The sequence below is a fragment of the Tetrao urogallus genome (genome assembly GCF_951394365.1).
Source record: "Tetrao urogallus genome assembly, chromosome: 1".
Taxonomy (NCBI): domain Eukaryota; kingdom Metazoa; phylum Chordata; class Aves; order Galliformes; family Phasianidae; genus Tetrao; species Tetrao urogallus.
The window spans coordinates 127,882,321-128,026,499 of record NC_136813.1 but is presented as its reverse complement, the minus strand read 5'-3'; the positions used below and the strand labels follow the sequence as shown (position 1 = coordinate 128,026,499).

The following is a 144,179-nucleotide window of genomic DNA, read 5'->3' as shown; positions in this document are numbered from 1 at the left end:
TAAATCGTTCGTGCTTCTTAGCCCCAGAGTGTACTGACTTGAATTCAATAACTTGAATACTTGCAGCTTGGTCTGGAAGAGCCCCAGCACATGGCGCTATAACTAGACAAACCAGCAGGTATTGTGCTTGTCATGTATCACAGCAAGCTTTTCCTCCTGCCTGGTGGAAGCTTGTCTCCATCCATCAACAAGAGAAACCAGCTCATCCTATCAGGAGGATAGGTGCCAGAGGTGCCAGAGCTGAGTGTACTCAGGTGGACTGAAAGAATACCCATTCTCCTTCCATGCGGGTTTTCTTTCCCCCCTCTAGTAGATTTCCCACTGTGTTCCACACTTTATCAGGTTTTTGAAAAGCACAAGCTGGATCTCCTCAAAAGTCTTCATGTTCTTTTCAGAGCCCTTCACCCATTGTGCTGCTACAGCTGTGGGTGAGAGAGCGTGGGCGCACCACCAGCCTTGTCTGATGCGTATTTCCTTTGGTTAGGCTTTTTCGGGTTGTTGGGGTTTTTTTGTTTTTTTGTTTTGTCTTTTTTAACAAATCTAATTCAAGTTATGGAATTCTTGATGTAGGTTTTTATTCTTGAAAGAATGAAATAGGAAAGTCGCTGATGATTTGTTCTTTCACTATATTTTAGTGCCAGTACATCATTTAACTCCGCAGCAGCCATCAATACCCACTCAGCCACTATCGTGCGGCTTTTCCCTGTCATTCACTATGTCATTTAGAAAATGATAAAAAATCCCAGCTTAGAGCAGTGTATTCTCTTTTGTGGTCCCCTACTCCCAGCAACCTTTCAAAGCACTGAACAAAATTAGCAACAAATTACTTTTTGCATACCGAGCCCTTTTGTTACAGTATTCTGAGAGTTTGCAATACTGTCAGATTTCAATTAAATTTAAGAAAAATTAAGCTGCTCTGTGTGGCTGCTTGCTTAGACAGTGAGGTAATTATATATAGTAAGGAGATCTGTTTAACAATTGCTTCTAGTCATGGCAACGTCGCACCATTATTGTGCTTAATGTGAAGAAAGACTGCTATATTGTTTTTAGAATGTGGGAAACGAGCAACAGCTGAGGCACATCATGAGCTTAACACACAGAGCAGGATTTTTAGCATTACTGGCTGCAGTACATTAATTGTCACGACTTTCACATTCTTTCAGAGAGCCTGGTTTTGCACACAGGTTAAAATAGACTGTGTGAAGTCCATGGTAACTTGTACATTGCACCTGCAATGGTAGGCACACGGTAGAAGTACTGCTTAGTCCAAGTTTCTGTGGATCAAAGCCACACCAATTCTACTGGTACTGCTTTTTCTCTTTTAAAAATAACCATTGTCCTTTCTGTATGCCTGAGTGGGATGTGATGGCCGGTGGTAAGAGCAAGCATCCTGGGGGAGTCTCATCCATCACTGGATCCCAGTACAACAGTCAAGCAATCATGTCACAGGGCAAGGCAAATACCCGTCGTGGTGATTTCACAGTATAAGCGATCCTGTGCATTTGGGAAGACAGACAGACACAGAGAGGTCAGATATGCTCTTCCACATGTGGGCATGATGACTTCCATTGCCCTGCCCCAGCAGCTGTAGGGTGTGTGTGCCGCTCGCCTGGAAGCACGGCCCCATGCCAAGAGAGGCGTCTGCAGGGCGGTTTACCCAGGAGGGTGAAGAGCAGCTTAATCTACAGTGAATTTTTTCCTGTCTTGATATAGTCTCTCGTTGAGGGTTAGAGGAAAACATCTCCGTTCTGGAATTCTGCTCCCCAGTAGTGTGGCATTTTGAACTCATAAAGTTGGAAGAGAAAATGTCAAAGTTCGATTCTGTACAAGACTGAGTTCTGAATCATGGGGAACTAGGAGATCAAGGAGTGTAAGTAAGTTTCTGGTTTGTGCCATGGAAAGAAAACCACTCAGGCCTAAGAAAATACAATACAGAAACAGCCCTCCATTTTCAAAGTGAACAATCTGAAAGCCAGTGAAAGCCTTCTTCCTGAGCAAGAGTGCCAGAAGAGATGGTGGGAAGCACATGCAGGATCCCACTTGGTACTAAAGGTTTTTAAGAAGGAATTGAGAATCAGTGCAGCTCATTTCAAAACTAAGATGAGAAGGAAAACAGAGTGGAAACTTTGCGTAGGGCAGCAGTAGCCAAGCTGAGCTCCCGGACATCTCCAGCACAGCTCCCACGCTGGGGCTGTGACATGAGCCAGCAGCAGAAGTATTTGGCACAGGCAGCACCTTGGAAATCCAAAGGTCCATCTGTGGGAGAAAGTTATTGGGTGAGGAGGTGATAAGGTAGCCAGGAAAAGCAAATAAACACCAAGAAAAGCAAAGGACTGCACTTGGGCATGAATTTGTTAATTATCATTCAGGAAGGAGCTTGGCGCCACTGTGGATAATGCCATGGAAACATCAAGTCCCCCTGTGCAGTGACTGAAGAGACAAATGGGACACCAAGAATAAGGAGGGAAGGAACGGCCAGCAGAAAGCAGAACTGCACCATGTGACTGTGTCTGCTTCATGTTCCTGTCATAAATCTCCAAAATGTTACGAGGACATAGAAGTGATAAGGCAACAGCCATGGGGAGAGTCAAGGAGCAGTGTTTGTATGGGATACAAGGTGCCTCAGGGCTCTCCACCTGCAGAAGAGAGAATGTGGTCCTCAAAATGCTGGTGGCTGTGGATAAGGGCAGCAGGGGAAGATGCAGGGCTGCTTCTCAGTCTAAGGCCTCAGGACATGAAATGAAGTAATCTTGCAACAGGACTGGTATGAGCGGAGGAAGCACTTTTCCACATGGCATGTAATTAAGCTTGAGTAAAGATAACTCTGGACACCAAAGGTATAAATTGCTTTAAAACAGAATTTGTCAAACTTGGGGAGGAAAGATCTACCAATCTGTCATTAAAAGCAAAGGCTTTCATGAGAAAGGTTGCTAACACAGTTGCAGGAAATAACAAACAAGAAATTACTATGAGAAAAAGGGGTGCTCCACAATCAGAACAAATTTAAAACCCTAATTAAAAACTCCAATTCCAAGTCTGAAGTAGCACATGGCAAAAATCATGTCTATTAAGCCCATGAAAGCAGCTAGATTTCAATTTCAAGAAGAAAGGTTACTAGGGACATGTCTGTCTGAGCAAAGGAATTTGGGAGATCCATCAAACAGTTCTGAGAGAGCTGGCTGCTTAGGCCTTGAGTCCAAAAGCATCAGAACAGTGCTGATGGTCATGTTGAAAGAATACCCAAGAAAATTCCAGTATTTTTATGTCTTCAAAAATAAATCATAGTTGTTCTGATATTCTCCAAATCAATTGTTCCATGTGAAGCTGGCTTGCAGTGTTTCATTCTGACATAGATTAAGAGTATTCAGTGCTTGCCTTCTTTGGCACTGTGGCTTTATGAGAATCAATCAGGAGACCAATGTCCCCACTCTCCCCATGGGATTTACCTTCCTGTAATGTACCAGCTGGCGTAGTCACAGGAAATTATTCATTATGTTGTGGGAGATGTGGTCCTCCAGGGAGCTTTGCTCATGGAATAGAAGAAAGACCAAATGTCTCAATGAAACAACTTGCTGGAAGAGAAACAGCACTCAGTGTTTTATTGCAGAATGAAAAATTAAATATTCTTTGTAAGTCTAGTAGAGTGTTATGCATGAATTATTTTCACTTGGATCAAATCAGCTAAAACCATATTTTATTTTTTTTTTGCAATCTGTTTTGCAATATTAATATTTTCCTAATTTTTTTTAGGTTACATTTCCCATCAGAATATAATTTTCCAGAAAAATAAATTTTAATAATCTGTCTTAGGCAGTCTATTTTTAATTAGACAATCTAAATAAATAGATATCGACATTCACAGAATCACAGAATCACAGAATGGCCCGAGTTGGAAGGGATCTCAAGGATCATGAATCTCCAACCCCCCTGCCACATGCAGGGCCACCAACTTCCCCATTTAATACTAGACCAGGCTGCCCAGGGCCCCATCCAACCTGGCCTTGAACACCTCCAGGGCCGGGGCATCCACAGCCTCTTTGGGCAGCCTGTTCCAGCACCTCACCACCCTCTTGGTAAAGAACTCCCTCCTGACATCCAACCTAAATCTTCCCTCCCTCAACTTTAAACCATTTCCCCTTCAGAAGGCTAAGGAAAAAAGAAATGGCCCCACTACCTAAACAATCTAACAACACGGATCTTGATAGTTCTGAGTTCTATTAAAAAGCTTTGTGAATGAAGAGGAGGGAGCACTTATTTTATGTCTCTCTCATGAAGGAAAAAAAAAAAAAACATTACTATTCTGACAGTGGACAAAAAGCCACTGAGATAGTGGCAGAAGAACTCACCGTGGAAACAGATCTATTTAAATTTAAAAATATATGAGATTAAAACAATTAGTGATTCCTTAGCACAGCCTATTCTAGAAGGTTCGTCATCAGACCTCTGTAACTTCCGGCTGTGTTTATACATAACTAACCACAACTGATAGGATTCAGAGAAATAACTGAGAAGAGACCTTGCTGTGAAACTTGCTACATGTTCATAAGCTCAGCTTGCCCTGGAGTCTTCCAGTTAAAAGAACTCTGGATGATAGGTAAGAAATGTGAATAAGCCACATGAGCAAATGAATACGGTGGTGTATTAGCCCAGCACAGTCCTCCTACATGCTGTTTGAGCCACGGCAGGGCACAAGCCATTATTAGATTATATATGGAGTAGAAGAAAGGATTAGTTTGAAAAGCACGTTCAGAGTCAAATCTTAAATTAGGAACAAAGAAAGATTCCTATCTAAATGTTGCAGAAGTTGGAGGGTGGCAGCCAGTCCTCCCCAGGTATTAGTCCTATTTTCTCATGGAGCACATTGAACTGATCATCTCATTGAACAAGATTTAGTTGTGAGCAGCTGTGAAAAGTGTAATCCCAGAAAATTCTGCCTGGAGAGGAGGAAAAAAGCAGTGCTCTCCTCCACTCTAAAAGTAAAAGTAATCTTGTCTTTCTGGAAAAAAAAAAAAAATCATCTAACGAATTAATAGAAACCTTCTTTACTCGAGTACAATAACCTTTAAAAATATATAATCACTTTTAGATGCAGAGCTGGCACAGAAGCTTTCCATGAAACTGGTGCAAGTTTGAGAATCACAGAATCATAAAGGTTGGAAAAGACTTCTGAGATTATCTAGCCCAACCATCAGCCCATCCCCAGCATGCCCACTAACCACATCCCTCAGTGCCACATCTTCTACATGTTTCTTACAACTCCAGGGACAGTGACTCCTACACCTCCCTGGGCATCCTGTTCCAAATGCAACAACTTAGTTTACAAGGTACTTTGATATCATGTTTTAACAGCCACCAATAGATTTAAATGTAACTTTTTTGCCGTTATTGCTTTTGTGATGAAGCATTTTGTTTGTAGAGGTGAGAGGACAGTGGAAAAGGTTAGAAACGTCTAAACAAGGGGGTTACAGATGAGAGTGGCTTGTAACCCTTCCTTCAGGCAGATACAGCAGTCCTCTCATTCAGTCAAGGATGTCAAACCTGTTTCCTCTGGTGGACCCCACACATATGATTCTATGATTCTGTATCTGGCCAAGTCAAATTCAGCAGAGGCTAACAAGAACAGCACATATACTGCACAGTAAATAAATACTTAATTTGTTCAGTCTGCTGCTCGCTGATACCTCTTATACATGGTCAGTATCTTTAGAATCACATGAGGTTGCCATGATATTAGCAACTCAGCACAAAATCCATAGTGCTTCTGCTGAAAATTCCAAGTTCTTGGGCACTGGTCTAGATATATCCAAGTGTGCTCTTTCTGAAAACAGATACTCCAGATGTATTGACACCTTGTAGAGTCACACAGTCTTGTATACAAGCATAGTCAACATCTCTATTTAATAAAATTGAAAAAGCCCTACACTTTCTAAGTCCTCTCTTCTGTGTCCACTTGCAAAGACCGGTTCTACTCTGGAAATGCACATAGGCCTTAGAAAGAATCTGGCAGAGTTTATGTTCAGAACTAATTTTGTATTGTGTTCCACTGTTTCCAAAAATACTGGCAGATATTGGTATCCCTATAGGTTGCCCGCTGGGCCTTCTCCAATGAAGCAATAAACTGTATGGTATTATGGCCACCTGTGAAGACTTCCCTGTAGAACAGCATTCTCCTTAGATGGTTCTCCTGAGTATAAGGATAAAATGTTACGTATGTGTAACATAAGGTTATGGTAAGGATAAAAAACAAACTTGGTAGTATATGTGCATTTCACACAAGTAATGCTTCCATTTGTTGACGTAATCTTGCTGTTTGCACTGCCTTTCTTAAATATGTCTTTGATATATGTCTTGTTTTGTTTACTTTTTCTAAAAATTCTCCTTTGTTCTTCCTTTTTACTTCTTCTTTAGAATCATAGAATCACAGAATCACAAGGTTGGAAAGGATCTACAAGATCATCTAGTCCAACCGTCCTCCCATTACCATTACTAACACAAGCCACTAAACAGTAGAGCTTGTAGCTCTATTTACATTAGCTACATTACACAGCTTTATTTACATTAGGTATTTCATTAGAGGATGCAAATTGAGCAGGAGTATTCTGAAGTATATTTTTACTTATTTTTGGAAAATATGGCTTGAAAAGCAAGATTTGGGCTGATCAGCTCTGATGAAATATATGTTAGCTATGAAAGACCAAGATTTTAAGCAGCAATCTCAACTCAACTGAAATCAGTATTTTTTATGGCCAAGGTGCTGTAAATAAAAGCAGCCTCCTTATGCATCACTGGAACTAAAGGTTCTTCAAACAAAATTAAGTTCTCTATTAGAAATGTCTTTTAATGACTTTGCATGGGAGAAATAGAATAAAGTTCAGTAAAAATTCTCTTGCTGATGCAAAAGAACATCTAGATCATTGCTACATTTTCTCTGCAGTGTTAGTGGGAGAAAATACACTAAATAAATAAATAAATAAATAACATTTTTGTCACTCAGAATATGAATCAGTAAGAGACAGAAGATTTACTGATTAGCAGAGAGCTTTTTTATTCATTTAGTTAAGTAGTTACTTAATGTACCACAGAATCCTGGGGTTTGGAAGGGACCTCTAGAGATCAGCAAACCAACCTTCCTGCTAAAGCAGCTTCTCTGCAACAGGTAGCACAGGAAAGCATTCCGACAAGTTTTCAGTGTCTCCAGAAGAGACTCCATCATCTCTTTGGGCAGCCTGTTCCAGTGCTTCATCACTCTGCAAGTGAAGTTCTTCCTCATGTTTGGATGGAGCTTCCTTGCTTTATTGCTTCTCACCCTCAAAAACTGTCCACCCCACTGAGTTGAAATTTACCCCCATCAACTCCAGTGGTATTTTAGATCTAAGAATCTAAGCCTGCAGGGAGTTTGGGATCACTGCAACTGCTTGTATTTCTGAAGTATCCTGGATCAAGATTGTTTTTCCTCAAGAAGTGATATTGGCTTTACAGGTGGAGATCAGTAATTGCCAGGAACATCCCCACTATACAGTAAGGGATGTATATTTCTGGGCATCATGGTTCTTCCTGCTTCACAGAGACATCTGTTGCATAGATTTGGCTATATATATATGTATATAAAATATTGACAGGGAAGGCTATTCTGTTTCAACATATTTTTTGTAGCTTTTGATTGTTGGTTGTTTTTTTTTTTCCAGCATCTGAAACTGTAAAGTGTTGGACATGGACAAACTGAAACATTGCAGATGAAAATAGCATTTGTAATTTTTAGCCAAATACTTCACATGCTTAGACTTCGAGGCTACTACGTAAAAGTGTAGCTGCAATTTGGAAATAAAAAGCTTTTTTTTTCTTTTTTTTTCTTTTTTTTTTTTTAAGAAAAAACAAAACAGTATCAGTCTCAGTCATTGTGCAGGATACAGAATTGAAAGCAGATATTTCCCATCGGAATGCCCATTTCATCCAATTTTCCATTTTGACCAAGTGGTTGTTTTTCTACACACAAGCAGAGGGAGAAAAGTCTTTATGACTGCTTTTTGTTTGTTTGTTTGTTTGTCAGTTCTGTTATCATTTTTTGCTCTTCACTTTGTGCCCACAGTGGGCTGCATGGCATCTCCTTGAGCCAGCAGTGTGCCCTTGTGGCCAAAAGAGGGCCAATGGCATCCTGGGGTGCATTAAAAAGAGCGTGGCCAGCAGGTCGAGGGAGGTGATCCTCCCCCTCTACTCTGCCCTGGTAAGGCCTCATCTGGAGTACTGCGTCCAGTTCTGGGCTCCCCAGTATAAAAAAGACAGGGACCTCTTGGAAAGAGTCCAGTGGAGGGCCGCAAAGATGGTGAGGGGCCTGGAGCATCTCTCCTATGAAGAAAGGCTGAGTGAACTGGGTCTGTTCAGCCTTGAGAAAAGAGACCTGATCCAGGTCTATAAATATCTAAGGTGCGGGGGCAGAATGGCGAGGCCGGACTGTTTTCAGTGGTGAGTGGAGACAGGACAAGGGGAAACAGCCAGAAACTGCAGCATAGGAAGTTCCACACAAATGTGCGAATGAACTTCTTTACAGTGAGGTGATGGAGCACTGGAACAGGCTGCCCAGGGAGGTTGCAGAGTCTCCTTCACTGGAGATGTTCAAGACCTGCCTGGACGCCTACCTGTGCGACCTGGTGTAGGGAACCTGCTTTGGCAGGGGGGTTGGACTCGATGATCTCTGGAGGTCCCTTCCAACCCCTACAATTCTGTGATTCTGTGATTCTGTGATTCTGTTTATATGCTCCCTTCAAGTACTGGAAGGCCGTGAGGGTGGTGGGACACTGGAAAAGGTTGCCCAGAGAGGCTGTTGGTGCCCCTTCTCTGGAGGCGTTCTAAGCCAGGCTGGACGGGGCTCTGAGCAACCTGGTCTAGAGGGAGGTGTCTCGGCCTATAGCAGGAGGGTTGGAACTAGGTGGTCGTGAAGGTCCCTTCCAACCCAAACCATCCTGTGATTCCGTGATCTACCTGTCCACTGGGGCTCAGGAGGCTGTGATCCAAAATGCTTAGTAAGGAGTATCTGTGCCAGCACAGGGATGTTACTGACCTATGCTTGCCCTCAGTGCTGTGTCCATGGGCAGTAGGGCTGGGTGGTATTACCAGCAGTCAGTGGCACTCTTCAGTGTTCAGGTTTCTTTGTGGTGAAAATATGCTTGATGCGTTCAGACCAGACAGTTTTGGAGTACTACTGAAAATGTCTTTCCTTTGGGCTACAGTTCACTATTTCAGGCACTACGGTGTTCAGAAAAGAACTGCTTACCAGAAAATGAGGTGGAAAGAAGTCATTACTTTAGAATCACCCTCTCTCATGCTGCAAGAGAATGAGAGAAAGCCAATGCACGCTTTTGTTCTAATAAAAGCAAACATATTCATTCTAGAAATAATATTGAGCAGTCATAATAATATTGTGTTGGGGGATATTGTTTAATGAGAACTGTTGGTGATAGTTGGATGGGGGAACTGAATGATCTTGTAGGTCTTTTCCAGCTTTCTGGATTCTGTTTCCTTCCGGCCTTGTCTTTTGTGGAGTTAGGGATGGCTTCCTGCTCATTTCCCGTGCTGTAGCCATGCCCTCCCTGTGCACAGCGATGGCACAGGTGTCTTGGTGTCTTGGCCGGATCCCCTTCAATTTACAGCTGCTCCGGAGCTACTTGGGATGTGCTGGTATGCAGAGAAAAGTCTCTGTTTTCTTCCCCATCTTCTCATGATTTTGCCATCTCTCAGCTCCTGGGAAGATCCTCCTGCAGGTAGCGGTGTTTGGTACGTTGCAGGAATATCTCCATCAAGGCAGGGTTTGCCTTCAGTTGGCAGAGCAGCTTGCAGCGTTTGCAGGAGCGGTTCTGGCAGTATGTCTCTGGGGCAGCTGAGAGTATCATCTCCTGGCTCTTCTCCTGGAAATGACAGAGCAGGGGGTGTGATGAAAAGGGCAGGGGCCTTGGGGGCCTGAGATCTCTGCATCTGGGCTGTGCCTCTTCCTGAGAAACTCAGGCACAGTCTGGCTTGCCTGACTTCCATGACTCACCTCTCTGCAGCCCCTCCTGATTGTTCTCCACAGGTAAATCACCATGAGGAATAGGCCCAGCTCTGTGCTCCTCTCGTAGAGCGCTTCCACGAATCCCAGTGGATCCAGGTGCTCAAACCAAGACCAAAGCTGGTTCAGGCGATAGTAGTAGGGTAGGTAGTAGTTCCAGCTTGCCTTGCCAATGCCTGGCTTCCCCATGTCCTGGGGATCCACATCCCACATGACCGTGGCCCAGGAAGGGTGTCCAGAATGGGCAAGGCTGCCGGAGAACAGGAAGGGCAAGCAGAAGACGAGGAGTATGGAAAACCTCGGGCTGAGCATTGCACCTTCCTTCAACTTGCACTCTGGCCGTCACTCTGACCTGAGCTCAATCAAGCCACCAGCAGCACCAGTGTCTGCACAGCAACTGAGTGGAGGCAGCAGCACCACTTGCTGGGTGACCTCAAAGGCTCTGTGACCTCACAGCAACTGGGAGGTTCTTAGCAGGGAAGCAGGGCGTGGCGAGCCAGATTTCATGGTTTGCTTCTCCCATGGCTGTAGCCCCACTGGGATGGAGTTACAGCATCACTGGATAAAGCAAGAGAATCACAGAATTGTAGAATCATAGAATGGCCCAGGTTGAAAAGGACCACAGCGATCATCTACTTTCAACCCCCCTGCTATACACAGAGTCACCAACCACCAGACCAGGCTACCCAGAGCCACATCCCTATCTTGAATGCCTCCAGGGATGGGGCACCCACAACCTCCTTGGGCAACCTGTTCCAGTGCTTCGCCACCCTCTGAGTGAAACACTTCCTCCTAATATCTAACCTACACCTCCCTGTCTCAGTTTAAAGCCATTTCCCCTTGCCCTGTCACTATCCACCCTTGGAAACAGCCATTACCCCTCCTGTTTACCCCTCCAATCCCTGGGAGGATTGGCTGACACGCCTGAAGGCCGTGCTGCCATTCAGCGAGACCTGGACAGGCTGGAGAGCTGGGCAAAAAAAAAAACGGATGAGGTTTAACAGAAGCAAGTGTAGAGTCTTGTATCTGGGGAGAAATAATTCCATGCAATGGTACAGGTTGGGGGATGACCTGCTGGAGGGGAGCTCTGCGGAGAGGGACCTGGGTGTCCTGATGGACGACAGGTTGGCCATGAGCCAGCAGTGTGCCCTTGTGGCCAAAAAGGCCAATGGCTTACTGGGGTGCATTAAAAAGAGCGTGGCCAGCAGGTCGAGGGAGGTGATCCTCCCCCTCTACTCTGCCCTGGTGAGGCCTCATCTGGAGTACTGCGTCCAGTTCTGGGCTCCCCAGTATAAAAAAGACAGGGATCTCTTGGAAAGAGTCCAGTGGAGGGCCACAAAGATGGTGAGGGGCCTGGAGCATCTCTCCTATGAAGAAAGGCTGAGTGAACTGGGTCTGTTCAGCCTTGAGAAAAGAGACCTGATCCAGGTCTATAAATATCTAAGGTGTGGGGGGCAGAATGGCGAGGCCGGACTGTTTTCAGTGGTGAGTGGAGACAGGACAAGGGAAAACAGCCAGAAACTGCAGCATAGGAAGTTCCACACAAATGTGCGAATGAACTTCTTTACAGTGAGGGTGACGGAGCACTGGAACAGGCTGCCCAGGGAGGTGGTGGAGTCTCCTTCTCTGGAGATGTTCAAGACCTGCCTGGACGCCTACCTGTGCGACCTGGTGTAGGGAACCTGCTTTGGCAGGGGGGTTGGACTCGATGATCTCTGGAGGTCCCTTCCAACCCCTACAATTCTGTGATTCTGTGATTCTGTGATCCTTGCCACCTCCTCCTCAGCAGCCATAGGCACTGCTGGCTTCACTGAGAGTTTATTATCAAGGTGCTGAATCAAGAATCCAATGTAGTGCATGTGTAAAGACACCACAGAACCTGTCATGGCTCTGGAAAAACAGCAAACTATCCTCTCATCCATGCCTCATAATACCTGGTTATGAGCCACAAGATGATAAATGTTTTCAGTGTCAGTATTGATTTTGAAGCCTTTCATTTGGCCCTGTGAGACTTTAGAGCACACATTTGGAGAGGTGACATAGGGGGAAATGACAATGACACACCAGTACTTTTGTACCCTCCCCTTCTGGATATCAGTCATGGACCACATCCAATGCTGGAGAGTAGCTGAGACAGTTTCCAAATCAGAGTAAAATGGGTTAAAAATTGCTTCCAAGCTGATTTAGAACTACCAACATGTTTCCAATACTTAATTTGGATAATGTTTATCCATCTCACTTGAGCTTTTCTTTTATGTCAAATATGAAGTGTTAGCTGGTATATTTAATATGAAGCATGTTAAAGATACTTTTATATAGAAAAAAAATGAAATGAAAACAGGATGAAGTCAAAACAGTTTTATCTTATATCAAAACAAAATGTTTCGATATTATTAAAATAAATCAAGAAAGTAAAAATGAAATGTTTTGACTTTTTCTTGTTAAAAATATTTGTCAGAATTGACACATACTTGCAAAACATTTGGATTTTGACAAACAGAATTCTTTTTACAGAAGAATTGTTTTAGCGAGCTCTAATTAAAAACTGGCTAAATCACAGATCTCAAAAAATAGTTGTCAGTGGTGAATTATTACTGTTTGTCAGATATCTGGTGAGAGGGAACAGTTCATGGCCCACTGCTATTTAGTATTGCCATCTGTGATCCTAACATGAATATAAAAGTGTTTTTGACCAATTTCTAGGCAACAAGCAGTTTGGCAGAGCAGTCAGGGCCATCATAGTGCAATCAGGATCACCTTGAGAACTCAGTGACTCGGGTACCATGGGTTTCAGTGCAAAGAAATCTAGATGTTGTCCTAACGCAGGGAGATGCTGCCTGATGGTAACTCTGCCTTGGTGGAACAGATCACTGATTATTAATCGAGAAATATCAACAAATAATTAAATGAATGCAGGGGAGAAGCAAGAAGGACACACAGAGAGGGTCAGTAGTGGAGTACACCTTACGGTTCTGAGAACAGCAATGTAAAATTTGAAGTACAGAAAAGCACAAGGAATTTAAAGCAAATGAATTCACACATATTCTGAACTTAAGAACACGGTATCTGCCCATGCAGAGAACTCTCTCCATTTCAGGTTCCCTTCAAGTCAAGACTGGCTGCTTGCACATGGCAGATAATCAAAGGATAGCCAGGAAATCGTTAGGGGATCCAAAATTACGCTGAATATCATTCATCTGTTAGTGTTGTCAGCAATTGTTGCAGGTGGATCTTTGGATTTACAGGTAAAATAGCATCCTGGAAATTATTTCACAAAAGCATTTTGAACTTTCAAAGTTTTTCTGTCGTCTCTTATAAGAGTGTCTCTTTTGCCTTGGTTTTAAGAGGGTGACAAAAAGAGCCTTTCTAGAAGAACCATCCCAGTGCTGAGGAGACACACACACATGCAGGAGAGATACGTGCTTGCCTTCCTAATTGAAAAGACAGCTTCATCAAGGCCTTATACATCACTACAGATCTCAGGAAACTTTCAGTAAATAGAACACAATCATAGGGACATTTGAGTCTCAGTGAGCACCATTTCTCCTCAGGAGAAAGAGGCATTTGAAAACCTTGATCCGTTTAATATCTGTGTTTGATTCTGGCTCATGTTACCAAAGCCACTGTGTAAAGCTGGGTTTGCAATTTATACTTCTGCTGTGTTCTTCTTTACCTGTAAAATGGGAACACGATCTTCTTTTACCTTTATTTCTGTTGCAAGGTCCTTGAGTGGAAGACTGTCTCTTTCTCTCTCTGTATATTTACACACAAAGTAAAAAGCTTTGCATGTCTAAGCTCATTTGTAGCACAGATAATGTTTGTTCTTTTACTGCTCTATTTTAAAAAATACAGTCAATAGTTAGATACTGCAACACAGAGACATTATCAGTCATCCGTGACCCGGATACTGTGTATTTAAATAAATATTGAATTATTTGAAGAAATGGAATTATTTTATGCCAAGTGGTTCTCGATAGAACAATACCACAGTAAGATAACATTTTACAACTTCAGATTATTTCCCTTGACAAGGAAAGTATATCTGCCAGCCAGCTGTTTTTTTGCTCTCTTTAGAGTACTCACAATAGATAGCAGTTAGGACTGATGGTTTTGGTAGAAGATTGTTCACAACCAGCTGTGAGTAACTGACAGAGTTATAGAACAGTGTCCTCTATCTGCTCACAGCATTTTCAGCTCTCAAAATCTCATCATGCTTTTCAGTTTCAGAAGACTTTGTTTTGGTTTTAGATCTTCATGAATTTATTTACATTATTTGCACTAATTGTATTGTATTTGTTATACAGACATAGATATACAGAAAGGGATTTGTTTAATTGTGCTAGTAGTAGGTGTTTGCATCTCTGACACATTTTTATCAGTATCCAGGATAAAACTAAGACCCAAGTGACCTATGTAAAATATGGTGGGAAAAAGGAAATTTAAAACACAGGTAGATGGCCCAGATTGGGCTAGTTAACAGGTTAATTGCAGAGCAAGGTACTAAACCAAACAGATACACAGTCATGCCGATGATTCCACCTGATGTGTGCATTTGTTCATAACCCAAAGGAGGATTTGAAACAGCAGCAATACCCTGTTTGGTCCAGCATTATGAAGTATGATATGACAAAATAATATTACTCAGTGACAAAACATAATAACCCTTGATTTTGGGACTCAGAGTAGTTCTCCACTTGCAGTACCCTAACACAAGCACATCGTTCTCCCATGAAGCAGCTATAAATCAGAACAATGAATGATGTAAAAAGCTTGGCACAGAAAAGAGATCTCAGTCGTTTCAGTCACAAATTCATTGATGCAATCCATATATTATTTATTGTACAGTGTATTTCCCAGCTCTGACTGTCATTCTTCTTGCAGCTCCCTTGTTGATGACCAGGTTACATGAAGTCAGGTGTGGCACTTACAGCATCCTCACTACACACACACACAGAAACATCAGAATATACAACAGCCAATGCTGTTACTAGCATCTCAGTCTTTCTAATTCACAGCACATTAAGTCACGTGTGGCAGGACTTGCTGATCTTAGCCACAGAAGATAGCAGTGCTACTCTGGGCCTGAAACTGAGACCAACTATACATTGAGATAAACATTTTTACCCCAAATATTCTTATTTTGTATCTGTTTTTCTTTGGTTGCTTGGTTGGGGTTTTTTCGGGGGGGAGGGTGTCCCTTACTATTTCCTCCACAAAATTTTGAATAGTAGTACAGGCTAGGAAAAGGTTGGGTACAAACCTCGATGTTCTTGTTACCACAACATAATTAGCAGCAATTAAGATTTGTTCAAAGAGCAGTTGCAGCATTAAATGTGTGACCACCCAGGAGAATATCTCATGCACACATTTGTATTTTTCCTCTCCATTTTTTCACCTAGAAAATCCTAAGTGGAAGTTAACCCTACATCTAATGAATAAATGCACTTCCAAAACATGAAGCTCAGATCTTGTAAGTGGAACTGGTTTGGGGATACCACCAAAAGCTACCCTGAACACTACTGGATCTCCAGCTGGGTATTCCTGAAACCAAAACTACAAAATCATGACCGGTTTTGATAATACATGCCAGAGAAACAATAAAATAAATTAACTATGACACTTTCATAAAGAGGTTTTTCTTTTTCCTCTGCTGCAAACTTATTATCCGCAACAAATCTTTAATTTCTCTTGTCACCACTTGTTCAGTGTCTTCTCTCTGTCATCTTGGATGTTCCCTCTATTTCATGCCCCCCTTTTTCCATGTCAGTATATCTTTTCATTAATCCCTCTCTTCGCTCTCTTTTGCCATCTATATTTCATTCTTCCCCCATTTTTCTTCTCCATGGTGCTTCTTTCCTCCTCATGAGCACATTTCCTTATGATCCCTTGGAAGTGAAGATCCCTTCTTTTACTCTTCCCTCTACACACCACTTACTCCTCCACCTGAGCCACAAATATTTGTATCCACATTGGTTAAGATTAATGTATTTCCTTGCTCAAAGGCACAAGATGCAGAGAAGACTTTTTCCCCATTGTGCAGTATTTAGATGCAGTTCGATCTCTTTTGCTTGTTTAATCTGCTTTTGAAATCTTGGTACTAACCAGCATCTATCTCTAGTGAGAGGCTGCACTATAGGGGCTGGAGATAAGAGTAATCATAATCCCTCTAGTATTCACAATGAGAAAAAGGTTTTGTTTCTCATAAACCTCTAATACACACAGTGACATCTGCTTGACAACTTAATTCACCCACCTCTGCAAGCAGTCAGCTCCAATCAGTTATAGAGGGAGTATGAATGAGCTATAAGGCAGCTCAGTGCAAATAAAGTATTGCAGTTGGTGTGGTTTAACTGTAGATTAAAGAGCCATTCACTTGCTCTCCCCCAGTGGCACGTGGGGGAGTGAATCAGGACAGGCACTGACTAGTCACCTGAATTGCTAAACCCAGACAAGTGCTTGAAGCAGTCAGGAAGCTGATGTTCCTTCTGTGGTTTTTAGGCACAACCTGAAGGAATAAATACTGGACAGTGGATCACTAGCTGTCATTTTTCCAAAGCTGAAAAGGTTTGCCTTAAAAAACTTATGGGAGTTTGTAACAAGAGCTAGAGGAAGCCCAGTGAATCCATCTTAAGAATCCATGGTAGGTGTATCTCTCAAGTTTGGTACATAAGATCCCTACCAGCTCTCACAGTATTATCAAAGCCTGTAGAGAAGAAAGCTGGGCATCAGCAGCTGCTCACAAGCAGAAATTGCGGACTAACTTTCAGAGAGCATCTCAAGTATTTAAAAGTTCAAATAAAGGAGGCGCTTTTTTGTCTCCCTAGCTCCAGTCTTTTCATGCTGTTATTTTACTGATAAAATCTGGGGAAAATATGCTGCTGTTTTTATAGTGCAAGACGATTGGCAAATCCCCACTTTAGAGAAGTATAGGTTGCAGCACGCATGACTAACGATTAATGATGCTCATTAAAAAATGAAGTTCTGATGAAATTCATTAATGCTTGGCTTGAGTCTTGCTAACAGTTATGCAACATTAAGAGCAAGGCAATTACAGATCTTGGCTGCAACTCATCGAGAGATAAAAGAACACCCTTTTCCCATTTAACTCAATGTATGGCATGCTATACTACAGAAATAAACTGTCTTGAAATGCTTCTTGAACAATGAGAGACACAGCCTGCAGCTTCATTGCCACCTGCGGGTAAGTGCTGGAGTCTGTCCTCCTGTTCTGTTCCACAGGACACAAAAAAAGGTGTCAACAGAAAATAACTGCAATGAAGAAAAAGCTGTGCATCTGACTTGCCCAGTTAGTCATGAAGTCACTTGAAGGAGACACCACCTTTGGCCTTTGAAGTAACTGCTCTATTCATACTCCTAAAACTTTGAAATACTGACAAGTAGCATTATTCTAAATAGCACTGCAAGAAATTAAGATAAGGATGAACTGCAGCCTAATTGCAGGGAACATGAACAGGGGATGGGAAGAAAACAAGTTATGGTTAGCAGCTTAAGCAAGACTTCCAGGAGTATACAAGCCAAAGGTCACACTTGCCATTTCAAAGCTAGTTCCCGATGAAAGAAATGTTTCAGTCCTTACTTCAGTCAGCAGTAAAAGCACATTGTGAAACTTAAAGAGAGAAAAGCTGTCAGTAGAAAGGGTGGGTTGTAAAATGAGGCTGTCGTTAGGACACACATGTTGACATGCATAGAGGATTCCAACACACTCCTGTGCAACTTGACTCTGCTGTGCTAATGGGAGTAAAGGCTTCTATTTAATAAATCTGATAGAAACTTAAAAATTAAAGCCAACCTTTGTTTTCCACAGGTGCACATTTTACACAGTTGACATTTCAATACATACTGTATTGAAGTTCAGTACATACACCACTGTTTTCCCTATCATGCGTTTGTAGTTTGTTACAAATCTTGAGGAAAATGCTCTACTCAAGATCTTGATTTCTAGACTGGCCTTCAAAAAACTCTGTATTACTCCCCAGTGACAACTTCTAGCTCAAGTATGAGCTTGCTCAGCATTTTCTGTAAAGCCAAGACAGAGACTCCAGAGAAACATCATCTCCTTGTTCCAAGCAGCAATTCTGCATGGATGAGTAACCCTAGATCTCTTGTCACTGAATGTTTTCCATTAAACTGAAAAACAACTTTGGTCTTACCCATCCTGTAACAGAAACAGTGCCTTGACAAAAAGCCTAGTGTTAGTAAGACACAGGTTTAGGTCAGTGACAGCAATGCTTCAAAGTTTTAGAGACTCAGGCCACAATTACTGTGCATACAGAACATTACTGTGTGACCACTGCACTAATGGAAAACAACCAGTAAGTTTCAAAGGCAGAGGTCTTCCAAATTAAGAAGGAATTATTACATTAAAAAAAAAAAAATCTACTTAAACCAAGATGCATGGATCTCAAGTATCCTACAAAGCAGGGTTAATGGTTTCTCTCAAGCCCAATGATACGTTTTCTTTTGCACTCAACAGGACTTGCTTGTTCTATCCATACCTTCCAACATACACAATGACTGGTAACTCTTTAATCAAGCCCGCTAGACCTAAGAAAACTAAAATTTTCTATTTAGTGTATGTAGGAAAGAAATTTTCAGTGAGAAGGAAGATCCATTACAGATACAAACTCTGATTCAATGTTTCCCTCAATAAATTCACAGTGGTCAATCGCTTAAGGTTGCTCACAAAATCACAGAATGGCCAGGGTTGGAAGGGACCTCAAGGATGATAAATCTCTAACCCCTCTGCCGCATGCAGGGCCACCAACCTCCTCATTTAACCCCCTGCTCCATCCAACCTGGCCTTGAACATCTCCAGGGACGGGGCATCCACAGCCTCTCTGGGCAGCCTGTTCCAGCACCTCACCACTCTCTCTGTAAAGAATTTCCCCCTGACATCCAACCTAAATCTTCCCTCCCTCAACTTCAAACCATTTCCCCTTGTCCTGCTGTTACCAACCCTTTCAAAGGATAGATTCCCCTCCTCTTTACAGGCTCCCTTTAGATACAGAAAGGCTGCAATTAGGTTACCCCGCAGCCTTCTTTTCTCCAAGCTGAACAAGCCCAGCTCCCTCAGCCTATCTTTGTACTCAAGCCCAAATAGTTTCTGCTTTGGTGAAATCACTGTCTTTACAGTTGCACAAATAAAACGAAGGCAGCAGAATTTTACTAATACTCATTATACATTCCCCAAGCAACTGCCTAACATTATGCCCCTAGCACTGGAGGCAGAGCCTGTAAAACAAAGTAGTTAGCACAGCCCTTACTGTGCACGAGTAGAACTTGACGGCAGGGTGGACTTCTTCCCCCAATTCTTCATTCTACTGACAGCCATGTTCAATAAAGTCCTGCCTCCCAGATGTGAAAATTTTAATAGCTAATGACCTAGGCTATTTAATATGCAAAAATTTTAAGAGTCAACATTGTGCAAGCAGAGCACTAGCTCAAAGCATTGCACTTTCAGACAGGTCATTAATCCCAGATCGAGGTATGCATTTTAACAGAAGTCAAAAGCCTACAACAACTCTTTAAGTATTCCACAGTTTTTTAAATCTGGGGAAAGTAAAGTCACCACAATACACGCTAATAGTGCAGTTAGAAACAAACTTTATTGTTGCAGTTTGAAATTATTTACACAATATAAATCTCTTTTGAAGGTACATTACTTCATTTAATCAGTGGTAGAAGGCCTTATAATAGAGCTTCAATAACATTTAGTTCAAAAGAAATACAGTTCACTCCAATGGATAAGTGATGCACCTAAACTCCACAACATACAAAAAGGGTCATGGGGACATTTGGGGGGATGACAGTGCCAGAAGATAAAGGTTGCTTCTTAAATTTAACTTATTCACAGCACATAAATGGACTCATGTTTAAAAGAACACTGGCAAATATTGTTGTTGTTTTTTTTTTTTTTTAAATAAAAAGAGACACAAAGAGGAATATATCCCTACTATGCTATGGCCCTGTTTCTGCAAGTAATTAAAGGGTTGTAGACAGCTGGATTAAGACGCTTGAGACAGAACTAAAGAATCTAAGTTATATTAAAGATTGGATACATTCTTGGTGCTGAGACTATTCAAAGCACTTGTGTACAAAGCAGCATTACTGACTACCACAGATTGTACTTGAGATACAAAATGTTAAGAATGTTTCTACCTATTAAAAAAAAAAAATTAAAAAAAAGTCTGTCACACACTTAAGACTCGACACCTACTCTTTTTTTTTTATTATTTTTTGTATAACAGTTGACAGTTACTACCACCAAAAGCTAGGAAACTTTTTTCCCCAATCTATTCTGCATTTTACGGGACCGCATGTAACAGTTTTCAATGCTTCTCTTCTGTGGTCTCCTTCATCTTGTATTTTGCATGAATCTCTACTATGTGGAAAAAAAAATACTACATCATGGAAAAAAATGCAGTTGCAACATCACAGAACATAAGGCTGGTGCAGTACCTGAAGTAATTTCACCATTTATTTTTAACGTTCGCTACATTTTCAAGTAATGTGCTTTCTAAATGTTCACACGACTTAACCGGCACCAGGATTTCCTAAGGTCCATAAGCATCACGTATTTTGGGGGGCTGTTAATTAAAATTCCACTCAACAGGAAATCCAAGACAAATGCTCAAAATTTTTCAGAAGGCTACAGAAGCAAACAGTGTAAAATTATGAATCAGGAGGGGGTTAATCTGGTAAAGCCTGGCCACTTGTTCTAAGGTCAGACTACATATACTCTGACTTCAGGCCCAGCCCACATTCAGTCAGTTTTCTGACATCTATCAAGGATAATAAAACCTTACTGAACCACCTGGTGCACAACATTATCTACATTGTTAAATAAATGAAAAGGCCCAACGTGCACCTGAAGGGTTGCAAATTAACTGCACCCAGATTTTAACATATAGGTACTTTTTTAGAATGTCTCCTCCCTCTCTGCCCCCCTAATTTGGCTGGTTTCTAGGTACAGCAACTTAAAACTGTACAGATAAATCACTTAGAAAAGTCACTTAAAAAAATCAGCCAGCATCTCACCACATCATTTAAGCACCTCCACACAACTGGCACATGCAAACAATTTGCACGTTTTCCTTTCCATTCCAGAGGTCTAAAGGCCACAAACGTTGCTTTCTTCTGACATACCCCACCTAAATTTGTGTGGCTTCTCACTGCCAAGAGTTCCCTTAAGTTATGTGGCTGGCTAACAGAAGATCTATACTGTGCAAGACCAAAGGTCGCAGCTTTTCATCTCTCTTAAATCTAATGAAAACATTCAGCATGAAGTCTACATGTTCACATGCATCTGTGAACACATTTAAAAATACAAAAAGAAAAAACAATATCTATGAAGAACAGATAGCTAACCCAAAACAAAATAAGATAGGATGAGGTCAACCTCTTCTACTAGCTACAGGGAAAACTACCCTGAGCAAGAAATTATATTACAGTGGGCTACAGAGCAAAGTTATAATTAGAAAAGCAGTTACCTTAAGATTCCTTTTGGCAGGAGTTAATAATTGTGTAAGCCTTTTCTAGCTAGCAAACAGTTTAAAATAAATTTTAACTTGGAAACAAGCTTTACCCATTTGCTCTTGTCCTTACACCATGCAATAGGTGTATTCAATAACTTGCTATGTTGAAAGTTGAAGTTCTCATTTCCATTTGGATTTCCTTTTACCTGTATCTATTGAGCCCAACCCATCTCTTGACAAACACTTCTATGACCAGCTCACTTCCCAGGATCATCAGTAACTTTACTGTCAATGCTGATAAGCATGTGTACTTTTCATCCAGTGCAGGCAGAGCTGACAACATGTGACAACTGTATCAAGATCAATTTGTCAGATGGACAAGAAGATTCACACACCCGTGTTTCCAGTAAAAACACACTACGGACAAGCTTGTAGGACATCATGCAGTTCAAGATTGGTATTGAAAGGCAACAGTAATGAAATACAGTTGGCCATTTGGGGACAACAACTGCCTATGGTTCACTTCCAAGGTCAAAGGCCTCTTTAGCAAGGGACTTCAAACAAAATAATTCTGATGAGGAGTCATATACTAATAAATCAGAACAGAATTTCAGTCAAAAAAATATGGATTAAGTATGGAAAGGAAGCTTTTATAATCATGTTTCCCCTAATGAATTAGGGTTTGGAGGTTGCAGAGGGAGAGCAGTGCACACAGGAAAAATACCTCCTCATCTAAGTCTCAGATAGTCTAAGCAAACTAATTCTAGTGCGAACGAAAGCGACTGGTAGAACCACTTGAGTGATCTGAGGTTGAGGGGTTATTATAAGCATTTACAAGTTAGCAACTAATCCTATTTTAAGTCTATATCCACTAAAAACATTTAAATTTGGAGACTTCTATCACAACTAACTCAACTGCTGTCACACGGGAGCGCACACTTAAGAGTACTTCAACATGCTTATGGTTTAGAAGTCACCAGCGTTCAAGAATGTATAGGAATTTTTTTTAATTTTAACAGCCTTCCCTATACCGCAGGTACTTACAGGTACCTCAGATATATCATTTGCCCTATCAGAACAGACTTTCTCTTCATCTTAGCATTGTATGAATTACTTTTTTTTCCCCAGAATCATTCCCAAGAGCAAGATGTTAAAAAAGGTAGCAGGGAAAAAAGACACAGGGTGTCCAAGGCTATAAATGGATACCTGAACGTAACTACTATGCTTTGTTACAGATAAATTTAACAAAAGAAGTCAGCACACAGAGTTAGATTTCTTCTTTACATCAAAATTTCTACAAAATAGGAGAGAATACAATGCAATACACAAGTCCATAAAAGCAAGGTACAGTACAATTCACACTAATTTACAAATGGTTATTTACACTGTTTTATATACATACACAGTCAGATCTGGTTAATACAAATTTGGTAATTCCAAAATGCAAATCAGGACGTATAAACGAATTTAAAATTAGAAATTTTAATTGTAAGAACAGATCAGTTACTCAGAAATCTGTAATGCTTAAACAACCTAAAAAAATTAAGCACTGATTAGCCAGATCTGACTGCAGAAATGAGAAGAAAAAAATTCACACTATTCTGCTTTACAAAAGCAACCAGGCCACTATGGTCTATTGACTTGATGCTATTTATGCAAGAATGCCATTATTAATAATCCTCTTTATATTTACATTACAGGTTTAACTACAGTAAGAATTATTAATTTTGGCATTTATGCCCTTAGCTTAACATAAAGGCAACAGAGTATCTTCTTGGCAAGTCACAGTCAAAACTACTACAGGATGCTTCTAGAGCTCAGTCTTTTTTGCCCTCCTTCAAATATCTTAACGTTGCTATTAAGAGACTGAGAGAAACTAATCAGAACAAGTACACATTCTCTAGTTTGGTGCTTTAGTACCTAACTTACATTCAGAATGTCCTGTATTCACAGTTTCGAGCTACCTCAATATTTGCAATGCTATTGAAAAAAGTACTGCTTCAAACTTAATACATCTGTAGATATTCTGTTGCAAATGAGAATATCTGAGTGCTACTGGCTAAATGTGATGTGGTACAAAAATCAAGGTAACTGGCATTTCATTTTGGAAAAGTTTACAGTATTTTCTCTGAACCTTGTATCAGGAATTGTTTTATTCTGTACTTGTCTTGAAAGAAAGCTGATGCAAAGCAGTATTAAAGTGTGTAAAATGAACTTCAACATGCAAAATGAAAGCCTCTATCAGTACTGCAAAGTTGACCACTATAACCTGTGATAATCCTTGTGCTTCTTCAAAATGGCTCAGAAAAAGCTTGCAGTATTTACTATCTGCTTGAAAGTGCTTTTATGGGAGATTCAGTGGAAATTAACTCCATAAGAATGAGATTGAGCTGCGTTCACAAAGAGCTTTGGTTCTGCAGAAGCGAGTTTCTAAGTTTCCACTTCTACAGTTATTGCTACTTGAACTATATAAACAAAACACTACTGAAAAAAAGTTACACTGATTTCAAACTTAAATAGAACTGATACTTGAAAAGGGAATGTGGGTTGCAAGCTGTTGGGAAAGTTAGACAGGATCTGTCAAGTGCTGGATTTCCCAAGACCAACTGAATTTCACAGCCTCTTACACATTTTTAAAAACAAAGCAACATTGTCAGAAACAAAGACACTATTTGAAGAAAATAAACAAAAAAATCAAGTTCTAAAATCTTTATCAACCTTACTTCCAAAGAGATCATGCCATACTTGAAGGGACTACAAAGACAGCAGGCTATTACTCAATATGTCAATCATGCCTACAGGGGGAAACTACAGAAAATGAGAATCTTCAGTGCTTTCATGAGCTCTAGCAACATCCTCTATATCCGCTACAAAAGAAAATATAAATGTCAATTTTAGCTATTCATTTCTATTTAACTACCAAGATAGTTTGTCCAGTATATTAGCCTCCAGCTAGCAAATGCTAACAAAAAGGGTTATCCAACTTCAAGTTACAGAAAAAAAATAAAGCCCAGTTTTACCATTGCATTACAGTTAAGGTTTTGACTAAATAATTAAAAAACAACAAAAAAGAAAAGTTTCAGAGATGAATATAAACAAGAGGGAAAAACCCAACCCTTGCTTTTATTAAAAAAAAAAAAAGAATGCCATTCAAAATAGTTGTTCAAGGTGAAAATTCTTCATTCACATCAACCTTCTTTGTCTTAAAAGAATCAAAAAAGCTTTAAAGCACACATGTATGTATATGTTATTTATATGTATATATACACACACACACACAACAGTATGTCACAAAGCAAGTCAGAATAAATATCTTTGCTGGAGCTTCTCCCCATAATATTTACTCTTCAGCTAAGTTTGTGACTGCATGTGTATATGCACACACAGACTTTGTACATGTGGGCACTTAAGTGACCAAAGTGCAAAGTTTTTCAGAATATACCCAAGAGCTGAGTATATGCCTGCCCAACTCCAAATTGCCTTGTTGGTTTTATTTTTGTTGTTTCTCCCCATCTCTTCTAAAAGAGTTTTAAAGCCTCTTTTCCACTTAAGCTTACATATGGTTTTCTTAAGTAAACATTTTCTTTTCAATTCACATTTTGCAATCCAGGCCATTCTTGGTATAATAGCTTTAAAAAGCTGTGTGTGACTATCAAAGTCCCATTGTTCAAGTCATACTTCTTCATGTTATCCTTCAAACTGGAGATTTTGAAACGTAATTTGCTGCCACAGAAGAAAAACAGACTCACAGAATTTGCAACAACAGGATCAAGCATTTAAGACTAGAATCCAAGGTTAGATGATGACAAAGCAGAAGGAAAGACAATATACAATATAACAAACTGTAAACCTAAGTGTCTTGCTCCCCAGTGCAACAGGATCTCTGCTCACTAATTTGCAGTTCAATAGTCCATTTCATCAGATACTGCTGAAGCATATCAGAGACCAGAATAGTGTTCAAATTTTGAATCAAGTTTCAAAAAATAATACAAATTTTGAACAGTGGTCTTTTGTTTAAGAAGTACGCTTAATAAGCAAGCAGCTTTCCCACAGAAGTTAGAGATGGTACACTTCCCATCTAACACTGTGATGGTACGGAGTCTAAAAGAATTTGATGGCCACAGAACATTCACGCTTCAACAGCTTAACACAAAGAAAGGAAAGTCAAAACATCATTTATCACTATAGCAAGAAGGCTGATTCTTATACAAAAGATAAGTACCATAAGATGGAAAGCTACCTTTTTCTTTATAAAATTAAAAAAAAAAACTTAAAAAGATCATCCTAACCTTTTCCCCTAGTTACTACATACCTGTGACCAGTATCTCATATTTTGACTGTACAGATCTAAAAGGTTGATATCCTCTGACTGTGTAGATCCTAATATAAGTTAATGCAGCTCAATAAAACAAGTTGTTAAACAAATCCTTTGGAAAAACTTCACCATCTGCACCCAACTTTTACAAAAACTGATGAAAGCAGCAATGGAATCATGTTAAACTTAAAATAAATATTTCACATACAACATGTTAAATTACAAAAAAGGATTAAATTGCCATTTCTACAAGTTTTTCAGATTTAGCAAATTTCTAATCCATTTTATATCAACAGCAGTACGTATGCTCTTCATATTAAATTTAACATTGAAGGACTGTTTAGAGGCATTATTTATAAAGCAAGAACCACCAAGTGAGCATTACAGAACTTCAACAAATGTTTAGCTTTTTTTCCAGTATCCGTTCAGAAAAGATTCAGGGATTCTCTATCCACTTGGTAAGTTTATTCCTCTTCTTTACTCTGGGAGAGTTAACATCATGACCTCCAGCTTCATTTTGAAATATTGGTTAAAACGAACAATTGCATACCTATTTAAAGGGAAAAAGATCTGAAGTTAAGAGCAGACAATGAGAAACAGACAGGCTAGGTCTACTCAGAAGTTCACCTACCCCACAGGCTTGTTTCAAATACTAACCCATAGCACCTACCAAAGGAGGAAGAATAGAATAACCATACTAAGGTACTTCCTCAATACCACTACCCCGCCAGTCCTTCCAGCTTGCTAGAGTTTGCAAAACAAATGCTACTTTGAGTGTTATCAGAGGTGCCATCTTCATGCTTACTGTTCTTACTAAAATGTCCTACAACTGACAGCTACAGTTCCCTCCCTCCACCCCAAAAAAAGGAAAAAAAAAAAATCTCGTTCATTGGAAGAATGCTATTTTTCTGAACCGCAACACGGCTGGGTCTCCTCACTTGTGCTTTTACTTGCTTTTTGCGCCATCTAGCGGTTACTTATAAGCACTTCTCCTTGGAATTAACTGGGTACAAAGCCACACAAGAAATTCACACTGGCATCATTTACACAGCAGCACAACTAAGGCTAGTAAACTGGCTTAGTCATTAATAAAAAAATATCCTCAACTCAAGCAGAGACTCGTGCTAAAGTGAAATGACGGATTTTATCACTTCTGCCAGTTTCCAACAAAAGACAGATATCTTTTACTGCTTGCTGTGATGAAAGACTTTAAAAAAAAAAAACAAAAAACAAAAAGCCACAGACATCTACGTGAAACAGAACCATTAGCCATTATTTCAGTAGGCAAAACTTAATGTTCGTTGGCATTACAGAGATTCTTTTCCAAATGTTCAGAATTTCTAAGATCAATATTCTGTGCAATAAGATGTAAGCTAACTTTTTTACACAAGAGGCCCATTTCCTGACTCTTACAGTTGAGGACATACATCTTCTGACAACTAGCACAGCACAATGACTGGTCTGCTTCTGTGTCTTTGTCTCTTCAAAAAAAGCCTTTTATCCTTAAAAGCATTTGCTCCTCTAGTTAAAAGCCTTGCCTTGTTACACTATTTTAGCCCAAAGGCATATATTAATTTAGAAAGTTTTCAGGAGAAAGGAAAAAAAGACTATAAAAGCTGTCTACACTTATTTTCAGTTCAGAAGTTACAGTACAACCACACAGATCAAACCTCACAGATTATGATAGCTGGGATAACTTAACCAGAGGGTCCCAAAATTCCCTTCCAACCTCAATTACTGTATGATTACATGAAGCAAGCATACTTACCCTAGAAAATCAAAGTCAATGGTGGAATATTTGGCTTGAATTAGAGCCCACAATCCCCAAAAGAAGTGAGAAGCCTAACGGCAAAAAATTAGGAAAGATTAGCACTGCATAACAGCATATTTAAGTGCATTTTTACATTGAAATAAAAGAATCATCTACAAGAGAACTCTCTCCAAATCCATCTTTGTAAACTTGCTTAGTATGTCTTCATCAAAGAGACTGATATGTGTTATAAAACTACTGGCAGAGTAAATTTATTGGCCTCCAGACACTACGTTTGTTGTGGTTTTTTTTCCCCAAGAAAAATGATGCCGCAGTTGTGAGAGAGTTCATCATCTATTAAGTAAATTGTTGTGCAATTATATACATCATGTTAATAGAAATAGAACTGCTACTACTGTTACTTTATTAAACAATTTCCTGTTAATATCCTACATATATTCAACTCTAGTGTACATAGAGAATTCCAGTTGAACCTTTGATTATGCCCTTAGGTTATAACAACCACAACTCACTTTCACTACTGACTTGGACAAAAGCATGATCTGTAGCTACGGAAAAGCAGCTCCTCACCATTTACACGTTTGTAACCCGTTTCAACCATGACTGCTTTACCAGCCCAGATTGTCCAGACAGCCTGGAGGCCCGTGCTCAATTTCTGATTGAAACTATTATGAATGATGTGACTGTTAATGAACTTTCAAACAAATATAAACAATGGACATGAGCTTGATAATCTCCTTATTGAAGGCATTTCTGGTGTGTATGGATTAGTCAGAAAGAGAAATTAAATTAAGATCTAACAGGCATTTTAGCCTTAGTTAGCCTAAGAATAGTTTAGCATGTTTTACTTTTAGAAGAAAGCAAAATGAAGTGAAGCTTTTACATCTGAAGTCTGAGAAGGCAGACTGACAGCAGACAGGAGATAGTATGGCACACAATATAGAAGATGATCAGGGGAACAGACTCACACAGTCAGCCCTCAGAAAACCCCACGGGACCCTTAAGACTGCATACGCATTTTGCTACAGTTTAAATCACACAGCTTTCCAGAACACTAAAGGGAAGGAAAGAATTATGGTAGTACTGAAAGATTCTAAAGAGAGGTCTAATCACTCATTAGAAAAGTCAGAAGAATCCTAGTTTTACACTAACAAAAAATTATCTTTGAAAAAATTTTAAATCAGAAGACTTATACGTATTTATGGAGTTCTACCTTGTTTTTCTGCTGTCTTACAAGGAGCTCAGCATAGACCCATCATAAGCTCCTGCCAACACAGGGACTTGCCAGCCAGTAGCTATACTTGCTAAAAAAATTCATCACCTTCTCTGAACACTCACTGCCCCTTTTGCTTGGAGCCAACACACAAAGTGGTGAAAACATTCACAGAGCAAGCTAAGAAGTTTTTCTTTACTTAACACAGCACTCAGGTTAAGAAACTGACAGTTATTTGCCCACAGAGGAAAAAATACAGCATTTAACATTCATATCCACAGATTGTTATTTACCAGTGCAAATTGATTGACTTGAACATATAGAACTTCAACTTCTTTTTCACTGACTTCTGTGCCAAATCCTTTATATTCTTTGTAGGCCTCGAGGTAAGATCTCAGCCACTGTTCCTGCAATTTTCTGTTGGGATAAAGACTGTAGTCTACTTCATTTACTCCTATGGGAGGGAAAAAAAAAAAGATCTGAATCTTGGAGTATCTAAAAAGACCATTAGAATCACAGTACCAGCAACTGCTTCTCCTTCTCTCCCCCCACAAATACAAACACATAAATTGATGTGAAAAGACATAATTACTTTTACTTTGATACGATTTTATTAGTTACTTGCTGGCAAGAATTTCTCACACAAGAATCACACAGCATTCAACACAGAAAGATTTAAAAATGTGGCGTTTTCATCCACATGCGCACTCCATTTCTTTTGAAATGCAACAAGTTTAGCTCTAACAAACCTTAAAAAAAAATCTGCACTGCAAAGCAGAAATCCTCCCGCACATCAAATAGGAGCTCATATGCAATATTATCCAAAGCTGAATCCAGATATGTACATGCTGTCAGCTCATCTCTGTAAGACTAAACCTTTAGAGCAGTCTACTCTGCCTCCCCATACATAGAATCACAGAATCACAGAATTGTAGGGGTTGGAAGGGACCTCCAGAGATCATCGAGTCCAACCCCCCTGCCAAAGCAGGTTCCCTACACCAGGTCGCACAGGTAGGCATCCAGGCAGGTCTTGAACATCTCCAGAGAAGGAGACTCCACCACCTCCCTGGGCAGCCTGTTCCAGTGCTCCGTCACCTCACTGTAAAGAAGTCCTTGCGCATGTTTGTGCGGAACTTCCTATGCTGCAGTTTCCAGCCGTTTCCCCTTGTCCTGTCTCCACTCACCTCTGAAAACAGTCTGGCCTCGCCATTCTGCCCCCCACACCTTAGATATTTATAGACCTGGATCAGGTCCCCTCTCAGTCTTCTCTTCTCAAGGCTGAACAGACCCAGTTCACTCAGCCTTTCCTCATAGGAGAGATGCTCCAGAACTACGAGCCTTATCTCCGTAACTATTCCCTTCTTCCATATTGTTCTTTTCAGCACACAGCTCCAAATTTGTCTATACTAGACATTCTAAACAGCAGGCCACACAATCTACCAGGAGTCCCAAGACTTGGATCACAGTCGATCACTGCCCAGAAGATGTGGAAAAATATTTTTAATCCTGCTTCGAAGTCATTCTTAGCCACACCACCTCTTCCTTTGAAAAACACTCTTGGTCTCCTTTCCTCTGTTTCACCTTCCAGAAGACTAAAGCAGTATGTATGCTCAGTAAACCAGATACTAAACACGCTATTCCTGAGAAAGCACATTTGCAATCAGTAGTACAAAGCATATGCAATAGGACCCCTCTACTCTGGAAACTCTAGATTTGACATATAACACACAGAAAAACACTAAGGAAATGTCAGACCTCCTGTACAAGTGCATCAGGAAAGAGTTTACAGTACACAGCTTTCTTGCACAGGACAAGTAGCTTCACCTCAGCAGATTACATGCCACAAATCTACACTACTACTTATGGCCAGATGGTTGTGGCCATACACGCTACTAACACCTATGTCCATGGCAATGACATTTTCATACCTAATTCTCTTTCAATTCTATTTTATGACCACTGCAATCTCCTGGCACTTAAATTCTTCCTGATGTCTGATCATCAAACATAGGAAAGGTGACATACAGCTGCTCGTCAGTGGCAAAAGAACATTACCTGTGTGTAGTCTTCTTACTGTACCTACCTCCCTAAAGATATACTTGGACTCTTAAAAGTTCCAGATGAAATTAATCAAAAGCTTTTAAATATATTTTGTGGAGAATTTAACTTGTTTCCTAAATATTTAAATTTTTAAAATGTCAAGAGTATACTTGGTTAAGTTATCTGAACTTGAGATTTGAAAAGCAATGACAGGTACATAAACAAAGGCTCCTAATTTCACCACACTGTACTTTCCACCTATATTAATAATTGTGTATGTTTTCCCTATCACTCCATCTTCTAAAGTAGCACTGCATAAACAAGGTTATTTCACTCTTACGGAGTGAAAGGAAGGGGCATTTATCAGAAGAAACTCAAGTAGCAAATGAATGAATCTATCCATAACTTAATGCTAAAATCTGACACTTTTTCCAACCACATTCTTAGCCTCTACTTCTCATTTTAGTACATAACCAAAGGGCAAGTACTTAGCAAAGAAATGCAAAACTACTGAAAAAAATGTAAAGTCTGCCATTTCTAACTTTGTGATCACACAGCATATTCTATGTATTAAACAACTACTTATGCTGTTGCAGATACATCATGGTATTTCATTACAGTGTGTTGAGTCTCTGCTGCGTCACTTCACAGATCAACTGCAAAACCTGAGAGCTGTAAAGGAAGGACATAACTGGCCTGCTAGTAGAGACATTAACACATTTTTAGACCATAGCTACATGCATGTATCTAGATATAGAATGAAAAACAGAACACAGTACAAGAATGACAACTACAAGTTTTTTTTTACGTCCACTTCACCTCATAAATCCAATTTTTACCTGCAAATTCATTGAAGTGATTGCCAATGTCATAAGCCAGGTAGTTGTATCCAGAGTACTCATAGTCTATGAACTGCACATCACCTATGTGAGACAAGAGCAGCAACATCAGAGTCCACATCAAATGAAATCATGGCCCTAATCCTTTGGTGTCCTTTGAAGTTTTAGGGAAACAAACAAACAAAAAAAGCACATTTCTATCTTATTTGTACCCAGTTGCGTGCACTCAGATTATACAAGGCAATACTGTTTTTAAGGTATGAGACTTCTTTGAATACTCATTCAAGAGATCTCTTTTAATAATCAGAGCTTAAAATGCTCTTTTTTTTTTTTTTAAACTTTGATCAGCAGAATTTTAACTTCTACCACACGAGGGCATCAATTACCTTCAAAATGAGAAATATGGTAGAGAAGCCTTAATTTAAGCTTTACATAGAAATCACAGATCACTTTTTCCCCGACTTAAAAAATTACAGTCCTATTTATTCTAAGACAAGTGTGCAACCATGGCAGACTAACATGTTGCAACTGGTTGCTATTTCCTTTTAGTATGTTGATATTCCTTGCTTTCTTCAAGCACACTTATAAAGCAAGACTTTTCTAATAGTTGCCCCTTTTTTGTTTTAAGTTGGTTTAAACTACTCTCAAGACACTGGTAAGACAATGCTTAAAACAATGAAGCTACCTACTATTGTGTAAATAAGAACTGACAGAGTGGTATCAGCCCCAAATGTTCCTAAATTACTTAACTTTTTTACTAGTCAGTAGTTATCTTTGGGGAAGCTATGAAAAGTGCTTCACTCAAAGATGTAATACAGCACTGAACCTGCTCAAGCACGTCTACATCACAGAAAGCTTTAAAGACATCAACAAGTTTGAATAACTAGATAAAATTAGAGCTTTTTCATTTAAAGGGAGCAACAGAAAGGGAAGTAGTGTGCTATTCACAGTGGAACCTTAAAATGTAAAAGCTTACATTTTCCACACTGTGGTGAAATGGCTAATGTTCACAGTTGTACTCGTCTGCCTCTCTACGCTCACTCTTTCAATTTCTAGTTGCATATTTACTTTATAAAAACATACTTGTTACAATGAACAATCTTGTTAGCATCACTTAAAGAAAACTTATAGATACTAATGCTATTATATCTCTACCAAAAAAGCAAATTAAGAATAACGTTAAAACTTAGCTACTAGATATTTTCTATGCTGAGGATTAAGAATCTAATTCTATGCCTCCTAAGAATTTATGAGTATTGCACATATGAAATACAATAGCTCTATCAGGCAAACAGCCCAAGCAAGTTAACACAGAACAACTTTGTTAGAAGTGTTCCTTCTGTCTACGCAGTTCATCATTAGCATGTTTGAAACAATAACACATCTATCTTTTCCAGATGCATCCATCTTCTTGTCTAAGCACTTATAATAGTAGTTAAACCCCAAAACACTAACAAAATCATTTAGTCACAATCCTCCAAGTCAGATTTACCCTTGCTTCCACAGAAAAAGAGGATTGCTTACCAAAGTTATGAGGTTAAACCTTTTAGGCTCTGACAAACCAACATGAGAATGCAAAGTGGCAAGCTCCTCCCAGGAAAATCTTGCTGGCAATGGAAAATTGAAGGGTCTGAAGGGACAAGAAGTTTTACAGCAGATGCAGCCAAGATCTTATGATAGTGTCACAGACCAACTTCTGCCGCTACTCGACTGGCAGATTCATACACTTGCACGTGCTTGTGCTTCTCACTGGTTCTTTAGCACTTCTTTCAAAAACAAACACCTGTAAGTTACAAGCCAGTCAAAATGTACCGCCCAACCTTGGTTAATGCTCCGCAACACAACTGACCTCCTGATGCCCCCCACCCTAACATCATCAGAAACTGATGTATTCAGCTTTTCCCCACATTAGATAAAAACACAGCAGGTTAAAGTCTGCTTGTAAAGCACCAGCATAAGATATACCTTAAAATAAAATTCTTCAATGTCTAAATTTCATCTTGAAACATACCTGTATGCGCCATTATGTTTGTTTTTAATTATAGCCAAAATTTAATTTTTACTATAAATAATAGTCTTATGGAATAAGAAATTGAATCTAACAAGCTACAGATGATGCTGTTACCAGGCACTCTCCAATGGAGAGGCACAAAAACAAGAGATGTGAGAAAACATCAGCTCAGTGCACTTATGTAGCACTGTGCATATCATCACAAGGCAGCAACAATGGCACATGTGATCCATAATAGACGAAGAAAGTTTGGCAACTCATATGTGAAACACAAAACTTCAGAGTAAAAAGATCCTGCATTCTTATTAATCTCTTTCAGACTTGTGCTAGCATGGAGTTTTAACCACCTTCGTTTAGAAGAAGCATCGTTCTCATTGTTTAAATATCCACAGTATTAGAATTTCCTTTAAAGATTTACTGCAGTTAATACTGCAAAGCCACTTCTAAAGGTATGGTTATGCTACAGTGAAGCAGTTTGCTTCGAGGTTTTAAAGAAACATAGTGAATTGTACATCCCACTAGTATCAATGTGAGCAGGGAGACCAATAATACAGTAGTCTGAGCAGATCTGTGTTTTATTGAAGGAGACGTTACTTAAAACTATGCTCTGTCATCTCTCTGGAGCAGCTCCTGTTGCCAAAAGAAATAAAGTTGTTGAAGAATATTTGCTTTTCAAGCACAATCTATCCTTTTCATCAAAGGGTGCCTACTACAGTAGGCAACACAATCTCACCTACTAACATTGTATAAAGATACAAAATGGAATCCATGTTGTGTTTCATACACCTGGAATTCACTTTTCAAATAGAAGAAAAGGTAATCAAGAGGACATCTGTTTGATCTCCTCAGGGAACAGAAAGGCAGGAGAGTGATGACACCTCTCTATTGCTGCCCTTCGTTTTCAATGGTTTAATGAGGTAAACACTTTAACAAGCAAGTACTAGCTGTAGTTACTACAGCAGGATGATATATTGAAAGTTCTCTCCTATCCTGCTCATCAGGTGAGCCCCTGACATCCTACACGACAGCTTCAGAGAAGACAGTGATCCAGGCTACTACCTTTTCTGAAAATACAAAATAGGGTCACACACCCACAGAATAATTTTAATTATAAATACCCAATATACCTTTGCAAAATTAAAATAGGTTTTTAGATCAAAACTAGAAGCCTTAAACATACCTCAGTCTTCAGAAGCACTGAGCACCCACAGACTCCTACCAAAGATCATAGAAAACATTGGGTAGGCAGAGGGAATAAACAGAACAAAACTAGCCATCTACCTACACACTTAACTTCCTGGCAGAAGAATTTAAAACATTCAAAAAGAACACAGATATCGACAAAAGAACACTGGTATTCGGTCTTTCTGAACAGCAAGATTTGAGTACTTTTAGAACACGTTTTGGATATTCCCAGCTTATGTTAAAAAAAAAAAAAAAAAAATTGAACACCATCAGAACAGGAGCTCTATAAATGTGCTATTAAGCATATTTTGATTATCTAGATGTACAAATTGCAATTAAGAGCAACAAGAAGTTCTGAGTTGTATCCTTCAATGAGTAATTCACACTGATAATTATTATGAGTTATGTAAAATAACACTTACTAATTACATATCCTGAGCAACTGAGAATGGCCATTAACAAAGCAGCAAGAAGAGGCCAAATTCTCTCAGTCACAGCATGAGCAAATTCAAATCAGATAACTTACAATCCAGCAAATGAAAATAGCATTCAACATGCTATTCCAGTCTCATAAATAAAATGTAAGGACACGAGATTAATTCTTCTCAGAAGCAGCATGACAATTATAATTTTTCTTCCAAGTCTGAAAATTTAACATTAATTTAATCCAGAGTCCAAGTCTAAAAGCGAGGCACTGGGATAAGTTACTATCATTCTAACTGCACTGGACAAGAGTTTAACATCTGTTGTCAGCCTGCAGTTTAAAAACAAAAACATGTTGAGTAGATGACTTAAGCATTTACAAACACAACAAATACAGTGTTGTTAAAACCAGTGAGTTATTTTGTGCCAGCTTCTGAAAAGCTAGATAAACATTACCAGCACTGCTCAATCTTTAATGAACAGAGAAGGAAAAAAACTAAGTAATTAGTCTAGAACACTGAGTCTTTCTCCTCAGTTCCAGTTTAGGGTAAGCCAAGATATTGCTGACACAAGTCTCTCTAGATGATAAAGCAAATCTAGTAAAGTCTCAGCATCATCACAGCTGTTAGTTACCTTCATACAGCCAGGTGCCACTTCTAATGAAGCGCATCTTTGAAGATTCTATTTTGTGCTCATGAAGTTCTGTATATACCAACACAAGGTTTTGCAGTGCTTAACAGAACTCCAGCAAAACATATGTAGAATTATAGTTGAGACTCCCTCCACTTCTAAAAACAACATTCCATAAGATTGTACTAATGGGCAAATAGCTTCACTAAGCTTTTGCTCTACAATAAGAATGCAGTAAGAAAGAGCTTTCAAAGGACAGACATAAACATACTACAGCTGGCACTGAGGTTTGGTTACTATAAAAAGGTATCTGCTGTACCTAGATTGCAGAAGTCTTACAACATGCAACATTCAAACAAGTGTAACAATCTACCTATTTCAGATTTCCAAGTTTTTTTTCCCCAGCCAGCTTGTAGCCAATGTGCTAGAATGTACACCTCCCACTCCTCCCCACCCTGTCCCCGACACTAAACACTCACACACTGGTAGGATTGCTCATAAGTGAAGCACTGCTGGCATTGTTTTTTCCTCCATTCTGTTTACTAAAAGAAAAGCATATAGCAGTTGTTTTAAAGTAGGAACTTTAAATCTATTGACCATGAGAGCGAGCCTTTTAGAGGGATTCCTGATTTATTTCATTGAATCATGGTTCTGCTATGAAAAGTGACTAAAAACTACTTTTTACCTCAATGGGTGATTGAGGAATGTTAAAACCTCAAGTAGTTTCAACACTCAAAAAACCTACACAAGAACAATATATTGGTTTTGGTACTATATCACAATTCCAGCGTAAAATCACATGCTGATTTTTTGATTCCTGGTCACTTACTTCACACAGTTTTGACTGAAATATCAACAGTTACTGAACTGTTGCAAACACATGAAGATATTAAAAAGATCAAGTTATCCTTATTTCAGAAGGATCTTGAATATCTAACCTGATGAATTTACTGCATTCAGCTGGTCTCAGAGATATTAAATGGGAGGAAAGCTGTGCAAATGCAACCAATTTTACCACATCATTTTAGCATCTTGAAGTTTGCCTTCTCTGTTTATTTTAATATAGTATTTAATTGATTAATTTAGTAACCGAACCTCAAACCAATAAAATAAACTGAGTTTATACAGAAGCTTTATAGATTCTATTTGAGGCATTCTTTATTAAAAATATTTTGAGTTAGTTTATAATCAAAAATATATTTAATCTTTACCTAAACACCTTCAGCTGTTTGAATGAAGTATGTATTTAAAGCAATCTAAGATGTCTAAGTACCTCATGCAGAACACAGATGTTATGACTGAATGCAGTGCTAAGTATCACCAAAATACTTTGTCATGAAGATCTTTCCTTGCAGCAACACAATCACAAACCAGAACACCACGCAGATTACAGGAGATGTCTTCAGATTATTTTTTATACTTGTATAATTTTTCTCCTTCATACGACTGGAATAGAATTATCATAAACAATGACAGACTGAAACCTACTCATGCAGGCAGGCTACAGAAAAACTAATTAATTAAATAAAACCAAATAGCAACATTTTTCGCTGTACAGTAACACGTATGAGAACCAACTAATTCAACAAAGTAGTCTCCATTACATGGAGTCTTAAAAGCTCAAACTGAGTTCACCAACATTACCGACATTAAAAGGGACACCACTGATGTAGCAAATGAAACTACAGAATAAACAAACTAAGCCACTACTTACTGCTTAGCTCACTACCTACCTCGTTTCTTGTTGTAAATAATATTCTTACACAACAGGTCATTGTGACAGAGTACCACTGGTGATCCTAAATTTGACAGTCTTTCCTTCATCCAGGCCATCTCTTCCTGAAGAACTTGAGGACTTGGAATTTCACTTAAAAACCTTTTCAGGTGTAAGAAGTTTGAGAGTTAATTTTTAGTAGTGTGTTCCATACCAAGCATCTGTAATGAAATAACTTAATTATTTTCCTCTACACTCTTATTTCAAATAATCCAACAGACGTTCTCTCAGACTAGGGCACTATTTCCCCTAGCACTACTGCAGACAAATTACGACAATATTCTATTTTGTCCTCCCCAAGAAATTCTATAGATTATCTATTGTAAACATGACAGTAGTCTACTCAGGAATAGAATTTGAACTCAATCCTGCACATTCTTAAAGGAGCACAGATAAAATGTTTACAGCATGAGTTTCGTTCACTTGTTGCTCACATTACAACACACAACTGCACATACCATATTTATCTAACCAGATTAAATAAGATTCCTTTTTTCTTTTCCTCTTTAATAACTGTAAATATACTTAGGTTGACATTTTTAAGATTTTTCAATTACTCCTGTCTAGAGAATTTTGTTGTAAAAAAACCCCACAACTTTGCCAGAGCATTTACAACGCAGAGAGAAAAGCACTTCATATCAATGATATCCAAGAAATTCTAGAAAGACCACTTATCTATGAAGAGCATTTAGGCTGGAATCTACTCACTAAGGAAACTTGATGATTCTGTACATACACCTTCAAATTATAGTTTTAGCTTTGAAGTCTGACTGTGCCTCCCTGTCACTCTAAACAGCCTTTTATTAACTTTGGATTTCAAACCAATTTTTGAATTTTTTAGAAAATAATTATATATATAATCTTCCATCCATCGCCCTGAAAAAATGTAACATCAGGAAAGCACACAGTGATCAAACACTTACCTTTTATTCACTTCCTCATCTGCAAACTCTGTGGGTATAAGAGAGAAGTATTTCCCCATCTTCAGCCACAGGTTAGATTTAGGGATCCATCCATTGTGAGCATGGATAGTATGGATTTTAGCAAGCTGTCTGGCAATGAGTCTTCAAAAAAAAAAGTTTAAATTAATGTTACTTTTGCAATAGTCCTTATCATCTCCAGCAAGAGGAGAAGACAACAAAAACATTTAATAGAAATGTGATAAAGAGATCCAACAAAGAAATCAACAAGAGCATAAACAAGAGCAGTGCAGCCCACCGGGTAGCATTTTTAAAGCCTCCTAACATCTTTAAGCAGTACCATGTGTGAAGCACTAACAGGAGAGAAACTGGAATTCAGCTACACCATGTATATTTGACATGTCTACTCTTTGACCTGCACATCTTCAGAAGACTTGATTTAAATTACTAGAAGCTTTTAGGTATCAAATACATTTCAGTGCACACATGAAAAGCTAAGAAAAACCTTAAAACATCAGCATTTCCTATTTGCTGCTAACATAAAAAACGTCTCAGTGAAACATTTTGAACCTATTCACAAATGAAATACACTAGAAATAGAGCTAGGATTCACTTTAATGAAACCCAGCCTCTCTAACTGCACCACGTTAAATTATTTCTCAAACAGCAACGTTCAAGCACTGAACACACACAAGTGAAACTCTAATGTGTCTCCTCAAACTCTGTGAGAGCAGCAAGGATCATCTTTTCATATGTGAAGTATCACGATTAACTATGCAAAAACAGTGAACCAACAAAAGTTTCAAAGTCAGCTTCACACAGGCTTATAATAACATTCACTTTCTGTCTGCTCATAAATTAAGCCTGAGATCCCTTGGATTTGACAAGACATCATATATACTTCACAGAACTTGTATAATAAAATAATTAAGTAAAAAGCTTACCTGAAAATATCAGGATTGCATACATGCTCAGGATCCAGGGCTTCTCCCTGCATGAACTCGTAGCACAAGCCATTGTTGAAAGTACAGTACAGCTGAGGTGCACAGCCATGGGCCTGCAACACACGGAAACTCTTCACTTCTTCATCACGGTCAACTAAGAGCTCAGTCTTGTTTCCATAGATCCTAACTAGAACTACATCATCTGTTATGTCACCCACGTAGCAGCCAATTAATTTATTGGTGATTCCATCAGTAAACAGCTGAAAAGTAAAACAACACATTGCTTAGTTTTGCATCTTTATTTCCATGGTTCAAGAAAAGAATGCAAGGTTACTCTTTGGCTTACAAGCCTGAGATTTAAAGAAAATCAATCTTTAAAACACAGGAAAATCATGAAGAAAAACACAAAGTTTTTCCACGTAACGCACCAAAAGAAAATAGGCCAATGTAAGAACATGTGACTACAGTGACTGCAGAAACAGTACATGTAAAAGGCAGTAGATGAATATTTAATGCTGTAAAACAAGTTCTCACATAACCACTCTGAAACTGATGGTTTCAATTGGCTGAAATCAAAGCCTGAACAAGGTAGCAATCCCAAAATTGTTGTATCGTGAACACAGGCAGCACAAACAATTTTGATGCATTTCAGAATTCCGTATTTGCTGTTAAGCACACAAACAGTAAAAAGATATTCCTGGAGTTCTCAAGTATTCCTTTTAACAAAGTGGAATTGAGGTAAGACACAGTCCAAGTTCAGTGTTATGTTCCCACTAGCCGTGAGGACTTCAGAACAAGTCCTAAAGTCACTTTTGGCTCCTCTACAAATGTGAAAAAGCACTTCAAATTCAAGACCTCCGTTTTGAGCCTCAGGTACCACTCCAAGTCTAAGAGCTTCTGACAATACTCACTCTTTCCATCATTCTACTTCACAACTGGTTCATGCCATTCAGGAGACAAACAAGCACTTTAAGTCTTGAATGATAAAGACACACACAAAAGCAGTTTTTTAAAGCCCTGCAATTTACTCTTGATTCAGAGACCAGCCTAGTGACTGATGCCTGAATAGACAGGAGGTGAGGCAAGTGACCCTCCACAAAAATAAGTAAAAGCATTACATATTTACATCTAATGACAACCTATTCCTTGCCCTTCAAGTAACAATGGAGGTATGGTTGCATTAAGTTCCCAGCTACGGAAAAAAAGGAAGAAAGAAAGAAAAACTGTCACTAACTACTGCCTCTCTTTCAACTTTTGATGATGGGACTAAACTAGTCACTAAAAGAAGCTGCAGTTCCACCAATGGTACCAGGTAAGTTGGCTAAAACCAGAGTTACTAAGAAGCTTTGTGTGCACACTTGCATGTAGCCAAAGATTTGAAAGCAACACAGAAGAAACAGCAGTTCTCTCATCTTTTACAACCTGAGGAATTTTACCAGTTTAGAAAATAGGTGTTCAGTGCTTTGAAACTTTGTGCCTTGTCAACACAGACTGGGTTTTTGCTGGATGAGCATTATCTGTCTTAACTCTAACTTCTAAGTAAGTGACTAAGGGGAAGACATTTTCAGGTGACAAGCACACTTTCAAACAGCCAACAGCACAAGCAAAAGCATCAGCGTTTTCATGACGACTCAACAGCCCTGTTGTTTTAAACATGAGAAGTAAGCAAAGTGCAAAAGAACCTTTCAGTATCTTCCACTGGAATAAATGACCAGAAAGTAGCTTCAATTAGGTTAGCATATGTATATAGGTACGCACTATTTCCACTTCTGTAGGCACCTTAAAACCTTAACTTCCTTTTTTAGGAGGCACATTCATCATTAATTCTCATTCAGTAAAATCTGGCACACACAAGATACAAGCAGATTCACGGTTCAACTACTTGTATTTGAACATTTTCAAACTATGGAGGTACTTAGCTGCACGCAGCTTTTGCTTTATCTGTAAAGCAACCTGTAGACTCCGAGGAATCTCAGAAATTCATAATTGTAATGAAAGCCAGAAAAGCAGATAAATATTGAAAGCTGTTTATCAGAATTAGAATAATAAGCACTCCACAGAAACAGTCTGAATTCCTTATTTAATGGTATGCATTCAAGCTTCTCTCCCATCACCACTGCCGCGTTTCCTCTCCCTCCAGCAGGAAGTTGGATGGTTTTGGCTTTTGGTGACGGCACCCCATCCAAAATGTGGCTCTAATTTTGAAAAGCATAGCAATATTGGAAATAAACTACCACTCGTTTGAACAAGTCTCGTGGATTTGGAGAAATCAAGCATCAGGAACAGTTGTTTGATTTTTATATTATTATTTTTTTTTTCGTTTAAATCCTAAGTAAAAGATCCTGTAATCAAATCTACTATTCAGAGGGAGAGACAAGACTTCACAAAAAAAGATGTTATATTTAAACTATCATGCCTTGCTTTCCTCAGAATCTTTATGTGGTGAAGCAAAGAAGCTCAGACAAAGTATAAATGGAGTGGGGAATCAATTTCTCATCATAGTGACAGGAAAAAAAAAAAACAAAACAAAACACAGCACAGCATCCCTAAATAGAAATACAGAATGGCAGAAGATATGAAGGCATTCTATTTGCTTAAACAGCTACCAACACTGAAACGTTTACAAATAGGTTCAGCAAATCATACTTGCAATCTACATGTATAGAGGCCAATCATAAAGCTGTTAGACTACTTACGTAATTCACTCTAAAACGAGGAACTTTACAATTTATGGACATTTATTAGCATCTATTATTTTAATTATCCATTACAAGAGATGAATGATAGTCCTTAGCAACCTTTTGAAACAACAAAATAATGCACTATTAGGGAACTAAAAAAAAAAGTTCAGCACCATATCTACTGATTTTAACAGCAAAATGAATACGTTTATACTCTTACATCACTCTGTTCTTTTGCTTGACTCTCTTGCAGATGACACAAATGCTCTAACATAAGAAAGATGCACTTGAACTACCAAACAAGATTACCTGGTTTGTCCAAGCAGATTATTTTTGTGTTTCAAGTCATGAACAACACCATTATAATGCACAACCTCTTCCCTCCAATCATTACAGAACTGTTTAGGTCAAAAGGGACTTTTTGTCATCAGAGAAGTACTGATTCCAACATATTTTAGAATACAATTAACTCAAACCACCAGAACCTAGAGCTACTTGCTTCTGAAACACACTGATGTTGGAAGCATAAGGCAAGTATGTGTCTGGTTCTCAGAAAAAATAACTTACTTAATGATATCCAGACATACAATAAGTTTACTAAACCAGGGTGAAGACCTTTACCTCAGAAGGATTAATGTTTTCTAAACACGAGCACCTGACACATAGGCAGGTCCTGATTTGTCCCACAAAGTACCTTGAAACAGGTTGCACAATCTCTTCACAATCACACCCCTGCTGGAAGTCCCTGAGAAAGCAAGTCATAACCCCTGCCCCTGTAAAGAAGTCACTCTGTGGAAGCGCATTCCAGAACTACAGCTAGTGCTAGGGTGTTTAATACATCACATACCCTGACCAACCTCTACCTGATGCTGTGAAATAGCATCTCTCTTTGCCCACTCTTTTTCCCCAGTATGTATTCACACTCGGACTCAGTTCCGGTCTTAGTCTTGCACAGGTACATCAACATCTCAGCTAGCATCAGACAAAAATAAAGGTCAGGCAGAATTTGAACACAGGGAGGCAGAAATAAGCCACAGATGTTGATGCAGAAAGCTAAGCGCAGGGTTGATACTTTGGACTGCCACAGATGGAGCTCAGGAGCAGAAGGTGGTTCTGGCACCAACTTGTTATCCTCACCAGCAAAAGAAATGGATTAAGTTACACTATTATTTTGACACTCCCGTGTGATAAAAGAAAGATCATATCCACAAACTCTGAAAACCCACTGTTTAGCAACTTATCAGCTTGCTTGAGTAGCAAGTGAACACCATCCCGGGCAACCCATTTTAAGAATGGGCAGACTCCTGATAGAGGAGCAAAAAATGTAACCCTGCTACAAGAAAGTATCACAGAATCACAGAATCACAGAATTGTAGGGGTTGGAAGGGACCTCCAGAGATCATCGAGTCCAACCCCCCCGCCAAAGCAGGTTCCCTACAGCAGGTCGCACAGGTAGGCATCCAGGCAGGTCTTGAACATCTCCAGAGAAGGAGACTCCACCACCTCCCTGGGCAGCCTGTTCCAGTGCTCCGTCACCTCACTGTAAAGAAGTTCTTGCGCATGTTTGTGCGGAACTTCCTATGCTGCAGTTTCCAGCCGTTTCCCCTTGTCCTGTCTCCACTCACCACTGAAAACAGTCTGGCCTCGCCATTCTGCCCCCCACACCTTAGATATTTATAGACCTGGATCAGGTCCCCTCTCAGTCTTCTCTTCTCAAGGCTGAACAGACCCAGTTCACTCAGCCTTTCCTCATAGGAGAGATGCTCCAGGCCCATCACCATCTTCGTGGCCCTCCGCTGGACTCTTTCCAAGAGATCCTTGTCTTTTTTGTACTGGGGGGCCCAGAACTGGACGCAGTACTCCAGATGAGGCCTCACCAGGGCAGAGTAGAGGGGGAGGATTACCTCCCTCGACCTGCTGGACACGCTCTTTTTAATGCACCCCAGTAAGCCATTGGCCTTTTTGGCTACAAGGGCACACTGCTGGCTCATGGCCAACCTGTCATCCACCAGGACACCCAGGTCCCTTTCCGCAGAGCTCCCCTCCAGCAGGTCATCCCCCAGCCTGTACCAGTGCATGCAATTATTCTTCCCCAGATGCAAGACTCTACACTTGCTTTTGTTAAACCTCATCCGGTTTTTTTCTGCCCAGCTCTCCAGCCTATCCAGGTCTTGCTGAATGGCAAAACAGCCTTCAGGCGTGTCAGCCAATCCTCCCAACTTCGTATCATCAGCAAACTTGCTGAGGGTGGCCATTATCCCCTCATCAAGGTCATTGATGAAGATGTTGAACAAGACCGGACCCAGCACAGACCCCTGAGGAACACCGCTGGTTACAGGCCTCCAACCGGACTCTGCACCACCAACAACGACCCTCTGCGCTCTGCCAGTTAGCCAGTTCTCAACCCACCTCACTGTCCACTCATCTATCCCACACTTCCTCAGCTTTGTTATAAGGATGTCGTGGGGGACAGTATCAAATGCCTTGCTGAAATCAAGGTAGACTACATCCACTGCTCTCCCCCCATCCACCCAGCCAGAGACAACATCATAGAAGGCTACCAGGTTGGTCAAGCACGACCTCCCCCTTGTGAACCCGTGCTGACTATTCCTGATAACCTCCTCTTCTTCCAGTTGTCTGGAGATGACATCCTGACCAAGTAGTTGGAAAGTTGATCCTATTTGTAAGATAAAGTCAAACTCATAAATAAGAAATTTCACTCACGTCCAAAGTCAAGCACGCAAGACAAATGGTGTAGGTGCACGGCGCAGTCAGTGCTCTATGACTAAGCACTTCGTAACTGCCAAGGAAAAGGTTTTTAAACCGCCAAGAACAGTTTTGAGACCCTGATTTGTCTATAAGCAATAGCACAAAGAGCGCAATACCACCACCTGACAGAACAAATTCTCAGCTACAAAACACTGTTTTCGACATGGCCACCACCATTGGATACACATTTTCACCAGTGATGAACAAAAGCATGCATGCTGCACTTGGCAAAAGCTGCGTCAGCAGAAGTGATCCACTCTAGCTGTCACCACTGCTTAAACACACCACCCACTGCTTCACCATGCTCACAGTCACTGTTCAGTCTCCTGTTCAGTCTCCATCAACATTCAGCAGGAGTTGATGAATGTCACTTGGTGCAATGTTCTCCTCACACGGAAGAACTCGATTCTACATCACTTCATACGTACTTCTGTGTCAGACACCGCTTTGTCAGACTACCCCTCTGCTGCCATCTGTCACAAGGGAACAACACGTCACAAAATACTGGTGAGAAAGTTCAGCCTCTAATGCCATACAATCATCACCCACCCCTGGCATCAAGGACATGATATAATAAAACATGACATAATAAAATGGGAAGCATTACTTTAAGAGCAGCTTAGCATTAAAAAAAACAACAACAACAACAAAAAAAAAACCTTGCAATCAAACTTGCCTTTCCCTCTATGCAGAACATACTATGTAGATAACCAGGTTTTAAGTAATGAGAAACAGCAATAGCATGTAAAACAAAGTAAGAATCTGAAGTTTCCCTGTACTGGTCAAACAAACCTCTGGCAGCTGTACAGCTTTCGTCACACTGCACAGGTCTGTTATCCCCTCCAAAATAAGCCTGATTAGTGTTAATAAAAGAAAATCACTACAAGAAGGAAATTGGCTTCCCTCAACTGATAATTTAGGAACACTACTTCTTATTAGCATGTATTTGTAACATGCTGCTCCAAGTAATTATTTACACTCAGGAGCACCTTATTTCTTGCTTCTTAAAAAGGTAGTTAGCTTACTTTTCCAGGGACAGCATTCAGAGCAGATGATTTTTTTCGTGATGTAGTATAAAAATATGTTGTCTTGCAGTAAAATAAAGTACTATTTTATTCTTTTGTTCAGAACATCATTAATGATGCATTTTAAAAAATCTGCTTAGAATCTCTACCCTGAAATGTAGCAGAGCAAAACAGCAGCTCTTTGACAAAAGCATGAACAGAGAATGGACTCTGACTACAAAGATAAAAAATAACCAGTAAACTCTCAGTTGGAAGAAAAAGGAAAAAAAGAAAAAAAAAACACCACAAAATGTTACATACACCAGGTAAGAAATTCCTGACATAGATCAAGAAATACGGAGAGCCAATACAGAATCATAGAATTGCTCAGGTTGGAAAAGACCTTGAAGACCATCAAGTCCAACCACAACCTAACCAAACGTAGGTTATGCAATACAATAGCAGCAGAGAAAACAACCGAGTGACCAGAACAATCCAAAACCAAGATTCTGGCCCTCCAGTAGCCTGCACAAATTTAAATGTCACTATACATACTTATCACACAATGGTTGAACCTCCAGTTGATGTGACTCTATGCCAAAACTGAGTTCTGACAACATTCTTGGAAATAATATTTATGTTGCACCACCATGGGCAAGAATGGCAGGAAGAGACTGAGCTTTAAGTAAGGTTCTCTAGCTCTTGGGAAAAATACCAACGACTTACTGAAACACAGAGCAAATGTAAGAAAAATACAGAAAACATATCCAAATGCACTCACAGAAACCAGCAAACAGAAACATGACAAACTAAACAAGTCCAGGAAAATCAGAGAAACGTCTCTGAGACTTCAAAAGCACTTTTAGTTTAAGAAATGATCAGGTTATTAGATTACTGATGCTGGATACATTCCCATCTCGCGTTTAGAAGCGGTTCAAGACAAGTTCTATCTTATCCTACTCTTTCAGGAGGTCATAGGAAAAAAAAAATGGAGAATTAAATTATGATCCCATGGAACTGCTCCATAAGAGGAGAAATACTGAAATAAACACTGTGGAGCTGTATAAACAGAAGTGATGTCAAGTTTCAGCTTAAACAAGCAGGGATTTTAAGCAAAAAAAACTTTTTCTCTCAGAGAGTGGTGAGGCACTGGAATGGCTGCCCAGGGGAGTGGTGGAGCCGCAATCCCTAGCAGAGTTGAAGAGGCGCCTGGATGAGGAGATACGGTTTAGTGCTTGTGGTGGCAATGGTGATGGAAGGACGGTTGGACTAGGTGATCTTATAGGTCCTTTCGAATCCTGTGATTCTATAATTCTACATTGTTCTGCTTCTGAATCCCAAAATGAACTAGAAGATCTTCAGAAAGCTATACCATGTGCTTCTTTAAATTAAAGCACTAAATCCGTATTGCACAGTCTGTACACGCACATCCACAAGATCACATCAGCCAAGAACTCTAGGAAAATATAGGTTTTAAATCCCACATATTCAAGGAAAATAGCATCTGCAGCTCTCCAGGAACTGGAGCAATACCCCCCCTGATCATAGCACTTGACATTTGAATGACACCATGTCTGCTTGACTTGGACACTCAGTTGACCAGGAGCAAGCATGATTTGGTGTGAAAAACACTGAGGTTCACAGGCAGCCAGTACATTAATAGTGCCATTCCATTATCAGTTCAATTCTAGGCTAGATCAACAGTTTTCCACTCTCATGGCACTCAGCCACAACAGAAGCATGGAGAAAGTGACAGTACTACTTCCTACAATACAGAGTATCACAAACACTCTTCTTTGGCTACCAAACAATAATGCCTGAAGAATTCTTTTTTTGGTGGTGATGGGTTCTTTGTTTGTTTGGATTTTTCTTGAAGGTTTTTAATTTCACATCCTACACATTCTCAGTATGAAGGTCATGTAAAATTACAAGCAGAAACCTATTATAAAATACAAAGGCTGTTCCAACAGTAATGCCTCCTACTTTATGATGCAGGCCTGTGAAGTCAGAAGGCAGATGGTGGTGGTATGGCAGCAGAGGTCAAATCTTCCAGCCAATACTCCACTGCATTTTGTTGCTGTGCAATAGATGGCAGCAGAGGGGGTGTCTGACATGAAGCAAAGGCACGGCACTAAATTCATCCATGCAGAAAAAGTGGCAGCGACATCCATCAATGCTTGCTGAATGTTTCTGAGACCAAACAGTGGATGTGAGCACAGCGAGGCAGTGGGTGGTGTATTTCAGTACTGGCATCAGCAATATGAAAGACAAACTACCACTGTCCCACTAAGAAATCATGAGAGTCTCAATCAGCTCATTCACACAAATGTGCAGATTACAACCAGGGAGGGAACTCAGTACACAGAGCTGAATATCAGCTTCAATACATTAGAAATGATGGTGACAACGTTGGAATATCACAAAGTTTGTGCCAAGTGAGTCCCACAAATGCTCACACAGGAACAGAAAGAACACTTTAAGCAAGTTTGTCAAAATCTATTAAACCAATAGAAGGCTGATGATAAGAGTTTCCTGAATCACATCATTATTGGTAATGAGACATGGTGTCAATACTAGGAGCCAGAGTTAAAAGGGCAGCGCATGGAGTGGCAACATGAAAATTCCCTACTGAAAAAAGTTCAAGATGCAACTCTCAGTGGGTAAAGTGATGTGCACTGTCTCTTGGAATAGGAGTAATTTGTCTGGATTTCTTTAAAACCAGAAAAACCATCTACTCTAAATCTACTGCTAAATCACAATGCTGAAGGCTCAAACTTCCAGACTCAGGACAGAGGGGAGGACAACCTTTCTCCTGCAACGCAATAATACCAGGTCCCATACCAGTTTGAAGACCATGGAGTACACTGCCAAGCTTGGCTCGACTGTGTTCTAACACATCCACCATATAGTCCAGTTTTAGTACCTACTTACTTGCATCTGCTTGGGCCAATGAAACACAGACTGCGTGGACATTTTCCTAGCAATGATGCCAGCACTGAAACAGTAGGTCACCTCCATTGGAGCAGATTTTTTTAAGCATGTCATGCAGGCTCTCGTTCATCACTAGCAAGAAGGCATAGCTAATGGTAGTGATTAGGTTGAAAAATAGTGTTTGGTATCTGAGTTTGCTCTACCAAACAGTGTTATGGTGCTCTTTATGGCTGTTCCAGTTTCCATGGAAATAAATAGGAGGCACTGCTTTTGGAATGACCAATGTATTATAGAGGCATCACCTTTTACAAGAACTAATCCTGATCTAAATGAATTAAACAAGAATAACTGTTATCTTCTACGTTGGAATAGATTTCAAAGAAAAATTAAGCATTTTTTAACTTCTTTCTGAAGAACGCTCTCCCAAGAAGGCGGTTAACATCTGATAACCAGTTAAGACTTCTGAAGAGGTGAATTGCTTTAGATCTTTTTAGAGACTTCATGATTTTGATTAAGAGCCATAGGGGGAAGGAAAAAAAAACAAAAAACAAAAAACAACAAAAAAAAAAACCTGAACATAAAAGGTGTCTAAGATTTTATTTTGACTCAAGAATGAATTTGCGGCTTCTCCCTCGGAAGGCTTTGATGTGAAATGGCTGTCTAGCAGTAGGAAAAAAAACCCAGAGGCTAAGGAGGAACATCTTAGGTGGCCCTCTTCCTTTCCAAAATAATCTCTAACGTTCAGAGCAAATTATGTGCCATTACATAGCCAGATCATAGGCTGTGACTAAGCAAGTATTGATTACCTTTAACTAGAACCAGAATCATCGGCACATACATCACATCCAGAGCAAACACAACTGGGTTACGTCACGCTCAGTGATGTGGCAAATAAACTAAGACCTCACCACATGAAAATGATTGCTGCCACACCCACTGATAAGGTAAAAGCTCATTTACAACTGATTGAGTTTATCAAACTTCAGACACTTCATGAGAATGAAGAAACCAATCAGCAGATGACATCTAGTACTGCTTCAATATTCCAGCTGTTTTGACATTGAATTCAAGACACACCCCTTGATTAGTTTTACCACAATGCATCAGTGTAGCATATTTCTTCAAACTATTTTTTTCCTGTTTTCCTTCAGTCACCCTTTCTCTGAATAGTAAGAACTTTCACAACTGTTGAAAGATCGTGATGTCTTAGTACAGCCACGCAATAAAAATAATACTGTTGAAAAAAGTAACAACACTGAGATTTAAAAATAAGGTTACAATTTACATCATTTTCCATGATACTCATATTTTATTTTCATTCAATTATTTCAGGGTTCTGAACTCCATATACAGTTTAAGTAAACCTAAGTATTTTAAGTCATTCGCATTATTATAAAGAAAATAGCAAGACCCACACATAAACAGAACTGAAAGCAGCCACCAGAAAATACTGACCACAGAAAAGCTACTGAGCACAAGACAGGAAGGAAAAAGCAGACATATAGGAAACCAATAAATGCAAAGACACATACATTCTGGTACTAAAAGCAGTACTAAAAAGCAAGCAACATTTCATTATATGAGGGAGAACCAATCGTGAAACTTATTTGGGCACAATACAGAACCAAGTCAGATGCTTGCAGGATTAGAAAAAAGATAAGTTTTACTGAATATATGAATTTCCCTTATTAAAAAAAAAAAAAGTTCCCCTTGTTCCCCCTAGGTTTGGGGAAGGATGAGCACCATGTGCTACGCACAATTTTAATTATTTCAGACACTCAAATCTGGCTGCTGAATTTTTGGCACGTATAATGCTATGCAAATAACCAATGCTTAAATTAACATTAAGGCTCTTCAAGAGTAAGATCAGGCATCCTTTATAAAGATCACTTCAAAATGGGAAGAAATAAAGACTGCATTCCCCATTCCATAGCATTACACTACAGAGAGACAATCACGTATTAGCCTACTGATCCTTCTTTATGACTTGACCCTTAAAAAACCCTTAATAGGTCATGGGATAAGACAATCTCAAGTCTGTGCTTATGGCAGTGGTCACTAGTTTTCCCATATTATAACTGAAAACTGATTCTTCTTCAAAAACAGAATTTAATCTCCATGAGACAAGAAAAAAAATTCGTAAACTACGATTGCATTTTCACAACCTCTTTAAGGCAGTAGAGCTGAATGTAATCACAGCTCTCTCTACAATTTAGAGCAAATTGGCAAGGATATAGAAATTGGCATGCTCACTTTCACTAATCCAGAACAGCATCTGAGTTTTGAAAGGCATTTTATTTTATGAAATCCAAACACATCCTTCCCTGTAATTCATTATAACTAATTTCTGGATTCAGCAAGCTGCGAGCATACAGCATGAGCTTGAAGCCTCTAGAGATCCCTTCCAACTTGAACTACCCTATGATTTTATTACTAAAATCACATGTCATAAATTCAAAAGCTACTAATGCAAAAGGCCCATACTGGTTTTAATGACAAAGCTTTCTGCAATCATAAAGCAGAGAAAGTAAATCTCAAGAACTTAGAGAAAATACTTTTTAGGCAGCTCCTCCCACAGCCTCTAGTGACAACTGCACAGACAAAACACATGAAGGTCAGTGTTCAGACAGAAAAACTTGGCTTTTCCTTACCAAAATGTAAGAGCCTGAGTACCTAAGCTTGTTTTGTGGGATAACATTCACAGGTAACTGGACACTGAGGAGTTACATTACAATAAACCACCTGTGATTCAATAAGCAGCTGGCAACAAGTACAGATTCCAGAATTTTAAAAATAAAGCAATACTACTAGTTTAAGCACTACTGAGATTATCATTCTCTGCCTCATACTTACTTGTGTGCTATGCTACAATATCAAAAAATTAAACCATTAAATCATGAATATTTTAACTTACAAATCTTAAAGAAAAGATTACACATAAAGATGTTTTAACTATGCTGTCTCACAACTGTGTTGCTGGCTAAGCAGTCTGACACAGAATGGTATATTTCTTATTTTTTTTAAACCACTAAAAGTTAATTAATTTTTTAAGTCAAACCCTGGACTCTTCAACTTCCTACTTGCCTTTTTGCCCTTAGAATGACTTAAAGCAAAGGCAGTTAACAGCACAGCACAGATGAAGCTCCATCTATCAATGTTTTTTGTCTACTTTGCTATGATGCTGCTGTTTCAGACTAGTCAAGCATATTTTTCATGCAATAAATGATTCTCAGTTTCACCTCCCTCCTAACTACACAGCCACTCTAACAAGGGGAATGCAGGGCAGACCATACTTGGAACGAAAGTAGTTACGTTTTATTTCAGCATATTACTATATGCGACACATGCATAACCACATTCTTGCTTGTTACATACAGACAACTTTAAAAGTGGACTAACGAGTGAAACTAGAAGGCTACTGTAGAGCTTTGTGAGCAGGACGCTCTTGTTCAGCTAACAGAAAGAAAAGGAAAAAGAAAGAAAAGTTAGTAAAAAAGTTTCAGTTTCAAAGCAACTTAGTTGAAGCAAGAATCAGACTTTTTTTTTTTTTAATACATACAAACACTGAAGCACAGCAGCCCATCACTTCACTATGGCACAGTCATGCATCCGTGTTCTACGCCAATGGTACCAGTGGCTCTTATACTGCTCATTACTCCTTCTTTCAAACTAGGTGGTGTAGGAAGGAAGTGAGGTTGGGTTTTGCATGTTTTTGTAGGTTTAGCCTTAAAAATAATAATAATAATAATAATAACGCATACTAGAGCTTTCCCAAAGGGTTAGAGCCATCCCACACAAACCTAAAAGTTTCATTTCTCAGGGTGCATGAAAGAAAGAACATTTTGTTGTGAAGCGTCCCCATCACTGAACTAGAACAAAAAATCACGAGCAGTGCTCTGTTCAGCACCCTTCTTCACACTGTAAAGCTATTTTCATTGTACATCATGATATAAAAAATACCTCCCTGAAGAAAGATGTCCTACCTACACTGGGTCTGTGTTTCACTTATGTCTGTAGACTTTAAGGAAATTACTTGGAAGAAGTGTTACCTCCATTTTCATATTAAGCGGACTGTGCAAGTCAAATTTCTACCATCACAGAACTTCAGAGTGCTCAAGTCAATTTGTGTGTTATTACCATGACGTGCTCAGTTTCGCTGTAGCGGTTTGAAGAGAAATAATTCTCTGGAAATGAGAAACTTCACCAAAATCCTCAAGCGCTGCACGCTGTAACTGCTGGGCCACAGAGTTGAAGGGCACGGCGCAAAGTGCCCACCTGAGCACAGGCAGGCAGTCCGTGAGCCGCTGCTTCTCACGACTGTACGCATGTAGTGAAGATGCAAGCAAGGCTAGGTGAAGTATATTCTAGAAGCACAAAGCAACCAATCCTCACACAGATGATTCATCATAAATATGAATGATTGCTCACCTAGCTCAACACCAGGCGAGGCTTTGGAGCTGAGAGGCAAGCAAGGCCGTTAGCGAGGCAGATACCTACCGAGATACCGCTGACACGGAAGAAAAACGCAGTGACCCAAGGCTTTTATTGACATTTATTACACGCGAACACGCGGGGCGCGCCCGCCTACGGCTCCCGAGGAGCGCCTCAGCCCGCGGCGCTGTTACCTCAGCTGCCGACCCTCGCCGCCCTCCTTCCCCGCGGGTGCTGGGAGGCGCAACCCGCCGGCTCTGAAGGCACGGCGAGGGCAAACCATCCCCTGCCTTCCTTCGCCGGGCTCGCGCAGGCAAGCGGGGCGGAGGCAACCAAGTTGCAGAGTGCGGGGAGCGAAAGGAGGAAGAGGAAAACGAGAGCCGGGGAAGGGGGCAGGGGATGCTGCCGGCCGCCACGCCCCGCCGCCGAGCAGCCGAGCGAATGGGGCTCGGCGCAGGGGGCTGCCTGCGGAGAGGAGGGGGAGGGGACGGCGGCGCGGCGGCTCTCCCCCGCACAATGGCCGCCCGCCCCCCCTTCCTTTCCTTCTCTTTCCCTACCCTCCTCAGCCTCAGAACGCCACATCCCCAGCCCGCCCGCGCGGCCCCAGCCTGCCGTACCTGCAGCGTCACCTCCTCGGGTCTCCAATGGGGCCGCAGGCGGCGCAGCAGCTGCAGGGCGCCCTGGCGGCAGCCGGGCCCCTCCCGCTCGCTGACGGTGATGTCCAGCTTAGGCACCTCCGGGGAGCCGGGCGGGACGTGGATGTAGTTAGACATGGCGGCGGGCGAGAACGACAAGGACGCGCAGCTAGCTCTGATGTCTCCTCCGCGGTGGAGCCGGCAACTGAGGGGGAAATTTCCACTTGGGCTCTCGATAAAGCGGCTCCACCTCCCCCGGCTGCGGCGCGGAGCAGCTTGGGAGAGCGAGCGGGCGGGGCCTGCGGCGCCCTCCCCTCCGCCGCTCCTTACCTGCCTGCCTGAGGCTGACCGCCTGCTCTGCTCCCCCTCGGCTCGCGGGGCAGCGCCGATGGGCGGCTCTTGGCGGGAGGGCGGCCCCGGCCGAGCCAGGCGTGAAGGAATGCGGCCGAGGCGCGGGGCAGCCCACAGTCGGTCGAGCAGCTGATCGCAATCGGGCTCCGAATTACCCACCGCGGTTAATTTGTAGCCTGTAATTTCTGTGCTGGCCTTGGTAAGGCTTCCCCCCCACACACACACCCCGTTCGTTTTTCCCTGCGGGTGTTTACCTGCTCACCGCCTTGCTCCACTTACTGCGGTTTCAGCCGGTTGTTCGCGGTGTCGTTTGTATCCCCGTGGGCGCTGAGAAAGTACCGCGCTATGCGTCTGCCCTGTTCAAACGTCTCCATGCGGATCGCCCTTCCCACAAGCGGTACAGAACGCTCGTGGTCTTTTCCTTCTTTTATCGTGGAAACAATGCCGCTTTCAAGCTTTTAAGAGGCAGTTTGAGGTCTAGACTTCAGACAAAATAAAAGCACAGGCTATTCCTAAATACAGCATGTTACCAATAAAATAAAATCCCAATGATTCTATTTTAATAAATAAACGCTTCTGTATTACCCATAACTTACCCATAACATTCACGCAAGTACCTGCACCTGTCATCATGTTCCAAGATCTTTCTATGTAGGCAGCACTGGAAACTCAAGAAGTTCCTCAATCATAAAGCAAGTTTATTAACTCAGCCTAAAAGATGAACAACAGAAATACGGAATCATAAGGGTTGGAAGGATCCTCTATAGAAGATCATGGAGACCAACCCCCTGCTAAAGCAGGCTTCATACGGCAGGCCATACATAAAAGTGTCCACATGGGTCTTGAGTATCTCCAGAGGAGACTCCACAACCTCTCTGGACACATGTTCCTGTGCTGTCACCCTCACGATAAAGAATTTCTTCTTTGTGTCTCTATGGAACTTCCTGTGTTACAGTTTGTGCCCATTGCCCCTGTTCTATCACTGCACCCCACCACTGCCTGGCCCCATTCATTTGACTCCCACAATTTAGATATTTATAAGCAGTGATGAGATCCCTCTCAGCCTCCAGGCTGAACAGTCTCAGGAGTCTCAGCCTTTTCTCTGAAGGGAGATGCTTCAAGCCCTTAATCATCTTTGTGGCCCTCCTCTGGACCTAGAAGATCTCTGTTTTGTTTTTTTTTTTTCAACAAAGGAGTAAAGAACATGGATGCAATACTCCAGATGTGGCCTCACCAGGGCAGAGTAGAGGACAAGGACCACCTCCATTGATCTGCTGGCCACATTTGTTTTAATGCACCTCAATATATCGCCGGCCTTCTTGACCACAGGGGCATGCCACTGATTCATGACCAACCTGTTGCTCACCAGAGCATTCAGGTTCTCCTCTACAGAGCTCCTTTCCAGCAGGTCGGCCTCTAACCTGTGCTGATCCATGTGGTGAATAATGGCCAGTTTGTGAGGGAAATGGCTAGTTTCAGTTTCGGTTCTCATTAATTTAAAACACGTTCCTCTCCAGAACTGCAGTGCATCAGTAACACTGCCACATCTACTTGGGGACGTCCTGTTTTTACCAAGAACTTCTGTCTTGTCAGTGAAGGGTTTTGCATAATCTAAGCAGAGAGCTTACCATCACTTCTATTCCCATTATTGCTACCAAACATGTCACTTTATCCTACGGTTCTTCATTCACTCACCTGTTTGACGCTCCACTCAAGCAGAATTCAACATTTGAAATAGTCAATAAACTAAAAATAATTCCTTTCTTAAATATTCTTTTTTCTTACTCCTTGTTATCATTAATCTTAGTATTCTCTTCTACTTGGACTTTCATTCAGACCTTCCTGTAATGTTTAAAATCTCTAGAGACAGGAATCTGTTTTTGCAGGAGTTCAGGAAGCAAAATTTCTTTCTGTTTGATTTCAGATGAAAATATGTTTATGAATTGATGTTACTAGTGTAAATGTTATTCTGCATTAATAGCCTTTTTTCTATCAAGAAATAAGAGGGTAAGACATGAGGGTCTATATCAAATTTCTAGAGTCACTAGTGTCATAAAATGTAAAGATCTAAATGTTACAGCTTCAGTATATTTCTAGAGATAATATGTTTTTGGCTTGCCTTTATTTAAATCTGTTCCCTAAAAAAAGCTATTCCATGTACTGTAATACTCTTTCCTGTGATTTTGCATCTATCTTTTTATATATACTGCCTTACCCATTTTTTTCTATTAGTCCCCTGCACTTTTATTCTTTGAACACCAAAAGTTTAAACTCTTTTTATTATTAAAAAATACATATTTCTTTAACACATTTACAGATTTCATCATTTATACATTATTTAGTCATATAAATTAGCGCTAGTACTGATAACTAGCATAGTAGTATTATATCACTCTGCTGGATCAGATGTGATATACAGTGTGCTCTGTTTCTGCTCACGCAGTAAAGTAGATGATAAACTAAGACTTGCTTGTGGAATAAGGGCAAAGTGACATTTTTGTTAAAATAAAATGTCGAAAGTTGAATGCTCCATCTTCCGCATGACCTGGTCTAAACAGAGATTCAATCACACTAACGCAGAACATAATACTTACTCCTGCCAGAAGCCATATTACTTTCAGTTGTTGACTCCAAGAAGCTTTGCTAATTTGCCAGAATGTGACTAAATCTCCAGAAATTGGCTGTGAATGTATTTTAAACATAAGGGGAGAAGCTGAAGCCGTCATGGTGTTTAGATTGTTTGAGAATTAAGGAAGCAGAACTTGAAGTTCGTGATATAAAAGTATGTCCCTTTTGCTTGTCCTCGAAGTGCATGGAGGTATTTTTCATTCCTCTTTTAAAACAGTTCCGGGTAACTTAGAGCCAGGTACTAGCCCTGTTTCCTTGCCTCATCTTTATCTTTTTATCTTTTTTCCTGCAAATTCTTTCTGTGTCCAAATTAAATGTCATAAAATATTTTCTAAAGACTGGGAATCTTACTCAAAGTTTTCAGTAACGGTATATTTTTTCTTTTAGAAAAAAATGTTTTTACTTTTCTTTATTCCTCCTGACACCTATACCCTACAAACTGCAATTCATTATTAAGAACTCCATTAGGATCCTTAGAGTCTACAAAGCTTTCAGGTCAGTTGCAGACTTGTTCTTAGAAAGACCTGATATTACATGAAGTAAAGACTTTGAAGTTAATTGAATAATGTGTTTTCCCTTAATATCTGCTTTGTTTTTTTTTAGACACATCATATTAAATTAAAGCCATCATAAGGCTGACCTTATAGATGCATACAACATGGAATTGAAAAAAACAGGATGTATTAATTCTCTCCCAAGCTGGTCTTCACCAGCCAGGCTGGGCATTGGCTACCTACAGCCTGTTTAAGCCGCTTATCCTTATTTTTCTGCCATTCTCTTTTTCCATCTTCCACTAATCAGAGACCAGGTTGTGCCATTTCATTTATTTCTACACTTTTCACCTTGCATTTAGGTCAGCACTGCATACGCTATAAGCTCTTTAGGAGTTTTAAAGAGAAATAACAAGCTTGGAACCAGTTTTAACTTCCCAGATGCAGTTCTCCTGGCTGCTTTTCAAACCCAATAATTCAATAATTGCTTCAGGAGAACTCAGTGCATAAACATGACTATCGGTCAAAAATGTACCATTTCTAGGCATAGTTAATTTTGATAATAGTTTGCTTATTGAAGAGTTTCCAAACACTGTTCTTATACTGTCCTTATCTTACAGATGGAAAAACTGAGTCATAAGAAGGTTAAACTTTCCATTAGATCAGTCACTCAGTGGGCCTGGAAATAATTTTTGAGTTCCAGTCCAGTCCTTTGATCATATCATTTCTTCAATGCTTTAAAGAATGTAATCTCTGGTGGTTATCCAGCATGTATTATTTGTGTCAAGATGAAGTGCATCTCTGCACACACGGTGTTAAAGTGTAAGTCCACTCATATTTATTTATTTATTATATTGATTTTTAAAGTGCCTACTGTCCTAGCAGCTGTATTGATTTACCAGCATCAACTCTCAACACACAAAGTTGATAGTTCTATCATGTGCTTATTGTATTCTGTAAACATTTCATTTTAATCTTGGTGAACACTAGCTTGAATTATATCATTTTATAAAAATCTTGACAGTTTATAAATTTCTCTAAGATAGTTACAGCTCAATACGTTATTTATATAGTAAAAAAACCTCTTCTCTTGTGTAAGTTGCTTGGCAGAGTAATGAATTATAGCTTTTTCAAGTATATTTTGAAAGAGTATTTTGATAGCGTAAAACTGTCAGTGCTTGTTACAGTTTTATGACTTAATTTTCTAGGAGCCTGCCAATTAGTGACACACACCTTACACATCATACACGATAACCCAGGTCCTGGCTATCTTAGCCCTGTTTGTTTGGTTTTTTTTTTCCATTACGGGAGTTATGCTGAGCATAATCTAATCTCTTTAACAGATGTTCTTCTGAAATTGTTCAGTGGTTTCCACCTCTTTCAGTTTTTCAGGATTTCAGCTGGAAACCTTAGCAGTTCCTAGTGGAAGTCTGGGCATCTGTGGAAATAGGCTTTGTTACCTCCAAGGCTGCTTCAGATGAGCGCACAGACATCTTCCTTCCATTCTTCCTTGGCTCTGAGTCTGTGACCTGCAGGCTGAATCACTGTGGATAGTTACCAGTCACACATCCTGCAGGAAACCTGGCCTCAACTAAGCAAAACACTGAAATATGTTTAAGTTGTTCCCAGTTATTTGAAGAGACAAAGCCTGCTTAAATCAGTAGAGCCAAATACTTGTTTAAGTTCAGTCACAATGAGCTGCTCAGCAAGAGGCTCTGTGATTTCTCAGTGCCTGTGGGGGTAAACTATACAAACATTATATTCTGTGGATATAAAGAGAGAAAACCTTCATACTGTACTAAGAAGTATAGGTTAGATAAAGGAGCACAGAATCATAATTAAGGCTGGATTATGTGTTTATTTTAATAGGAAAATCTGTATATTAAAATTTGAAGAATAATTAAAAGTTGGTTGATCTGAACTTGGGCTGTACACACACCCAATGGTTTACCATATCATGATGCTTTTCTCAAGGGCAACAAATACAGATATTGTATAAATATCCAAACTGAGTCTACTTGGGTGTATTTATGATGCCTCACATGCAAGAATAAATTCATCTGAAGCAATATAGAAGAAGGAGTTTAATGGCTTTTATGTATTTTAGAAATGTAAGCTTTTCTAACTTTTTATGGACTAACAAAACATCCTCCTCAATGAAAAAGTTAGACATTTTGGTAATTTGAAACTTTGCACAGAGGAATTCTCTGTGAACCAAGACAATAGCAAATGTGCATTTAAATATTGTGTTAGCTTACAAAAGAAGCATGGAATACCTTATTCTTGTTTTTAAGGTACTGTAAAAAAATGCCATCGTTTTCTCTCATCTCAAATCAATATAATAGCACAAAAAGGATGTGTGGGAGTTAGGTGAAGTAAATTAAAACAATTTCAAAAAATGTCTACAGATTTGTCTTGAGAGACCAAGAGGACAGTTATCAAATATAAATGACTGCCAATTCAGGCACAATCAGTAATAAGGAAACAAAAAGACACACTCACACAAGGAAAAAGAAGAATTCAGAGAGAGAAAGAAAAGCAAAGAGCAGGAAGTTTTTTTGTCATTTTTTGTCATTCTGTGTCAATGAGAGAAGAAATTAATAAACTGGCATTGTTCTTAGTGATCTTCTTGCTGGTAGTTTCAAGAAGTCAAGGATCAAAGAACCATAGGAATTATGCAGAAATAGTGCTGTGTTGGCACTCTTGTCCAGCTCCTTTGCACGTGTTGGCAATCTTGTCCAGCTCCTTTGCATCAAGTTGGAGGACAAATAGGGCTCTGGGGTAACACCATCACAACCTTTCTTTCAGGTTTCTAATGGCTTGCACATCTAGCTACCTGTCTACTAGATTCCAAGCTGAATATATATTTTATTTGAATTTTATTTTGTGTGTGTGTTTCTCTTTTTGTTTAATTTCTCTTAAGCCTTACTTCCATCGTAAGTTTATAGGGTATTTCCTACAGGATTAAGTTTGAAGTGATCAGTCCCTGTGAGTGTCCTCCCTGCATGACTGTAGGAGGGGTTTTAGAATTTCACTGGGATTTTAAATCCCAAACATAACTTTCAATCCTATAACTTTGGGAATTACTGAATAGATTATAAAAAAAAAATAAAATAAAATAAAATAAAATCATGTATTTCTCACTGAAAGAGGGATAATCTTTTATGTTTCTTGCTGTCTATGAAGTACCCTTTTTAAAAATCTCTTTACTTACCTCTTTTTATTTTTACTACTTCTCCAGTGGGTAGAAGGGAGAGTTCATTTTTGAGTGGTGCATAATCCCAATTACTCTGGAATACAATCAGATTCTGTAATCTAATTTAGTATCCCCTCCTCAGACTTTGCTTCTTTTGCCTTTATGTTGATCCCTCCACAAGTTTCTCTAGTAGATTGGAAGCATATAATGTATGTTTGAATGGATTCTTAAAGGATTTGGAAACACTGCTTCTGGGGAACAAGCATCAACACCCAAAATCAGTCTGTGGTGCTATAGTAATTTTCCTTCTCTGGAACTCCTCTTTTTCTTCCTGTAATCTCTACATTTGCTTCTTGTGTTTGCTTTTCACTGTCTCAGCTTTTTTCCAGATTCCTTTCTCGTTTTAGTCTTCTATTTTGTAGCAGTTTTCATTTGTTGCATGCCAACACATTAGGGATTAGCACAGTCTGGTTAAAATCAGTTACGTGCAAGGAGAAGAACTTTGCACAGCCAATTTCAGGGCCCATCACAGTCACCAGGAAAACAATCATTTACCTCACTGGGAGCCAAATGAAGCAGAGCAGGTACTGGTACATCTGTACAGTCACATGTACTTTGATTGAAGTTCACAGTTCTGCTCTCTCACTGCCCTCAGCCCACCAATGAGGGTGCAAATTCCACCTCTGTGGCCTGGTGGGGGGCAGCAGGGGCTGGCAGCTGCCTGGGGGTAATGGGGGCATCCAGCGCCCGGCACCCAAGGCCTGCACAGAGGCTGATGGAGGTGAGGCCCTGGCCAAGGGGACCACAAAGGGCATTCATGCACCTAAGAAAGCAAATGCGACTTTCACAGAGGCAGACTCAAATTTTTATTCTGGAACTACAGGCTGTAGGCCACCACCTTAACATGCTTTTGAGTGTCCTGAAGATCTTTGGGTTTTAGTATCGCCTGTTACAAACTTACAGACTGCTTTTTTTCGTTAGAGGGCTCGCCAAAGAAGAATAGTAGATGTAAGAGCACCTCAGAATGGGCTGATATTTAATCACAGGTTGTAAATACCTTTCACTGAACTTCCCTGTCCGCATCTGCTGCTACGCATGGCACATCATCGAGTTAGTCAGCTTTATTTATGTCTTTGGTAAGGGAGAGCTTGGAACATAAAGTCTCAAGTTTAGAGACAATAAAGCTACATGTTTGCACTGGGAAGAGTAAGGAATGAAGCTACAAAAGATTTACCGAGTGTACACAGCCAGCTTCTCAGGAAGTCTATGTTCTGCTCTGTAGGGCTGCAGAGCTCAATCACAGCAGCAGAGAGGACTGAAGAGGAGGACGGCTCGCCGGTTCCTGCCAGATCAGACGACCAGCAGCAGGCAGGAGGAGGGTGAACAGCAAGGAGAAGTATAACAGAAGTTGCTACTGGGAGAACATCGCGTCTCACAAGCGGCATTCTGAGTTTCATCAAGTCACCTTGAAAGAGAACCGGAAACCTCATTGCTGGATAAACAAACACATTCCTGATGATCACCAGCTTTCCTGAATTGTTTCTTTCCCGTCTTGCCTCAAAGTATTTTAGCTGGCACAACAGGTTTAACTCGGCAGTCTTTACGCTTGAAAATGTGACAAATTTTCTGGTTCCTTCCCATTAGAAGAACTTTTAACATGTGAAAAGGAACGAATATTCATTCCGGCCTCACCCCCCTCTCTGCAAAGCACAGCTGGAGAGAAGCAATGCCTTTGGTTCTTCCCTACACACTGGAATTTTGCATTTCTATGTCAGCCGGTCCTCCCAGTCCCAAGCCGCACATGTTGCGGTTAGCCCGAAGCACCGCAGATCATCTTTCACAGGCAGGTTGCAACTGCAACCTTCTGCTCCCATTTCGTGATCCACCTATCTCCTGCATCAATGTTACTCGAGATTTACGTTTTTACGTTGACTTTAAGCTTCTACCTTAGTTGCGGGTTTTAGTTTAGTTTAGTTTTGTTTAGAAGATATTATTTTCCCTGGTATTCATTACACTTGGCTTTGGGTATGTCGGCAGCTTAGTCAGCAGTTAGAGCAGCGAGAGGCCAAGACTTGTTTTTCTTCTTTTTATCCCTTTTATCCAGTGGAAAAAGTTTCCCGCTGCTCTGCCTACTGATATTCGATATCCTGTCTCCGTCTGCTGTACATCCTTAAGTTTTAAAGAACTGCACGTCAGAGATCTCTGTTAATTATCATAATTTTGAGTTGCTTTTTTTCTTTTTCTGTGCATTTTGGAGGTGATACTCCTCAGGGGAATGTTTTTTTCCTGATCCAACTCTCATTTGTGTAATAACAAAGCACTTTCTCATCTTTCTCATGTTTTGTAACAGTGTATTTAATCTCCAGAATTAAAAGAATGCTTGCAATAAGCAAAGCAGCAATTCAGTAGGTTTTTCAAAATGTATTTTACAAGTAATATTGTAATGCAAAAAAAGTAGAGGTATCTGGGGAGTTTCTCTTGAAATAGTTTACATTCCAATAGATTTTCCTGGTAGGTATCTTCCTGTCTATGCTTTATGAGCATCTTTCTGGAAACAACATCAAATATCCACATTGTAAAGGAAACAGTGGGAAGCCTTACTGTGCAGTTATTGATCATTTAATCAAATGTACCATTTACAGCCGTTATATGATGAGTAAATTGCAAAAACATTTCTAAAATCTTATTCTACCATGACTGTTAAAGTCCCTGGTTATCTTTACAACTGTTTCCCACTGTCTTTTGGAACAGGAAGCTTTAATCTGCAGAAAAACACAAGTATACATCAGCAGAAATACTGAAGGAGTGATTGCAAGGTAGGTTGGCCAATCCTGCAATTGCGTGGATTAACTGCTCAGAATTTAGATATGTGTGCAACATCCTTCATAGATCCCTAGCAGTGGAAAAGCAGAACTCATGAGACAGCTTTTCTGTGGCAGTCAGATACAGTTCAGTAAATCATTGCCTTGCTTTACTTCGCTCAATTTAATTGCACAAAATCATTGGCTCGAGGTCAACCTCTGTGTGATCCCTAAGTGTTCCCAGAACAGCTCCGCCACAGCCTATCTTAAAGCCAGAACCACACACAGACCTGCAAGGAGGAAAGTGGAATAAACCCAAATGTCTGAACTTTCAGAACACTTAGAAGCAATTAACTTCAAAACACTTTGATGAATTTGAGGTCACAATGTATTTGTAGTTCTGATGTTTTTTTTTTCCTTTCTTTTTTTTTTTTTTTTTTTTTTTTCCCTTCCTTTCGTCTACTGTAACTTTCATGGTATTTGAGGAAAAGTTCTTCTAAATCTTGTGTGTACATGAGAGCTGGTGCCAGAAACCAAACATCTGGCAGAAAATATTTTCTCCTACAATAACATTTCCTTTGCTTACTTTTTTATGAAGCAAACTTTAATTGTTTCCAGAAATATTATGTGTTTCTGCTCTTCTCTGATGTATTTCAACTTTTCTTTCCTTTGGAAAAAACAAAACAAAACAAAACAAGCAAAAAAAAACACTCCCAAAAAAGCAGAAAGAAAATCTTTGTGGTGTTTTTCAGCATTCCTTCCTCAGCCCGTTGTTCGAATCTGATTGTAATAATTCACTAGATGTTTTCATAAAAAGAGCGAGGCTTCTTTTACAAAGAAAAGCTCATAATTAAAAGGTTGTACCTTGCAATGGAGTTTGGCAAAATCTGAATTTCATAGCAGAAGGATCACAGAGCAGAACACAAGAAGAAGAACAAAGCACACTTTTGATGTATTTACTGAAAGCTGCAGAAAAAGGTTAGAAAATAATGTGTAGTAACTAAGTTGTGTGGTTTGCTGGGTTTGGTTTTGTTTTGTTTGGAGGTGGGTGTGTTCAATACTGTATCAGGGAGCAGTTTTAAAAAGAAAAAAAAAAAAAGAAATATAAGAAAGCTGCATAGTGGAAAGGTTTAGACTCAAAGTTCAAGAAGTAGCTGAGACAGTCATGGCTGTAGCTGTGGAGAGGCAATTCGTATGACACTGACCTAATTTGACAAAACCCTGAAGTTAATTACAGTTTTACGTGAGCAAAAGATGTTTCTGTGTGGACACAAAGTGAATAAAATCAGTACAAACAGTTCAAAAACAAGATAAAATGTTTCCATAGGCTATGTTTGAAAAACTAATCACAACTTTTATGTCCCTTATCGGGAAAGCATGGAATTTACTCCAATAAAACTTAGGTCAAAAGAATTTAGAATAAATAAAAGAAAAGCATTCTTAACTGTCATAGGAGTATGGAAAACAGTGCTTTGGGCGCTTTACCTAAATGTTGTGGCTGACTAATTTTATGACTGATAATAGTATCTGCAGTTACTGCACATGCTAATTTAAGGACAATAAAGATAAGAGTAATTAAATCTTATTCTTGTTGGGTATAAACTAAATTGCCAGAAGTCAGGAAGGCATTTTTCAAATCTTAGTATGTAGAGCACTGCATATTTTTTAATGGATTATTAGAAATATGTTCACCTTTTTTTTTATTTTTAAATTCTCTGATTCTTGCATAGAATTGAGTGCAGGAGAGTGGATCGCCCATACCATGAAGCATCAGATTAGTTTTGGTGTTCCACAAACACACAAGAGGACACTCATAACTGAGAGAATCATGTTTATATTAAAATGTATGTAGAAATATGTAGTGATTGTATCCAAGCATTCACATAGTCCTAAATAAATTCTAGTTCTAGTATGCTTTGATTGTTTTAGTATGGTGCATTGTAAGAATTCTACACCACTTTTACATTGATCATTCAGGACACATCCTCTTGCACATCAGCACAGAGATCTGACAGAAAGAGGGAGTGCTGCCGTGGAGCCTTTCTTCTCCCCTAATGAGCCTTCAAGGGCTGTTGAGGAAATCCAGGTCCATAGAGAGTTCTGCATAACTTACAGAGGTTGGTGGTTTTTTTTGGTTTGTTTGTTTGTTTGGTTGGTTGGTTTTGTTTTGTTTTTCCATAGACAAGCATAGCTGTGTATCAACTGATGCTGCATGTATAGAACACACATACTAGCTTTTAGTTTCTGTTGAGACCTCATCAGAAAGACCATGTACAGTGCTGATTCCATGTTAAAAACCAAAACAAGTATGGATAAGGAATAAAAACATGACAAGGTAAATGGAGACCCCTACTCCCTTGTAAGAGGAGTCTGGAACTTAGCAAGTTCCATCCAGTACAATAAAGTCCGTACATGGGTGGAGTCACACTCTACAAAAGTATTGGGGTGGAAGTTTTTTACCCCTAAGAATACCTATTTAAGATAAAAGACAGTGTTAGTGTGCACAAAATAGATATAAGCTGCTACTGGTGTTCCAGGTAGAAATTTCTGACTATGTACTGATGCTCTGAAACAGCCTTCAAATATGAGTAATGGGGACAAGAAATGTCTTGAAGTTAAGGCTATGCTTGACTTTACTATTAAGATGAAGTATCTGATTTATTTTTCCTCTCCTGAAACTAAGCAAGAAGAATGTTTTACAGTGGTTGCTTTTCAAAGCTTCAGTGTATTCTATACACATATTTAACTGGAACTTCTTTAACCAGCAGGAAAAAAGAATAATAATAAAATAAAGACTTAACCTACAAGTTAACTAGCTACATATCATCTGAAAACAGCCGAAGAAACCTTTATACCTAGATGCAGTTAAATCACAAGAAGCTTGATATCTGTTGTGTTAGACACTTAGATCAAAACCGGTGATTTTGTGTGTGTGTTTGTTTGTTTGCTCTTTGTTTTAAATATAGGTTAGCATATTATTTCTAAGAAATTCCAGGCATTTTCCTACTGATTTATTCTGATCAGAGTGAGAATTGGAAAACAACAGCTTGTTAGCTGTACTTAGAATTCTGTGTCATACTGTTTGGAGTCATGGCAGTTTGGAGTGAGAAAAGATGTGCAGAAGCATAACCCATTCTAGGCCCAGTCCAATACTAGTTATGAGGTTTTAGTACTTCTGCACATCTGAGCATGTGGTCATCTGAGATGGCTAAAATAGAATTATCCTTTTTCCAGCTTACTTTTCAACTGCACAAAGTTCAACTACCTAATTCAGTTCATCACTATGTATCTCAGGTTAGGACAGCTGGGAGGGAGGACTGCATTTTATCTCATACCAAAGTTCTTTTATATGACTCCCTGAAAAAAAATGCATATAGCTACCAAGAATAGAAAATGAAACTGTGAGGTACATCTGGCTTATGAGCTAAAGGATCCTTTTCTTCTAGGAGCCATTCAATATCACAGATTTTAAAAAAAACTTTCCTAATAGCAAGCTCTGAGATTAAAGCCTCAGTCTGATGCTGGAAGAGCTAATAGCTGCAAAGGGTGCATCTGAAAGACAGATCTGGTACACCTTTGCTGCATGACAAAAGAGGTCCATAAGCATGATTTTGTATACTTATCTAACAGTTGCCAAATATTCAGAAGCTTCATGCCAAGTGAATTGCAAAGTATGGGTTAGTATCTAAAATCTCACACGGAGTCAAGATCCTTTGCACACATTTCAAGTAGTTTCCTCAGCTTAACAGAATCACTTTTCATTCAGTTTTGCCTCAGCATTTTAGTTCTCATCCACAAGTTCAAGACACCAAGCTACAAACTCACGAACACTATGTGGCTCAAGTGAATATTGGAGTACAACACACAGCATGCGTGCATCTCAAGCACTTAATGATGTATGCATCAGGATTACCGCCTGTGGAGAACAAGCAGCATACCTCCAACAGCTTCACTCCAGGCCACTGTCTGTGCTTTCAGTCTACAAGTATTCTAACCACATTGACTTCAAACACCATATCAGGGCTGTAATATGTGATCTGTGGTGTAACTAATCTGCTGCGATAGTTTCTGCATTGCCTTATCTCAGCAATGTATTTAAAAAAAAAAAAAAAAAAAAAAGCACTACCTGCGGAAGAAAAACGTTTCAAATACTATCTGAGACAGATTGTGCTTTTTTAAAGTTGAAAATCAGTGCTATCATCTCCTTCTCCACACATCCAAACAATAGCAAGGATAAAACAACATTAGTTCTGTCTTAATTTCAAAACAATCTTCCGACATGAAGTGATGGCCTCAACGATTTATCTGTTGACTTAAAGCACTGAAAGTTACATAGTACATTGAGATAATCTCAGACATAAGTGGAAAATCACTGGAAAGGAAGGCCACTGATAAAATATGATGCAAAGGTGATAGCAGTTAACTCTTCACCTTCAGAAAATGCGCTAGAATTAGGCCTTCAAAAATTCAAGGCCTCATCTTCATATAGATCACAGCTATGTTTTGCAAGAGACTCTTCAAGTCATTGACCTGGGTTTCTGCAAGGCTTATGTCATGGTCCCACACCGCATTCTTATCTTTAAATTGGAAGAAGACAGATTTGAAGGGTGGACTATTCAGTGGATAAAGAATTGATTGGATGGTCACAGCCAGAGTGTTGTGGTCAGTGGCTTTAAGTCCGGGTGGATGCCAGTCATGAGTGTTCAGACTGCTGCTCTTTAATGTCTTTATCAGTGACAGTGGTATAGAATGCACGTTCAGCAAGTTTGTGGACAACATCAAGCTGAGTGCAGGTGATATACCAGAAGGAAGGGATGCCATTCAGAGACCTGGACAAGCTTGAGAAATAGGCCCATGTGAACCAAATGAGGTTCAACAAGGCCAAGTGCAAGTTGTACTTGGACTGTGGCAATCCCAAGTATGTGTACAGACTGGGAGAACTCTTTTGAGAGCAGTCCTGCAAAGAACGACTTGGGGGTTCTGGTGAATGAAAAGCTCTACATGAGCCAGCATTGTGCTTGCAGCCTGAAGGCTGCAAAGAGGGGTGGCCAGGATGGCAAGGAAGGTGATTGTCCCCCTCCAATCTGCCCTCATGAATACTGCATCTAGGCCTTGGGTCCCCAGTACAACAAAGGTCTGTAGCTGCTGGAGCTGGTTCAGAAGAGACCACAAAGATGATCAGAGGGCTGGAGCTCCTCTCTTAGGAGGAAAGGCTGTGGGTGCTGGGTTTGTTCATCTTAGGGAAGAGAAAGCTCTGGGAGGACCTCACTGTGGTCTTCCACTGCTTGAAGGGAGCTTATAGACAAGGAGACAGACTTTTTACATGGTCTAATAGTAATGGGACAAAGGGAAACAGTTCTAAATTAAAAGAAGGGAGATTTAGCCTAATCTGGTAGTTGGCAACCCTGCCCGCAGCAGGGGGGTTGGAACCAGATGATTTTTCAATTCCCTTCCAACCTCAGCCATTCCTATGATTCTGTTCTATGTTCTATGACTTCATGGAACTGCACTCACCAGCCTGTAACCTTACTCTGGAGGACGGTTATGAAGGTTCCTCCCAGGGTGGTCAACTCACCCTGCAGGCCTTTCCACCTCCCTTTACAAAGTTTAGCTGCCAGTCTTCAAGACCAGCATTAATACAGATGGAAATTACTTGAAAATAACTCCTGGGGTCTCTGCAGCTTCTGCCCATGGTCTGGGGGCTGGGCTAGGCTTGGGTTCAGGCCCTTAGCCCTCACCTGACAGCAGTGCTAAACTGACTGCATCCAGCCTTGCAGTGCATACCTCATGACCCCACCCTGCTGCCTTGTCTCGACTTTTGACCTGCCTAGTTAGTGTAGACCAGCACCCCATGGACTCAGCAATTCTTGCTTGGGTGCGGTGGGACTTCATACTGATGGGTAGGTGCCACTGTCCTTGTCTGCCTTGTTGTTACCCTTACCTCCTGGCATGCCTAAGTAAGGTCTGTATTCAACTTTCATATGCTGGAAAATATTCAGTAGTTTTACAGTGATGTTAGTCTCCTTTTGTGCTGAGTTGTGTTGTAGAATTGGAGAGACAAATGGCACGGAGATGTGTCACGGGAGGGTCAGGCTGCATGTTAGGAAAACATTCTTCACCAGAGGGTGGTCAGGAGTGGAAAAGGTTCCCCAGGGCCCCCAGTCTGTCAGAATTAAAGTGTGTTTGGACAACACCCTCAAACACATGGCTGGATTTTGCATATTCCTGTGCAGAGCCATGAGCTAGACTTGATGATCACTATGTGTTCCTCCCAGCTCAGGATATTATATTCTATGATTCTATAAAAATCATTAAATTTAATTATCAATATTTCACAGGTTATGTTGTTTATAATCATCTTAATAAAATCAAAGCAGTACCTTCCTCAGCTAACAATACAGTCCAATGTGATGATCATAATTCTCCTGTACATAAAAGGAGCAAAAGTACAGAACAAGCTTGACAAATGTGAATTTTTTTGTACTTTGAAAGGCGTTTCAAGACTCTGTATTCATATATCAAAAGCTCCATAAATTGCTTTTAACAGGGTCAGATGCTGCATTGGCCACAACCTTGTCAAGAATGAATTAAGATGGTACTCAGAACAAGCGCAGATGACAGAGATCAGGATCCTACTTTTAGTTAGCCAGGTTTTACCCAACACAAGTTTTTACTTAAGTCAGGCACTAAGTAACAGATATGAAGAGTTTGCTTCAATGGCTAGTAATCAAGAGAATGAGTTGGATTAATTCACAGTTACACAACAAGCCTGTACTGAGACCATTGATCTCTCTTTTCTGCGCCACATAATACAGTTATGAGCACTAAGACTGCGTCAGATTTTCATTTTTATTTTTGAAAAGAGTGCTTTGTGGGACTTCAGTTATCCTGCAACTCTTGCACTTCTATGATTTTTCTATGAAGGGAGACTCTCTTCTCATCCCAGAGGGGTGCAGGAATGTACATAGGAAGATTCTGATAAATAAATCAGAAAATTGCTTTGTTAGGAGCATTCTTCTTGGCTACTCCAAGAATCCATCAGCCACAGATAACAATCTTTTCTGCACTGGACAGCATAAGATTTTATCACTAAGCCCATAAGGCTCTGTTTCCTGAACCAACAGCACCATTCTCTTGCCATATCACAAAAGCTACAGTGCCCGTTTCCAGTAGGAAACACAAAATGAACTTGGAACTTCTAGTTGTGGTTGTGTGCCTGCTTTGAATAAAGAGGAGATGGTTTATTCTGTTTGTTCATTCTTTATCACGGTGAGCCTGAAGAGAGGTTTTCTGTCAAGCTTGTGAAGTACTTCATCTCTTAGTGATCACAGTTCCCTCTTCCTCATTCACATGATGTGTCGTGAGCACTTTGTGAAGCTGAGCCTGAACGACATTTTCTACAGCAGTAGAACATACTTTTCACAGTAAATTGGATGGTGGTAAAAAATGAATTATAAGGATGTTACAGTTTAAGCTTCTAAATCCACCAGCCTGAATTAGGAGCCTAATTTTTATACTTCCTATGTACTAATGGGGGAGAGAGAATTCAGATCAGGAGCCTGCCTGTCTCCTTTGGCTTGGCACGAAAATTAAACTCTCTTAAAATAAACAAGGTGAAAGCTGCTGTCAGTTGTTTTGACAGTAAATTAACAACATCATGGTGTAGGCACAGGGCTGCATTCTTCAATTTTGTAAGAAGCTGAATGTTGCATGCTGCTGAAAACAAAACTTGGCAAGTTTGTTCCATGAATTTGTGTTTTTATTGTTTATATGTTAGAAACCTTAATATTTAATAGCTCACAACATCATGTCAATTCCAAATGGAACACAAGAATCATCACATGGTTATTAAGAACTGCATGCACTCCAAGTTTTAGAATACAAAGATTTATTGTTCTACTTGTAATCCAATTTAATCTCTTTAATGCACCAGGAAATAGCTTGCATATCTTGTGAAGGATCTTGAAGACTACTCTACAGATAGTTGAGTGGTTACTGTCCCTAAAATATCCTTCACCAAGACAAGAGGATTTGATGAGGATGTGTGGACTCTTTCTTGCTGGGCAGTTGTTGGCAAGACAAACTGCAAGGACCATAGCTACAATGAGCATTAACCAATCTTTCAGGACCATCAACTTTGATCCTGACAGCAATTTCAATACATAAATATACCTGTCCATTAATATTTCATTCTATCTGTTCAGGTCCCATCCAAAAAAATCTATTATATTCATACAGGAAAAAGGAAGACAGAATACCAGCAACGTTAAAGACAAGAAAAAATCAGCAAATCTAACAATTCTATTAACTGTGAAAGTCTAACACAAATCACAAGCAGTTAAACATTTATTTGACTCAGCCTTTAGGAGAAGGAAGTCACTGAAGGACTAATTATCTTCTAATGATATAAATGCTACTGCTAACAATTACGTTTAATTAAATTATTAACTAGGTGTTGACTAATTAACTAGGGCTTTGTACGTTTGAAGTACTTTGAATAGCTGTTATTATTGTACTGCTTGTAACTAAATATCTTTCCTAGAGCATGTGTACACAGGGTTCTGCTGCAATCTCTGTGAACTGATATCCCAGTTATGCCATTGCCACTCATTGCTCGTAAAATGCACAAAGCAATGTTATTTCTCTTACAGAAGTAGAAGAAAGATAAATGATATCCAATTACTAGCTGAGAACATGACATCAGCTCCAGTTGTTTGATTCTCCTTGTAGGTAATTGCATACACTCACATATTTAATGTGAGTGAAATATTCACATAGTGAATATTTATTTTATCCAATTTCTTTCAAGTCTATCTGGAAATTGAAAGCTTCACGCAGCAAGAATGAAATCTTGAAATGGAAAATTTTAACATTGTTAAATCATTTTAATGTTGTTACAAACTCCTTGATACGGACCAAATCCCAAACTGCTAAATTCAACAGGAAATTGTTACTGATTTGACTGGACTGATGAAAAGATGTCATGTTCAAAAAAAATAAAATGTTGAGATTTTTCTTCCAAAGGAAATACTTTCATTTAATATCCAGGAAAGAAATGTACATAAACAACTCAGAAATACAATTTTTGGTCTGAGGCATAATTGAGCTTATGTTTATCTATTTAATGTAAGTCTTGAAAATAATTCTTGGCTCTGTTTGTCCTCAAAGGACACAGAGGTTTTACTCAATTCACTAGGTCTATGAATAGGAATAATATTTTAGAAATCACAGGAATTACAGGAAAGAGTTTTCATTGGGTAAGCTTTTTCTCACACATATTAGCACATTTGTCTGGATCCAACTATCTGTTCTATCAATAGTACGGTATTTTTATTTCTTGGCAATCTTTAACTTCAAAAAATCAACTCCAAGAAACTGCCACCTTTGAAAGACCAAATGAGTTCTGCATTCAGTTCCTGTGTAATACAAAGGAATAGACAATATTATCATATATCACCAGTGTCAGCTCAAATTAATTCCCTTAGCTTGACAACTATTTTGAATGGATTCAGGACAAAAGTAAGGTATGTGATAGAATTAATAGTATACATTGGCAGTTTAATTCTATTAGGGAGATAACTCATTATGATAATCTCATTTTTTCATACTATAGATCAAGATTAAAAAGTATTATTGAGAGAAGTTGCTTTAGGCAAAGCAAGGACGAAGCCAGGAAAACTGAGCTCATTACAACCTTCCCAAGTGGGTGTGCGCGTATCTACATACCTATTATCTACATCGCACTCAGGATACAACACACCCTGGGCATTATAAAAAGCTATTTTTGTACTGCTATCCTGTAGATTTCAGCAGATAGCTTTGGAACATGCACTTTTACAGACAAATACTGGCATTTTTCCAGCAAATAAAAACTGGCACTGCAAAGTTTTATCTGTGGATAGTAGTTGACAACTATTACCATAGTGTCCTGTTACAGACACAGCACAGCAACTGCAGGAGAAACGGAGCCAGTACCTTCTATGAATGCTACCATGCAAAAACAGACATACCTTTAAGCAGACTCCTAATGAAGTCACTGTGGTTTCAATAAAGGAGAAGCAAATGAACAAAACTTCTTCACTGATTTTTCTCAAAATCAGCTTAATGCAGTATAAATAAAAAGTGTTCCTTCCAAAGGTGAAGACACCTCCTTTAAAATCTCAATTCAAGTTGCAACTTGAGGGAAGTTTAGGATAACACCTCCTAACCTGTATGTAAAGAAGGTCAATAAACCAGCACGTTGAAATCTAACCTAAAAGGGTAGGTTTAGTTAGCAGACTAAAGGTATGGGGAAAATTGTTCTTTGGAGTATCAGTTTTTAATCTAAGGGTTAAACATGTATGCATATCACAAGAAAAATCTCTTTGTTGGACATCAAAGCGCATACTGAGCTAACAGTTAAGAAGAAAATAAAAATCCTATTGTGCTTAAACATATGGGGAGGCCAAAAAAAAAAAAAAGAAAAAAAGAAAAAATTAGGTTATAAAATCACCCTGCTTCCCCCACACAAAAACCTTAGTTTTATGGCACTCGCTTTTCTGTACAGGACGTTTTTACAATTCTAATTAGCAACATTCTTGGTTTGTAGAAATTTGGTTATGATGCCACTCACTGTATGGCAGTACATGCTCAAATGAGATAACTGTTCTTTGAGCATATCACACTTGTTACCTAACTGAAAAAGGACTTGTAACAACGCTTCATGACCTGCTAAAACACCACTTTTAAGTATAAAGGAAAGAAACTTGGCAGGAGACAAAGTGGATGTTAAAACATAGTAAGTTCCTCACAACTTCATTGCCCTTATGATGAAAATAGATCTTGAAGCTTTCTATGGATGTCTAAGCATGCATCTTACTGAGAAAGGACATACTGTGTGTTTAAAGCATATTCATTACATCAAAAATTTGCCTGAACAGCAGGAAATCTAATACTTTTTCAGATGCCACAAATAGTTTATACATTCTAGGGCTCCGGCCTAACTTTTGCCAGTCCCTTCTACCTTTCTCTTTCCGTAAACTCCTGCTGGCCATAGGAAACTGGAATGCTATTTGCATGACACATGTTAATAGGCCAATTTACCAGAAAACAGGTCTCCAGTACACACCAGCATAGGAAGTCATCAACCTTATGATACATAACACAACAAGCAGGTTTCTTAATGCACTCAATTTTGACTAACTGATCCTTTCAAATAGCTAAGAAACAGATTTGGACTGGTTCTCCAAAAGAGTTGTGGGTTTTTTTTCTTCCTTTCTTGTATTTTGTTTGATTACTAAAATCTTCGTTTGTAAGGATGGGTCCTTACACAAATCTTAGAGAAGTACGTACCATATCAATCCTTGCATTTCATTACCTCACAGAGAAGGAGAGGCGTGTTTGCTACGAAACATTGGTAAAGCTTCCCTGAAACACTGCCTCCTATCTGAGATAACATAATTAAAGAAAACATGGTCTGTTTGGAGAGTCTTCAGGGGAGGTCAAGAAGAAATGTTCAGACACATGAAAGAAGGACTGGAAAAAGTTCTGTTTTTGTTTTTTGGTTTTTTGTTTTGTTTTTAATTTGTTCAAAATAAGTTATAGAATCATGAAAATGCAGGAGTTGGAAGGGTCCTCTAGAGATCATCAAGTCCAACCCCACTGGTAAAGCAGCGTCCCTACAGTAGGTCACACAGGTAGGCATCAAATCTATAAAACATCCTTTTAAAAATGCTGCCTGAGTAAAATGAACTAATATTCATTCTCTCTCATAATCTAAGAGATGGGAATCCACATGTGAACCAAAAGTTCAAAATTAAACTTAGAACCTTTCTCTGTGTAGTAGTTAATCTGTGAATCCTATTGGCCCCAGTTAAATAGCATGACAGCTTACCTAAATACACATGTATCAGTTACAAACAATCTAAAGGTCTTCTAATGTTTCTGAAGGGATAATCTGTTAGCTAGGTTTAGTAGATGAGACAAGAACAGATCTGTATTTCATCTTGAAGCACTCAGTTTGAACTCTAGACTTTTTTATATTGAAAAACAATTAGATGAATTGTCTGGGAAGATATGAAAAGCCTTCAGGAGCCAGGAGTGCTGCAGTTTATGTGGAACCTGCTTGGATGAGTTTCTTTCTTTTAAGATGTTCCCTTGAATGTTTCCTTGTTTACTTACAGCAAGCACCAGACAGAATAATGCATGAATCGTTTAAGAACTGTCCCAAACAGTAGCTATTTTATTTACCAAGGGAGTATACTTAGGTACTCACTGCATTAACTGTCCATTAGTCAGTCAAACTGCTCAACCTCTGGTGAGCTTTAAAGAATTCCAGAGATTTTGTTCACTGTTCAGTGCTTGAAGACAGATTTAGGAAGAACCTGGATTTACACAAATGTTTTGTAGAGCCACCTACCTATCTCTGAAGAGATACAACAAAACTAAACTTGTGCTCTTTTCCTTATGATGTAGTGGACAGTTTCAATCTTTATCTTCTTAATGGGCTAAAAATTTATTCTTCCAAATTAAAGCAAAAATTGTCAAGCTTTCCCAATCTTTAGGACCTCAAAAAATCACTCTGCATATCACAATATGTAGTAAAGTCATAATAACTACACAATGTTTCCTAAAATTTGCTGCATTCTAATTTATTTAGTGAATACAGAAAAAAATAAAAATAAAAAAAGGTGTTTTTGCCAGAAAAAGAACATATGATAAAGGTTGTTTTTACTTTGTTCCTACTTGTTTAGATTCAAGAACTCACTTCACACTCCCTAGATCTGGGGCTACTATGTAGTGTACATCACAAATCAACGAGGGCCAAGGAATCCTGTATCTACCAAGGGCTACAGAGAACTGTGTTTTATTTTTTGTCATCACACCCTCTGCTGGTGATTTTCTACACCAGTAGGAAAGTTAAAACACAGGAATGCCTATGCTTACAAGCAACGTACACAACTAATGGCCTCTTTTTAGGGTTCTACTACTAAGGACCCAGCATCCACATCCCAAGCCATTCAGAAGATTTTACACTACACTCTATTTGCTATAATGGCCTGACTGCCATTAAACACCTAGAATATATTTGGTGTACTGCTAGTGAGTGCTTTTCACTTCAATCTAATCCAAAAGAAATATCCAGTCCATGTGCTGCATGATTGCTCCATTTTGTGAGTGAGAACAACACTTAAATAGGTAATAACAGAATGTTTCATTAAAAATAGCAAACTTCTGGTCTAAACCACGCCACACCATTAGTGGCATATTTTCTAGCTTTGATTCCCTTCCAGGATCTTTGCTCTTTATCGCTGTTCTACCCTGAAAGTCATTCCACTGAAACAAGGATGGATAAAAAAGCATAGCCTGCTCATCATTTCCTCAGGTTTGCTAAATTCCCGCAGCAGTATGAATGGATCCTGAGATACCTTCACAATAAGCTGAGGAAGGGAAGTGCCATCTATGCTAAGGAAGCAAAAAAACATATAGCTGGAGGGCAGATAGCCTAACAAAGCTCCACACCTTAATTTGCTCTGCCGCAAGCTGCTGTACTTTTTCATATGGTTTGTGCTTTTAGTATCACAGCCTAAATCATAACATTATTTAGTCTTTTGTAAGATTAGAAAGAGAGGGGAATAATCCAACCAGATCTCGCACTTGGCTCCACGGTTGGGCACTGCTCAGCCCAAGCACAAAGGCTCTTTATATCCCTGCACACCACGCAGTACTCTGAGCTGGAGGGGACCCACGAGGCCCAGCGCAACCCAGGTCTGCAGTCCCAGGCCCCCACAGACAGGCACACCTGCGGCTTTGTCTCCCAACCTTCCCCCGAGCTATTTCCTAAACAAAGAGCTTTTCAGGCATCAAGAAGTCAAAACCCGGCCACATGAACCATATCAAATCCTATTTCTCATAACTAAATTCCATTTAATCTATTCATGATCCCTCAATTCCTGTAAATGTTTTTCTTCTGATTTAAGGCAGCGCACCCACACACTCCAGTCCCCCCGCAGGAGCCATCAGCCTCTCCCGCAGCACATCCTTCTTCGGGAAGCCCAGGCCGCTCGCCCCGCAGCCTAGCTGGACTGGATACGGGCCCCGGCGAGGACGGCGGCAACCTCGGCCATCGATGACTCGGCGCTCGCGCACCCCGCCTGTCCATCGCTAGCGCGGAACCCATCGAGGAGTCAGCGCCGGCACTGCAGCGCGACCTCCATGCCGACGACGCCATCTTGACGGCGGAGCACCCCAAGGCCCGAAGGGGGGCAGCCGCGCGCCCCTTTCCTTCCTCGCGCCTCGCTGTGTACGCGTGCGCGTAGCGCCCGTCCCCTTCCTGCTGGGCACGTCACCGCGCGCGTGCCCGCGGCCGTTGCGGCGCCGGGTGCGGGCGTCGGCGCCGGGCATGGGCGGGCGGCGAGAGACCGTTGCTCGGTGTGACGCATGCGCGGCCGCTCCGCCCGCCCCCACGGCTCGGCCGTGCCGTTCCATGGGACGCGCGCGGTTGTTTTCTCCCTGCAGCCAGCGGGAGGCGGAGGAGGAAGATGCCGGGGAAGCTGAAGGTCAAAATCGTGGCGGGGCGCCATTTGCCGGTGATGGATCGCGCTAGCGACTTGACCGACGCCTTTGTGGAGGTTTGCGGGAGAGGAGGGACGCCGGGACCCGGGGCGGGTGGGCGGCCCCCGCCTCGGGCCCGCACCTGCCGCCGGCCCCGCGGTGCAGAGGCACCTGCGCCCCCGCCGCGCTGCCCCGGGCCGCCGCCCCGCGGGGCGCCCCCTGCTGGCTGGGCGGTGCCGCCCCGCGGCGTGCGGCGGAGCGCTGCCCTCGGCGGGGCGGGCGGGCTCCGAGCGCGGCCCCCTTGCTGCGGCGTTGGGCCGCGTTCCGCAACGCCGGCGGGAACGGCGCGGACAGCCGCGTCCGTGTCGGCTGTGGTGTCTGTAGAGCGGCTTCTGGGTACGCTCGGGAGTGATTGTTAGTTGACAGCCCTGGGCAGCCCGAGTGTCCTTTCACCTGCTCTTTTCAGCCTCGGGCTGAGGGTTGTTAATGAGTGGCTCGTTATACGCCAGCCCAATGGAATCCGTTCCGGGATTCAGTAGATGCGTTGTAACAGAACGAAGCTGTCTTCGGAAGTGTTTTTAGGTCACTTATATCTCCGAATATAGGAAGTGGAGAGTGACTGTACAGGTCCTCTTTTAAGGCTCTTATGTATATTTTCAATTAAAAGTGTGTGAAAAGCTAGCATTTTCAAACAGAATTTTTATTGAGGACATACTTAATATAGTTTATATGCTTGAATTACACCAAAACTATCAAGTGCAAACATTTTTTACTGTCATAACTAACAGACCCATGCTGGTTCTTCATAGAATTACAGAACAGGTTGGGTGGAAGGGACCTTGAAGCCCCTCCAGTTCCAACCCTATGCTGTGGGCAGGGCTGCCACCCACCAGCTTAGGCTGCCCAGAGCCCTATCCAACCTGGCTGTGAAAGAGATGGGGCACCCATAGCTTCTGTGGGCAGCAGTGCGAGTGCCTCACCACCCTCTGGGTAAAGAATATCTTCCTAACATCCAGCCTAAATCCTTCTCTCTTCTAGTTTAAAGAGTTCTTAGGAGGGGATTGAAAAATGAGCTGATGAGGACCTTTTGCTCAGCGGCTCTATATCCATCAGAAATAGCTCTAGAACAATTTCAGTAGCATTCCACAGTTTGAAAAGTCATACCTTCAGGAAAAGAGTTGTTCAGAAATGGAATCCTACACAAGTGTGTGCCTGTACTATAAATAGTCATTGAAGGTTGGCACAGTAATGGGATTCTAATAGGAAAAATGTCATTCAGGAACTGTACACGTTGAAAAACTGGAATCTCACCAGTAAGTTCGTCTGTCTTACAGGGAGATTCACTTGTGGTTTTAAATTTGATTAGTAGGCAGACTACAACGCTTCTTGTGTAGGAAGACAAGAAACAGAGTAGGAAGTACAGCTCTGCTGTCAGTTGGCCGCTTCTATGCTGCCTTGGGAAAAAGCAGCCCTCTCCTCTCCTGTTGGTCACTTGTTCCCAACCCTGCACCTTCTTTCTCTACCATCCCTACCTGCAGTGTGAGCAGCTTTGTAGCAAGGCATATGTAGAAACACACCTGGCTAAATGTTAGCTAAACAAAAGAAAAAAGGGCAGTTTTTCAGCATTTGGTTTGGTTAGCTGTGTTAACTAACGCTCAGCTTCAAGAATGTCTTGGCACAAATAAGGCTGAGGAAATTCGTAGATGAGGCCTTGCTTTTAGGGCCAGTACTTGGAAAACAAGTTCTGCGTGGGAAGTACCCTTTTCACATGAGGAGCAGTTACAGCTGCGGGCAGAACGTGTCAAAATGAGCTTAAAAGTGTCATTTTGTTTTTCGGCATAAGGTTGCTGAAAGCCTTTACCAAACCTTTTCATTTAAATAAAACTGACAAGTGGAAAGCATATTGAAGTGCTAATTGATTGCTAGCATTTAATTTCTTTCTTATATATTGTAATATAAATCTAGAACTAGAAAAGAAAATGATGAAAGACTTCGAAGTGGTTACTTGTTTGAGGTTATGTATAATGTGGATTTAGCCAGCACGTGTGGTCTGGAACAAATTAGCACAGCTTCTTCTGCAGCTGTGCTGCTAAATTTGTACAATGGACAGCAGTGCAGGAGATTACCTCTCCTAGCTTTAATGATCTGGCTGGAATACTGGCTGAGTATCCTTAGTGCTGCCTGAGGCTCACAGGGAGCTCATTTACTCGTAAGATAGCATGTAAAATTAGGCTGGGTGGAGCTCTGTGCTGTTGTGTGTTGGCAGCTTCTGCATAAAGTAGCTCTGCTACACCAGTGTAATTATCACTATTGTAGTGCTTTGTGTGATGAATACACCATTCAGATAGGTGTGCTGTTGTCTGTATGCTCTTAGTCTGAATCCACGTTTTGATAGCTAGGTTATTTTTTTTTATACTAACAGTGCTATGCCTCGTGCTTTCCACCCCGAATTTTGATTTCAAAGCTTATTTTCAAAATAGGATGCTTTCCAAAAGCATTATTGTTCTTGAATTAAGTCCAGATCCTGAATAGAATTGTTACAGAGTTCTCTTGCTTGAGGTGTGGTGATGTATACCACATATGTATACCACATATGTATAAGAGATCAGTGGGAACTTGTAGGTCAGTTTTGCAGTCCTTAAAGTTGTTCAAATTAACAGGCTGTACGTAAGCAAGTACAGAGCCTTTTAGAATTAGGTTGTGCACCTGTGTAAAACAGTAATAGTGTTAAGAATTAAGACATCCTTAAAAAAGTGTTGAAATGTTTTAAATGCAAGACAGCATTTGAAATCTGAGCCTAAATTGAATTTCCAGGATCTATTTAGACTTTCAAAAACCAAATTATATTCAAAATCTGTAGCTGCCTTTGTTTGCAGTATGTTTTTAAAATCAGCACACATGACTTCCTTAAGAAAGAATTCACAACCATAATTTCCTGTAGTTGTAGGTACCATCAGATATGTGGTAGGAGCTGAAATACTGAGTATTTTGAGAGGTACCATTCACAGAACTCCAAGGGTGTGTAGGGGTTTGGAATGAAAGCTACAGTAAAGTGAAGCCTCTTGGATTATGCAGCATGGCTTCTTGGTGCATAGACCAGCACAGAAATTCTGTTTGTGACATGGTCCTGAAATAGAATCCTGCAGAGGCCAAGTAGAGATTCCTGAAATACACACCTTTAACTGCTTATTAGCCTTGATCAATAGAAATATGTAGAATATTTAATCTTCGTTAACAGAAGATTAGAAGGGATATATAGATAGATAGTTCCCGCTGTCCTTGTTGCTGATTTGCCTTCTGGAATTTTCTGTAACATGGGAGGACTAGAAACTGTGAAGGTGCTTGTCCTTGCTGCTGTGAATTCAGGGATGTGTGTTTGGCATAGTAAAACAGCAGGTCAAGACAGTGTGTTTTAAGAAATAAGTTCACTAATTCTACCATTTTAATTCTATATCTCATTTATAGCTTGTCTGTAAAATGATAAATGAATCCTAGAGAGAATGGTAATAAAACATAAAATATAAATGTTTATATAGAATAATCAAATTGCTGAGATGGTGTACTGAGTGACCACGAGTAATACAAAGTGATATTTTAACACTAAAGTGATGGAGAGGAAATATAAATGATGGGAGAGGTCCATTCCGCATATTGGTGATAATGTAACATTACATACTGATAGAAGTACATGGGTTTACAAAGTAACTCTCCTTGAAAAGAATGTATTGATATTATTAAAATACGTATTTGAAATTATTTGCAAGTAAAGATTTGATGAGTAACTCACTTTCTAAATTTATTCATTAATGTTTATTTGTAATGATTGTTTGTATTCTTAGGTAAAATTTGGAAATACAACGTTTAAGACAGATGTATATCCAAAGTCACTCAATCCTCAGTGGAATTCTGAATGGTTTAAATTTGAAGTAAGTATTTTCTGAGAGTTTACCTGTGTCTGCATGGATGCCTTTGATGAAATAATACCACCTTAGGCAGAAAAATGTTTTGGGTAGTGAAAGTAATTCTGTTTAAATACATATGAAGCCATTCAGTAAATCTATTTATGGTCAAACTGTATTTGCCAATGGTATCTCATTGGCTTTTTTGTTAAGATTCTTTATAAAGAGAAAAACTTGGCAAATGGGATGCAACTCAAGTGTTATGGCAGGGGTAAAAGCTTTATCCAGTAGGCCTTCAGGTATCCATGTGGATTTGCTCCTTTTCCTTTCTTTTTTCTTTTTTCTTTTTCTTTTTTATTTTTTAAGAGTAATTTTGAGTTGAGTAAGGTTAGCTGCTATTTGAACTGTTACTTTGGCTAGAGGAAATGATGCACTTGACAAAGGAAACAGGATTTATGTTAAGAAAATTAAAAAATGAAGTGTTTGCACAGCAGTTGCCTGATGCTTTCTTTCGCGTTTCCTTACGTAATAATGAGAACACTTGGCGTTCTCCCATAATTGCTTGTTCCTTTCAAGGATCTGATTAGTTCATTTTGATGGACTGAATACAGTAGTACTGTAGGTGTCCTTTGATATTGTGCCCTGAACATATTTATTTTTTGTTACTGCCTTTTTGTTACACTTAAAAAAAATAAATTGTGTAATGGTGTGTAGAATTAATTACTTGCTACAATATTTGGATGCGTAGTACTGATTTGTTTATAGTGTTCTAAGATAATATCTCAGTATAAACATGTTGGCAAATAGGTGTATGTGGAGTAGGGTGATGTTAGAGCAGGTATGAATCAGTAAGCTTAGGCAACTTATTGATGTGAAATCCTTGTAGAAGTACAGCTCATACTTGCAGTCCGTGTTTATTAAGAAAGCAGAACTACGATGTTGAAGTTCACTCCGTTCTCTTAGTTCTTTTTTTTTTTTCTTAATTTTTTTCAGTTCCTTGGGTCTTTTTTTTTCTTTTGGGAGGTAGAAGAAATTAGCTGAACTGTATGGAGGGTTAACTCTATTAGTTCAGAAAGAGCTTTTTTTGACAATAACGGAAGTCTTAAAATTCTCTCTTTCTGCATGGAAAAATGGATTTGGGAAAGGAAAGAGCCAAACAATAACATTGGAAAAAAAATAAGAATCAGAAATCCACATTTCAAGGAGTGGAAAAACACCAACTGCTTAAGAGATCGTAAGAGTGTGTGTGTGTGTAGTTTGACCTTCTAGCAACACTGTGTTGAAATTCTGCAAATGCTTACACCAGTCTTCCCATTAGGTTTAGCAGGATTCGTCCTTGCTTTGTGGTGTTCAGCACAAAAAGTAGGAGAATCTTATATCTCCAAAAAAAAAAAAAAAAAATAGCCAGTGTGTCTGAAGATGGATTATTGCATTCGTTTAGGAAAGTGCATGTCTGAAATTAGTTAATTTTTGCTGTGAGTTGTATAAAGTATCTTGTATTCTTTCTAAGCCTCCGATCAGTGTTGAAATGGGAGAGCATAACTTCAGGGTGTCACAGTCCTATGAGACTCTTTACGTTAAGTTTTCACATTTTATTATGAAAAGTATATATATTATGGAGATGGGTAAGTACTATGACTTAAAATAATGTGGAATTTTAAACTATGCAATCAGTGTAATCTTGTTTTTCTGTACTTCTCCCAGTGATAACTCTTGTTTCAGGTTTTCAGCATTTGATGAAGGTCAAAGTAAAAATAATGTGTTGTTTAGATCCAGGAAGTAGAAATTAGATTTATCTGTGTCCTGTCTCTGTACATAACTGACTCACCTCTTACTGTGCTTGTTTTTCCAGCAGTGTTCCCCTGCTTTTTTTTTTTTTTTTTTTTTTTTTTTTAAGTATTCAAATTCCATGTCAATATTTATTTCTAGGTAGACGATGAAGAGCTACAAGATGAGCCTCTCCAGATCACAGTTCTTGATCATGATACCTACAGCGCTAATGATGCTATTGGCAAAGTATACATTGATATTGATCCCTTGCTCTATAGTGAAGCAGCTACAGTTATTTCAGGATGGTTTCCAATTTATGATACCATCCATGGTAAGGTTTTCTAATTTTGTTGTTTTGCATTGTTGCTTTCTGTTAGCAGTCCTCAGAAATGTGTAATAATTTTAGCCTCAGGAGCTGGAAAGCTCCAGTTTTGGTGCTTTTATCAGCTCTTCAGTAAGTTAAGAATGCCATCTAAAATCAGTGACAAAATACTTCTGGGACTTCTCATGTTTAATAGCAATAATGATCATATATGAAAGATGTCTAATATTTCCGACATAAGAAAGTCTCAACTACTGTGCCAGAATCTTAAGGCTTGGCAGAATGCCTTTCATAAAATTTGTGACAAGTGGAAAACATCTTCTCATACTATTTAAAATAGTTGATGGAAATAGTTACTGGAAAAATCAGTTAAAAAAAACAACCCTAAAACATACTTATTCAATTACTTTGTGTTTACTAAAAGAATGTATTTTTGCTGAAGTTACTTACGATGTGCCTTCCTGGGGTGTTGGATAAGCTTCATTTGAGATGGTAGGGCAGGATATGGCAAACATAAAATGCAGGGTGAAACTCCATTTCCCTGCCAGCAGTCCTAGGTAGAGTTCTTCAGAGTATCTTGAGGGTATGAGAAAATGAAGTTAATGATGCTTGTGCCTTAGATTTTAAAGAGGCAGAGCATCCATCCCAGAAAATTAAGGTCCATGTACAGCAAGCTGTCTTCTTGAATACCTTACTGCAGAGCATCTGTGTGGGTATTAGTACTGTCATAGTTTATTATACAGTGGGAATTAAAATGACTTAACTATTTTAAAACCTGATTACATTTAATTGGCGGAAAAGCATTAGTAGTATTTATTGGATGGTCATCATAACTAGTGATAATTTTTTTTCTTGCTGCATTTTTTACAGTTACAGTGGAAAAGTGTCTTACAAAATATTGCATGGTTTTTTTTTTTTTTTTTTAATTCTACTCCCATTTTCGTATTGGATGCTTTCTTTTGAACTCTTGTCTTAGGATGTGTGCAATTTGTATGTTGGAGAATTAGACTTCCCTGTATTTTCTAGTTCTGTTGGTTTTTCACAGTTCTTTCTTCTACTTAGATAAAACAAAAATAAATTTCATGCTTGTAGCAGTAGATTTTAATTATCTCAATGCTTGGCAAACATTAATTAATGCTTTCTTAAAAGAAAATTGACATTTATCTATATTTACTTAAATTTTTTTCTTGCTTCCTAGCATGATTATGTGTGAAAATGTGTTAGTTTGATGTACTTCCTGCTACAGTAAATGTAGGCTTCTTTCTATTGGCATTTGGGAAGATAACTGTAGGTGACTTTACTGCAATAATGTTTGTCAGTCTGTGAATCTGATGATTTTTCTGAGTTGGATATTTCTGTCCTAAAGGCTTCTGAAGTCACTAGAGATCAGATTCATCAAGAAGTTTAGCCCTCAGTATGTCAGAATCCATAATAACATGATGTGAAAGGATTTAGACAATGGGTGCAGGAGAAGGAGTAAGTTCAAAATAGGAGCAGGAAAAATCTGAAAAGGAACAGCTACATTCTGAAGAAATCCAGTCCTATTAATAAGATTTAGTTGTAGCCAAAAGATTCTGTAGTACCTTATTTTATATATTTGTTCAGAAAATATTTTACATTACCTGCTTTCTGGTTCTCAGAAGAGCTGTAACTTTTCTCATTGTATCGACTTCAGCTTTACCATAATCTTGCTACTATTTGAGGGAGAAAATGTAAAATGCTCTAAACACCACAAAAAAACTTGATGTGAGCGGGACTAGTTTTGAGGTATCTATAATCCAACGTAGTCCTGCCTTTTTGTGCTGAGCATGTCCTAGGACAATATCATAGAATTTACTACTTGATTTCTTGCCCTGCCAGCACCGATGATAGCAGCTCAAAGCAGCAAGCAGCACTTGCTCCCTGCAGCTGGGCCCACTGCAATAGCAGGTGGCTGATGGCTTCTCTTTTCCCAGTACCACCCTTCCAAAATCCTGTTTGTTGCAGCAGGTATTAATGATTGTTGCTTGTGTGGCTTCAGCCTCAAAGGCTGGGCAGAACTAGCAGCTTCCTGTGAGAGGGCATCTCTGTGGCACACTTGAAGGCAAGGAGATGCCATCCTGCTCCTCTGGCCCAAGCTAGAACTGACACGTTAGCAGCCAATTGAAGCAGGCAGTTCTGTTAGGATTGTATTAGATTACAGAATGGCTAGTTCTGTATTGTTTTTTAACACCATTTCATGTTTTCTTTTTGATAGGTATACGTGGGGAGATTAATGTGGTGGTGAAAGTAGATCTCTTCAATGATTTAAACAGATTCAGGCAGTCATCGTGTGGAGTAAAGTTTTTTTGCAGTAAGTAGAGGGAAAAAAAAGGAAAACCAAAGTTTTTTTTTCCTTCTTTCTTTACTGACTCTGTTTCCCTCCACTTGCCAATTCATCGCATAAACCCACTGTGGATTATGTTGACAGCAGTAGCAAATACAAAAAACATGTTTAGTTTGCTTCTTTTTTAATTTTTTTTCTTTCATATATTTTCTTTTCACAAAGCAGTGTAGGTAGCTTCCTCTTTCCCTCATCTTTCTGATCATTATGTTACTTTCAGTGAATGTTCTGTTAAAGAGGCAAAAAGTCAAAAAGTTTCAGAATGTTACATGTTTTAGAGGCATTGTAACCAGTACACTGGGCAATTACTGGCCTTACAGCATCTCTGGAACAAAATTGCCTCTGGTATGTCCACGTTTTAACAGATCAATCTATTTGATATAGGAATGGAGCTAAACAGAAAAAAAAAAAAAAAAAAAGTGTGGATTACATTCTGGAATCACATCAGTGTCTAGATGTAATTTTCTATTAGTCTTTGAATTCATTTGTCTTAGACTCAGACCTTGCATTTTTTTATATTTCTTTAACAGCTACATCTATTCCGAAGTGTTACAGAGCAGTAATAATCCATGGATTTGTGGAAGAACTGGTAGTTAATGAAGACCCGGAATACCAATGGATAGACCGAATACGTACACCAAGAGCATCAAATGAGGCTAGACAAAGACTCATTTCTCTGATGTCAGGTATTAAACATGCAGGCTGCAATGGTTATTGCTGCTTTGTAAAAGAAGTCACCATTCAAATTAGTGGCTTAGTTTGGAGACAAGGTTGTGTTATAATTTTCGGTATTAAGTGTTTATTTTTTCAGTTCATATTATCTCATGTTTCAGAAGGTTCTGTTGTTCTAACTAATGACTAGTGTGACAGAAAGTCCACCCCACCCCTCTTAGGGATGCCATACTGCTATGCAATTTATTGGCTGTTTTTAGCAAGGCTGAAAAAGAAATGGAACTCCCTTGAAGATGTTGTTTACCCATATGAAGGGTATTAGTGGTACTTTGAGTCTAATAAAGATAGCATAAACTGCCCTCTTTGTACTACATTGAAGCCCTCTTTGCACTACATTGAAGTATGTGAATTAGTATCTTTTGGCATGATCTCAGACATAGTGTACTGATACATACCTTATTCATCATCTTTTCTAAGTCATGATTTGTCTCCCATTTTGAAGAATGCTTCCATATTGCCTTACAGCTCTTCAGGATATGCTTACAATTTTTGGACAGACTAGTCACTAGAGTTCCAATTTATATCTCCATAGTATCAGTTACCTTCACAGATTGTCTTTCTGTCTGTCTTTCTGTCTGTCTGGCATTAGAAACATGAATACAGCCTGTGAGTCAAGGGTCCCCATCTCTGTGACTGTGGAGCAGAACAAATGAGTCCTGCACTAGAGATTAGAGGACTTGTACGCTAAGAGAGGAGACAACCAGTGCTGGAGGTGTAAGGAATACAATGAAATGTTGAAAAAATAATCATTAGAACAGTAGGCAGTGGCTTCAGTTCTGTAATAGGCACTTAATGTAATCAGATATCTTGTAGATACAACCAGTTTCAGGGCAGATACTAGAAGAAAAAGTAAATTTTGCTTTGCAAATGTATGGAGATGTTTAGTAAAAGGGGCAACCTAAACAGAATATGGAGGTGATACTCAGTATCTTCACTAAGAGAACCAGTAGATACTGTGGGAGTATGTGGAACAATATTGCCATAACTGACGTGAATTATTAGAAATTTCATTACAAATTTAATTCCTCTGGTTGCCATTTTAAAGGATTAACATTAGTAAATACCTTTTCTTGCATAAAAGGTGAAAACAAGTAAAAGAGCGCGTGTGGAAGTGTTCTGTTGTGTTTTATTACTATTCTCATTCATGGCAGTGTAAAGTACCAAAGAGGCCTCATAGTAACACTCTTTTATGCCATATAATGCAGTGCTTCATATTGCAGTCATTGATTTGTGTCTGAAGAATCCTGAGGAATTTTGTAACTTACAGTAACTGGGGTTTGCAGTCTTTGTGTGCAGTTCTTGGTTTGCAGTAGTAGTGTATTTGGAATTATGTTTTGCTTACTTTATGTCATACATTATTTTTTAGATGAGGTTACCAAGTAAAGTAATATAAATTTTAAAAGAACTAAAAGCATGGATAAGGTTAAATTAAGTTAAATAGGTTTTGAGTGTTTGTGAATACAAAAGTAATAGATTTTCACAGGTGTTTCAAAGATGTTGCATTAGATTGAACTGTATGAAGGAGTGTCTATAATCTTTTGTGTTCCAGCACACATCTTGACCATCTTTCTCTGTCTCTGAATAAACAAAAAAGAGAACAGTTAATGAGAATTTAAAGTAAATAAATAAATTACAAAACAACAAACTGCAGTTGCAATCAGAATAGATTTAGAGGAAAAGAGTGAAAACTAATGAAATATCACTCTGTGTTATAGGAAGAAGAGGTGCTTAATGTAATTATATAAAAACAGAACTATTACCTGTTTCTTTGATCTGCAGTTCCAAAATCATAGAGGAGACAAAGCCCACAATAGAAAACAGGAGAAGTTCACTGCAATTACCTATGAGCTTTTCACTTTTTGTGTTGTAGGTGAGCTGCAAAGGAAGATTGGCTTGAAAGTCCTTGAAATGAGAGGAAATGCTGTTGTTGGTTATTTGCAGTGTTTTGATTTGGAGGGAGAGTCCGGACTGGTAGTACGAGCCATAGGAACAGCCTGCACGTTGGATAAATTAAGTAGCACATCAGCATTTTTACCTGCATGTAACTCTCCATCCAAAGAAATGAAGGAGTAAGTATTAATTACTAGCTTTTAGAGGAACAGACTTCATTTCTTTTCATAGTCATTCAGTTTTACATAACAGGTGTTATTTCCCCTCCCACCCCCCTTCTCCCTCCAGAATCTGTTTTCTTTTGCAGTTTTTAAATTTTTTTTTATGTCTGGAACTCAGTTTTATTTTCTACAGTTTTGGAATGATGTGGCTTACTTACGTTATTTCTTTAGAAGCTGGGGTGGTATTATGGCTTTTTTTCTTTGCATATATATTGCTAGCAAAAGTATTATCCTTGGTCTGGGATTCACAAATTTCCCAATGAATGATTAGTTTGCAGTGACTGTGTTTGTGCAACAAATGGTTCTGTGAAGATGTAATGATATGCCTTGTATTTAAGATGTTCTGATTGGAGTACAGTCAAGTTTGAGTAGCTGTGCTGATCATAGAAGGGTTTGCACAGTTCAGTCAGCGGTTTAGAGAGTGACCCTAGGTAGGCTCATCTTTTCTTGTGTCCTTTGCTTTCCACTGTTGCAGAACAGGTAGGGCTAAGGTGTACTTGCAGAGGATATTGTTTATGATGGGAGAAATATAACAGAAATCAGTAAATTCTACTGCAGTGTTAAAGGCAGTGTGCACACGGATTTTTAATGTGCAGAGGAGTTAGTAGGGAAATAACTTGCAGTCTCTAAATTTTTGCTTGGATAAGTTAGTGACTTTCTGTTTCAAAGTGTCAGCCGATTTGTAAAAGGAAAAATCAGTGTTACAAAGTGTACTACTTCCATAATGTTTCCAGACATCTTTATTAACTTACTGTTATGTTATTGCACTAAAAATCAGACATTTTCTAGGAAGCAATGTGCTCTGGCTTCTCAGAAGTAGTTTTCTGTTTCAAATAATAGCTTATTTAACTTGTCTTTGTTTTAAAACTTTGCCATCGAAAGAGCTTCGAATAAACTGCAGCATGAAATAACAGTGATTATTTAAAACAAACAAAACAAAAAAACCTGGACCTGGCAACCACCAACTTAAAAGGCTTTTGTAGATAACTCTGGAGTGAAAGGTGGAAATTCCATCCACCAAATAATCCTTGTGTAGCAGTTTGGTAGTGGATGTTGACAGAATCGTTGTCCCTCAGTCTAAAAAGTGAGGCAGTTTCTCAAAGCCAGCAAAGTCAACTAATGCTTCTTATTATTGGCTTTACTAACTTGATGCACTGTTGCCAAAAAATCAATTTATAATCATAAGCTAGTACTTAAGCTTTTCCTTTCTCTCTTTATTTCATCTGGACTCTTGCATGCTAGGAATTAAAATTCTTAGTCTGCTTAAAATAAGAGATCTCCTCTAGCTAAACTTCCCTGAAATCATTTATAACATAACTTTGCAACCTGTTTGTATGTATTGTTTTCTTTTCTTCCACCTTGGCTGCAAATTCTCTCAGGTCTCCGCTGGTTCATCCGCCAAGCCATGGATGCCGCTCGACTCACAACAGCCCAATTCACACTGCTACTGGCTCACGACTTACTCAGAACTTCTCTGTGTCTGTTCCCACTCTCATCTACACTGGTACGAGACTGCTCAGACTCAAGAGCTGGGGAGAGGCAGGCCACAAGGCACAGTGGTCGCAAAGTGCAGGCAGGCAGGCAGTGTAGGCAGGTACCACCCATCTTTTCTCCCTCATTTTCTCGTGGAGAAACCTTCTGTTGTCAGTGAAGAACTCTCTGTGCAGCTCCTGAAACAAAGGCATTAGTTTCTTGAAAGTGCATCAGTCTCTTCCACAAAGCCACACTCTTTGTTTCTTTTTAATAAACTTATTTTCTAAGAAATTAAGTAAAAATAAGTTGATAAATCTGAGTAACATTTGCTGTGTTACAGTCCTTAGGGGAAATCATGTTTTGATTGGAGTTAACAATTGCTTTCAGACATAATTCAGATATAATACTTTGGTTTTAAAATGGTTAAATGAAGGGTATGTGCCATTTGTGGAAGAGACAACTTTGGAGAGCAGGTAAGTCAATCTGTGCATAAGTGAACTGTTTGTCAATATAGCTGTTCCCATAAAGGTTCTCCTCTTGGCTCTGTTTTTAGCTGTGGCATGCTGTTGATGCTATAGGATAAGGAAACATTTTTTTTTTTTTTTTCTTAAAATGTATATGTGTGTATATACATAAATGTATGGATATGTATAAACACAAATATAACTTGAAATCATTTTTTCTTCATTAAACTAACTCAAACGTTGTGTATATGACTAGATTTTTAAGCCATGAACTGTTTTCAATTTTTTCTTTTGCATATATATATATATATTTTTTTTTTTTTTGGTCCCATCTCATGCCTTTCATTTGGCTTAATTGTTTCATTGTAGATTATCAGCATCTATCTGTAGAGTGCTGAGTGGTTAAACAGCATTTGCCTTTGGCCTCATCCCCAGTCTCGCACCTAAGGAATAGCTGCTGGCCCTGCCCCAACCCCATCCTGGTGTTTGGATCATGCTGCTGTCAGCCAGGTCCTTTGGCACAGGATTACTGAATGTGTTTCCACCTTCTTCTGGCAGGATTCCCTTCAATGAAGATCCCAATCCCAATACTCATTCATCAGGACCCTCCACCCCTCTGAAAAACCAAACCTATTCCTTTTCACCTTCCAAGTCCTACAGTCGACAGTCCTCTTCTTCTGACACAGATTTGAGTTTGACACCCAAAACTGGTAAGGCGCTTCCACCCACTTTTCGTTTAATTTGTGTTTCTCTTTTTATAATTTCATTCAACCTCTTTTTGCTTTTTGACATTTAAGTTATCAAAATTATGTTGAAATTGGAGACTTCAGGTAGCACTTTTGTGCTCAGGAGAATTTCTGTAGGCTGAAAATTTAAATCCTGCCTTGTGTTTCCACTAAGGTGGATAACGTTAGAATTACATTTTTAGCACAACTGAGTTCAGTCCTAAATAAAATATTGCAGAGCATTAAGGGCATCTGAAGTACGCCTTTTTCTTATTTCCTCCATTTCATATTACATACAGATCATGGGATTCATTTCTCGCCACAATATGTTAACAGGCAGTTCTCTTACTAAAGCTGTAATTTTCTAGCATTATGCATTATGCTGTAGGTGTACTGTTATATACATATCTCTGTGACTATTTAACTCCCTCGTGCAAATGCCATACTAGAAATCGTGCAGCTGCTGCCTATTAAATTTTCTTGGCATACAGGAATTACATACACAGTCTGGTTGCTGAGTGTAACCTAAATAATACTCCAGTCATCATCTAAAAGCATTTTTCTTTCTTCTTTGTTATATCAAAATTTCTTCAGCTTGTTTGATTCTTCCCTTTCTTTTTTTCTTAGTCTGTGGTTACAGTCATGGCAGTAACAATGTCAGCACAGCTCAAAGAATTATATTGTTTATTATTATATGGCCAGTGCCCTGAGTTTTACCAGCATAGTGGTAAAGATGTTGCAGAATTGTTTATAAAAGCTCACTTTTTTTTTTTTTTAATGGTGTTTTAAATTGTGGTGTTTGGAGCTCAGAACATTCTTGTTTCCATTTGATCATTACAGTTTTTTAAGTATGTTGAAATGGTTGATTCAGCTTTATCTGATAGCAACCCTTCCTTTCAAGAATTTTCCCAAGGAGATAAATGTAATACTGCATTCACATGCACTTGTATTAAATGTTTTACCTAGTTTATTCTCCATATTTCCATTAAAAAATGTTCCATATAAGGGAGCTGTCTTAGTTCTGTCATTTTCACCTTGTTTAAAAAACAAACCCAACCAACCAAAACAAAGAAACAAACAAAAAACCCCAAAGAAATGACAACAAAGATAAACAAAGCCAAAAAAACCACATTACCACTTTATTCTGTGGTCCTTTTGTGTAAATGATGACTATTGTGTTTGTTTTGTGGAATATTTGAAAATATGCTTGTTTTGATCAGATTTTCATGGTAAGGACTGTGAGGTGTAAAGGATTAAAATGTAATGGTGGTGGTTATTCTTAGTTTATGAAGTGGCCACTCGCTGTGAATTCACCAAGTTTTTGAAGCAGCAGCCTTAACTTGGTTACTGGCAGTGTTAAGTAGTTGGATGGTCCCTATCTTTTGATTCGTTTGTTTATAATTAAACCAGATTGTATAATTGCCACCTTATAGGAATTCTGAAGTATGTAGAGAAAGCAGACCTATGTTCCACCTGTGTTTTTAGCATCAAATCTACCAGTGGGCGTGCTTTTGCTTGCTAGCACTTTTTATCAGCTTTTAACTCTGCTGCTGAATTGTGTCTTGAGATTTGCCAAATGCATTTAAAAATTCACTATCTGGGTGTTACATACTAAATTTTGAATCTCGGTAGCTTAAAGAACAACATCGTTCAGTAAATTGTTTTACTTAAAAGACAATACAAAATGAAATACAAAATATGATTCCATAATGTACTGAATTCGTTGTGTTGCTTCTAACAATACACAATATGTGTTAGGACCTCTATTTTCCTTTCCAAGAACTGTAATGTTATTGGATTATTTCTGTGTGGAAGCTAGAGAGGTTAGTGCTAAAACAATGTCTGTTGTTGTCTTGGCACAACCTGTTAAACATAAAATTTGAGATACCAAATGAGATTCCTCATTTTTCTGCAATATATGATAGATAGTCTTTTATTTCTCAGTCAGGTAGCTGGTAGGTTTACGTGCTTGCGATGGAGACTGACCTGGAAAAAGAGTGCAGATACCACAATTTCACAGTATGAATAATTAAACAGGGGAGATGGAAACTTGGATCTGCTTAAGTGTCCAGTTTTCAGTAGCTCCAAATCAGGAGACTGCTGTGCTAATACCTTACAGAAAATACAGCTGTGGTTGCATTATATAGTCTGCTCTGTATATGCTCTAAGTAGAAGAAAAACTTTTTCAGATCTGAAAGGACATGTTTTGGTTTGAAACTGGATTTCTTCTGTGCACAGTGATCTATTTTATGCTGCTGCAAACTAATAGAATATTAGGCTGATGAAAAGCATTGCATATTGTTTGATGTGATATTTGGAGGAAATTGGAAAGGTGGGAACTTCTTTTCTTGGTGGGACCTTAGAATTCAACAGGATATAAGATTCCAAAGAACTTTTTACCAAAGTGATGAAAGTAATCTCTTACTTAGCTTTTATTCCATAACATCTATCAAATTTTATATACAGTTTAAAAGAAATGTTAGATTATCAGGGCTTCTTAATAAAACGAGATAATTTAAAAATGAAGTTGATCAGTTCGTGATTTTTGATAACCTGCTTCTCATTCATATTGTGTAGCTGTACTGTCCTTCCATTTCTTTGTATGTTGAGGAATAGTTCAGCAGTGAGTGTGGGTTCATTTGGAGGAAAAAAAAATGCTTCATTTTGTTTTCTTTTTTCTGTTTCTTTAGTCATCTTCTGAATCTACATCTTTTTGTCTCTATTACTTTCCTCCACAGCACTTTCCCCACAGGGACCTAGGATTTTCCTGTTTCCCAGCTCCCCTACACTCTCATGTGATTCCCCACATCTTAAAAAGTCCTGTCTCCTCCTCTCGGGGTCTAGCCTTTACCCTCTACACTCTAGCCATGTCAGCCCAGTTGTTCTGAGGAAAAGTGTTTCTTTCACTGAAGAGCTGCTTCTGGCTGCTTCTGGTAGGATCAATCTATTATGGCCTTTTAAACATTTTAAGCAAATGTTGTTGCTGTTTGATACAGGGGCATTTAACACACAGCCTTCTATAACCCAATGTTTTTGTTAGCCTCTGAAAACTGCTGGCTACATGACTGTCCATACCATCTCTCAGCTGTGCCCTAGAAGCTTGTAACAGCTTCAGAATTTCACGCCATAGAGGATTTGAAGCATGTAATTCACGCTAAAGAACTTCCTCGTTTCCCCTCTCAATTTTCTTTGGTAACTGGACTAAATTAATAGACTTTTTTTCCCCCTTCTCATTCACTTCAGCTTGTTGTTCCTCTATTTTGCATGGAACAAGCACTTGCTCATTAATTCATTCATAATTTTTGGAATTATGGCTATCAGATGGCTAGCAACTCTGCTCTTTAATGCGCGTCGAGCGAAGTCCGTACAGACTTTTTATTTGTACTGCATTTTTTTCCATTCCATTGGCATGCATTTAAATTATTCAGTTGATATTAGTGCTTTTTTTTTCTGTAGAATGTTTTATTTTTTTTTTGTCCAGTGTTGATGCTGTGTTTGTCTGTATTTAATATTGTATAGTCCCTGACAATGATATTCAGCTCAATGCCAAATAGTTAAAAGCAATTAAAACTTGTTTAATGGGACTATACATATACTAATCTTATTGTTTCCTTATCCAAGAACAGCTAAAAATATTTGTTAGTAGTTATAGTCTTTATATAGTACATGTAATATATATATAGTATGTACTTACAGTATGTGCAATTAAATGGCAATGAGAGCCTGGTTGTTTTTTGACAGTGTTAGTAATGAAGTTAACGTATATCAAGATCAGTATTTCTTGATCTCCCTGTATTTTCTTAGAAGAAGTAACTACACTTTGATATATATGTACAACCTCATTCATGTTTATTTGATGCTTAACAACAAGAGAGGTACCTAGCAAGTGTTTTAATTAGTTAGAATTACTGTAAATGAGAATCTTGCCTTCACTCATAAGCGTTTGCACTGCAGTGTGTTTGTACTTCATCTTGCTCCTGACATGTCTTTTTGTTCTTTATCCTTTTTCTTAGTGCTTTCCTAAATTTAGGTGCATATTATTGCAGAGTCCAGTTAGCTCTGATGGTTCTAGAGACGATAAGTACCAGTGATAGCGTATTTTTAGGCATGAAATATTACCAAGAAAATCTGATTCACCAGTACTGTGTTTATTGTACAAAAAACACAGTCTTGGTATGTGCTTATTTTTTACTTTTTTGGTTTCTAACAGTAGAGTGAATGCTATAGTTATACATATAACCTGCATCTCGCAGCGCTTAGTTAACCACGTAACATGTTGTTCCTTGACAACAGATCCTTGATGGCAAAGATGTTTATGTATCTGATACATTTTAGAGCTCTTCAGAGAAGTTCCCTACTTAGGGGCTGAGGTGGAAGTGAAATATGCAAAAAAAGAAACCAAACAATTAGTCACGATATGCGAAAATATCATTTATTTGTTATTTTTTATTTACGGATGATCTGCAGGTTATGTGTATGAAAACGTAGTAATCAGATAAGTGTAGCCGTTTGAAATGCTGAGCAGTATTGCTAAATTTATCTGATTGAATCAAATGAGTGAATATCTCACGGTGCTTATGTTAAATAAATATCACTACCATATAGTTCAGTTCAAATGATTTGTGTTAGCTTTGCAGTTCTCATTTTAGTTTCACTCATGCAGTGTACAGCTACTGCTGAAATAGCGTGCAGTTACTTCCCAGTGGTTAGGAAAGGTGATGTGGTTACGCTGAAACTCTGGGAGGCAGGGATTTTTTTTCCTTTTTTTTCCTTTTTTTTTTTTTTTAAAACCAATAATGCAAGTAGAGAAGTATAGCTTACTATAAAGGAGTGCAGCAGAATTGTTCAAAAGTGTGGCGTGAATGGTAACATTGCAGCCCTTTTTAGGTAAGAACTCTGAAACTCTAATGATGCTGAAACTTCCTGTGGAAAGCACAGGAGGGAGATCTATGTATCTGTTCTACTATAATATGTAGAGGTTGGTGGCCCTGCCTGCGGCAGACGGTTGGAGCTTGATGATCTTTGAGGTTCCTTCCAACCCAAGCCATTCTATGATTCTATATTGAAATTAAAGCTTTGTGTTGTACAAAAGAATTGCAAGCCCAGATCTTCAAAGACATGTCAGGAAAACGTCTTAGATCAGGAAATTTTTATCCAAATCTATAATGATTGAAAACACTGCTAGGAATTTTAAAAATAAACTTAAAAACCCATCACCTTCCTACCCTGCCCCACTCGCAAAACTCAAATGCTTAAATGCTCAGCATTTTTTTTGTGGAAATCTAAGGGAATAGTTTGTATGGTTTTCAATCACAGCTTCACGTATTTTTAAATTGAAGTTTGATTGCAAATGATAATATGTTTTTATTTATTTTTTTAAATGTCATTTGTACTGGTGCTCTTTAGGAATGGGCAGTGGGAGTGCTGGAAAAGAAGGGGGGCCGTTTAAAACTCTCTTAAGGCAGCAGACTCAGTCAGCTCTGGAACAAAGGGTAAGGCATTTTATACTTACTTTCTGATATACTAAAGAGAAAATTAAGCTTGTATAGGTTTCCTGTTACTGTCTATTTTAAAAGATGCACTTTTTTTTGTCTGAAAGTTTACTATAAATGTTGAATGTTTAATAGACATTTAATGTTTATTAGACATTTAATAATTAGAATTCAGGTGAGCTTTTAAAACATTATTAAAGCCATAAGAGTAGTGGAAGTAAGTGTAATGTATGCACATTAGTGCTTACACGCAAGCGATTACAGCTGGTATGACAAAACAGTTACAGCATAAGTTACTGCTGTTTGGTGTCTAAGTTATAGGTGTATGTGTCTATTTAATACTCTACTGTCTCGTATTTGGTTGAATTTTTGTAGAAGCCAAAGTCAGAAACATTGCGATAACTTCAGACGAGGTGAAAGTCCCATAATTAATTGAGAAAACTGATATTTGGAAGAAAATAGAGTCGTTGCATAGAAGTTCAGAACTTGGGTGTTCTACATGAAACGATGTGCATGTAGCCTTTGTAAGATGATAACTTCAACAATTCAGTTCCCAAACAGTGAAAGGAGTTTAGAAGTTTTGGAAGAACCTCTGTAAGACTAAAAATTCAATTTGTTTATATGCTATTGATCCATACTGAATATAAAGCAAAATAAAAACAGTGCTTTAAATTCCTTTCATTTGTTTAAAGATGTTTATGAGGTCTTTGCAGTATGTTTACAGTATATTCTGGAATGATTGAAATGCTGTGTTATTAACGAGATGTCTTGAAAGAAGAAATGTGGAATATTCTGCTATCTGGGGAAAAAAATAAATGATTGTAATTACAAATCCTGAATACCTGTAGAACCTGTGTAAGTGTTGAAAACAAAGTCAGCTTCATCTGTGTAATAGAATAGAAGTGAATAGCTGCTATTTTGAGTCAAGTGGATGATTCTCTTCTCATTTCTTGTGTTGTCCATTGCTAAGAGAGGATCGCCTCATAGGTTCTGTAGAAGGCGGGTATGTTCTCCAACATTGTGTGACTCTTTGTAGTTTTTTTTGTTTGTTTGTTTATTGTTTTTTGGGGTTTTTTTTTTGTATTGAAGATTTCTAAGCAATGATTTCTAATTTTCTTTGTGAGGTTTCTTCAGATTTCTTTGGAATCTTGCTTATGCAGGAATTTTGTATATTTTTTAGTTTTTTGTTTTAAAGCATTTATCAGATATACTTTGGCTTAATTTATATTTTGCATGTTCATAGATTTCAGTTATAATTTCTCTTTTAAATAGAAATCCATAGCTTTGCTTTTAATGCTGTTGCTTGGAGGAAAAAAAGATCCATTTCTCTCTCTCTTATCTTTATTCTCCTAACGTTTTAGAAGTTTCATGACTTATCTCTATTATTTATTCAGGAAGCTTCTTAAAAACAATTAAAAATGTCAAATCAGTACAGTTAACATATATCTGGAATTTGAATTATTTGCAAATTAGTTTGGTAAGAGCTGTATACTGCCAAGCTGAAGAAATACCATAAAATGAGGTGGAAACATGTTGAATCTGTTACTGATTCTAAGATGATCGATACGTAGCAAAACATGCAGACTATTGACTGACACACACAAAATTGCTTTTGTTGTCTTTCTGATAATTTTATGTTGGATTTGTTTTTTATTGCACTTGTCCTCTTTCAGTTACTTAGAATGAATAAGAAAGGTGGGGGAGACGTTTAGCTCAACACGTCTTTAGCACTCAGAAGAACGTTTTGTCTGTTTCACTCTTCCACATGTACACAGTGCATTGTAGTTTCTTGTGTGGGTTATTTAGGGTAGCACTTAAGCAAAGAGTAAAATTGATGTGTGTGTTATATTGCCACATGTGTTGCAAGTATAGTAAGCTCTTTTGAATCTTAGGTAAGATCATTTGAGCATATGGGTATTGCTAAGGCATATTATACGCAGTTCATGTAACTGGATGTCTTGTCAGCTTTTTTAATCAAATATGTGTTAGTCTCTTACTTAATAAACTGAATTGGAAATCAGAAGAGATTTTGTTAGAAGAATTATCTTAACTGTTACTTTTTTTCCTGGGAAAGTACACCAGCCATGGAAAATGTGTACATGTGTTGTTTAATATAAATGTATTTTTAGCAGTTCACAGGATTCCTGTTGATTGCAAGTGTTAACTGTATGACACAGCTATCTTTCTGTGTACTTCTGCCTAGAAATGTGTACTGCCTCTGTCAGTAGGCAAAAATTAGCCTGTGTTTTCACACATGCAGTCAAGCACTGCTCTTGATTGTAATTCATCTCTCTTTCAAACTCAACTTGGACAAATGCTGTTAGTCCTCCGTATTTGCATTCTGCAAGTGCTTGAGAGATCTTTATTGCTCCCTTGACAAAACAGAGATCCACTGATATTCATCTGTGAAGAGCACTGCTGGATCACTGTTGTGTTACAATGCAGTTCTCTCTCTGATTCTTTTGGCTGCACTGCTGACATAAGCAACTTTTCTTTCCAGTGACTTCTTACTCCTATCCAGGGCACCCCTCAGTTCATTTGAAATAAAAATTATGAGATTATTTGGCCATCTGGTGCGAAGTTGATACACTAAAGAGAAAATCAAGCTTGTAGTAGATTTCCTGTTACTGCACAGCAAAAACAAACATGTCTAGAATAAGGTAACTCAAACAGGAAGTGAACAGTATTTTGGTATGGATGGCATCTCTACTCTGGCTCAGTGCCAAAAGCTCCATGAATGTGTCAGCATCACAGGTGATACCTGAGGGAGTGGCACCGTGGTAGGAATAAGGGAATGGCTGGATAGAAAGCTGAGAACTGCTTCCCTGGCGTTAGCACCACAGTATGTGTGCGTATGTGGCCTTGTTCCATGTGCTTTTTCATTATTTTATGTGTAATGTATGTAAAATATAGTTTGAATACTAGCAATACATGTATGTATACACACAAGCATTTTAAAGCAGTATATTAAACGTGGCAATTACTTTCTTGTAGCCTCATCAAGCTTTCTCCAAATGCTGGCTGTAAAATGTCAGTGTAGTTGCAAGGATTAAATCAGTTATGTACTTTTTTGAGAGTCCGTGCAATGAATGACAATAACTGAGAAATGATGTAGTGAATTAGAATCACACAATATGCTGAATTTGACGAGACCTACAAGGATCACTGAGTCCAGCACCCAGCTTACCATTTAGTATTGGTAAAATAATGGTAAAAAATCTGTTTTCAGTTGTAGCTTGGAAAATTAAGGTCATCATGTCTTCACACGGGTGGGAAGATTCTGTGTTCGTACCACCTTATTTTGAAGGTCCATTGCGAAGTACAATAATGGAGGAAATTTATAATACACAACTATGGCATCTGGTTCAAAGGAAATCTGTTTTCTGTGCAACAGGAATGGCTTTAAACTTTAAACTTCTTGAAGTATTACAGATCACCACGTGTAGTTGAGGCTGGGTCTTGTGGTGTATTGGCTAATACGATAGTAAATAAACCCTCTGAGAGAGCTGGGTTAAAAATAGAAATAAAAGGCTATTGTAATAAGTGACAGCCTTCTATGTGCATCAGAAGGAGCGAGACACATCGTTAAGGGATAAGAGCGTGTTTGAGTATTTCAGTGAGTTCTTTAGAGTTGTTTGTGTGTGAAATTAATTGAGAGGACATAGGTCTAATTTTAGCATATTACATCTGGGTGTATTGATTGAGACAAAACGATGCTGTTATTTATTCCTAGTTTGTAAGCTAAACAGGCTGGGTGTCTGAACATGTTAAGATTACTTGCAGTGTGAAGCCTTACAAAAACGTGTATAGCAGCTTCTGACTGCAGATTAATAAGCATTTGATTTCCTTGTACTTCAGAGCGCAGAGTGAAAACATTTACATTGTTCACTACATACACTAAGCATAGCCTAAGAGTGAATATATATTTCATACAGATAGCATGCACTGAACTGTCTATAATCAATTTTTACTGTTCTAAGAAAGCTAGTTATTAATTTTTAACATTACTAATGCAGGATAACTATTCAGGAGACACAGCAAATGTATGTTTGCTATATATATATTTTGTATATTTTTAAGTTGCACATAACGGTTGTCATGGAATTATTACACAGGACATGACAGAAAACTGTACAGGAAAGAAGTAGGTTGTGTTGTGGTCAGGGTCTTTGGCTGCTCTGACAACTTGCAGAGCACTTCAAGATCTGGTGAAACCTTCTGGTGGAATCTTTTCTCTACTCCTCTGTAGAGATCCATTGGTGCTCCTGAAGACAGATCAGCCAGGCAGGTTCACAGATTCCTCTCATGAAGTCCTACTTTTTAGTCACTTCATGAAACACAACTACAGTAGTTTGTTTTGTTTTGTTTTGTTTTGCCTGAGGTAGTCAACATTGTTATTATTGATGACAAAGTTTGCTGCAGTTTTGAAATTCTGTAAAAGTGAAAATACAGAAAAAAGGAAGTTCTTAAGAATTGTAAGAGTTCTAGTAAATTTCACATGGGTGGTAGTAATCCTGAAGTGGTCATTTTAAAAGTTGCCTTGGACTTTTGTTCAAAAGGGCTTTTCATGCCATGTATTGCTGGAAGAACCGCGATCCTCATTTAATTTGCAGCATGTACACTGTTTAGGTGGAAGCTCAGCTGCACTGTACTGTTGTAAGTGCTTTAAGTATGTGAGAAAGGAACCTGTACTGTACTCTCTCATATACAGTTACGCTGTTTATTTTATCCATTTAACCAATCATCACTATACAAACTACGATTGCATGATTTTTCTTTGTATTTTTGCCTCTCCGTTGAGAATTGCTGAACACTAACCTGTCACCTTTCCCCCCATAAATGTGCTATAGAGTGTAATACTGTAGAAAATAAAATATTCCCATTTTTGGGTTCACCACATTTGAATATGAAGGTTTTTGTCATGTATGTAATGAAAAATTGCTATTATCTCATAATGACCTCTTGTATTAACATTTTCAAACTGTTGCTAAATCTTATTAATTGCTGATTTCAATTATGAATTTGTAAAAATCATTTAAACAAATGAAATTGGAAATGAATTTCATTGGTTTAAGACCTTAGTTGTATTTCATAGAAGACTTAAGCTTTATTCCAAAGGATGAATATTTACTACTTATCTTTAGAGCTTTTGACACTCATAAAGCAATCTGCTAATATATTTGTAAATGTGTCCTCTTGTACTAAGACATTCACTGTTCTTACAGAACTGCAGTTAGCTTTACCCTGTGCTTCAGTATTGAACTGCATTCATTTATAACATTAAGCCCTGGAAAATGGAGAAAAATAATCCTTTATTTTTTATCAGTTAACAAACTTGTGTTGCTTAGCTGCCTTCTTAAAGGCAGACCAATAAAAGCTTTGTTAACTCAAACATGTGAAGCTTTGATTACTAATTAATACTATGTTAGAATGCAACTCTATGGGGGAAAAGTATTTTTACATTTTTAGAATAACTCTGCTTTTCTTACACTGTTGGTCTGTGAAGATGTATGGTTACATAGTGCCTAGTAAGCCTGAAGGATACGCTTGGCCCTCTGTAACTGCTTTATTTGTATTTCAGGGCAATGATCAGTTCACTGCATGTTTAGTGGCAATTACCAGTAGTTGATGAACAGTCATTGATGCTTGTTTTTACTCGTGACAGGAATTTCCATTTTTTACCTTGACGGCCTTTCCACCGGGCTTCCTTGTCCACGTTGGTGGTGTTGTTAGTGCCCGTTCTGTGAAGCTCTTGGATCGCATTCACAATCCTGGTACGTTGACACAATACATTTCTCCTAAGTTCTATCGTGATGACCACGTACTTCTAATCCTTAAAATGTTATGAGGTAGTTGTATTTTTATTAATAAAAATACATTCTAACAGTGTATATTAAGAGCAATAATTGAAGCTTGAGAAGTAGTAGGCATTCAGAGGGTTTGTCTTCAGTGAGAAATCTCTCATCAAGTTAGTGAAATTCTGATAGGACGTGGGATCCATTAACTTCACACCAAGAATTGTCTTTGATTTATCCAGACTACTTATTTTTGGCTACTTCTGAATATTAAAGCATGAGGCAAGATTTCCTTTCAAACAAAAATCGGATGAAATACTTATATATACTTATAAATGTTTTCTAATTTTTAGCTCTTTGAAATCCTTAAGGACTGATCTCTGCATTCTAGCTCAATATGTGTTGATAAAACCTTTGGAGTGTTTTATTTTTACTTAAAAACACACACAGAACAATTTTTTAGTGTTTTTTGTCTAATATTTACCTAGGAACTCCAGTAATGGAACATATATTTTGCATGTTTCTGAAATCAGCATTATGCGACTCTGAATACTTTTGGTGTTACATTAATTGATACAAGTAGAAGTGCTCTGTAAAAAGTTGGAGTTAATCAGTGCACTTAAAATGTGAGCAGATGAGAGAATACAATAACACCTGTAGTAATTTTGCATGCACTGGCCAGGAGTAATAGAACATAAAGTTTGTGCAAATGCATCTTTTTAAAAAAAAAAATAGAAAAAAAACAACAAGAAATCTCTCTCCTTTCCTTCAAGGCAGGTAATTCTTAAAGCGGGAACATCGTTCCTGATTATGCTGACAAAATGAAATAAAATCCTAGACTAGATTTGAATTCAAGTAAACTACTTTACGAAATTTTTAAAGCATCTGAGTACAGAATATTGTTCTTTTTTCCCTATTTTTAAGCTTTTGTTTATGAAGTAGAGAAAATATTGAGTAATGTCAATGTATAATTTGTTTGTTCTTTTTTGATACAAATTTGTCTTAAGTGTCTGTATTTTAACATATGTGATACAGATATGACATTTCATGTACAGATAACATTTGTGGTACAGAACACTTACATGTGGAACGTACTATATGATAAGACAAAGTGAAAAAACTGGAAGCGGGAGAAGAATGTAAAATAGAGACTCACATTTGCACTGTTAAGTGACTTTTTGCAACTTAAAGGGGTTTTTTGTGATTTTTGGATTGCTCCTGACGAGTGTATGTAACATACTTCATACCTCAAACTCAGCATATTGCAAAAAAATGAAAACTGAAAGAGGGGAGTGAAAGGACGTGCCAGTGGGAGGGAAAGTGAAGAAGTAGAAACAAATTCTGTTATGGTGATGGTCATACAAAGCATTTCAGTCAAGTTTGTAAATTAATTGAATTACTTACGCTGGCAAGTGAATATGCAGGAAATTGTAGAAGAGGAAAAAATACTAAATGAGGTTGTTTGAGAACTTACGAATTACACGGTAATTGCTGTTTATTGTACACTTTGATCACGCCTACTGCTAGATTGCTATAGCATGCTCCTTTTTTCCCTTTCAGCCTCTTATTAACTCTGCTGTCTGTGTCTTTCCAGTTCCTGTGGAGTGATGTTGTCAATTGTGTTCTTGTTGGTAGTTTTTTATTTTTTCACTTTTCTGCTCCTATAACTGATCTACTAATTTGCTGTTTTGAACTCAGCCTTTGTCGGAATTATGGGTAACACCAGATCATACAAACTGCTAGACTGGAATAGTTTCAATTCAGGTATTTTACTAGTCATTCAGTACTACATATGCTGACAGAAATTATGGCAGCTCAGTGAAGTTCTTAGATATGCTGTAGGATATTAATTAGGTTAATGCTTCAAATTTAAATCTGTTTAACAGTGACATGCCTCAATGTCTTGTTCTAATGTTGTTGAAGGCTTTCTTTAAAATTGCAAAACATTGTTTTAGTATAAAATAGTATTCCTAAGATTAATATTATACTAATCCAAAAAGCCTTGCATCTAGAAAACAAGTAAGCTAGGTAAGGAGAATGGATTCTGATTTTACACAGTTGGGATCATGTCAAATGTGATTTTTTTGTTGTTGTTGTTTTGTTTTATTTTGCATGATATTGCACTTTCTTTAATAATGGCTGTACTTCTGTTAATTTCAGGAAATCAATGAATATGTTTGTTCTAAATATTTGACATAAAGTATGCTGAAAGCAAGAAAAATAGACTAAAGAAGATGGTCTCTTCAGAGAGGGTAGTATGTTGTCTAGAATGTGCTGGTTCATAAATCTTGTATTGTGAGATAGAATTATCTTGCAAGTTTTACAGCAGAATTATTTAAGCTTTTAAATCTCTTCAAAACCTAATGTGAAAAAGCCCCAGTTTTCTACTTTTTATGCTGTTTTAGGGATCAGAGTGTGTAACATCTTTATACAGCTCCAGAGAAAATGGAAGAGTTATGGTACAGTCTACATGAAAGCTATGTGAAGTACTGGCCTCTTACAGGGAGAAATGAAAATGATCTTTCTTAAAGATTCCCTTTCTTCCTTCTGGAAATATAAAATGGTATGGAAGAAGCAGAAGTGTAACTTCCATGCTTATAATATCCAAGTCAGTGAAGCCTGCCAAGCATTGCTATTTTCAAAACTGACACAGTACAAAGGCGGAAAGGTGACTTGGAGGGATTCGTTTTTCCCCAGAATCAAACTTGCCTTCTTGTTACTGAAATGTTGCTTTGCACATCTGTATTGTGTCTTTGGAAATTGTACACAGTCATGCTCCAAACTTTAGTTTAATTATCTATATACGTTTTTCATTTTACAGATAGTTCAATTACAGGTAGTGTGTGAAAGCACTGGCTAATTTTTTTGTCCTTGTTTCTTCCCACATTAAATGTCCTGGAACATCAGAATTAGGAGGTTTTATGGCTTTTTTGTTTGTTTTATTTTTGTTTATTTTCTTGTTATGAAATAGAATCTTTTAATTTGAATTTCAATTTTCATATGAAAATAATGTTATGAAATTTTCAGATTTATTATTGGTGTAGTGTAGCCTGGTTCAAGATGTTTCGTGTTATTATGGAAATTTTATTAGAATAATGGAGTAGATTAATTGTGTACTGACACTAAACTGCATTAAACGAGGCTAGAAAGGAATGCAGTAATGTAAGCCTATAAAACTAAAGGCCAGCTAGTCATGACTTCATTTCAAAACGACCTAAATTGCTTAGAGGTGACAGAAAAATGAAGACATTAAGTCTGTTATATGTATTTATACCCAAAGGTGTTGGTTATGCAGAAATTCTGGAGCAGAGAATCCTAAATCAAGCACTAATTTTAGAGTTAATAGTTTCCTGTGAGCCAGAACTGTCTATATTTCTTTAGCCTTGACACGTGTCAGCAGCTCTCTCACTCTTGATTTGTCTTATTGGTCAGGGACTGTGCGAGTTGTATTCACATTTGTTGGTTTTTCATTGCCAGGGATGCTGCTGAACAAGAAGAGCTAAGGAATACAGTGCATCAGGTGTTAGGTGTGATGTGCAGCAGGCAGTAGATTTTGTAGTAGAGTCCAGATGATATACTTTAACTCTGTCTTAGACTGAAATAATGATGGTGTTGTGTAAATCTGCTACTATTGAGAAATCTAAAATTTCTGTTTATCTCCCTCTTCTAGACGTTTCTTGCCAAGTCTCTTAATGCTTGGCCTGAAGGAGAGAAGAGGCTTTTAAAGGTTAAGGGAAAGAGTACTGTGCATTTACATTACATTCCTGTTAGCAAGGATGTAATCACAACCATAAGTAGCCTAAAATTATTTTCCTTTTAGAAACTGTTCAGGCTTCGTAAGGATATGGAAAGAAATTCCTTTTCTTTCTTTGCTAGTGGTCAGGAGGTTGTTTAATGTGTAAGATGCGGCAACATTTGATGAAAAGATGCAGAGATTTGAGCATGCCTGAAAATCAAATGTGGAAGTAAGGAATTATTTGAATTTGATGAAGGAAAAATAAATTTCTTAAACTACAAATTGTGTATAGTTACTGACATAATTGTTACACATTTGCAAAGTTAGGAATAAGCTGTGGTCAAGATGAATCTGCAGTATAAATGTAGAGGGGAAGAGCACAGATTTGTCGAAACAAGGGCACTACTGGATGCCATTTCTGTGGCATCCTATAAGAGGATGTTAAAGATGTATTATAAATATAAAAGTGTAAAAGAAGTCCTAGGTCCAGCAGGCTGGATCTTTGGTAGTTTTTCCTTAAGGTTCAATACAGAGAAGAAAGGTTCCTAAGCAAGTAAAAGAAACTTTTTCAGTAGACACCACTTTCACATACAGTCATTTCATAGACTAAAGTATCCAATATATTCAAGTAATCACATTTTTAACCTCCTGCTTCAGGGAGCTGCTCTAATAGTGCTTCGTTAGCTCCAGTAGTCAGAAATGTGAAAGGAAAAAAGATTGTTAATATAATTCCCAGGGCTCTTCTGAGATCCTTGTGTGATATTCCTGACTTGTTATTGGAGTGTGAAATTTTCCAGAATGCTTGTTTCTTACGTGAGAAAAGGCAAGAGGAAAGCCTGAAAATGTTTTGATTCTAAAACTGAATGCTATTCTGTCATGGAAATACGAACATACAGTGGATGTGCAAATTACATTTCTTACTGCTATCTGGAGTGGTTATGTGGTGTACTTGAAAAAAATGCAGTAGGAAACATCAGAATGTTCTCATTACAGTCTAAAGTTCAGATCTTTAAAAAAAAAAAAAAAAAAGAAAAGACAACTAAATTTTAAGGTTGACCTCTAGGTTTTTCTTGAAGAATTTCCGGATTGACTTGCAACACATCAGTGTGTATTGATAGAATAATGGTACAGCAGTTGTCAGGGTGTTTTCTGAATGGGGGAGAATGAATAAAAGCTACATGGTGTCTGAATGAATCTTTAACTTTTTGTTCTTTATTAATATGTGTATTAAATTATGATGTTTTTCAGTAATATTTTATTCTGCTTCTTTGCTCTGAAATGTTTATTTCAGAGGAGTGAGTATTTTCAAATGGTTCTTATGACTAATGTGATTAATTTTTGAATAGTCTCTTTTGAAGCAGATGCACTCATTTCTTAAGGAAATAATTTCCTTTGGAACTGTGTGTGATTTTTTTATTTAGTGAGTTTTGAGCAGACGTCTGTGTAATTGAACAAAGGTTCATCATTGTCAGTGACTATTCAGGTATTCTTTTAAAGATTCATATATTAACAAATTTTACATTTAAAGTCTTTGTTTTAGAAATCTTTGCTCCAATACTAAGTACTGCTATTTAGTTAGTTTTAGTTTCTCTCTGAAATTTGGTTTGACGTGGGAGTCAGCATTGACTTTTTGCTGCACAGATGCTTCAATGCAGCTATTGCTTATTTCACCACTACAGTTTGAGCTGGTAGAACGTGAGAGAGAGCGAATGGTAATCTTGAAAGTTGTTGCAGATCACTTGTCCTAATTTCAAAATATGAGGTTCAACTAAAACAGTTATCCTGATGTCATGGTTTTGCTTCATGTTTCGTGATGAGTTTTGGTCAGCCTTATGCTGTGCCACTCTGCGATTGGAAAGATGTAGTTGTATGGTTTCTTACTTTGTCCAGGGTATATTAGAAGAAAACTGGAACAAAGTTAGTTGAAATGACAGCTTCCAAAATACTACAAAACAACAGAAAAACATGTATTTGTAAAACATTGACAGAGTTATAGGAAACTAGAATGTAATTTGCAGATTATACAAGTTCTAGCTGACCTTAGCAAGGTAATAGGAACTGCAGTGGGTAAATGTTAATGGATAAGATCCATTTTTTGAGCTGAATTAGCATGAGAGCTCTTCTTTTTTGGTTTGAATACAAAGTTCTTCAGTGCACCACGTTTCTCATCGAAAAAAGCAATAGTTGTTTTTTTTTTTTCCTCATTAACTTTGTAGTTCTGCTAGACAGCAAAATCTGTCTTTGATCTTCTGCAGATATATTTTCAGTGTTTTTTGTAACTTTTGAGTTGTTTTGTCTCCATGCAGTCTTGTTGAAGTCCTGTAGGAAAGACTCCGTGAATCCAGAAGTTTAGAGAGGGTTCTTCTGCTAGTGTGACTAGCAAAAACAGAAACATGTGGTTGTGAAGGTATGTGAGCACAGGCTGTGGAAGATCTGTGGATCTGTGTATACAACAGACAAAGCATGAGGAGTGTAAACAGTGAATAGGAAATGCAGAGGCTGTATGAATTTCTGCCAGATAATTTCTGCAGTTGTGTAGTGAGGGAATTTGTCTGCATAGCAGTCAGCCAGAAAGTGGTAGTCTTGTCTGTGAACATCTGTGTTTGTTGAGAGATTAATCTCTTACTTTCTTTGAAGTTCTGTGTGGTTCTTTCAATGACTGTATTAGATAAAATAACATTCTTGCATACTTTAAGTTTCCAGGTATTTGGACTTAAGACTTTAAAACATATACATAGTTCATTTTTTTATACTAGTTATTACATTTACACTGAGCGGTTTTTAAAAATGTGCTTTGTTTATTACTTTGCTCCAGTTTTGACTGACAGTCCCATCATTTCAAGATGTCCTTTGAAGATTGCTTGTTTTAAAATCAGTTGCACTTACTGTGCATAAACGAGAAAGCAACAGGTAGAAGTTGAAAATGACGAGTATCTTTACTAGCTAGCACCTCATCAAAGCAGTGGACTGTCCCTGTTACTGTAACAGGATCCATTAAAACATTCCTGTATGGTACTTAGTCCCAGTTGATTTGTTACTACAGGAACCTTGAGCACAGCTGTAAGGATGTCAGTGTTAGAGAATGAATGACTGATTGAGATGATAATTAAAAGCTAGTGACACAATTAGGTGTGACACACTTAATTTTCCAGAGACTATTTAGTTATGGTGTTTAACATTTTATTATGCCTGAACAGCATTTTTGAAACTGACAGTGCTAGGGATGTATGCTGAGGACTAAACCTTCGTTTTAAGAGTTATCTTAATAATAGTTTAATTTTAGGTTTAATTTTTAATATGTACATACAAAACCAGTATTATTTTTTAGACTTCAAATGTGTTACTATTTGATTTGAGTTTTTTTTAGTTGTATTACATGATATTTCCCTTTTCTATAAACCCAATTACTGCTGCCAGTTTGATGGTGTGATAACTTCAAAAAAAAAAAAAAAAAAAGAAAAAAGAAAAGAAAAAAAGAAAAATGATAGTCTTTTGCAGCATGCATAGAGCATATAAGACCTTCACCTACCATTAAAAGGAAGAGTTACAGGGTCTAAACTTTACAGCCCTGCAGTTCATGCTGATAGTATTTTTCAGCAGATTTGTTTGAACCAGTATGGAAAATTCTTCCCTCAAAGACGATGTGTAAAGAAAAGGATTAATTATGCAGTGATCTGTCCAAGTAATTCTTGCTTGTTTGTCCTGAAGATCAGTCACATAGTTTGCGATGTGTGACTAGTAAACAAAGTGCAGAACAATGGAGACTTGGCCTTTTTTAGGGTAAAATTCCAATTACTGATTTTTTTTTTCATCTGAAATGTTTTGTTTAGATATACAAAATTGAATTCATGTAGGTCACACAATGAACATTACAAAATATTTGTTTTTTGTTTATGTCAGTCTAAGATTTAGGAGATGCTAATCTTCAGGTATCTGAAAGTTTAAAGTGTTCCATGGATTATTTGTTTGAGGTTAGGAACAAATTAGGAACGTTTCAAGGCTGGGAATGTCAAGAATGTAAGTTTGTTTACAAATGTAAGAGAGTTAGTTAGCTGATGGGAAGGTAAAGTGCGATTCCAAAAGGCAGACTTCTGAGTTAGGATTCCTATAGTTGTCTTTTAGGGATGAAACAGTTAAAATGCCTCAATCTGCTTTAGAATTTCTGTATGGAAGTGTAATTCCATACAGATGTTCCTTCCTAAATTACAAACACATTCACCTGTATCAAAGAAACAGAAGTTTCAAAATCACACAGTAATGGTTGAAAGGGAGCTGTGTAAATCATAGAGTCCAATCCCTTTGATAAAACAAGATCCCTGTGGTAGACTACACAGGAAAACATCCAGGTGGGTCTTGAATATCTCCAGAGAAGGAGATTACACCACCTCTCCAGGCATTCTGTTCCTGCGCTCTGTCTCTCTCCACAGTAAAGTTTTCCTTATTCATTCCTTGTATGGAACTTCTTGTATTTCAGTTTCTGTCTGTTCCCCCTAACCTGTCACAGCACCACTGAAAAGAGCCTGATCCCATTTATTTGACTCCTACACTTCAGATATTTATGAACAGTGATGAGATTCCCCCCTCAGTCTTCTCTAAGCTGAACAGTTCCGGATCTATCAGCCTTTCATCTTACAGGAGGTGCTCCAACTAACTGAGACTTTTAGTTCTGTTTTATAGTTAGAGCAACTGCTTTTTTTTTTTTTTTTTTTCTTTTTTCTTTTTTATGAGAAAAATCAGTATTCTCTGGTCTTCCAGCAGTGATACAGGGTTTTCAGTGGAATATTTGCAATTAAGAATATTCAGGAGTTGTGGTGGGAATGTTGCTGAGGGAAACTTTGCTTCTTCCCATCTGAAAGTGTATCTTCGTTAAATCTAACGCATCTCAGTAGTGTGCTGCTACTGGAAGGAGCAGTCTGCTTTTCTGCACTGTTTCTGCCATGTGGTCCTGTGGTCTTGTGGTGACCATGCACTTGCAGAGTGAGTCTCTTGTCCTGACTAACTCAATAGAAGAAGAGTAGGCCTGCAAAGGAGTAATTTTGTGTTCAGTCAGCCAGCCGAAATACCTTATCCTACAAATGTGTGAAGGCTGGTTGCAGTTTTAATCCTAGGTGCTGCATCTTAAGTAATTGAAGAATTCCTTCAACATCAGCAGCTGTGTTTTTTCTCATTCGGCAGTTGGGCTTGAGAAATAAAGTACACGCTTTCTGACCTCATTTCGTGTGCCAGGGAATCACTGACACAGTACTGTTCTTTAGCCTGGGTGGTTTATCTGTAGTTTTAAATTTTGTAGGAGTAAGTCTACCATTTCTCTTTGGTGATATGTATGCACTGCTTTTTTGCATCTTAGTTTTTGTATGATAAATCCCAATAATCTATTTTCTTTGGTTTCTGAATTATAAAAAAAAGCTTTCATTTTCCCAACTTTGTCTCAAAGATAAACATAGAGAACAGTTTAAAGAGGAGAGAAAAAAAGCATTGAGAATCTTGGGAATGTTTCAGATTAGTTTTCATCTGTTGCAGGGTTAGTCATTTGTTTTATGTTTAGGATACACAGGCAAGAAACTTTCTGTTCACTGTTAAATCATTTAGAAAGGTTATGGGAAATACATTAATTTATGGGGTAGCCAGAGAGCATCAAATTAGACTTGTAGGTGAAACTCCAGGGAAGGATGCTTGTAAACCTGACAAAGATATTTCTTAAAGGAAAAGGACCGCCCCCCAAAACACCTAATCTCACACCCAGAAAACAAAGCAAGCAACTTCCCCTCTCCTCCGTCCTCAGTATAAGCTTATTAATAGGTTGTAATAGAGAAGATTTGAGAATAAGAGGATAAGGAAACTCTGTTTGCAGTATGAAAGTGCAGTAGCTGTGCCTGTTCTGCTACTGTGAGGTTGTTATGATGGAGGCCGCCTCAGAAAAGTGTGGATTATGACTCTACCTAGTGAAAGATTCAGAGTTTAAATTTGCTGTCTTCGTTGCTATTTTTTGAGGTGCCAGGACAAAGAATCATTTGTAGGTTGACACAACTCCCAGTGTGATTGTCCTTGTCATTTGGAATGCTGCATTGTAAATGTAAATATTCACTAAATTTCAATATGAAGTATTATGATACATTGAAATGAGCCATACAGCTCCTACTTAAGAGCTTTTCTCAGGATGTCTTTTTTAGAATTCAACTTTAATGCAGTAACTCTTGTGTACCTAACTCTTGTTTCAAAGATTTATAGGGGACCTAGCCTAGTGCTGATTCTTGAAAGGCCTTGAAGACAGCCTCTTAACAGATAACTGGAAAGATGTTGCTTCTTGTGAATAAAAAACATCTACAGTGTTAAGTGTTATCCAGGTGAAAGAAATCAATCCTATACTTTGAATGAAAGAAATGGGTGGTTTATGAACGAAAAAAACAATTGGGGCACCAAATAAAGGCAATGTTTGTAGTTACTGAAGCTGTTAAATAATTTTGGAAAAATTTTAACTGGAGAGGGTTTGAGTTGGCACGATTTTTATAGAAAGCTGTTCTTGTTTGCAGCATTGTTTCTCAAGTCTTCAACTCTTGAAACAGTATGCTTTGCTTCTATTTCGTTATAAATATCATGCCAGTTTTGAAACATTAATGAAAGCAGGTTAATATTCAGTCTGTGATTTCCAATAAAGAGTATGTAATAGCAGTGTAATTTTTGCAGACTTCCTTGTTTGGAGTTTAGATAAACCTTGCTATAAACTAGTTGATGGATTTGCTAGAAAAGCTTGTGATTGAGTGCTATGTATGCTTGCCTTTTTGCTTCCACCTAGAATCCAGGGCCATTACTTTCTGTAACCATTTCAGTGAGCTGCCATAGTTTTCAGTCTGTACTGTCACCTGATCCAAGCATGCGCCAAAATACCCACCGTTTCTGGCTACTGTCTGCTGAATCTGCTTTGCAAACCCTTAGTTCTTAAGCTTTTGCCTTAGTGAAAAACAACAACAGACACTCATACGGAGTGTGCTGGACACATGCCATCCTGCTTCCCTAACTCCTCTAATTGTTTATGTAAATCCTTAGCTTTACTAAACTTGTAAATGCTACAATGGCATCCCCATGTGAAATTGTGTGGCTTGTGTCAAACAAGGCTGCTTGTGAAAATATTTGTCAGAAGAATTTGAATGCTACACATTGCACTGCATTCAGTGTTCTGTATCAATTTATTACTGCAATGTCATAGTGTTTGATCTTAACTGTAGACAATCATTTTGTATTTTTATATGCAAAGGTAAGTTTATGTAAATTGTGTGTGAATGTACAGTATTAATATACTGATCCTTATTATTCCCTTTCTGGAAGGGAAAATATAGCGACTCAGTTGAATGTCTTAAAGGAGGCTGGGTCTTCTACTTACAAGGAGATGTTTATGCATGACCTTTTTGAACTTTCACAATGAGAATTTGTTGGATTTTTTTATTTTTATTTTTATTTTTTTGAAAGATATTGAGCCTGATCCTGTGAGCAGTGAAGACAATGACTGGAAAATGGTTCTTATCTTTAATAAGAATGAAAATCATGCATTACATTACCACAGTAATTACAGATGCTTAGAGTAAAGAGTTAAATGTTGCTTGAGCAAGACATAGTGTTGAGCAACCTCACAAAATATGCACTTTTCATTATGATAAGGCATTCTTGTAGATAGACTGGGTAAGAAAATTGTGTTAACTCTCTTAAAAACTTGCTCTTAACTTTGATTTAAAAGCTAAATTTCCTGTTGAGGAAAGTTACGTGTTTGTAGTAGAGGTTGGGACCCGTCACTTCTCTCAGCCATTTCTGTTCCCTTTGAGCATGTCTGTTCTGATTCAACATTTCATTCTGTTTCAGTTTTTCCTGTGTCCACATTCCTTTTTACTATCATTTTCTTGCTTGTAATCTTGTTCTTTACCCCACAGAGCCTCATTTGTTCACCCCCATTGCTTCACTTCTTGCTTTCAAGTCTTTCATTACAACATCATTTCATTTGCACAGAGAGGTCATTAGCAGTATTTGCCAAGTGGTACCTGAGGATGTGAAGAGAAAACTAACGATAATAATAAAATTAACTTTCCTTTGCCTAAGTCTTTATGTCTGGGAAAAGATTGCAGTGGTCCAGTTACATCTCCATTGCAGGTTTTTCTGTGAATCACAAAAATGTCACTGGCTATTCCATCAGTGCTTACATCCTGCAGCCTGTGATCAAGCCTGGTTGAGCAAGAATTGTCTTGTGTGGTCAGTGCTCCCACTTTTTCTACCTAGTTAAACCATTCTCTTATAGAGGGAAACACATTAATAAGCAAGCTTCTTGACTGTGATTGGATGGAAGAAGGAGAAATGTCTCTTTAGACCCATTTACATTCTACCAGGAAGAATTAGTGATGACATTTAATTGGTTTGCTTGTGGTCTCACATCTTCCTGTAGCTTAATGTGTTTTGTCTGACATTGTAGTCTTTGCCTTAAAATGTGTTTCCAAAGTTCCTCTGGTTGCATAGTAATGCTTCTGTTAACTGGTGGCAGCGAGGACAGCCTGTGCATTTCTGTACCCGAACACATGCAATAAAAAGTTGCTTGATGTGTAACAAAAAGTTGATAACACTGTTATCAGCAGTGAACTTGGGAAGTCCAGTGCTGTGATGTGATGGGCTACTTCTGCTCAGCTCTTGAAAGCTGAAAAGTGTGGGAATTTAATAGCAGGTACCACAGTCATCTGAGTCTTGAGCACTTGATTTTTCCTGCCAGTAAAACTGTTTCAATGCTGGTTTCATTCTGAGGAACGGCAAAATGCAATGCCTAGAGATTTTACTGGGAATGTGTTGAAACCTGCTGAAGGTAAACTCAACTGGAGTGTAGCGTGATTGATACAATTCATGAAAATCCTTAGTCTGCTTTATGTTTTGGTGTGTATATTTTTTGTCTCAGTTCTTAGGAAGGTTCTCCATGATCACTGTAGTTTTTTGTTGTCATTAGCATATGTTTCTTAAAGCAAATGTTGGATGACCTTGATTCTACACACCCAAGCCTGCTGTTAGTACAGTATGAGTACACAAGCAATAACATCTTAAAATAGATATGGTTGAATAACTAACTTATTAATACAAACCTTTGTGCTTGCTTTTTAATTATTACTAAATGATCATTGATTTATTTTAGAAAGCTGAAAGCCAAATTCTGAATTAAAAAAAAAGAAAGCTGAGGTGAAATCATGGATGAATGTATCTTGCTGTACGATGTTTTTGTTTCAGTAGGTTTCAAAATATCTGTATATCTGCATCTTCCATTTTTGTTCATCACGTTGTCAGAGAACTTAGTGTATGATATCGAATTATCATACACTATATTTATAAATATTCCTAATAGCACAAAAGTGCGAAAGTGGCTCCCAATGGTTCTCAGATTTAATATTTTATATTATGACTTAGCAACGAGATCCTGATGGCTAGAACTTGTATCCATGCCAAATGCAATTGATTCCAGTGGAATTCTATGAGAATCTATCTGTTCAGATCCTCTTGTAGTATCTGAGTGCCTACAGTTTGGTTTTGTTTTCTCCCTTGTTTTATGTATCAACAGTCAACATAGTTTTCCATTTTTCAAGATGAAGCACTTTATAAACCTTAGTTTTAAACTGTAGTTTTTGAGTTCATATATAAAAAGTTTGCAGGGATAGCTTTAATTTTGAGAAATTTGTTTCTAAACACTCAAATAAATTGCATGAACTTATCCTAGTAATACTTTTCTTTTGCATTTTAATGTACTTCTTAGAGTAAGGAGTTAGAGTATATTTAATATTTAGGATGCACCCCAGAGGCAATAGAGATGATGAGATAAATAATCCATTTTGGAAGGAGGAAAAAAAAAAAAAAAAGCGCAGTCACCAGGACAGTCATCAGGATACTGAAGCAAAAAATATGTTGTCAAGTATGTAGTCAACATACTTCTTGTTCTTCTTCATGCTGTTAATTTAAAAGTAGCTTAAAATTTGTACTGTTTGTTATTATAAGTTAGAAGTGGTAAACCAAGAACTGCAGAGCACTGTGTTTGACTGGTGATTCAGTCTTGTGCAAATGGTTTTAAAAATCTGCTAACAGTACTTCTGCTTACAGTAGAAAAAATATTCATGTTATTTCAAAGATGTGAGGTAAATATCAATGTATTACTCTAAATACTGTTTCATTATTAGTAGTAGTTTTTCTTTTGTTAGAAAAGATCTTTGATGCTTTATTGCAAGTTAGATGGTATTCTTAAATTGTTGGAAACTGATAGCATGATCTTAAAGATGGTACAGACTGAAATAGTGTCTCCAATACTTGGTGTCTTACAGACCACAACAAGAACGCAGTAATTTGTCAGAACCAGTTCCATGAGTGATAAACAGGAACATTAATGACACAGCCCTGCTGATGTTTGCTCAATACTTGTAGTGTGACAGCTAGGAAATAGGAAGTCCTCAGATAAAACACTTGAATATGAAAATTTCAGCCTGTGAGATTAATTGCATGAAACTTTATATTGGCATAGTGCGGAATAGTGAACTGATTTGTACTTTGTCTTTCAGATGAACCAGAGACACGAGATGCGTGGTGGGCAGAAATCAGACAAGAAATAAAATCCCATGCCAAGGCATTGGGTTGTCATGCTGTAGTGGGCTACAGTGAATCAACTAGCATTTGGTAAATCATGATTTTTCAAAATGCCACAGAAAATTTATTTATTTTTCAATGGATTACAGACAGAGAACTGTTTCAACACAGTTGTTGCCACTCTCTACTAGGTCTACTTTGGAGAACATGCTGAAGTAATTTCCTTAAGTTTCAGAATTGAGCTTAAAAATTTAAACAGTCTGTCAGATTTCCTTTTTGTTAATAGGTTTTGGTTTGGGCTTTCACTGGGTTTCCATTTATTTCCTAGTGACATTGTTGTTCTTATTACTGCTTTAAAAAAAAAAAAAAAAATTCAGACCTGAATGTTTGATTTTGTAGAAGTAGTACTAATTTCTTTGAAGTTTTCTAAACCTAATGTACTTAAAGTAAAAGTGGTGGACTGGTACTTAAGTGGTAAACATCAAACTTGAGACACAAGTTCTTTACTAGGAATGTATTAAATGTACGTTAAAGGAAAATGTGCTGCCTAATGCATAAGAATGCTTGAGGTATAAATATACTGCATTTCTTTTTAAAAAAGTGCATGTCATTGTTTTCGAGTGTGTTAAACTGCAGCTCTGCAGTAGTCTTTCTGAAAGTCCAGTTTTAGAAAGCAGTAAGCTCCCCCAGGCATGTGTCCTACTCAGCCCAAAATTCCTGTGTCTTGCTGAATTCCTCTTCACTAAGAAATGCTAATCTTGTGTATTTTATGCCTTAATAATCTGTGAGAAGTCTGGAGATGGGGAGAAATATCTTACAATTCATCTTGTTACAGAATTAATATATAATCTTGTTTAACTTTAGGTATTGGGTAAAACTGTACAGTTAGGCAGTCAATTTTAAGATTTCATACATTCATTTCCTTTAGAAACTTAGTGTAGTTTAATGTTTGAGTTTCTGTACTTACTTGTCAATTAATATTTATTCCATAAAGAGCAAAGCTGTGTCTGTAGTATTGCTCTGCTAGATATGGTGTATGAAGATGATTCTGAAAAAAGAAATGACAAATAAAGAAGGCAAATATATCATTCTAGAAAATGTAGGAAAGATGTTTTCTGTATTTTTTTTTCATCGTAGTATTTTAAGTACTGAATATTATAGGTTTATTTCATATTTAACTAATTTAAAAATGCTAAAAGCTTTGTGAATCATGCTTTGCATTTCTGAGAGTTTTAACTCTTCTAAACCAGGAATGTGGCTGGTTATTTTACGTGCTGTATGTACTATGATTGTAGTTGTTGGTAGTTCTGCTTCTTACTATCTTCCAAGAAGCATCTTGTTGTCCACGTTGTATTGTAACTTCATTTTGAGAGTAATTGTCTGTAAGTTGACGACACTGTCAGCTTCCAGTTCACTTTGGTAAACAATTATGCTTTTTCATTTTTTAAACATTTCTTTGCCTTTGTTGGATGACTGGATTTCTTTTCATTAACTGTAGTGTCAAAAACCCGGGTAACCTTTGTGGTACTGTACTGTATTCTTTATAACGTTAGGCAAAGCTCTTTAGTCTTTCTGTTCATTCCTGCTTTGCTTACTGATAACATAATTTAAATACTGAAAGAGGATTGTGTGTGTGGTCTCATGGATAAAATTGAATGAATGTGTAAAATTAGTAGCTATATTGAATTTACAGAGACTTAAGTACAAGACTTTTTAGTTTAATCGCTTTATTTGAAAGCAGTACTGAGTAGTAGGAATTCACTCTATTGTAATTTTTTTCTCTTATAGTGAAGAGGTCTGTATTTTGTCCGCGTCTGGCACAGCAGCTGTACTGAACCCTAGGTTTCTTCAGGATGGCACCATGGAAGGCTGTTTGGATCAAAGGTTGTCATGGCAGCCTGGCTTCTTTTCCATAGGGTCAGAGAAGGGAGAGGTTGATTTTTTTCCTCACAGCCAAGATAGTTCTTCTCTATTAGGGTAGGTTACAGTGTTACAGTGCAGGATGCGGGACCAACCACTTTACTGCTTTTCACTAACAACAACAACAACAGAAGTAATGGAACTCTACAACAAATTAGATATTCTATTTTTATTTTTAACAGTCTGAATAAGGTAACACATTTGATACTAACCACAGATGATAACTCAGTTTTTCTCTTTGCCGTTCCTCAGGTATCTTTCTTAACTTTATATCACATAGAAAAAATGACAGATGTATCATATGTTATGTAAGCCAAATTCTACTGTGGCTATCATATCTGTATATATGCTCTGTGTGTAGGAGATAAAATAGCTTAGTTGTAAAGCAGCAATGGTCACAGATTTTTTTCACAAGATGTATGTTTTTAGGTGAAGTTCATGAAACAAAAATCAAGAAACTGAATGAAAACCATGAAGTTTCCTTATACATCCCTTTGTTTCTGCTTTTGCAAATAAAACTTAAAGAATGATTATTGACAGGCAATTACTTTGGGTAAAAAAACCCACAAAAACAAAAAAAAACCCAACTAATTAGATTAATACATAAAGGTTGCTTATTTGTCAGAAAAGTCAGCATATATTTCAAGGGGTGACTTTAAGTCACAAGTAAGGCTATTTGTTAAACATTAACACTTGTATTACTTTTTTCATATAATCCTGCTAATGTTGTGCGGTTTATTATTATTATTATTTTTTACTCTATCAAGAGGCTGTTATCTTCTTGTGCAGATAAGGTCTTGAAAAATGTAGCCAGAACACAAATATTTGTATCTATATTCAGTATATCGCTCTACATTCTATCAAAAGAATAAGAGATGGAAAGAAAGAAATGTGCTCACATTGTGAAGGAAATTCTGTTTTTTTCTAAATATGTATTTCAGTGCTACTAAGAGTCTTGGCAAGGATAACAAAGTAAGATAAAGCAAGCAGACAGACAGACAGACATGTCTCAAACCATGTTTGAGACAAAATATGCTTGCCAAAGGGATCCTTAATGTTCCAAGTCTCTCAAATTTGTTTTAAGCATCTCCTCAAAAATAACGGAGAAGCACTGGTTTATGTGAAACAAAGTAAGTTTGCAGGGATGATGTTTGCATACGTGTTCCTTGTTCATATTTTTTACAGTGGTCACTCCTGGATTTTTCCTGCTGGGAAGGAGGACTGTCTGTTTTAAATGAACAGCAAGTTTTACCTGATACTTTAGTGTAGAAAATATTTTTGCAGTGTTAACATCTATTGTGCTTCTCAGTAGGATGGTTGTTCTGTCATTTATGTTCTGCTTATTAGGCTTGAGTAGGTTTTTTGATACAATCAGATAAGAGACTTACATTTGGTACCGCAAATTCTCTGTAAATGTGTTGTACCATGAACTACATTTAAAAAGTTGTAGAGCCTAAAGCTAGCTCAGTAATGTTTTAGGAGTACATCAATCATTGGCCGCTGTATGTATTCAATCCCTGTATCATAAGTTTGAGCACAAGCCTAATTTATGTGTTAGCTAGTGTGCAACCAAAGTTTAACCTTTTATTGATGAAATGCAGTACGCATGTGCACATGCTGATGCTTGTTAATAAGATGTGGATGTTTTAAGTATGTTCTCCATAATGTATTTTTAGGATTGAAGAAGCTTCACCACCAGGTTGTGGATTTTGCCATATACCATACGATGAATTGAACATGCCATTCCCTGCTCACCTCACTTATTGTTACAACTGCAGGAAGCAAAAAGTTCCTGATGTCCTTTTCACCACAATTGATCTTCCTGTAGAGGCCACTGTTATTGGAAAGGGATGTCTTATTCAAGCCAGGTATTGATCAAAATGTTTTCTTCATGAAGTTTTAGAGGTCTTCGAAAGAATTCCTGTTACTGTAGTTGAATATGTTTTCAATCTTGAATTTTCGTTTAACAACAGTGTATTAAGGTACATAAGGGAATGCCACCTTTCTCCTCCCATTGTGTTATGTGCATGTCTGTTGATGTAACTTTTGTTTGTTGGTGGACACTGATGTGTTTTGTCTGCATGGATTATAAGGTAGAGTTGCAATGCTTGCTGATTAGGACTGCTAACATGATGTGTTACAGTTATTCCATTGTAAACTCAACGAATTCTTTAAGACAGTTGTATTAATACTTTGCTGTTGTCCATAATTTCAGCTCTGTAGAACTGTCAGCTGTGTCACATTTATGCTGTGGCCTTTCAATTTCAAAAGGGGAATAAGGAAATTTATGGGAAGTGGGAAAGAAGGAAGGGTTAGCTGTGTACGATACATATGGTTGTCCAGTTGTGTGGATAGATAACTAGTTGGATGGCTGGACTGAAAGAATTGTGGTATATAGTTCATAACCTATTAGGATGTACAAGTGTAACAAGTGTAACAAGTTCTGCAGTGGGACCTGTACTGTTGGACACATGGGAGTGGGTAAGGATTTGTTAGTTATACCGCATTGAAGGTGGTGAATTAATTAAGTTGAGCTGTGTTCTCCAAGACTAAGAAATACATCAGCAAATTAGAGAGTTTAGTGGAGGACCACCGAAAGAGTAAGAAGCACCTGCCCTTACAGGAGAAGCTGAGGCATCTGGATTCATTCAGTGTGGAAAGAAGGTTTCAGGGGTATCTAATTGCAGCCTTCTTACACTTACAGGGAGCTGCTGAAGAAGACATTAGGCAGGGTGGTGCACAGTGGGCAAGAGGCATTTGCCTTAAGTTGAAACAAAGATTTAAAATATATTCAGAAAGATTTTGAGGTGAACTTGTTAGGATTAGGTGAATTACTCCTTTTTTCTGGTCATGTAGTAATTTGTTCCATAGAAGGAAAGAACTGATCTTATCAATAGAAGACATAGTTATCATTTGTTCTTTTTGAATGCCATTCTGCAACTGAGAGTAAGTGGTCATTACACTAGTGTGGTGTTTGAGTTTCAGCCTATGAGACTGAAGCTGAAGAAGGGAATATTACTAACACTATAGTCAGAGATGGTATTTCTGTAGCCTTTTATTCATGAGAAATGAGTATTTCTAACTTTGTTATTGCTTGAGCTGTGAGGGCACTGATTTTTTTCTTCTACTTTTTTTGCCTTTATTCCCAAGTATTACTTGAAAAATTTCCGTTAATGTAATTATTCAAGTTCTTCCAGTAGAGTAATGTTCTGAAATTGTACCTTAAACAATTAGGAGGCTTGCAGCAACAGAAGGAAACAGAATAGGTGTTCAGTAGTTATTTCATGCTGTCAGACTATTATGGAAAGAAAACACACCTGCATGATGCATGTTGTTTCTATCTGACAACACCTTTAAGCATACTTCACTACCACCACAGAGTGTCAGGGGTTGGAAGGGACCTTCAATGAAGGAGACTTTATTCAGTGGTTTAGAAAAATATAATACTTCTATGTTTTGTGTTCTGCTCTGATAGAGAATATGATTTTAATATTGCTGAAGGTTATTATTGTTCTATTTTACATTTCTTATATTACTGCAGATTTTTGTTTCATATTAAAATAGTTTCGTATTAAAAATGAAGATTAAGTCAGTTATTGAAACTCAGTGCCTAGGTCTTCTCAAGAAGAATTTACTTTTATTTATTTTAAAATCCTGTTTAAAAGTAAATAAATATGGTAACAAGAAACTGGTTGTATTGGTGTTACAGCGATGTGAGAAAGTATCCTGTGATCATTTTCAATTTTCTAGTCTGTTAAAATTGCTGATGTTATGTACTGTTTCTTATTACCAGGTTATGCCGTCTAAAGAAGAAAGCTCAAGCAGAAGCAAACGCAACTTCTATCAGTAATCTCTTGCCATTTATGGAATATGAAGTGCACACACAACTGATGAACAAACTTAAGCTGAGAGGAATGAATGCTCTGTTTGGGCTGAGAATTCAAATCACTGTGGGTGAAAATATGCTAATGGGGTTGGCAGTAAGTACAGTTTTAATCCTGGGACTCTTGCTTTCTTGTGTTATTTTTTCAAGACACAAAGACATACACATGTTGTGGAATTCAGGATAGCTAGGGATGTTAAAATGTCATTTTAAGAATAAATTGTAGTGATGGGAAGAAATAAGGTGTCTAATTGCTGTCAGATCAGGACAGATTGTCTTTCAGCACGAGAAAAGAAGATTGGAACCTCTTGAAGCTCTGCTTGAGAAGGATTTTATTAGACAGGGGTTGTGAGGGAAAGAAACCTCAGACAGTTCAATGTCATAAATTATAGAAAAATGATTGCATTATTTAAAGGTCAGAGATCCTTGTTCCTCAAGTAGCATTAGAGCTCCATGTCAAATGCGATCGATACATCCTTTGGTTAGTTGCCAACTAGAGAAAGGTTTGTTGCCTCTCCGTCACAACTATTGAAGAAATAAATAAATAACAGGCGGAAAGTCTCCCAGGTGTAGCGAGAAAATGCTCATTCGCAGTATTTGAAACTACATTTTGTTATGTGGGGTAAGAATAGGGAATTATACTTCTTCCTGCGGCAAGAGGATGCTTGGGTAATATTGAGTGGCTTCCATGGTTCTTTTGTCTGACCTGATGATTTGTTTCATGAAAATATAGAATGGGTCTGTCACAACTGTAACTTGTTTGGACAAACTTTAAATGTTGGAAACTGGGAGACCATCACTTGCCTATGCAAGATATACTAGTGCCAGGACCTGTATCAGCATAATTCATTTTGAAGATAAAAACTTAGAATAATGTGGGAGAGTTTTGAATTCATACTTTGTTTGGAACTTGTAGGTAAGTTATGAGCTCCATCATGCAAAAGATCTATGAGAATAAGGGAGTTTATTAAAAGGCAAGTGTTTTACATATGCGAACAGTAGAGACAGAGATTAATCTGGTATGGAAAGAGATTGTGCTATAGTGTAAATGTTATAATGCTCTCCATTATAGCATAACCATTATTGAAAACCATTTCTATGAAAAGATTAGAAGTACATGTTTGTGTAAGAGGTTTGAAGATGCTTAAGAGTATTTTTTTTTCTTAATGATTTTCTAAAAAGTCTGCAACAGGTGTGTATCTAGCCGCTTTGCCAACACCTGGTGGTATTCAGATCGCTGGGAAGACTCCAAATGATGGCACCTATGAGCAGCATATATCTCACATGCAAAAGAAAATAAATGATACAATAGCAAAAAACAAGGAGCTTTATGAGATCAATCCTCCAGTAAGTAAAGCTCTTATATTCTTAAAAATAGTGTATTCTGAATTTAACACAAATGACATGAGTTATTTTTAAGAGAGATATGTAATACGTTCGCTATTTTTTGTGAACATATTGTACTTGTCTTAAAATCCAGATGTATAGATATATCTATATATATGTAGATTTCTTTCTAAGAAAATGTAGTTTCAGAATGTTCTGATTCTTAAAACTGTGAAGAAATTGCTAAGAAATGAAATGGTTTTAAAACTACATTGAGCAACTTAATTGTGATATCTTTTTTAGGAACTACCTGAAGAAATCATTGGGTCTCCCATTCCAGAGCCAAGACAGCGTTCCAGGTTATTGAGATCTCAATCAGAAAGCTCTGATGAAGTTACAGAGCTAGATCTTTCACACGGGAAAAAAGATGCTTTTGTCTTGGAGGTGATAAATACTTTCAGTACTACATTTTCACACCTTTTTCTTTTCCCAACATACGTTAAAAACAGTCAAACAAGAAAATAAAAACTTCTCTGACGACAGTTTGAAGATTTTATACTCCTTTTTTTCTTCCCATTTTGTGTCATTAGGAAAAATGTCACACTCTTGTTTGTGTCATATACTTACATGTTTGTAAAATTATAACTTAAGCTGGTGAGAAATGTTCTTCTGCCTACTTCAAGCAACAGTCATGATGGATCGAAAAGCTACAATACATTGTTATGAATGATGTGGTTCTCTACTGTCTCACTTAATGCATTTTTCTTTGCTAAATTTGTGTTCTTCCTGCTGCAAAGCTCTTGATGTTGTACTTGGATATTCAGAATTATTAGAACAGCAGGTGTCGAGAGCATAAAGGAAGACTTATTTTCTGAACTTACCGCTGATGCTTTTCTGAGTGCGAAAATTTAAAACTGAAGAGAATACCATCCAATTCCATCTACAGCTATAACTAGAAACAGAAATTGTCTGTAGATTAAAAAAAAAATGCATGTTTATTTTACCTCTTTCTTCACTTAGATTTAAAGATGTAGTTTTAATAATGTAAAATTTGGAGAAAAGGATCAGGTATTAAAGAACTCTAGAGCTTCGGGATTTTTTTCGTTTTTTTTTTTGTTTTTTTTTGTAGTTACAAGTGTTATAAAGACCTGACCTCAACTAACAAAAAGAAGAAAATCAATGAAATTACAACCTGTAATTGCAGCCTGGTATACATTCAATAGTTACGCTAATCTTCACAAAACGCTACCTTCATGGAAAGTAATCTGAAAGAAATGTTGTCGATAGGGGAGAATGTGAGAGGTGCTGTAATAGGCATTAATTTGAAAACACCGAGACTGGAGAGTGGAAAAAAAAAACAAACAAACAGATTGTGAGCAGTTGGTATAAATTAATAAATTGAGATTAGTTAGCACTTCTGATGTTTGAGTAAACTTTTGTTCTCCAGTGCTTTACAAGTAATGCTAGGATCAAAGAGAGTAAATCGGGAAGGCCCTTAGGTTAGTTTCACATTTAAAATGAGTAAGATCTGTTCTCATCAAATAAATTTTGCAGCTGGCATGATCTGCATAGACTCTGGTGAATGAAATTGTGTCCTCTAAGCAAAAATGATGAGAGATGTACTGTGAGGCAATGTATTTGAGTAGATGAGTTGATCAGAAGATAGTTCAGTGGATGCTATAGTGTTGGATGATTGTCACAAACAAAGCATGATGTTATTGCATTAAAAAGAGAACAAAGACCATTTCATTGCAAGAAACTATGTAGGAGTTAGGAGAAATACCTGAAAAGCATAAACGTCCTCCAGTTTGCATCTAAATCTGTTAACTAGAGGAGGGGTGGTACTGATAAAAGTCAGGCAAACTTCATTCAGGTGTCCCCATAAAAAAGGTTGATCTGCTATAAGCAAAGATCAGCTACTTACAAACTGCATTATATAGCACAAGCAGAGGTCGGCTCCTTTTTTTTTTTTTTTTTTTTTTTTTTTTTTTTTTTTTTTTAATGTTTTGGAGAATTCTTTCCTCTACCTTATTTATTAACTATGGTAGAAGTGCTTGAGTGTAATAGCAGGAGGTCCCCATGTGTAAGGGAAAATCGTAAGTATGTAAGAAAACACACTATAATGCTGCTCAGAATGGGTAAGAAAAGGTAGGATCTCATTAGTGCAGAATGCAGAACTCTGAATTAAGGGACTATACTTGCTGGTTTCCATCATGTGGATATATTGATCCTATCATGTGTGCCCCTGTGTTTTGGTAGTGGAATCTTTATTTATAGGGGAAAAAAAAAAGACTTTTCAGTTTTGTGGAACCACTTACTTCTGTATCCCTAGTTAAGAAATTGGTAATTAGACACAAAATTCCAGGAGCTTTAATGAAGCTCCTGACTCTTGATCTCAGGACCGCTTAGCTGAAATAAATTCTAAGGTCTGTGATACCTTGTTGGGGATTTTATGTTGTTTTAAAAATAATTTATTGTCACCTTCTTACTGAGTGCAATTCATGTATATTCTGCACTCCTTGTTTTCTTAATGCTGGTTAACTGAGGGAACTGTTTTCCAGGCATTTAACACATCGTAAGATCTTGGTTTAAATTCAGAAGATTGACTGATGGAATCCTTTTTTAAAATATCTGCTTAGCTGTCAGACACAAATCTCTAGATGACATCACTTCTATGTCTTTCTGAGACTTCTGACTGAAAAAACAATGTGATTTTTATTTATTGCTATCGTTTTTTTCCCCTAGATCGATGATACGGATGCAATGGAAGATGTACATTCTTTGCTGACAGATGCTCCACCGCCTTCTGGTATAGTTAAAACAATACTTCTCTGATTTATACTGTAGCCTGTAAAACCTCCTCCTTAACAACGTGACAAGATACAACTTTGCAAGTGAAAGTTTTCTGAGTTACAAGTCATTAAGACTTATGGGGATATGTTACTCATTGAAAACTGAGTTAAACACAGTGTTTGTGTGGCACCTTGTATTTTACTGATTTGTACCATAGTTGCAAGTTTGTAGTTACTTCATATGGATCAGTTGCTGAAGATTTTTAGAATTTCAGTGGCAAGTTTGTAAGTTTTGCAGACAGTGAAAATAGAAGTATGGAGCGCAGTATGTTGATTTAGCCATACAGCGTACTGCAACAGTGTCATTCTGAAGCGAGCAATTTGCCCTTCTAGCACTCTCATTTATCTTGTGCATATACTTAGGTCACTCCAGAAATAATGTCTTCTATTTATTTCCATGGAAACTACAACAAAATGGAATGAAATATTGGTGGGAAGGTTCAGCTTCTACTGCCATACAGCCAACATCTGCCTCTGATCTCATGGGCCAACATAAGAAAATAGGAGACGTTACTTTTGGGAGAGCCCTCACACATTTTCCTTACTTTGTGACTGTGCTATACCATGAACTTTAATATGCTTGTTTTCACTGCTTTGGTAGTCATTACTGTTGAGAAAGCAAAGTCAAAAAAGATTTGGAGTTCTTAAATCACTCATAGCCTTTTTGTCCAAGTCAGTAATGGCCATTTTCTGTAGACAGCAGAAGAGTTACATAATAGAAATGCAGTAACTTGTAATTCCTTCTGCGTATTTATAGATTTATTTCTTAAGAGTTATTTGAAAACTCCACCTAGAAATAGGTGTACTATATCACACGATGTATGCTTGTTGTTGCAGGTGGGCCAAAAATGTGTATTGCACTAAAATAAGACTGAGCAAAATGAATAAAAAAACAAAAAACCAACAGAATAGGCTATTAACAGTTAGTACTTCAGCAGCACCTTGAAAGAGAGTAGCTTTTTATCAAACTTTTCTGTGTGTTTTGCTGTTTGCATTTTGAATGCATATGTGCTCTCTGTGTTTGTAGAATTTTGCATCAGGATTTGTACCCCTATAAAAGCCACTGCCCTTGTTTTGAATCAGCTGCCGCCTTAGCTTTTTTTCCCTCCTTCTTCCTTACTGTACTGGGAAGAACAGTGAATTGAATTACTGCTTTCCGTCAGTTTTCTGTATTCCATCTGTGGTTTTACAGGCACCTATCATACCCCACTCGAAAGAACTTCTTGATCTGACTAAGAGGCTAATGAAGTCATCGACCATACAGAAGTTTGGTCACACATGTCATCCTTCTTTTGTCTTTCGGAGTTTACCCATGCTTGTGAGAGTCTGTTGCATTCCTAGTAATTGCTGCCAGTATTTATCTTTTTGCTACTGTTGAGTCCAGAACTATCGTTGTCAGTTACCTACTATTATGACCATATCTTTTATTCCTCATAGATCGTAGCCAACAGACAGGTTGTCACTGCATATATGTGATGTTAATTTTTTTTCTGCACCCATCAGTAGTTTATTAATATTAAATTTCATCTCTTACATACTTATTATCTATCATTAGGTCCTGCTGCACTTGATTTTACTACCCTAAAATGAGGTTGTCAGCAGTCATCTCATTATGTCCTCTCTTACAGATAAGCAGTGTTGGAAGTATACAGTTCTGAGTTACAAATTTATCCACTGTAAAATTTGACCATTTTCTCTGACCTTCTGTTGAGTCTTCTAACCACCTGTATTTCCTTCAGTGGTGTTCTATTGTATTCCTCAGCATACTGCTTTATTAAAAAGTCTGTCTTACCAAATGCCTTTTTATTTCCCAAGCAGATTGTATCGATCAGGTGTTTATGTGCTTCTTGACTCCTTCACAGAGCTCCAGTGGGAGTGTGAGCCATTGCTTCTATTTGCAGAAATGTTACCAGCTTGTCTTCAGCATCTTCTTTTTCTTTCTCCCATTGATTTCATGTTCTGGGATAGCTTCCTCAGATTAGTAGTGCCACTATCTGTGCCATGTAAGTTAGTAGCTTCTGGGCACGTAAAAGCACCTCAATACCAGAAGGTGAAAGGATCCTTTTCTCTGGTGGCAATTACACACCTGTTGGTATATGATTTTTTTTTTTTTAAATTTTTATTTTTTGCTAGTTCTTTTGCCTGGTTGTTCAATAACTCCTTCAGAAATCTCTATTTAAGACAAGTTATTTGAAATATCAATTAGAGTTTTTCACCACTGTGGAAACCTTCTCTTCCATAGTGAACACTGACAGAAAGTACATGCAGTCTGCTACCTTGTTATTACCTTGAATACCTTGAATATTATGTCTTGACACTTAAGAAGATTTCTGCTTTTGATGTTCTGAAAGAAAATTAATTCGTATTTACACTTTTTTTTCAAGCTGCTCCACAGTTTCTTCTCTAGCTTATTTTGTGCGTTTACAGAGACGCTACCAGATTTTTTTCTTCTAGATGTACATTCAGATTTTCAGGGTTACATACTTGCTTTTGATAACTTACCCTACTGTTCAGTTGTTGTGCCTTTTTTTTTTTGTTTGTTTGTTTCCCAATCTCTTCAAGTTTCTCTGAGTAAGTGCTAATATTTGCACTCTCATCTTCAGCTGGTATCTTCAAGCGTCTCTATGCTGTCTGTTGAGGGGTTAGCTTTTCAGCTTCTCCTCCGAGTACATTTTATAGAATCACAGAATCATAGAATCACAAGGTTGGAAATGACCTGTAAGACCATCTAGTCCAACCATCTTCTCATTACCATTGCTACCACAAACTACACCGTATCTCGTAGCTCCTCATCCAGGTGCCTCTTGTAAGCTTCTTCGTTTGTACTTAGTTTCTTAGGAGCTAAGCTGTGGATTTTTGGTGTTTGCCAATGACAGTGCGTAAGTATATGTTGATCAGAGCTAAAAAGTGTCTTTGTGTTCTTCTCTGTGAGGTTCTTGTTGCGGGGCTTGGCAGGGAATGGCCCCATGAGGCAGCCTGGCAGCATGTCTCATCTGTCAGCAGCAGGTGACATGAGCTAGCCAGTCTTCTACACAGTTGTCACTGTTGCATTTGATGCTTCTTAATCTCTCTGATGTCACCATGTTGAAGGTTCTGGCGTTGCTTTTGGGCAATTAGATAAATATTCAGAATAAGGATTCTGTAGGTAGAGCATTTGATTTAGAAGTTCCATCTTTCTCATCTGTTTTTCACTGCAGTATGAATAATAGAAACTCTGTCTCTGTTACAAGTAATACTGTGTTCTTCAGATGTTTGCTTTTTCTTTAAATACCATTCTTGTTTTTCTGTTATTATCCAATATTCAGAAATGCTCGAGGGAAATTATTTGCAGAACATCGAGTGGGATTGTATACATTTCTTCAGAAAGATTTTCATATTTCAGTGTACAACTTAATTTGCCCAAATATTATCATTACAGGTTTTTACAGTTGCAACACAGAAATTATGCCTGGTATAAATAACTGGACACCGGAAATCCAAGTAAGGTTATTTTAAAAAATAAACCATAAAAACTACCATCATACATTCCTTCCAAACTGTTGAAATGTGCAGTAGTAACTTAAATATATTTTAGGGATCACTGATTTTGAAAGATAATTTAAGAGGATACCCTTGTGCTAGAAATATGGGTGGCATTTTGTTAAGAACAGGAAGATGTGGAGTCTGTTTTTTGTGTGTGCCTGTGTGTGTTTTTTAATATTGTTGTGTAACAAGTTGTTACAGAAATGCAGACATTAAAAAAAATAGTTGTGGTTAATATGAATTTGAGCTTTCAGGCGTTCTTAATAGCCTGGCTAGATTTTAGAGCTTCTTGAACAAATGTTGGAAGTGCTGGCTAGTGTCAAATACTGAATTTGATAGCTTTAGTAGATTAAGATAAGTAAGAATTAGCTAAAGCCAAAATGGAGAAAAAAGAAAACTTCTGTTTGTAATTAACTATTTTGAGTTAATATATACCATACAATTGTCACATGTAGAGAGGCAGTTAAAACAGATCTAAATTGGCACAGTGCAGGACTGTGCTTTGCAGAAATGGAGTTTGAATCTGAAAATGAGATGAATACATTAGCAGCATGCTGTCAGGTTGATGTGATTGCCTGTGTGTCTGTATATGACATTCCATTATTGTGTACGTTATTGTACACAATTTATGTACGTTATATTTTCTCTGGTTGAAAATTATGTAGGAGGTAGAATGGCATACAGTATTTTATATCTTGATCAATCACCTTTTTCACATATTCATAAACAGTAGTTTGCAGAGATTGTCTTTTGTAAAATTTTGAAGACGTGCTTCATTAGTTTTTTCCTTTTCTTTGCATTTCTGTCTTATTTTTCTTATCTGTGTGTATCTCATTCAGATGTTCACAGCAGTAAGAGTTTCCAGATTAAGCAATATTAATCTAACAAATCAAACACTTAACAAGAACTTCAATGACCTATGTGAGAACCTGTTGAAGGTAAGAGTCTTTGATTTAAAATATACCTTGAATTGTTCATTGGGAGCAAGGTGAAATGAGACTGTAGTGACAGTAATGTTTTCTTCATAGTTGCGTTTCACAATTCGGCTACACTGTGCCTGAAATTAGTTTGCATGCTGCTGATAGATTTGGCCTTTTTTAGTACATTAGACATTTCCAAAGATTTTTGAATGAGTCCTTATTGACAGTGTGCTCTAGAGAATTTTTACCTTTAATTTCTCTGAATTAAACTTCTTTAAAAATAATCTTGTGTCATTAACAGAGCTTGTATTTTAAACTGCGATCTATGGTTCCGTGCTGCCTTTGTCATGTGAATTTTACTGTCTCTCTTCCAGAGGATGAAATAGTTCAGGTAAGTGTATTTCTTCTTCAGAATTTCAGCATGTAGGCGTGCCAGTTTTGCCCTTCAGTTAACACTTGGTCCAGTAGGGCTGGATTATAGGTATGCTTGGTGGATTCTGAAGTGAAACTTAAGGCTGTGAAGAGGAAAGGTGACTATAGAGGCACTAGTTTTGAGAATCGTGGGGCTGCACACATAGCAAATCATGAGCATGGGGTGTCTTCATGCGAGGTTTTAATTAGGAAACAAAAAGTCCAGACTAGGTATGCATTAAGGCATTGATTATACTAAATATGCTGCCGTCTAAAATTACCTGTATTTTTTTCCTTCAGTTTCAAGATGATGCAGTCTACTTAATTTTTTTAAATGACATTATTTTTGGGATCAATTAAAAATCTTTCTTTCTCTCAGGCAAAAGGTAATAATGAGTTTGTATGATATTTCTTTTGTCATTTCACCAAGAAAGAAAGAGTGAACAAACTGATGAATAAAACTGTAAACACAGGAGAAACACTGCCATGTATGTTCTGACTTCAGACCTTAGTATTCCTGTTTATTCTGTGCAGTGAAGGAGGTTTTTAAATATATCTGCTTAATTTTTTTTTTTCTTTCATTATTTTCCTGTGGAAAAATCTGTTGGGTTTTGTTAGTTTTGTTTCATTTTGCTTGTTTGTTTGTTTTCTTCACTTGGCTTTCTTTTCCAAAAAACTTTGGATTTTGCATAAGAAATTAAGTTGCTAACATGCCATCAATTTCTGATTTGCAGATTGCAGTCACAGCTGTTGCAATTACATTTGACAAAGACCAAGCATTACAAGCAGCCAAACCTCCTACAGAAAAATCACAAAAAAGAGGTAAATACTGTGAAGCCTATTCTGTAACGTCACAGTTATAATACAGATTTGTTGGAGCTCATGTATGTGACCTCTGGTAGAAGGATGCCTTACTTGTCAGGTAGTTGATATTTGTACCTATTAGACAAAATTACAGCCTTAGGAAAGAAATGTTTGCTGTTTCCATTTTCTGTATACCATATTTGTTAGAATATTTTTCTCTGTAAACAATTCATGTTATACTTGGCATTGTTTTAATTGTATTTTTATGTGCATAGCATAAGCCACTGTGCTTATAAGAACTTCTGCCCTTCAAGAAGGAATAAAATGAATTATAATAGTTGGGAAAAAAAAAAAACAACCCCACACCTAACATGAGACACAAACTCACAAAAATAATAAAAAAGCAGAACAAAAGAAAAAAAAAAACACCAAAAAATCGTAATGAGGTACATTTTTGGGGGCATCAGTAAAGCATTCCCCCATATAGCATTATGGAGAGAGAAGAGATTCTACTTTACTCTGCCTTTGTCTTTTCTAATGAAGCACCGCCTAATGCTAGAAGTGTACATTTGCACTCTGTATATGAGAATTTAAACAGATGGAATTTTGAAGGTATTCCATTCTGATAAACGGAATTTAGTGGCAGAACACAGTGTCATATTTTTCAAAAATACTAGCTGTATCTCACCTTCTTAAGTAGTAACAGTACATTTTCTCTTACATTAAATAAATCAAATGTTGCTTTTTTTTTGTTTTTAACTAAGCTGGCTTGGATTCCACTGTAAAATCAAAATTAGAAGATGCATAAATTGACTTAACTTTCTTTTCCTGAAAGTATTGAATTCTGATAAGAGAACACAGGCTCTGTTGAGTTTTACAGCTGGCTTTACTGTAAGTCACCTGACTGGTCAAAAAGAACAGCACTACTATATGCATGCGTTGGAATAATATATTCTTCTATGGCCTGGCTAAACGGAATCTATAGTGCTTACTACTACTGGCAAGTCATGTTTTCAGAGTAGTTATTAATTTGATATATTTTCCTTGAAGCGTCAACAGACAATGAAGAACAGCTACAATTTCCATTGGAACTTAGCTCTGATCCCCTTGCTTCTCAACCATTCTCAGCAGCTAAAGGTTGGTTATATGGAAGAAAAATGAACTCTTTCCTTTTTACTGATTTTAAGTGTGACTTTTTCACTGTTGTAGTAGCCTTTAAACATCTGTATTTTCATTTTAAATATTGTTATGCCTATGTATAATAAATACTCCTGCAGTCAATTTTTTGAGTCATATAAGGTCTGCATTTTTCTTTGGTAGATTTCCTGTATTCTTTTCTCTTCCATTATATTTAGTTCATGGAAAATATAAAACCACTGTGTGTTGGGTGTCATTTCACTTAGAAGAGTTATAAATTACTTTATCATTAGACTTGTCTCATATGACCTTGCTTCCACAGATGGGCCATATAAAATAACAACATAGTCACTGTCTCATAGATTTTTTTTGTGCGGTGAGAAATACTTCAGACAGCAAATGCTGACTTTTCAGCTGAGCTAAATTGCATGAATTTTTTTTTTTTTGTAGGTGTAAGCGCTCTTAACTTGTACAGTAAATGTCAAACAGCTTTCATTGAAATCATCTACCTTGACTTCCTTGTATGTTGTTGGTTAACACCTCTGTTAGTAAGTGGGATTGAGTGCATGCTCAGCTGGTTTGTGCGTGATACGGAGTTGTGTGGTGCGGTCGATGTGCTGAAAGGCAGGGGTGCCATTCAGAGAGATGTAGGCAGGCTTGAGAGTTGAGCTTGTGCAAATAACATGAAGTTTGATAAGGCCAAGTGCAAGGTTTTGCACATGGACTGGGAAAATCCCAGACATGAGTACAGACTGGGAGAAGAACTCTTATGTGCAGCCCTGAGAAGGGCTTTATTGTTCCTGTGGATGAAAAGCTGGTTATGAGCCAGTAGTGTGCATTTGCAGTCCGGAAGGCCAACTGCATAGGGGATTACATCAACAGAGGGCGACCAGCATGGAGAGGAAGGTGTTTTTTAGCTTCCAGTAATTTTGTTAGCATTGTGACTAACAATGTCCCTTTCATCTGTCTGCATTGTGAGTGAGCCTCTAATGTCTATTTCTTGTCGCATCACTGTGCAGGTTGTAGAATAGGTAGTGACCAGTAGAGGGTAGCCTGTTCATGGAGATTACTTTTTCTGGTGGTCTTCACATTCCATGTTGTACCATAGCTCACCTTCGAGGTTTTCAGATAGATAACTATTTCAACTGTCATTTCTTCACAAATAGACACTGAGGTTTCAATGCAGATTTGTTTGGTAGCCTATTTAAAATACAGATCACCTTGTTTTTAAAAACATATTATCCAGAAGTCAGGATGAGACCCAGTTTCTGTAGTGACAGGCAGTAGTGATAGACTTTAAATTCATCAGTCAGAGCAAAAGGAGCAATGTTCATTGGGCCAGTAATTCTAAGAACTATGCCTGTCTGCCATGAGAGGTGATAACAGTGTGCTGAAGTGATGGGTGTATTTACTTGTGTGTTTGGCAAAGGAATTGCTAAGCGTGCCAAGATAAATGTGAAGCGGATAAAAGATTCTTCTCACAGGAAAAAAGGGGCAATTAGAAGTATCATAGTATCACTAAAGCTGGGGAAGACCTCTGAACTCATCCAGTACAGCTGTCAGCTCATTCCCACCATGCCCACCAACAACATCCCTCATCTCCATGTTTCTTGAACACCTTCAGGGATGGTGACTTCACCCCACCCCGGGCAGCCTCTTGCAGTGCATCATTGCTGTTTCTCAGAAGATGTTTTTCCTAATATCCAGCCAGAAATGATTTATGACATTATTTGATGAGTTTACTTTATGCTTTGTGTTCAAAGAAAAATCATAACTAATCTCAGTTTTTCCCTGTTTACTGAAAATCTTTTGCTTTGATAATAGGTGGGAGGTGGAAAAAAAAAAAGTTGGCAATTCTTTTGTTTCAAACAAACTTGAAAGTTTATTTGATTTCTGGAACATGGAGTCTTAGCTAGTTTGTTTGCTTGTTTACATTAAGCTAAATATGAATGGCTAGGTGATAGCTATTTGTTTTTCAGAACTGTTTATTAACAAAGCATCTTTTAACTTGCAAGACAAGTTTAATAAAGATTTGTACCAATGTATAATCTGTTACCAAGGTACGTGACATAGGTTATTATATGTAGGGGATTTTTCTGATATTTTACTGTAAAACTTTTATGAGAAAGAAGTTGTCACATCCTACATGACGCACAGTTAATAGTGCCCATAAATTATCTGAGTGAAATTTATTCTGTTTTGTTAGAAGTCCCGGAGGGTGCAAGTTCCCACTCAGGTATTCCTGCTGCTCAGAGAGGTGAGTTTACTTCATTTAGCTGTATGCCAGAACAGAATGAGCATTCTTAGGCCATTGGTATACTCTTTTTGGATGTGTCTTAATCCAGGAAGTGTTTACTATTTAACTGAGAATGCATGCTCTGGTGTGGCTTAATGATATCAGAAAATGTGGATGTTTTTTTTTTTTAATTACCAAAGCCTATGCATTAATAGCAAGTGTTTTTCTGTGAGATAAATTAAGATCACTTTATCTGCCAGAGAATGAGTTCCTTGAGAGAGCTTTTTTTGCTTTTAATACCTTAATTTGAATTAGCATGTGTTCCTTCCGTTTCTTTGGGATCATGAAGAAACGGTGTTTGCAAAACTTTTTTTTTTTTTTTTTTTTTTTTAAGATGTGCAAACACTCCCACAAGCAATAGCAAAAACTCACAGCAGAAATAAGTCTGGTTTCCACTGTAATGATAGTGGGGATGGAGATGGAGGACGGCATTTTGTTACAGAAAGCTCATTTATGTTTTAAATATAGATGCTGTTTCAGCTTCTGACTCTGGTCCTCACCACCAATACTTCTTTTCAGTCTGTAGGTTAATTACTGATAAAGGTAGTTAGGAAACTTAAATCGTCATCTGCAGCTCCTCAGGAGGAAAGGAATGACAACGAAAATTAAAGTTAAACAAGGCCTAGGTAGACAAAACCCAAAATTCAGTACCTACTGTGAGATTAAAACAAAAATTAATGAATAATCTAACATAAAGAGTTAATGACTGTATTTGCATGTTTTTCCAGTGCTGAAGTCCCGGTCAGGCAGTTGGTTCACAACTGTGACATCACCAGAAATGGGTACACTGGCTTGGACAAGTGCAGATTTATACTGTAACTTTTCCTTTAAACAGACCTGGAAAGGGGTGTTCGATCTCTCTCAGACACAGATAATTGCTTCCTCAGAAGGAGCATTGAGATGAGGGAGAGACATCATCCATATTTTTTTCTTTGTTTTTCTTTTGTTTTTTTTCTGTCTGTGTTTTCAGCAACGTCAGTTGATTACAGTTCCTTTGCAGACAGATGCAACAGCTGGATAGAGCTCATTAAACTGAAAGCTCAGACCATAAGGCGCGGATCAATTAAGACAAGTAGGCGGCTGTTTCTACCACGTTATGATAATCTGAGACATATCTCTGATTTCCCAGTGGTGAATAGTGGAGTTTCTTGCCCAGCAGTAGCATTGCAGATCACACGTAGAATGAATAGTGAAAAATGCCGACTTGTTAATGACTGTGTAAGCTAATAGGGGGTGTATGAGCTGGTGTCGTAAAGAGCAAAATACAGTATTTCTGTTCACTTAGTTATGATATTAGTTATGGATAAATGTGTACGCCTACTAATTATATAACATACACTGCATGGATGTAGGTGTATGTATGATCTTGGAAAATTTTTGGTGAGAAACAGGAAGCAATCACCAAGGTGACAGTCAAGGCAATGGTCACTAAATTAGCAAGTGGTGAGTTCTTTTTCAGTAGTTCTTTGGCCACAGGTCTGACTATCTTGCTTAAATAAGTAGAGATTAATATCTGTGTTAATGGAAAATGCTGCACTGGGGAAACACAACAACTTTCACACTTCCTGTAATAATTTGTTTCTCCGGCAGAATTTGTATTTCAAAGTGTTGGCACTTTTTTCTTTATCTTCACTTTATAACTGATTGTTGTATGTGCAGCTACTCGCCTCAGTGTTTTCTTTTGCAGGAATGCCACTCTTCCAAATAAATTCCATTTCAGCTTTTTGTCTCCTTTTGCATGCGTTGCATGATAATTTCCTTTCTCACATGGTATGGCTGAGCATCACAGGCAGCTGAATGTTGTCACCAAGCTATTTGGAAACCATAAAGAAGAATTGTTGTGTTTTAGGAGACGGGAATCTTACTTTGATAGTTACTTTCTCTTCTTTCTTTTCCATCTGTTTAGCTGCTTCAGTTGATAAAGCAAGTCCATTGGCTGAAGGATACTTACGACACCGTTCTGTTCCATCATGTACCAATTCTACCGTCTCTGTTGTTAAGATGACACCACTTTCTTTTATTCCTCGGGCAAAAATAACCAAATACCTTGGGATAATCAACATGTTTTTTATACGAGAAACAACTTCTTTGCGTGAGGTGAGCTGCGCATCAGGGATTTGTAGTTTTTAAAATAATAATAATAATCAAAGCCAAGTATATGTGGTATCTGCTGAGGTTTGAGTGCGCAGTGGCACAGTGGATTGAGATTTTGTTGCTTGAGGCAAGGAGCTCAGTGGAGATCAAGTTGCATTGTGCTGCTCTTGTCAAAATAGAGCTGCTTTGCATCTGGCACTGTTAAGAAAACGTTACTTATCCTCTGGCCATTGCTGACGGCTAATTTGAGTATACTGTTCAACTATAGGTTCTTAAACGGAACCATATGAAAAAATGAATCGTTGACTAACAGTGGAAGTTGGGATCCCAAACTGAGTTTTGAACCCCAAACTGAGAATCATTTAATTGCTATAAGCCAGCCAAATGAAATAATGCCCATTTTATTCACTCATTTAGCAAGCTCAGCAATGAACTTTCACATTCTACTTAGATGTTACAATTTGTTGGTTGTTAATGTTTTCCCGTATTATATATAACCATTATCAAACTTTTTTAATGTTGTATTCTCTGCATGCTCAGTAACATAGATCTGTGCCATAAATGTCTAAGATGTGTTCCTTCTCACCATTGTGTACCTTTGGGAAATAGCCACATCCTTCTGCCAAATTTCTAGACACAGAAATAAACTGTTCCTCATCTGGTTTGCCCATACTGAAACTATGCTGTTTACTGCTAATTATGCATTGATAAATAAAAACTTGCTGCCAGCTCTATGAAAATGTTTTGAACAGACAAATCTCTTGCAATTAATGGTTCCTTTTAACTTGAGAAGTCTATATGAAAAGGATGAAATAAGGTACACCCAGGGCATTGGTTGCACGGTGCTTTTGCTCTAACTGCGCCTTCTGTAGTTATAAATTAAATAGCTGATATGCAGACTTTGCTGATTACTGTAATGGATCTAAGCAGAGGAACTTGCTCGGGTGTTTGATTCACTTCCTCCATGAGGTTGTGCAGTTTTTGTGGTGTTGACAATGTGCTGCTGGCGTCACCAAGGGAAGCTGATCAACACCTATTTCAGCTATTAGGCTGAGTCACAAACCGGCTTCAATAGTGGTTGCAGAGTTGTGTTTTATATTCTGTATAAAAATAGTTGGCAAAATTGCTTTCTACTTTGGTTATTTTACAGAGTATTGAAGCCATATGAACTCTTTAGTAAGTTCAACTGTGTGCAAGACACTGTACTTCATAGATAATTTTAAGTTCAGTTTATTCATTGCTCCTAAGCTGTGAAATCTACATGGATATTTATAATCTTTCATTATCTGTTGTCAACACATGTATCAGGTTTGTAGTATTACAGCTTTTTTTTCTCTGGTGCTATAACTGTTAAAACAGGTGGACAAACTGAATTTCACAAGGAATGATAAACTCCTTGAAAATGTGGTTTCTGACTGCAGGTGAATTCATTCATGCTTTATGCACAGATTCATGTGTTCTTTCTGGTTCCTAATGTATCATCTACCCCAAAGACACTCAAAGACATTTTCCAGTAGATGTTAGGGCAGGCCGTAGTTGTTGAAGTCCAGCTTAGTTTCTCACTTCTACTTTCCAGTTTCATATCCTAGAGTGGCACGCACAAGTGGGAAGTCGAGCAGTCTTGCTTTCCACTTCTCATCATGAAATTTTGTAGATGCTTTGAACCAGTAGTGAGCTCTGTTTTGTCAGTTTCTTTCCACATCTTTTTTTGGTTTTCTTTCTTTCTTTGCATATTTTTCTGTTTGTTCCCCCCTATTCTAGTTGCTACTCATATGTTTTCATAAGGATTGACTATGAAAAAAAGATACTTAATTGTGCTCCTTCTCCCTCTTTTGTACCAATTCAAATTACTGGGCTCAGCACCGTGCAAACAAAAGGCCCCCACGAGTGCCACCAAGTCAAAGCGGTAACTAAACACAATGGCCAGAAGTTCTTTTGGTCTTCACTGGGAAAAAACAGCCCTCTGTGTACCCCTGAAAGAACAACTAAATCCACCCACCAGTAAGAAACCAAACAGCTTGACCAGCATCTCAGCTCTCTGATCTGTCCTTGCTCGCTTTGTGTTTTCAGGGGTCTGTTCTTAGTGAATGTTGGGAACTCAAGACAGTCATTAGCATACGTGGAACGATAGTAGCCACTCCATACTCTTAATGATTCTCCATGACTCTTAGTGTTCAGTGTAAATTACTCTGTATTTACTTCCCAGTTTTCAGGAAAAAAGGGCAACATTCTTTGTGATGAAAGAAAAAATCATTTCTCGGATGTCAGTTGAGTGCAGCTGTTTGTGCAGAGGTGCAGGAATGTCTGAAAAGAACCGCTGTGTGTGATACCCAGTTGTGGTTCCTTTTCTCAAGCAGAGAGTTTCATTGATCTGAGGTTTGACTGTAACACGTGAAATGATGAATGGGTTTTATGTTCTGTACACAATACAATTTCAAATGTGCTGATGTATTTGGTAGATAAAATGTAAGGGAAGTATCCTGTTGTGATAACTGACATAAAATACCTTTTTTTTTCTTCCAATTTTAGGAGGGTGGTGTCAGTGGCTTTCTCCATGCTTTTATTGCTGAAGTATTTGCAATGGTGAGAGCACACGTTGCAGCGTTAGGGGGCAATGCGGTTGTCTCATACATCATGAAGCAGTGTGTGTTCATGGAGAATCCAAACAAAAACCAGGTGAGTTATGGTACGAATCACAGTGCCTGTATTAGTATGACATGAATATAAAAACTTCTTAGAAATTCTCTGTTAGAGCCACGTGTGTGGCACTTCTGGATCTCTCGTTTCTTTAAAGAAGCCAAGAGCACTCTGTGCACCCAAGCTAACGTAAAGTTGCAAATATTTATATTGATGAATTCCCAAATGGATAAAAAGAAACTAAGGTCACTAGAATGAAGTATGCTGTGGGAAGCAGTAGAACACAGCAGTGCTGAATGCTTGGCTTTTCTGATTTAGTAGCATTAGTATTTTAATACTGTTCATATAGAGATTTTGGTTCATTTTAATCATAAAGTGACAAAATATTGTCAGAAGACAATTGAATGTGGTTGTTTTGGTACACGAGGTAAATTCAAAACATCAGTGAAAATGAAGAACAGCACCCAGGTTATTGTATCTTGCTGATCCCATGAGAGTATGTCTACACAGTGTAAAAGTGGGAGGATATGAAAAGGAATTTATCCCTCTCTGATCTGTGCCAACAGATCTGTGTAATTCTACTTAGCAGCTTAAACAATCACATACTTTGTGTTTACTTGTATGTTTGGTAACTGTATGTTCTCTTTGTTTGTCTTCCTACAGGCCCAGTGCTTAATAAATGTAAGTGGAGATGCAGTCATTTTTGTACGCGAATCAGAGCTGGAGGTGTTACCGGTGCAGCCTGCTCCAGTTGCTTCCCAGCCCACAAGTACTGGAGGAGATGTCACAACGTGAAGGCAGAACGAGTGAAATAGTCTTCCAGATAGTTTGTTTAAAATGTGGGAATGTTAGGATTGCGTCTTCAAAATCAGTATCTTCCTTGAACATCATTAGCCAAAGTGTAAGACAATCACAGTATTTTGTCCTCCAACTCCATGCAATTGTCAGGACCACGTATTGGTAGGAATGCTCCGATTCTTTGGGAAATATTGCCGGCTCCTTGGAAATGTAGACAAGCAGAAGCGGTGATAAGAAGTGCGATAAGAAAGGAGACATCCCAGAAAAGTGAACTAAAATCCCGTTGCATTTTCAGCTGTTAACAAACCTGCAATACATTAAAATTCAGAACCATCTCCGAGTTCCCTTCCTCTATCAGGTGCTTCTCAGCTCACTTCAGAAAGGAGCGGGTGTGAGCAGGCGGGCTGAGGTTATGTCAGCAGCCTGTGCTGTGCTGGGGCAGCAAGGGGAGGGAGCACAGGCTGTGAGATGTAGAGCCTGAACTGGGCTCTGGTCATGCAGCATGGAGAGGAAGGAGCAGCACCAAAATTCCGTTTGGATCTCTGCACACAGAAAAATATTTTTCAACTCTTTGAGAAACTTATGTTGTTTTGTTTTGTTAAAATTATGATTAGATGAAATGAAATGTTTGGGGTGTTTTTTGTTCTGTTTTTAGAAAGCTGTCAGAGCGTGATGATGCTGTGTTCTGATTTCATTATTGACAAAACAAATATTTTTTTATATATGAATTCATGGGGAAAAAAAGTCATAAAGCTGATTTCCTTAAGGAATGTCATCTTTGCAAAATAACTAAATAAATAGAATCGTAAACCATCCTCTTAAAGAGCAGAGAGGTACATTGCAGCCCCCTTTCTGTCAGGGGTAGGAAACACCAGGCTGATTGTACGCAGGTGTACGTTTGTGATGCTCACTTCTGCACACTGCTTTTCTTTTCCGGTACAGTATCTGGGAAAATGAGGGTACTAAAAAGAAAGGAAAACTGTCATTTCCAGTAAGAGTCTGAAACTCTGTGATACTTCAGTGTAAAAAAATGCAAAGCTTTGATCTGAAGATGCATTCTTACCTAAATCTGACAATACATGGAACTTGAACAAAGGTGTAAACTTGAATGTAAATAGTCTGCTTAGTGTTGAAATTAAGCAATGGCATGGTTATTTGTTAAAAATAATTATTTCATTGTAAATGAGCATGAAAATCATTCTTTGCACAATAAATTTCTGTAAAAAAAACCCTTGCCTTTTTATATATGTAATACCTAAATGTGTACAGTGGATGCATATTAAAGATGTCACATTCTTGCCTTCCTCAGAGAGGCTTTTTCTTTGATGTTACAACTGGTTGTTTAGCATTTGGCGAAGTAAAGAATTGTGTTGGAAGGGCTGTGTGGCTGAGTGAGGTGCTCAGCAGAGTGCTCATACACTCAGTGTTCTAGAAATTCTCTTAAGTTCTGCTGCAGCCCAAACTACTGCAAATGATACCACCAGTGAGTAGCTGCAGCTCTCCTGATTGTTTTCAAGCAAATTTTGTTCTCTGTGAAGCTGATGGTAGAATAATTTCAAAAGATCTTGGATCTGAAGTAGTTTTCAGCCTATTTCAGATGGCAACATTGTCTGCAGTAGCTCATCCAAGTGCTGTTCTGGATCTTTTTGGTAGAATTTGTGGAAGTGCCAGTATTACTGTCTTTTTCACGTTGTGGCTGTCTAAAGGTCACACTTTCATCTATTGTGTTTCATTAGACCTAGAGTAAATGCTTTTTCATCTCGAACATTTAATTCCTCTCCCATTATTATTCTGGAAATGATGGATGTTTTTAACTAGATCTGGCTTTCCCTATTTGATCCAGCTGGGTAAATTTAACCTGGAAGAAACCATACTCTTTAAGTTACTTTATGCGGTTTCTTTTTTCCATCATTAAAAAATATTTTAAAACAATTAAAAGGGATCCATCTGTGCAAATGCAGTCGTCTGGAACATCATGCCTGACACATTTCTCATACTTAAAAAGCAATTTTGACAGAATAATTGAAGTTTCTGCTAATACAGGTGCAGTTAAGGCAAGATGTTC

At 38.2% G+C, this 144,179-nt stretch overlaps 2 protein-coding genes across 2 annotated transcripts; one reads left to right on the top strand and one right to left on the bottom strand.

Annotated features, from left to right (window-relative positions):
• Positions 1–26,326: 26,326 nt before the first annotated feature.
• Positions 26,327–54,188, bottom strand: ETNK1 (ethanolamine kinase 1; the record flags this gene model as incomplete). Its single annotated transcript, XM_079545917.1, is given in 10 exon segments — positions 26,327–26,399; positions 27,618–27,691; positions 29,127–29,287; positions 31,713–31,796; positions 36,445–36,487; positions 36,489–36,496; positions 37,695–37,837; positions 38,659–38,799; positions 39,600–39,859; positions 54,033–54,188. Coding segments are annotated over 10 exon segments (1,143 nt in total).
• A 23,848-nt stretch (positions 54,189–78,036) lies between these two features.
• Positions 78,037–142,111, top strand: C2CD5 (C2 calcium dependent domain containing 5; the record flags this gene model as incomplete). The annotated part of the gene is made up of 30 exons (XM_079537765.1): positions 78,037–78,126; positions 81,889–81,975; positions 83,878–84,049; positions 86,277–86,372; positions 86,933–87,088; positions 89,005–89,203; positions 91,741–91,892; positions 94,646–94,840; positions 97,314–97,399; positions 98,370–98,402; positions 103,065–103,173; positions 104,893–104,958; positions 117,490–117,604; positions 119,303–119,491; positions 121,111–121,302; positions 123,228–123,414; positions 124,500–124,664; positions 124,947–125,087; positions 127,389–127,452; positions 130,914–130,975; positions 131,857–131,955; positions 132,239–132,328; positions 133,083–133,170; positions 134,203–134,289; positions 136,496–136,546; positions 137,314–137,367; positions 137,556–137,657; positions 138,492–138,682; positions 141,209–141,355; positions 141,980–142,111. The coding sequence occupies 30 exons, from the start codon at positions 78,037–78,039 to the stop codon at positions 142,109–142,111; spliced, it is 3,597 nt and encodes a 1,198-aa protein (XP_079393891.1).
• Positions 142,112–144,179: the final 2,068 nt, after the last annotated feature.